Source organism: Cebidichthys violaceus, unplaced genomic scaffold, assembly GCF_023349555.1.
Source record: "Cebidichthys violaceus isolate CVI_PGR_0920_01 unplaced genomic scaffold, fCebVio1.0.p SCAF_6, whole genome shotgun sequence".
Taxonomy (NCBI): Eukaryota; Metazoa; Chordata; class Actinopteri; order Perciformes; family Stichaeidae; genus Cebidichthys; species Cebidichthys violaceus.
Window position 1 is genome coordinate 11,248,563 of NW_027176816.1, and position 142,011 is coordinate 11,390,573.

The 142,011-nt window shown below is 41.5% G+C and overlaps 5 protein-coding genes and 46 non-coding genes across 52 annotated transcripts in view; 47 read left to right on the forward strand and 4 right to left on the reverse strand.

Moving 5' to 3' along the window:
- The window catches only part of si:dkey-72l14.3 (Glyco_hydro_56 domain-containing protein), a 5,113-nt gene extending 4,411 nt beyond the window's left edge, over window positions 1-702 (forward strand). The window contains exon 6 of the mRNA XM_068733849.1: window positions 293-702. Within this exon, the coding sequence (XP_068589950.1) occupies window positions 293-688 (396 nt within the window). The 3' untranslated portion in view covers window positions 689-702. The remainder of the gene's footprint in view (window positions 1-292) is intronic.
- A 1,317-nt stretch (window positions 703-2,019) lies between these two features.
- On the reverse strand, window positions 2,020-12,900 carry borcs6 (BLOC-1 related complex subunit 6). The gene is made up of 7 exons (XM_068733498.1): window positions 12,828-12,900; window positions 10,783-11,378; window positions 10,284-10,470; window positions 9,889-10,071; window positions 5,143-5,306; window positions 4,906-4,989; window positions 2,020-4,400 (listed from the first exon to the last, which is right to left on the reverse strand). Exons 2-7 carry the CDS (start codon window positions 11,365-11,367, stop codon window positions 4,275-4,277), a joined length of 1,329 nt encoding a protein of 442 aa, XP_068589599.1. The 5' UTR covers window positions 11,368-11,378; window positions 12,828-12,900; the 3' UTR covers window positions 2,020-4,274.
- Window positions 12,901-18,071: 5,171 nt separating this feature from the next.
- Window positions 18,072-112,304, reverse strand: sema3h (sema domain, immunoglobulin domain (Ig), short basic domain, secreted, (semaphorin) 3H). Of its 2 annotated transcripts, none has more exons than XM_068733013.1 (18): window positions 111,716-112,304; window positions 94,274-94,428; window positions 90,237-90,299; window positions 89,414-89,533; window positions 87,868-87,961; window positions 85,723-85,842; window positions 84,929-85,074; window positions 83,573-83,687; window positions 30,834-30,903; window positions 27,040-27,184; window positions 26,789-26,878; window positions 26,434-26,563; window positions 26,213-26,301; window positions 25,271-25,312; window positions 24,484-24,638; window positions 23,866-23,927; window positions 23,281-23,423; window positions 18,072-22,922 (listed from the first exon to the last, which is right to left on the reverse strand). In XM_068733013.1, the coding sequence occupies exons 1-18, from the start codon at window positions 111,813-111,815 to the stop codon at window positions 22,461-22,463; spliced, it is 2,301 nt and encodes a 766-aa protein (XP_068589114.1). In that variant the 5' UTR covers window positions 111,816-112,304; the 3' UTR covers window positions 18,072-22,460. The 2 variants fall into 2 exon arrangements, with proteins under 2 accessions (XP_068589114.1, XP_068589113.1); XM_068733012.1 differs by having other exon boundaries at window positions 24,484-24,641.
- On the forward strand, window positions 40,823-40,895 carry trnar-ccu (transfer RNA arginine (anticodon CCU)). Its single transcript has one exon. It is a non-coding gene; the product is annotated as a tRNA-Arg (tRNA).
- On the forward strand, window positions 42,651-42,723 carry trnar-ccu (transfer RNA arginine (anticodon CCU)). The gene has a single exon. It is a non-coding gene; the product is annotated as a tRNA-Arg (tRNA).
- trnam-cau (transfer RNA methionine (anticodon CAU)) lies at window positions 43,110-43,181 on the forward strand. Its single transcript has one exon. It is a non-coding gene; the product is annotated as a tRNA-Met (tRNA).
- On the forward strand, window positions 45,902-45,974 carry trnar-ccu (transfer RNA arginine (anticodon CCU)). Its single transcript has one exon. It is a non-coding gene; the product is annotated as a tRNA-Arg (tRNA).
- trnar-ccu (transfer RNA arginine (anticodon CCU)) lies at window positions 47,361-47,433 on the forward strand. The gene has a single exon. It is a non-coding gene; the product is annotated as a tRNA-Arg (tRNA).
- Window positions 47,820-47,891, forward strand: trnam-cau (transfer RNA methionine (anticodon CAU)). Its single transcript has one exon. It is a non-coding gene; the product is annotated as a tRNA-Met (tRNA).
- trnar-ccu (transfer RNA arginine (anticodon CCU)) lies at window positions 50,612-50,684 on the forward strand. Its single transcript has one exon. It is a non-coding gene; the product is annotated as a tRNA-Arg (tRNA).
- On the forward strand, window positions 53,517-53,589 carry trnar-ccu (transfer RNA arginine (anticodon CCU)). Its single transcript has one exon. It is a non-coding gene; the product is annotated as a tRNA-Arg (tRNA).
- On the forward strand, window positions 56,399-56,471 carry trnar-ccu (transfer RNA arginine (anticodon CCU)). Its single transcript has one exon. It is a non-coding gene; the product is annotated as a tRNA-Arg (tRNA).
- trnam-cau (transfer RNA methionine (anticodon CAU)) lies at window positions 56,858-56,929 on the forward strand. The gene has a single exon. It is a non-coding gene; the product is annotated as a tRNA-Met (tRNA).
- trnam-cau (transfer RNA methionine (anticodon CAU)) lies at window positions 57,227-57,298 on the forward strand. Its single transcript has one exon. It is a non-coding gene; the product is annotated as a tRNA-Met (tRNA).
- On the forward strand, window positions 57,858-57,930 carry trnar-ccu (transfer RNA arginine (anticodon CCU)). Its single transcript has one exon. It is a non-coding gene; the product is annotated as a tRNA-Arg (tRNA).
- trnak-cuu (transfer RNA lysine (anticodon CUU)) lies at window positions 59,663-59,735 on the forward strand. The gene has a single exon. It is a non-coding gene; the product is annotated as a tRNA-Lys (tRNA).
- Window positions 60,122-60,193, forward strand: trnam-cau (transfer RNA methionine (anticodon CAU)). The gene has a single exon. It is a non-coding gene; the product is annotated as a tRNA-Met (tRNA).
- On the forward strand, window positions 60,491-60,562 carry trnam-cau (transfer RNA methionine (anticodon CAU)). Its single transcript has one exon. It is a non-coding gene; the product is annotated as a tRNA-Met (tRNA).
- trnar-ccu (transfer RNA arginine (anticodon CCU)) lies at window positions 61,468-61,540 on the forward strand. Its single transcript has one exon. It is a non-coding gene; the product is annotated as a tRNA-Arg (tRNA).
- On the forward strand, window positions 61,927-61,998 carry trnam-cau (transfer RNA methionine (anticodon CAU)). The gene has a single exon. It is a non-coding gene; the product is annotated as a tRNA-Met (tRNA).
- trnam-cau (transfer RNA methionine (anticodon CAU)) lies at window positions 62,296-62,367 on the forward strand. Its single transcript has one exon. It is a non-coding gene; the product is annotated as a tRNA-Met (tRNA).
- trnar-ccu (transfer RNA arginine (anticodon CCU)) lies at window positions 63,273-63,345 on the forward strand. The gene has a single exon. It is a non-coding gene; the product is annotated as a tRNA-Arg (tRNA).
- On the forward strand, window positions 63,732-63,803 carry trnam-cau (transfer RNA methionine (anticodon CAU)). The gene has a single exon. It is a non-coding gene; the product is annotated as a tRNA-Met (tRNA).
- On the forward strand, window positions 64,101-64,172 carry trnam-cau (transfer RNA methionine (anticodon CAU)). Its single transcript has one exon. It is a non-coding gene; the product is annotated as a tRNA-Met (tRNA).
- On the forward strand, window positions 64,732-64,804 carry trnar-ccu (transfer RNA arginine (anticodon CCU)). Its single transcript has one exon. It is a non-coding gene; the product is annotated as a tRNA-Arg (tRNA).
- Window positions 65,191-65,262, forward strand: trnam-cau (transfer RNA methionine (anticodon CAU)). Its single transcript has one exon. It is a non-coding gene; the product is annotated as a tRNA-Met (tRNA).
- trnam-cau (transfer RNA methionine (anticodon CAU)) lies at window positions 65,560-65,631 on the forward strand. Its single transcript has one exon. It is a non-coding gene; the product is annotated as a tRNA-Met (tRNA).
- trnar-ccu (transfer RNA arginine (anticodon CCU)) lies at window positions 66,537-66,609 on the forward strand. Its single transcript has one exon. It is a non-coding gene; the product is annotated as a tRNA-Arg (tRNA).
- trnam-cau (transfer RNA methionine (anticodon CAU)) lies at window positions 66,996-67,067 on the forward strand. Its single transcript has one exon. It is a non-coding gene; the product is annotated as a tRNA-Met (tRNA).
- trnam-cau (transfer RNA methionine (anticodon CAU)) lies at window positions 67,365-67,436 on the forward strand. Its single transcript has one exon. It is a non-coding gene; the product is annotated as a tRNA-Met (tRNA).
- On the forward strand, window positions 67,996-68,068 carry trnar-ccu (transfer RNA arginine (anticodon CCU)). Its single transcript has one exon. It is a non-coding gene; the product is annotated as a tRNA-Arg (tRNA).
- Window positions 68,455-68,526, forward strand: trnam-cau (transfer RNA methionine (anticodon CAU)). Its single transcript has one exon. It is a non-coding gene; the product is annotated as a tRNA-Met (tRNA).
- trnam-cau (transfer RNA methionine (anticodon CAU)) lies at window positions 68,824-68,895 on the forward strand. The gene has a single exon. It is a non-coding gene; the product is annotated as a tRNA-Met (tRNA).
- Window positions 69,801-69,873, forward strand: trnar-ccu (transfer RNA arginine (anticodon CCU)). Its single transcript has one exon. It is a non-coding gene; the product is annotated as a tRNA-Arg (tRNA).
- trnam-cau (transfer RNA methionine (anticodon CAU)) lies at window positions 70,260-70,331 on the forward strand. The gene has a single exon. It is a non-coding gene; the product is annotated as a tRNA-Met (tRNA).
- Window positions 70,629-70,700, forward strand: trnam-cau (transfer RNA methionine (anticodon CAU)). Its single transcript has one exon. It is a non-coding gene; the product is annotated as a tRNA-Met (tRNA).
- trnar-ccu (transfer RNA arginine (anticodon CCU)) lies at window positions 71,606-71,678 on the forward strand. The gene has a single exon. It is a non-coding gene; the product is annotated as a tRNA-Arg (tRNA).
- trnam-cau (transfer RNA methionine (anticodon CAU)) lies at window positions 72,058-72,129 on the forward strand. The gene has a single exon. It is a non-coding gene; the product is annotated as a tRNA-Met (tRNA).
- Window positions 72,427-72,498, forward strand: trnam-cau (transfer RNA methionine (anticodon CAU)). Its single transcript has one exon. It is a non-coding gene; the product is annotated as a tRNA-Met (tRNA).
- trnar-ccu (transfer RNA arginine (anticodon CCU)) lies at window positions 75,213-75,285 on the forward strand. The gene has a single exon. It is a non-coding gene; the product is annotated as a tRNA-Arg (tRNA).
- Window positions 75,672-75,743, forward strand: trnam-cau (transfer RNA methionine (anticodon CAU)). Its single transcript has one exon. It is a non-coding gene; the product is annotated as a tRNA-Met (tRNA).
- Window positions 76,041-76,112, forward strand: trnam-cau (transfer RNA methionine (anticodon CAU)). The gene has a single exon. It is a non-coding gene; the product is annotated as a tRNA-Met (tRNA).
- trnar-ccu (transfer RNA arginine (anticodon CCU)) lies at window positions 77,018-77,090 on the forward strand. The gene has a single exon. It is a non-coding gene; the product is annotated as a tRNA-Arg (tRNA).
- Window positions 77,477-77,548, forward strand: trnam-cau (transfer RNA methionine (anticodon CAU)). The gene has a single exon. It is a non-coding gene; the product is annotated as a tRNA-Met (tRNA).
- trnar-ccu (transfer RNA arginine (anticodon CCU)) lies at window positions 78,823-78,895 on the forward strand. Its single transcript has one exon. It is a non-coding gene; the product is annotated as a tRNA-Arg (tRNA).
- On the forward strand, window positions 79,282-79,353 carry trnam-cau (transfer RNA methionine (anticodon CAU)). Its single transcript has one exon. It is a non-coding gene; the product is annotated as a tRNA-Met (tRNA).
- trnar-ccu (transfer RNA arginine (anticodon CCU)) lies at window positions 80,628-80,700 on the forward strand. The gene has a single exon. It is a non-coding gene; the product is annotated as a tRNA-Arg (tRNA).
- On the forward strand, window positions 81,087-81,158 carry trnam-cau (transfer RNA methionine (anticodon CAU)). The gene has a single exon. It is a non-coding gene; the product is annotated as a tRNA-Met (tRNA).
- trnar-ccu (transfer RNA arginine (anticodon CCU)) lies at window positions 82,439-82,511 on the forward strand. Its single transcript has one exon. It is a non-coding gene; the product is annotated as a tRNA-Arg (tRNA).
- An 11,605-nt stretch (window positions 112,305-123,909) lies between the features above and the next one.
- On the reverse strand, window positions 123,910-133,196 carry rhoab (ras homolog gene family, member Ab). Its single transcript, XM_068732546.1, has 5 exons — window positions 133,081-133,196; window positions 126,959-127,116; window positions 125,762-125,882; window positions 124,333-124,463; window positions 123,910-124,175 (listed from the first exon to the last, which is right to left on the reverse strand). The coding sequence occupies exons 2-5, from the start codon at window positions 127,112-127,114 to the stop codon at window positions 124,002-124,004; spliced, it is 582 nt and encodes a 193-aa protein (XP_068588647.1). The 5' UTR covers window positions 127,115-127,116; window positions 133,081-133,196; the 3' UTR covers window positions 123,910-124,001.
- Window positions 133,197-141,902: 8,706 nt separating this feature from the next.
- The window catches only part of tmem115 (transmembrane protein 115), a 5,904-nt gene continuing 5,795 nt past the window's right edge, over window positions 141,903-142,011 (reverse strand). Inside the window, exon 3 of the mRNA XM_068733754.1 lies at window positions 141,903-142,011. This exon is cut by the window's right edge and continues 1,153 nt beyond it. The gene's annotated coding sequence lies outside the window, so the exon portion shown is untranslated.

Below are 142,011 nucleotides of genomic sequence, written 5' to 3' on the forward strand. Positions count from 1 at the left end.
GGGGGAAACAGGAGCTGAGACACAATAGAGAAAGATATGCTGGAACACTGAACACAAGAACATTGTGTTCTCTGGGAGCACTCATCACTATTCAGTTGTCATAAAATGTAAGACACAAGTATGAATATTGCTGCAACTGCAGAACATTATGAAATGTTTGTTATTTCCATCTGAATTTGAGCCGTACACTTTAATCTTTAGTTTTCAGACTGATATAAAACCTTCACTATTCCCTGTGAATATCACAGCAGCAATGTTTGCTAATGTTGACAATGATTTTTCTATCCACCAGGAAGACGCAGCAAAAGCCACAGATCAGCCGGAGACTAACACCAAACCAGCAGAACCTGACCCAGCTGAGATCTGGAAGAAGGACTTCCAATGCCAGTGGTACAAGACTGCGGACGGAGACGTCTCAGACCAGCAGTCCCCCAAAGACGGAGCATCTGTTGGGGGTACAGTAAATGAAAATACTGGAGATGTATTGGGGATTACAGCAACTTCTACTATAGCTTCTACAACAAAAGGTGCCTCTGTGATTGAGTTGAGAGGAAGCAGTTCACCTGGAACCGGAAGCCCAACGCCTTCACTGGAAGTAACTACAGACGGTGGAACAAATTCACTGAGTGCCCCAAACCTGACTGTTCTGCTGTTGCTGGTGGCTGGAAGTCTTTGCCTGGAACCTTAAAACGAGAACAAACCATCCTTCACCTGGAAGGTCTGGGCTATAACTGCAATTTGAGCCCTTCTAAAGTGCCCTTGAGCAAGACACTGAATCTCTGCAAAATGCAGGAGTGCTGCTTTGTAAAAAAAAAAAAAAAAAAACGATGTTCACAGTTGGAACTTCAAACCTTTCACTGAATGTGCCAAGAGACAGTAGTGATACAAACACTTGTCACTTTTTTCCGTTCATACAGGCTGAATTTAAACCTTTCAGGAGAAAAGAGATGCGACATACAAGATAGACTTATTGTCAAATCAAATCAGCCAGACAGTCGTTACACCGTCACCACAGATATATGAAAGCAGTCTGTAAAACCTGCACAAGGTTTTATCTTCTTTGCACATTTTGTTGATACATTTAAATCCTATGTTAAATGGTAATTATGAGTTTATTTTTCCATTAAGTAGACGTGTTGGGTTAAAAGGCTGGTTCACCCGAAATAAATCAAATTCTATTCACCTTCATTGGATTGGAGTGACAGCAGAAAGGTCAGAGACAAATATTTCAAATCCTTAAAATGAAACCAAAACGATCTGCATTGCTAGATAGAAGAAAGGTCAGGGAGACCTTTTGTGTATTTATAAATTGAGTGAACCCGTCATTTAATCTGCCTGACAGAGATTGTCATTTTCATAAATCTTTTAGTAGTTAGTTAAGCAGCAGTTTGAGAGTCACATGTTTAATGCAATTTCAGACAAACATAATGTGTCCACTTTGGCCTTCAAACATCCAGGTTTTACATTGTGGATTGTTGACGTCTTCAAGAGGCCTCTCGGCTGAACTGCAGCTCTATAGCATCCTCTGCCTGAGTTCTGGCAAAACCCTGCAAAATTAAACACGGCCCCTTTTTAAATATCACAGGGGGAAAAGCACAAGTATGAATAATAAAATTAATAATGGCTGAATCCCATTTAGCTGCTTAAATTTCAGGGTCCTGGTAATGAGAATGCTGGCTCACTGTCACAGCTTACTGTGACAACAAAACAGAGCCATCGTTACTGTTATTAATAACGCTGCTGTGACAAGTCAAAACATTTGCAGTGAAAAAGACCTATTTGTCTCCCCAGCATTAAGGCTCCTTTAACCCTTATTGTGGTTAGAATGTTAAAAATGCAGTAACTTAACTCAAAAGACAAACCTTTACATTCAGAAAACACAGCACTTCAGTGTGTAATAGAAAACCTGCATATATGTATATATTTTTTGTAAGTCAGTTGTTTAAAGCCGTTTCTTTCACATACACACCCTTCAGTGCTCCTTGAGGCAGTACACTTAAAAAAATGGAAACATTTGTTCTTGCAGCTCATGTAAATTTATTTGTTATTTTTCATTAAAATATACACTCAAGACGAAGGGTATCTAAATTGTTTTTTTAGTTACAGAAAAAGACATCTACACAGGTGCATCATCTGATTGTACAACAGAAAATGAATTAATCATACATTTACATTATGTAGGGCATTTTCTCTCATATTTCCCATTTCAAAGATACTTTCTCACCTTAGAAATCTACTAAGACTCCCAAATGTCCACTCTCTGAACATTAACCATCTGCAAAAGAGCATCTTTACAACCACAGACATGTTGGAGTACATTTCAGTATAATCAAGGAAAGCAGGATCATTCCATTCTTTAATGTAAGCTTGTTAAAGATGCAGCCCTTCCTCTTTGCCAACAAGGTTGAGGAAAGAGGAAGACAAAGATGAGACAATGAGACATCTTTCTCACAGAGGTGAAAACACATGAACAGGTTACAATGCAGAACCAAGGCTAAAATAAGTACCTACTTTGCTTCCAATATTGCTTTGATAAAGTTTTTAGATGAATATCCCAAAATCCACCAAATATTTGCTGCCATCAGTAACGGGTATATGTAAAAGTAATAGTACAATGATCTACTACAAGGCCACCCACCAGTGCAATGACAGACGTACCACAGTCTCTTCATTAAATCAAGTATAACGCTCCATGAGAGCGAATGGCTTTAGGTCGGTAAAGTAACAGCCAAGCGACACCGCACTCGTTCAGTGGCTTTTATCTTTGAGTAAATTAATAAATACTCACTTCTATTAAATGTGACACAAGTCCACGTTAGTTCACATGCGAAGACTGAATCCCGACTCCAGTGACGTTGACTCTTCCTTTGTTGAAACGTGTTGTCCAATCCTTTCAATGTTGAAGAAAACAAAAGCGAGGACATGCTGCACAGAAACGTAGCCGTTGCTTCTTCTTGATTGGTCAGTACAGGCAGAAGCAAACCATAACTGGTTTGAATTTCATTTACAGGATCAATGACACTCTCAGCAGTTTGTTGGCTACTTGCATGCCTGGAATTTAAATTACATTTTCAATAGGTTCAGATTTCATGAAAGTCTTCAGGTTGGCAATATGTATCAAATGTTTCTTCTGTTTGATGACATTTAAAAGTAAAATAATTACAAAGCCTTTAAAATATTGAATGCCATTAGGAATGTTGTGATATGCAATAAGATTTTTTGCACGAAAACATCTTGGATTGCACAAAAGGAGGAGAGTGAGGTTGTAGGACACCTGGCAGGGGGTGGCTTTGAATTACAGAAGCAGACCTGTGATTTATAAAGTTTGCAAATTTTTAATTGATAAACAACATGACAGAATCTGAGTAGAAAAAGTGAAACACTTTCATTACCTTCGACAACTCCCCTCAAGCAGCACTTGAACTTAAACTCCAAATGCTCCACAGGGACCGTTCGGTGGGAAAAAACTCTGGCTGTACTGGTTAGTTCCCAGTGACACCGAGTAGCAGTGTAGTTGAAAAAGCAAGCATGCTGAGAAAACTTAATAAATAAACATTAAAATAAGACAGACAGACAGACATGATAAATGATGCTCCCCTCCCCTCATTAAGCCTGCAGTGAAAATAATTTGATCTTTGTTGCATAAGATTAAAAAATAGACTTTCTGTTCCTGTGCAAAAGTCACTGTCTTCCGAGCAGTTCATACTGGCCTCTCCATCAGCGAAGAGACACAGAGAGAGAAACATCGCCCCCATGTGGACAAGAAAGGTTAGTGCAATCTGAACAAAGCGGGCTGGACGGATAATGACACAATATTCCTCCTCGCGCTGTAAACACATCTTCAAGGATCTGTTTGTATGTGTGTGTGCGCACATATCTGTGTGTGTGTGTGTGTGTGTGTGTGTGTGTGTTCAGGGCACTTGACCGAGTGTCTCCAAAACGGGTTAATTTCTATGAGGGTGGCTTTAAAAAAAAAGAAAATAAGAGAAAGCTCGACCCCGAGAGCAAATCAATCGCAATTTCAGCTGGAATCTCACAAAAAACAAACATGGTCATCTTCAAATTATGAACAAGCAGCGGGACTATGAGAGCCAATCCTCCAGCATGCCTAGTAGCAATGGTTCCTGGAATCCAGAGGTGCACTAAATCTTCGCTGCAATGTGTGTGCGCGCTACCTGCAGAAAGGTGGGTTTACTTGCAGACAGCCTCGTTCAGGATGTGCTCAATGTAGGATCTTTGCAGCTGGGGCGTGTATTCAAATCGGACAGGTGGGGCTACTTGCAGATCGCCTCCAGAGCGTCGAGGGTGCGTTTGATGTCACGGATCTGGGCCGCCAGGGAGTGTATGGGCTGCATGGAACGATCCAACTCCTCGCAGCGAGCCATCAGTGTGTACATGCCCTGTAGGAGCAAATATACAAGACAGCCAATGAAAAAGCTGTTGCTTTAATACAAACCTCAGCCAAATCAGAAGTGGAGAAAATGATGGGAACATGGAAAGAATAAGAACTATGATAGCGTTGCACATTGTCACGTCTTTTTATAACAATGATGATTTGCTGAAAAATGCTTTTACTTTCTAGTTTACTTATATTATTTTTCTACAAAGTTAGGTTTCAAGATAAACTACATTGTTCCTCTTAAATGACATTGATTATTGTGACAGGTTATCCAAAAAATGAAGGTAATATACTGTATGTGTCCAAGAGGATGTAGAAAAGATAACACAATTCAAATGTGGTGAAAAAAAAAAACTCAGCAATCGTCAATCTATAGCCGCTTTTGTAGTGAACATTTGTAATTCATGTTCTGGTGGACCCTTAACGTTTTATAATTTCCTACATTTCCCAGAATTACAACAACCCCAGAGAAAATCTTTCTGTCAAAGTAACACGCGCGCACGCACCTTTATACTCATGTCCACAGACTCTCCCAAGCTGTCAACTGAGTCTCTGTAGGTCTGGATGTAGCCCACACTCAGAGCTGTCATCTGGAAGAATCATGAACAGAGAGACCAATCAATTACAAAAACAGATATGAGAAATATACAGTATGTGAGTGTGAGAGACGATACCAGAGCATGAAACAGAATGATGGAGCTAAACACACTCTGCATCATGAATGGACAGAGTTTCGGACTCACATTCTGGATAGTTCCATTGAGGCTCCGCATCATCATCTCCACACTGTGTGCCACTTCCTGGGTGTGTCTCTGGAGATCCAATAGGACGGCTGGATCAATGGGCGGGATGTCTGCTGGTCTCCGTGACAAACCCCGGCTGCGGTAGATGGGACCTGAACAGTCCGCTGTCAAGAAAAAATTATGAAATTCGATGAAAAAAATTCCCAGAACACAAAGAGCACGTTTTGTTCGAACACCAAATCTATGACTTGAAACAGATTAAAGCAGCAAATCCTCACATTTGAGAAGCTAATGTTAACATGTTTGCTTGATAAATGACAAATGATTCATTGATTGTAAAAAATGTTGATTACTTTTCTTTCAGGACAAACGCGCAGTCAGAGAAAGGCAGCGAGTGATGCAAACAGGCACAACATGTGTGCAAGCACAAGCTAATAATGACGACCTCAAGGAATCGTTTCTCAAGCGCAAAACAAAACAAAACATCACACAAATTACACGCAAGAACAACTGAAGAATTATTCTCATTTGAAGGAACAGCTGCTCTTACAAAAAAGACTGCCAGCACAGATTTAAACAAATTATGGCACTTAATTAAAAGAACACATGCGCTGTGAATCATGAAGTAAAACAAATAAGCAGGTTTCCATCTCTGGAATTGATTCCTGTCAGGCTGCAGCGGGACCTCAGTTATAAATCCCTCCAGTCTAAACGAAGTCTGAGTCATCTATCCTAATTGAATCAGCAGGTAGAGGGAATGAGCTGCCACCGAGGGCATATTGACTGTGTTCCCGTGTTTAAATTGAGTGGCCAGTTATAGCAGACACTCGAATACAGATGGGTTTTTTCCTCTGGGTGAAGGGCAGCGGTTCAGGCCTCTTTTTCCTGGAAAATTTGACAAGACAGATGGCCGCTAATGGACAGGCTTGACTTTGTCAACCTGCCGATGTTATAGAGATGATTTAATTTCTGAAATTGCTACATGTGTGACCATTTGGAAAACTATCCGTTTCAATTTCTGTGGGGTTGAGTCTCTGCTGCTCGTTAAAACACACGGTGAGGCTGATTTAATGAGCCTCAAGAATGAGCAAGTAAGAAAATGGACAAAGAGAATTATTCATCTGAAAATCTCATCGAGAGGAATCGAAAAAATTATAACGCTGGTTGGGAGAATGTTTCTCTAAACAAGAGTCCCTTTTTATGTCCTTCAAATTGTACCGCACTAGACAGGACAACCAGCTGCATTTAAAAATGACCATCCTAGGGTACAAACATGGCATGTGACCTGTCTAGGGCTGCAACTAACAGTTATTTTAATAATCGATTAATCTGTCGATTATTTTTTCGATTAATCGATGAATCGGCGGGGAAAAGGCGAGTGAATAAAAACGTGTCTTTAGTCTTGCAAACTATACCACCCCTGCTTTACTACTGTTATTAACGAGCTAACGCTAACTTGTCATGCTTGTCAAGCTGGATAACGAGTAAACAGCAGCACCAGGAGAGCTACTGGAGGGACGTTACGTTCCTCACTTCAAAACGGAACAACAGTAGGATTCTGTAGTGACTTATCCTGCTGTTGAACTCCCTTCCTCCTCATCAAGGACTCCAACATGTTCACCTTTTAGATGCTGAATCATCACCGTGGAGCTCCCGTGCCATGCCGTGGAGCTTTTGCATATCTTGCAATTAACACACCTTTTCGATTTATTTAGTGTGAAATGCTCCCACACCTTGGATGACTTGGGTCGTACTGATTTCTCTGCCTCCGCCGTGTGTTTCAGAACAACGTTACGGGTCTCTCCGATGGTCTCTCCTCTACCTCCGCTCTGCTCTGCGCTCAACTCAACTTTTTTTTTTATACTCAAACATCTCCGCGACTTATTGAGCGGCGTAATAATCGCGCGACACAACGAATCGATAATGAAATTCATTGCCAACGTTTTTAATAATCGATTTTATCGATTCGTTGTTGCAGCCCTAGACCTGTCTGATAGCTATTAAACACTATTGCTTTCGTTTTGCTGCTAGCATTGTTTGTTTTGGTTTGTTAACTGCTACGCCGATGACTGAGCAGATAGCAAAAAAGTGTTTACATACCATGTATGTCCTATAGTCACTATTCACTAGTGTTGAAATTATTGGTTGCATTAAGTTTGCACGCTCACCACGAAACCCCATTTCACAATGGTCATAATTACATTTTTCAACCACTCAAACCCACTTCTCTCTCTGAACAAGAAACCTTAGATAGTGACTGTGACAAAGATGTGAGTATTGCACCTCTGCACTTTCTGTTATGTCAACACTTTTCTTCACTATTCTTCAAACAAAGCTGTCATGAGTTCACAGTGGAATTCTTTATAGAATCGATACACATCTCAGTCTTGTCATTTTTCTTGAATCTCTTCAGCGAGCACATCAAATAATGATGATTAACTGACGCCTTAATGCTAGATTTGACTTGTACCACAATTACACATGTAAAATTTAGTCATGTTTTAGGAGCTTCCGCATGCTACCATGAGCCAAGGTTGGAGCAAAAAAAAAAAAAGCCTGCCAGTCTAGGTAATTAATGGGAAACGCTGCACTGTATGATCAAGAAGCTGTTAAATGAAAAAACAAAACAGAAATAGGATGGATTGCTACAAAATGAGATGTCAGTCTCAAATCACTCAATAACAATTTGCCCAGAAGAAGGTATCACAACAAAGCTGCTGAATCATGAAAACTGCAGGGTGGCAGATGATTCATGTAAACCTCCATCAGTTCATCATAAGACATCAGATACAGCAATTAATTTGCTTAAGATTGTGCATCGATTCTCCATTACTTATTATGATTTAGACATGACCAAAGTCATGCATAAATGATGAGTGGGGGCTGACTCCAGCACCAGCACCGCTGCTCGTAAAAATGCTATTAACCTGCTGAAATGCAATTTCTGACACCTCCCTGCGCAGAGGAAAACACAAACACATCATCTGTTAGGGCCTCCTGACCCTCAAACATGTCGCAATTATAAAAGTAACCTGCACTACGCACATCCTCCACCAGCCCAGTCGGCTGAATTCGGGCGGAGCAAGTGACGATTGAAAGCTACATATAAAAACAATTGTAACAAGCGAGTTGGGTCAAATAAACACAGGACTTTCGAGAAAGGTCTATCTGGTACAAGACTGATGATGAAACATATTTATAAAACATATTTTTGGTTCAGAAACATCAATATTCAATGTATCTCCCAGATGCATACGATGCAGTGATGTGTGGTGAGGTTTGTGGCTGGAGAGGCACTGACACTACATAAGTCAGATTTACAAATATATGAACCCAATAGAGTAGCTTAAATCACCATTCAATTGGCAGCTTGCACATTGACTACTGGTTGTTTTTCATATCAGCATTCTTTACACACACATAGGTAAGGTACATATTTGATTCCACCGGGAGCGTGTGCGCCGCCTTCTGCCCTACCGACCCGCACCACCAGGAGCGTTTCAGAAGCGGAGCGCTTGCGGGCGCCACCCATGAAAAACGTGAGATTCCGCGATAATCTGTGTAACAACCACGGATGTAAAAAGAGAACAACAAACACATAAAAGGTTACTTTACCTGTCCAACATTGAATTGCTGTATATTTGGTCATATTTCCTTGTTTTTCTGAGACATTTTTAAGCTTGGATATATAATCTTACATTTTTGTGGTCAAAGCAAAATATAAGAAGAAGAGAAGTGTAGAAGAAGAACAACGACAGAACAAGCATAAACCCGACCGGTGGGCTCTCGCACGCCCTCTTCTTTGAGGCAGAGTAGTGTTTGCCTCCCCTCTGTGCTTTTTCACTGCAGTTCGATGTCAGATCAGCAACACTAAATATGTTCTACACATACGTGAAATACATTACCTATTATATGGAAAGAAAGGACATATAATAAAAGTGTCTACAAATATTACAGTGGTGACAAACAATGAGAAGGCAAAAGGCACGTGCTCAGCCCAGTTTGTGAGGGATTGCGCAATCTGAGGTGAGGCACAGCTCGTCGCTGCCTCACCTCACGTGTCTCCTCTGTTTGAACAGGACATGCGCTAATTCAGCGATTTTGATTATAAAAATGCTTGAAATGATTGGAATCATACAGAAATTACATTTATAGCACAGATCAGTAGAGAAATATGAATATTTATTATTCATTCATATTTATTCATGATGACAGGTGAGGCTCTGCCTCACCTGCCTCCCCTGACCGCATGTCCCTGATACGATGCAAACATTTTTTCGGGCCACTGGGTTGCCTCTACATGTGTACATATACTGTATGCACACGTTTCTTCCGCAAGTCAAATGCAACACAACATAAAGCACACCGATAGATAAAAACAGATATACTCTATATGAAATATAGTCACACTTTGCTGATGCTAACGAATCAGCTGTAACCGGCGTATGAGAGCAGTGAGTTAGCCAGTGGTGCACACTCACATGCATGAACATACACTAAAAGCACACGGCCTGTCCATGTCAACAAATCAAGAAGAAGCTCAGATTGTCTGCTCAGGTAGACATTACTTCACTATATCTTTACATTGATTATAGTGGTTTGCTGCTCTATTAATGCTCTGAATGTTTTATATTACTCCTTGAAGTGGAACTTCTTCTAATTGGGTTATGAATTACAATAATGAAGAAAATTCCCTTCATCAGTTTGATAAGAATCTTGTGAAGGTTGCTTCAGCTCTATACTCACAGTCACTGCAGTCCAGACTGGGCTTGGAGCTCATTTTGATTTTCTGCTCCAGGTTCTTGGTGATGAAGTGAGTCAGGTCACCCTCCTGGCTGACTGTCCCCTCTAGCTCCAGAGCTGAGGAGATTGTGGCCCTCCGGCCCTCCGACTGGCCACCTCTGCCTCCTACCCGGGCCCCCAAACCACCTGCGGAGAATACACAGCTGAATAAAGTTGAAAAGTATTCCCAGTAATTACAAACTCATCAAGAGATGGAAGCCCTGCTTGATGTCGTCACAATTTCCACTATACTGTATATCTGCTCATTTATTGCGTTACTAAAAGAGCTTTAGTAAAGAGATAGGGAACGAGCCAAACTGCAGTTAACATAAAATCAAACCTGTTTGACGGATATCTACCTCCACAAGCTTGGCTGATTTCATCCAGGCTCTTGCTGTCCTGCATCCCCCGGACGTTACGTACCCAGACCTGGGCCATGACGTGGGGAGGGCAGGGGATATCGTCTGAGGGAAGAAGAGGAGGTGGAGGAGAGGAAGAGGACGAGGTGCTGGGACCGGGGGCTGAGGAGGAGTAGTGTCGTGAAGACTAAAAAGAGGGGTGAGGTGGTGAACAGAGAATAGAGTAGAAGAGGAAGTGAATAAGAGAAGTTAAATTACTGCTTATCAAATCACGCTACATTATGAAACCAACCCAAAAGCTACACATTGTTCTTCCTGTTCATTGGCCCTCTCTTCTAATTGATTAACTTCTCGTCTCACACTCAAATTTGGTCGAGAGGTAGATGGTCAATGTGTTGTAGTTCATTTGAAGCACACTGAAGTCTCAGCGTTGAGTCTATTTAAAAGCATAATCACACATAATCAAATAAAGATGGATATAATCCTACAGCCCACTCACCTCCACCTCAGTTCTCCCTCCTGCACGCTGATTAATCCACTTTTTTTCATTTTTCTCATCATCCTCCTCATCCTGTTTCTCCTTCTCTCCATCTTCCTCCTCGTCTCGACTGTCAGTGTCTCCTTCTAAAGTCTCCGTCTCCGTCTGCTGTCTGCCTGTAGCGGCAGGGCCTCCTCGCTGAGATGACTCTTTGGAGTGTGCTTGCTGTGCTGGGTCCCACAACAGAGCTGCATCAGGAGGCTCAACGTTGTTAGAGGCCTCGTGAGTGTCTGTGTCTTTGGAGCCTGATTCCCACTCTTCAGAGTCTCCCGTGCAGGAGGCAGCAGGGAGTGAGGCGTCTGTCACACGAGAGGTGTGCAGCGATAAACTAGTAGATGTTCTCCCATTATTGTACGCCTCTGTGTCCAAGTGGCCTTCGCCATCGTAAACTCTGTTTTCCACATCTACACATCGTCCAAGGGCTCTATCCTCCGATGCCTCCCCAGGACAGGGCACTCTGCTCCCCCCACATTTTACCGAGACGGGTGTCACGATCCCGTTAGCTGTTTCTGGCACTTCTGTGCCAATCACAGGGGAGAGACTCATCCCTCCACCTGCTGATGAAGAAAGAAAGGAGACTTTTTAAAATCAGTATTTCATTTATGATTCAATTACAGGGTTTTATCATGTACTATGGCTTACTGGGGATGGGTATCACTATTAATAACCAGTGTCAATATAATATTTTAATACTGATACAATGTTTTTTTTTATATCTATGATTGGGGAATAGACACGTGTTTAATTCCCTTTCCTCAATGGATGCTTAAGTGTTAACATAAGGACTTTACCAAAATAAAATACGGTCTGATAAACACATTTCTGTTGGTACTCATTAGTTAGTAAATATTATATTATGGTACGTGTAATTCTATGTTGTCTAATCTATTTATATCGTGGTGAAGTAGATTTCTGGAATTCTAGGTAAGACCGCAATAACAAGATGATCATGTCTGCTTTAGTTTGATCAACTGAATTAAATAGTCACATTGAAGTATACATTTTGAAAATTCAATTGAAGTAGCCCTGCTCACTGATTTTCAACATAGCAAACTATAGTCTGAAAATGCAATCAGAGATGTAAAAAAGGAGCGCTACCACTGTCACTTTTATGGCGCAACATGATGGTTGACAAATATGTATTACCTCTCAGTTTACGTCATATCTTTAAAGCCTTCTCAGCCCCTCTGCTTACAGACGCTTACTTATATTCAAAGTCTCTTGGTCTCCTGCATGTAGCAAGGGAAGTGTTAAATATAATAAATAAATATTCTGAGGAGGGACTGTGGTGAGGACTGGGAGCTAAACAGATTGAACATTTAAATGTTGCAGTGCAAGATTTGACATGCCACTGGTTTATCCTTCCAGACATCCAGAGATATCTGGAAGATATCCAGATATCTTAACCCCAGCCTTAGCTGTGTTTATGTGAAGACTGTTACTCAAGCAAATGATTTAATCATCATACACCTTTGTATCCTATTAGTGGCCAATAATGTTTATTCATAACAGCAGCTGTTATATGGGCACACTGTGTGGTTCAATGTGAAATGACGTAATATTAGGTTGCTTAGAATTAGCTTATACACTTAACTAACTTAGTGTTAGCTTGCATAGCATTGCATTCTCATGACTTTAAGCAAACAACGCCTGTGGAGGTTGATCAGACGACCATGGACAATTACTACGTTGAATAACAGACAAACAGGAACAAAGAGATGACGAAGACATAAATAACTGCCTGTCAACGTTGAGGAAGTTGATGTCCTCTAGTCATTAGCCTCACAGCTAGCTCGCTGTTAACGTAATGTTGTTGAATGACGTTAGCGCAGCTAACTAACGTTAGCTGTCCAGGCCTTTAAATCACAAAGCTTTCACAGCTCGTCTTTAATGTCTCACGCTGTTACACGACAAAATGGTCATTGAAGGTAAATTGTATTTACTTATCTATTGATAAAGCCAGACAATAGTACCGCTTAGCTTAATTTAACGAAGAAAACACTCACCAGTGTAGTTCCTGTTCAAAAAATGTAAGTAACAACCAAGTCCGATAAGAAAATCCTTCCCCACGAATCTCAACAGAAGAGTTCCGCTTTGCAAAAATAAAAGCGTTTCAAGCAAAACAATGATAATCTACTATAGATACAATCTTCTTCTGTGAGTGTTAATGTTGACAGCGCTGTTCGATTGACACAGCAGTATGTCACGGATTACAATATTTATTGAAATAAGTAAAATAAATAAATTGTTAATTCGTAAGTAAAAAAAGAACAAAATATTCCCAGAGCAGGGCATGCTGAGCAACATTTAACTCCCGCAATTTGTAGCTGTGAGTTTATTTGTCTCTATCCATACCATCACGCTTCATCCTCCACGTATTTCCGTTCTCCTACAGATGGAGACAAACACCACAGACCATCAGGAAATAACTTCCCCAAGATTAGAAGTACAGTAGTATAATTGCAGATTTAAAAATAAAAAATGGCAAAAGCAGAGTGTCCTGATGGTCTGACCTCTGACCTCCTGGTGAGGTCAGTAAACAATCAACACATTCATTTTCTCAAACAAAAAATGCAATATGAATGCTTATTGACCTTGATGATATTCTGTGTCTCTTTAGGATATATAAAAGCACAATTTGAGGAGAAGCAGTATCTTTTGTAAAGCTTTTAAAGCTTGTCATAAGACCCAAGAATCAGCGTGCCCTGCTTTGTGTTCATGTAATTTGCAGTTACTGGCCTCCAACAGTCATTTTGCATTTGTAGTAACAATGTCAGTATTTCATCTAAACATCAGGAAATCAAGAGAGCAAGGCGGTGATTGCATATTGTACATCACTCTCTCAGTAAACTAATTGCTTCACTGATGATATGGCATATCACAACACATAGCAGTCTTTTGTTCAACTCCAATGTTAGTGATCAGGTACATGGTTTAGGATGTATGATGACCATTCAAAACTAAAATTCACCGATAACAGAATTTCCATTTAAAGCAAAAGCTGCTTAGAAAGACTATAGTAAATTATTATCAGCAACATACAATTTCTCATAATTTAAAATTTTAGGAATCAATATAGTATTCTTGTTATCCCTTCTTGTGACATCATGCTCACAGTATAGCCTTACAAACGAGTGTCTTATCACTTCCAGTCCTCATTAAAATACATTTTCTGTTTGCAAAAGGACAATCAGGGCAAATGTCTGTTCAAGTTAACTGAAAAACTGCTTCTTGTTTTGTCTCATAAACCATTGATGAATTTAAGAAATGTGTTTGCAATTATTTAAATTGATGGTGAACAGACTGGAGAGAGAAGACCTCGGTTTTGCCTGTTTTCCTTTACAATGGAAGTCGGGCCAGCGTCTGTGGCTTTTTAAACCCTTGAATCTGGCCAGAAATGACAAACACTGGTGCACGGGAGGAGAGACGATTCAAGACCACACTGTCACCACATTTAAAGATCCTTTAACATTTCTAATCAGCCCCATCCATCCAGGCCAGCTGCTCCCTCTGTCTTGGTTGTGATTTGACTGTTTTGTTCCCTCTACTTTTGTGCCAAACTTCAAAGCTTGAGACATTTACCTAAGACCTCTGAAATAGGCCAATGGCTTCCAGAGCTCCCCAATAGAACACCCAATAACCACCATGACCTTCACCAGAATTTACTTTTCATTGTGAGGAGATCACTGTTAGAGAGAACCTTTTTTAACAGACAAGTAACTGCCACAAGAAAGGCATCATTAAGGAAAATGAGGCATACAAAGTTAATTGAGAGCATGTGTCTTCAAACAGATGTGGTTTTTCCATAATAAAAGCTGGAGACTGCATGTTGCACATTCACAACCGAAATGACAGTTTAAGGGCCCATAAATCATATTCCCGTAAAGTGAAAATATTAATTTTATCCCAGTTCAGGGGCAGGTCGGACCTGATATGAACCTGCTCCTCCCCAAATGAGACAGATTAACCTCACAAAGACCAGAACTAATGTTGCATTCACATGCTACTCATTAACTGGTGACACCAGGAAGTTTGCCTCTAACTGGAGACAAAGGGTTATATCGCAGAAAGAAGGGACCCCACTCTGAACTCCAAAGCAATCTTTTTTTCTTTTTTGTTTTAAATGCAATAGGTTAACATTTCAGCGTAACTTGTTTTCTTCACACAAAGTGGCATGTATCAGTGGTCAAATTTCACTCAGGGATCTGTTTTATGAACATTTACTGTACCACAATGTAACACAGGTGTTTCCAAAATCACAAAAATCTTCAGGATTTATATTTTAAGATAATTCAATTTTATTGTTACTGTGTCATGGGGGGAATTGTGGGTTTTCAAAGGAAATTTCATGCCTTTTTGAAAGGTTACCGGGGCTGGTGTAGGAGAAAATGTATTCATCAAGAATGCTCAATCAGAAGATCTGGTGGTTACAAGTCAGAGGAAAGGACATCATTAAATAGAGACGTCTGTGGAAATATGTGCATTTTCAGCCTCCATGAAGTCCCTAAATGTCCAGTGGAATTAGTTTGACATTCACAGAAAAATGTCAGAGGCAGTTAGCTGTAAAATTAAATCTTAAGCATGAGCTGACACTTTCATCCAGTATGAGAACTACACTGAAAGGTATACTGTGGTGAAGTGCACATAACTCTCATTACACCAAAAAGGCACTTTTATGAGCAAAATGGTGAAAAGGAGACTTTCTGGTCATCTGAGCAATGAGGAAAAAAGTCATATGGGTAAATGAGTCACTCTGTGTGACAAATACCAAAAGCGTCTCCTCCTGACTGCTTATTTCCTATGATGAAGTGTTGTTTGGTGCATATTCCAACCATGCAGTAGGCTTTTATTGAGTCCTTTGGAGGGAACGGAAAATGCCAATAAATATAAATCAATTCTGAGTCACCACGCCTGTAAAATCTAGTTGTTGTGAATCTATCATTTTGTCACAGGAATACAAGTCTGGAGGCAACTGTTGAAATTGTGGGTGTGGATTGCCATCAAATTGTCACTGACACTGCCAGACTTCTCTTGTTTTTTTTGCTAAAGCAATTTGTGGTTTGAATGACCGCTTCACCATTTTCATGAAGTGCAAGATTGGTGTAGAAATGTTAAACATGCTTTGCTTTATAATTGGTCCCAGCTACATGTATGCCCTAATGCCCCGCAGCTGTTGTCAGACTAGGGCTGTAATCACTACATGATTATCATCGCCAAAATAATTCACAATGAAAATGTGAAGAAAGGAAATAATGCTGTCAGTCAAATTCATCTTTACCTGTGTTGATTGTGCATTTAGTTTATTTTTTGGCCGATGCATTACACTCAATATAGGAGTGTAGTGAGGGATATTATCATGTGTATTATTGACATGATATTAATATTTAACTTTTAATAATCAGTTATTGTCAATACCAGTATATCGCAGTATATTGGCTATTGTGAACTGTTGACCTGATGAAGGAGCTGGAGGAAAAGGTAAAGGTCAAGGTATCACCAATGCCATCAGAATTCATCCTCTGGAGACCATGAATGTCTGTACTAAATGTAATGGCGATCGATCCAGCATTTATTCAGATATTTCAGTCAAAACCAAGGTGGCGAACTGACCCACCGACGCTGCCGTGCCTAGAGTCAAGAAAGCTTGTAGCAGCACTGAAGGTAACCAAACTATCACAGTACTGATCATGTATGCGGCCGGGTCAGTGAAGAGAAACCAAAATTACCTCTCAGTACACACACAAACATCTAAATGTTCCTGCTAAAGATGAATGGCGACTAATCAGCAATAAGAACAAGTTTCCATTGCTCACACACCAAAAAGAGCATTTTCTAAAAATCCTCCCCTAATCTATTCATCATGGCATCAAAGGGTAAATTGACACCAATTAGTTAAAAAGTGTATTTATCGAAATTGGATCCAGTTTACAAGGCTAGCTGTTATCCTTTGGCTGTACAGACAAAAGTCTGTACAAGATACTGTAATTATGGTATCACATCTATACTTTGTCAGACAGTAGAATCTTGTAAGATGCAGTGAGGAAAGAATTTCTCATTCCTAACGAAATACAGCACTGTAATACACTCATTTCTCTTTAATGTATGGTTTTCTGTTTTGCTGTGATATCCTGTTTCTCAAACTGGAGGTCAGTCCAATAATTTCCTCAAGGAGATTCCTGTCTACAAAGTGAAGCCCGGCAGTAAATTAAATGGAAAGCCGCAGTTGCATATAGTTGACCGGAGCCAGTCAAGTTTCAAAACTAGTGTGCATGGATGGCATTATAAACAAACAGCAGAAAACAATGATGTACTGCTGACCCCCTCGATACCACCACAACAGTTTGGAAACAGTTCAACAACTGAAGGGAAGGTTTGTTATCCAGCTCGATTGGAACGCATCTGTCTCCCAGAAGATTGCTCAGCAGAACATACCAGTTGTTGTACATTAAATGTGAAAGTACTATATGTGGTCACTTTGGCAGGCATGGATAGTGGTTTGGTGTTGTATGGTTATGTTACCGTTTTGGAGTGAACAAAGTGTAGGAATAACGCCACTGGAATGGAATGTATCCCTGTAAAATAAATTTGTTTCCAAACCTGTTTGTGCATATGCGGCTTAAAAAATAAACGTTTAATATGTAAGCTGGTATACTTTGCTGATGTTGTCTTTTTATAAACAGAGCAGCCTTGAGGTCTGAATAGAGGATGAGAGGGATTACATTATCTGGGATTAAATTAGTTGAATGTTCAACCTTGACAAACTTTACATTGTTTAAAAGCATAAAGCCTCATGACTCAACAGAACAGAACAGTAAAATGTATAAAAAAGGTAATAGAAAAATTGATGAATTTGGCTCAGTAGCTTTTAGACTAATTCTGACAGTAAACTTCAAAGAGTAGCACTTCAGAGGATAGGATCATAGGGTCATTTTCAGGCTTGTGCGCAAAAAAGTGGTGTTTGTTGATGGGTTTTCAACCTTTATGACAAAACATAAATAATCCAACCAGGATTTAAAGGAACAGTCTTTAGCATTTAGGGAGAAGTATTGGCAGAAATGAAACATCATTTTAATAAGTTTGTTTTCTTTTGTTTATAATCACCTGAAAATAAGAGCCGTGTTTTTGTTACCTTAACGTGGGCCGTATATCTTCACCTGTATGTTATATCTACTGTATATACGTGTTTCTGTGTGGTTCAGTATCTGTATATATTTGTTATTGGTACAATAAACCACAAAACACAAACATACTCAATTGAAAGCAGACCTTTATACATATCTACAAAAAGAGAAAAACAAAGTCCCGGCACATGAGAGGAAATCAGTTGAAGACTATTTCATTCTGTCTGCAAAGAAGTCATTCAGGATAATCACAAGGGACGAATATTGACACTGAGATGTAATTACAGTAATAAAGAGTAAAACACAAGAGGCCGTTGTAAATGAACGAGGAGCAGCTCTGCACCAATATCTTTGAGGGAAACACAATGGACGCAATGCTCCATCATTGAAAAGGTCTTGTAGGAGTTCTGCCTCCTAATCGTGTGGCATTGGACACACATATACACACATTGCACACTCATATTCACACACAACATCCACAAGCCGAAGACCCTACAAGCTTTATTATTTTCATATTCTTTAGGTTGTTGAATTTGATGCACATTTGTGTGAGAGCCCAGACAAAAAAGACTCGCTTACTCAGGCAGCATACTCAAAATGAAATAAAAGTTGTCATCTTCTCAAAAGCAAAATTAGCTTTTGCGCCCGAAAACAAGCGTCACATTTGGCTATGTTTGCTATGTTAACTGCCATTATCTTGGTTAAAGTAACACAGTGTTCATGTTTAAATACACTAGCCTTTTATCTTGAACAGAAAACACCAGTATCATGTTTTTCAGAAAGGCTGATATGAAGAAATTCGTTGAGTTAAAGATGCTAGTGTGCAGCAGAAGCTAGCAGGGAGGGAGTTTTGAGGAGGACGTTGATGTAACATATTTTTTTTAACAATGATCATGGTGGTCAACAGCCCAGACAGTATGTCAGTGGCTACGACTCATACAATATTGTTTGTGAATGCTCACAAACTAACTCAATTTGAGAAGACACCAAATCCTGATTTCATTTGGATCATACTGCCAGCGTCACACTCACCCTCACACCCTTTAACATTTTTGAGGAGTGGCTGTCCCGAAGACTTGTACCCTTTCAACATTCAACACACTCCCATATAAACTTTCTCTCTCTCTACTCAAACACACATATTCAGAAGCTCAGCGCTGGTTAGCTCTTTCATGTGGCCAAAGCCAAGTAGCCAGGCCCATGTTAATTTTCTGCGGGCTTTCTCTGCTCTGTGTCGGTTAGGTTTATTTTTCTAACAGCATCAAAAGGGTCTACCATACATTGCTGTGTTACCCGTTTGGTAGATTTACTGGCTTGGCCTCTAAACTTTAGATTCAGCTCTTCTCACTGTGATCCTACTCATATCAAACACACACACACACACACACACACACACACACACACACACACACACACACACACACACACACACACACACACAGATGCATACTGTACAAGCACACACATCCAGAAATGCAGAAATACATACAACCAGCAATGCAAAGAATGGGATCCTACAAGACCCAGCAGGATGTATTTACTCTACTATTGCCGGAATTGCATGCTCAGCAACATCATTGTGGGATGAAGTTAAATATATAAAACTTTGAGAGGCTGTTATTATTGGACTAATCCATGCATGTAAATGCATCGTCCAAGAAACCATATCAAATAAACCTAAGTTTTGATTTAGTGAGTCTATCTGGCTTTCTCCTTTCCCCTGTCCATTCTCTCTGTAAACTACAGCACTGTTGCTCTATCAGATCCGTTCTGTTTCAGCATTTGTTTTGTATTTGGGAAACAACTTAAACTGTCAGAGAAACAATTGTGGAATGGGCCAGATTCTCAAAAAAAAATAACCATGGCAGGACTTATCCTAATTTCAACAGGTGGGAAGGTGCATCAACAGAAGCAGATGTTAACAATTGGAAATCTTGAAAAAGAAAAAAAAGAAAAGTACTGTGCAGACTTCAATGTAAGGGCACACAAACATACAGTACATACATACAAAGACAGATCAACACAATAATTAAATAAGCATCTAGTTTATGAGACATCAAGGTTGACTTGGTTGATTTGGGAGCTTGAGGTATTCCCCAAAAAATCTGTCCTCCCAACTTCTGAAACAAGCAGTTTTTTTCCAGACTAAACAAATAAATACCACTGAGAAGAAAGTAAAATAGAGGTGGAACAAGTTGTGTTGATTTAACGTTAAGAACAAATCACAATTTACTGCCTTGCAAAGTCACTGAAGTTGCTAAAGTACCACACGTCAGAGTCCACTCGACGCCGGTCCTGTTTAGCACTTTCTCAAGTTCCAACTTTGTGGAATAAAGGCTTCTTTATTATACATCGGGCCTGCTTTATAATTTACAGCCAGATTTCATGACCAGTCGGAGCTACGGGACCAGCAATAAATTACTCCACTTCTTTAGGTGAGCTGGAACCTACTCAAAGTCACCAATGGCCCATTTAGGGTGGTGAACCATAGGTTGAAAAACATGCATGATCTGTACAGAGTCTCTTGGTTCAGTTCATACTTCGGGCCTCTTGTCCACGTCTTATCAAACACTCATGAAACATCTTTTTAAAAGCGTCTTGACATTCCACACGGTCCAGTATACTGATTTAACAGACATGACCAAAGTTACAGTAAAAACAAATTGTTTGTCCAATAGATACAGAGACTCTAAAATTTCAGTCTCCAGTTGCTAGAAATATGATTTGAAATATTATCAATTCAAATATCTGTGTTTTGCCAAAATGTCATAATGTAATGATGTCCATGGTTATGCCGCTTAATCTCACTAAAACTATTGAAACAGATTCAATGTTGATGTCAGGAGGAAGACGTTTTTTTGCAGTTACTGGAGAGGCTTGATTGTACCTCATCTAATAGCAGCTAAACATTTCTTTTCCCAGAAACTTATGAAGCAAAAACAAAATTTGTTTATTAGAGATGATGTGCAGATGTTTCTTTTGTCCTACGTAACAATAAACATTATTACCTAAATCTATACACTGTACTCATGTAGGACTTCAGGCAAACTAAACCAACACTCAAAATAGGAATTTTTCTGACCTTATACAACACACCAGATCGCCTGTGGCTTCATTTCTGTTCACTTTTCCCCACACCTATACTAAGCTCTCTGTTGCTTGGCAGTTCCAGATTTGTCTGTGTACATTTCTGAACCTTGAGGAGAACATAATGGAAATATCTCCTGTAGTGTGTCTGTGCAGCTGCAGCATCCTGGGAAAGTAGATCTGTAACCTCATCAAAGCTGTCGCTCTGCTTTTCTCTTCCTTTCATCTTTGTGGTCACGGTCAGTCATTTTGCGGTCAGAGACCACCAATCTGAGGAAACCATCAAAACTCACACTGTAGGTGAAGTATCGGTATATATCCATTAGGGGAAAAGGATGTACAATACTCATCAGTGCTATTTACTGCTATTCACAACCTACAGCAAACATTACCTTCTCAAAACCCTTTAACTATCACTGATGATTATTTTCTAAAAAACACACAGAGAATATTCTCTTTTACCTTCTACTTTACATCTTTTAGTTGTTATGCTGTTTTAAGTACAGTCTCTGCTCATGTGTTCAAAGATACTCTGAAAGTGAACTGCAGCCATGTTTGCATGTTTGTCTTCTTGCTTTGACTTTCCGATGACATTACTTGTCAATCAAAATCTTTTGAGCAGTGGAACGTCAATTCTCTAAAAGCAAATGCTTAGAATTTGAAAGCAACACAGAGTAGTTTGGAAAACGCGGCTTGCAACTGCAATAACCTAACTCTGAATTCTGAAGCATTTTAGATGTTTCTGTGGGATGGTTTTCAAAGCGTACTAGATTTAATGGAAACCAGTGTCTGCCTGGAAGGTACGGAATCTATCTAAACACATCTGTTCTTCTTTAGAGAATAATGGGCAGTGTGTATGTGTTTTTAGACTCAATGGGCAAAAACATGCAAAGCCACCAGTATGGTCCTTTAGGGCAGCACTCATTTCAAGAGGGGTTGGAGGATTTTTCAAATGCTGAATATTTACTTTCGGACTTTTATCTCTCTCTGTAGAAACTTTGACTCCAAAGCATTCTTCCCCATATCCTTGCCACGACACAAAGTCAGTTAAACTGAGTGATCTGGACGTGGCGTTCATCCTTCATTCAACATACTAAGCAGCCTAAGGTGTTTTACTTTTTCCTTTTTATTCACAAGTCTTTTGTCTTTTTTGTTCACATCCTCCTGTACATACTTCAGTTTGTTTATGTGTAGCTTAGTTTGAAAGTTTGTCACTATAATGAAAGGATGCCTTTTTTGTTTGTAGATAAGTGCATGCGCATGTCATAGTCTCTGTACATACAGTATGTGTGTGTCTCAGTGTATAAGTTAAGTGTGTGTGCGTGTACATGTATGTGTCTTAATGTGGACGTTAACATATATGTGTGTGTGTGTGTGTGTGTGTGTGTGTGTTTAAGTCACTGAAAATTTGCCCTCCTGTTCGCGACACATTCAAGCACTCCTCGGTGCCCTCTGCTGCGGCTTGCTTCTGCTCTTCCTCCCCGCTGCTCTTGCTCCTTCTCCTCCCCCTCCTCCTCTTCCTCCCCCGTGCTTGTGCCTCTCCACCCTCTCTTTCTCCTTCTTAGGCTCTGCCATGACATCACCATGGCGACGCTGGTTGCGTGGGGGGCGGTATCCCAGGGCCCGACAGTGCTGGCCGAGGTTTCCGGGGTGAATCAGCGCCATCACGTCCTCGTACCAGGGCTGGGATCCGACGCTCTGATAAGAGGAGGCAGACCAGGAAGCAAGTAGGCGATTGGCTGAGGGGCTCCAGACAGCGAGGCGGACAGTGACGGCGGTCCAGTGGTAGCCGTGCTCCTCCACCTGGCAGTGGTAGACGCCGCCGTGAGACAGCTCAGCTTGACGAATCAGGATGCCCCGCTCGATCACCACTAACTGGTCACCTGTTACCACCTGAGGAGAGAAAGAAAGAGAGAGAGCAGATGAATGCTCAGTACTTGCGTTTTTGTGTATTTGGCAGTCTGGCTAATGTCGTAAAAAAAAAGTTATACACTTGAAAAGTACTCTGTCTTTGCAGTTATTAGCAGACGCTGTATTTGAAGAAAGTGATGCTACTTGCATTCTTAATTAAAGTAGATGGGTGGTATTGGAAATTTTAGAGATTACTGGACAAGTTTATCCTCCAGTATTTATTTCCTTTATTTAAAAAAATGAGAACATAAATAACAGTGCTACAGTAAAATGTGTGTGTGTGTGTGTGTGTGTGTGTGTGTGTGTGTGTGTGTGTGTGTGTGTGTGTGTGTGGGGATACCTGGTTGAGTTCAGGACTGTTCTCTCCAGCCTGTTTGTACCAGGTAACAGCAGCGTGTCTGGATCGGGGCAGACACTCCAGGTAGGTGCTGTTGCCCTCGGCAACCATCATCATCCTCTGTTCCGCCTCCACCTGCAGCCCGGCTGAATGACATTGAAAGAAAGATATGACAGGTTAGACATCTGTTTTATGCTCCATTTTCATTATGATGGCTTCCTTTTGTTATATTATTTATATTTCTGCATAGTTTACAAAATACATTTACATTGCTGTTATTTTCAGTGTGTTTTACTCATTTGTGGAGTTTATCTGGAGTTACTCAGGATGAAGGGGAGCGGTATGATGTGCAGATTGTAAAGCTCCCTCATCACATATTCAATAATATATTTGTTGTGTTGGGCCATATAAATAAATCTGACTAGAATGCTGTTACTAGTTTCACCTAAATGTATCTTACTATAGCTGAGGCATTATTACTGTAAAGTTCAAATGTTACAGTAATTGCCTGCCAAAGGTTACACCACTGTGACTGTATCTGTAAGTATTGCTGAATGAACCAATACTAAAACATAAATAGCTCCTCACCTCCTTGTCTGACACACTGAGTAAGTGGATCCTCATCCTCCCCTAAGTGACGAGCGTTCCTTCTGTGGGGAAGAAGACATCAAATTAAAAAACAAAGAATTACAACCTGCTAGTCGCCCCAGTTCATTACACCCTGTGATGTGGAAGTCTTTGACTTGACGAACAATGCACTGACAATACAGACATATGAATAATAAGGTCAAATCCACTTGGGAGAATAAATTTGCTTGGGAAATCTGCCTTTCACAATATTGGATTTTGTGTGTGAAAAGTGATACTTTTGGCTGATGGTGATGATGGTGGTACTATAGGAAAGGGAAGGGCGTCACCATAAACATTTGCAAATTTAGTTGAAATATATCTATTTGTCCTAATTTGCAAAGGAACCACGTGCCGGTCTAATAATGCTTGAAATCTAATCAGAACGATTTGAGTTCAGATGTAATTGGAGCCACATTTCAAAGTATCAACAAATGTGGTTTAGATCTGATTTGAGAAGCTCGATTCCATGTGTTTTTCCTTTGCTATTCAGTCTTTAGAGGGGAAACAATATGTACTTGTAAAAGATATCCAACATTAGTGTTGTTTGGATGAACAGATCCAATTCGTCATGCCTACCTGCGTACGGTGGGCATGTAGGGGCTGCAGGCGTGTCCATCCCAGGTGCAGTAGGGGTCTCTGGCTAGGCAGCACTCAGCGCAGGCCTGACCGTACAGCTCACACTGGTATAGCGCCAGCTGGGACACACCCTCCCTGGAGCCCACAAACAACCACTGCTGGAGGAGGAGGAAACGAGGAGGGGGATGAAACAGAAATAGAGATGCAAGAGAAAGCAGATGAAGGAGGCAGAGTGAAGAATATTAGGGGAAGAGGAAGAGTGAATGAAGTGAAATGAAGGAGAGCCAAAAGAGAAAGAGGGCATTCTATTTGCTCCCGAAAAACAGTGAGAGGCATTGACAGTCAACCACTAAACCAGATATGTCTTCACTCTCTGATTCACACATCCAACTCACACTGTAACAATTTCACTGTGTGACTACAGGGAGTGTGTGTGTGTGTGTGTGTGTGTGTGTGTGTGTGAGAGAGAGAGAATAAGAGAAAGAGAGATACAAGGTGATGCTTGCTTTTTGTAATCTCGATGTGTGTGTACCAGCTTCAGATTTTTATTTCATGAAACCTGGACTACTTTAATAATGCAAAGTGTATTTCTGTGTGTGGCTTCCCTTCATTACTGCACCGACTGAGGTAGGGTAACCATAGCAACTGGTGATGAAGCTGTCCTTGGAGATACAAGGTGGAGAGATGAGTGATAAGTGTGATGTTGTGCACATTTGTGTGAGTGTGTGTGTGTAGGGGAGTTTGGAAGTTTGAAAATGAGTTTCTGTTTCTCTCTCTCATTTGTTACCTTTTTCTTTGAGAGTGTCATGGCTGTCACAGGTGATTTGTGCTGCGAGAAACAGAGAAAAGAAATCAAGTTTAAATTGAGACAAAAAAAGAAGGAATTGTTGCACTAGATAGATAAACAGGCAGACAGCTAGATAAAAGAAAAGGTCAACTAACATATTGAATAAATTGCCAAGGAAAAAATAAGGAATTTGTCTGAAACTCTTTGGGTGCGGCTGAAAACCACAATACTTCTAAACCGTGTAAAATAATTTAGAGGACCGATCTCATAGTCTGGTAATCATCCATATCACTTTAAAAGGGCTTTACAAAGCACATACATAAATAATGGAGCGCAGAAAAAACAAACTCAAACTTCGCTCAGACAAAGAAATCGCAACCACATCTGTCAGGAGTTTTTACTTGAACTTGAGCCTCCAGTGGAATTAATATTGAGCTGAACTGTGAACATTGTGAGCTGTGGTCTTTTACAGTCTGACATGATAACTATATGCAGCTGTAGAATTTATGCAAAATGTGTTTGAGCATTTTGGATCAAAGTCTTTGTTACATTTAAAGTGAATGGTAGACAGTATATGTATTTGTGTTAGGTTCATGGCTGGGAAAACACAACATACAGTATAATAGGAGATTCGATCATGCTGTTTCCTCTATGTGTTCGCATTTTAAGGAGCATACCAGTGTTTTTGCCAGATGTATCTTTTTAAATATAGCATGCTTGACATTTTTGCTGACAATTTGCAATGTCAGCAATGCATACTGTAGTGTTCCAGATTGTTTAAGATATTGGTTTCCATTAATTTCCATATTGTTTGAACAGTCGGCCGACCATTGAAACTCACAGTACACAGTAGTCAATAATATTTAATAAATATGGTGAAACATGCATAATCATTGGTATGTAGATTACATAGTGTTTTTGTACACAAAGAGTTTTCTGTACCTGAAAGACCTGCAGCTGCTCCAGAGTGACCTCCTGACTCTGCCCGTGTTCTCTGGGCAGATGGATGGCCTTAAGCATAAGGCCTGAGTCTGCAGAATTAAAAAAACTAAACGTTTATTGCGAGAACAAAAACCCCAAAACACATATTGGTGTTAAAATGCAAAGCACACAATCTTAAGCCCTCTAAAACTTTGTGAAAATGTGCAGCGCACACACTCTACCTGTGCCGATGAACAGGACATCGTAGGTGCTGTCCACGGCCTCCACTCTGTCCACCAGCAGTTTGCTGAATTTATAGTGAACACCCACTCTGACCAGGAGGGGGCGCTCTCCCAGTGGCAGCACATTTTCCTAAAACAGTGGGACAGTTGTGTCATGTTTATGAACAATGTGATGTATTTTATTGACAGTAGTATTATGTATCAGTGTTGGACTGTCGGCTACTTTAATATCTTTATCTCACTTAAGAACTGGGACAAAAATAGAGGTAAAGTATGCTTGACCCCACTCTAAAATAGGCCACAGTCTAATTAAATTAGATTGATGCAATTTTAAAAAGTGAAATATCAGCTGAACCTGCAGCAGCGGGTGAGTCCTGCTGAAGAAGATGACGTCATCAGGATATTCTCTGGTCGAGCTGTAACTTCCATACGTGCTGCTGGGACACTGAGAGAGAGAGAGAGAGAGAGAGAGAGAGAGAGAGAGAGAGAGAGAGAGAGAGAGAGAGAGAGAGAGTAAAGGATCAGAATGTCTAGAAGAGACTGAGAATTTCTTTTTCAATACATGTGGTATAATTGAACTTTAAAACAGTTGCCTGAGTAACTCACAGTTCCTGGTCGCGGGTAGGGCACCTTGCCTGTGAATTCTGCCCACTTATACTGAGGTCCCTCCTTATGGAGGAAGTTTCCCTTGAAAGCTCGAACTACATCTTCCATTCGGTAAACGCACACTGCTGAACCGTTCAGGATATCACTATTGAGAGACCAGAAAGAAAGGAGAGTCTCATTCATCACAGACTCATATGATCTTTCCATCCTTCAGCGGGCATGAATCAAAACATAACCTGAGCTTTAATGAGTTGCAATGGTCTTACAGCAGTAAATTAAATAGGAAAGTGAACTGCTGTATGTATGTACAGTATGAAGAGCTGTGAGTCATTGTGGCTTTTCAGCTTGAACCCATCAATTCACTGAATGTAGGTCAACCCAAAGTCCAGCTTGGATGAATTCGCTGGTTTCAGCACATCAGTCCCCACCACAACACATCCCATCCACTGCATTAAGATCATGGTCATGTTTGGGCTAACTGTATCTGGGTTACAGATTCAAGTTGTGTTTGACGAGCAGAGTGGCTAGAAACAGAATAATAGAAAGGCAGTGTTGTGATGCATCAGGGTGGTTTCCTTCAGCTCAGATAAATAACACATACACATGTTTGGAGGGAAGTTATCTTTTCTCCACTAAGGTCAAATGGTCACACTGAGGGCCTGCAGTTGGGATGGAGTTTAGTGTGTTGCTAAGCGGCACCTCAAAAAGGACAAATTCTTTCAACATAAGCTTAAAATCCTGGTGCCCTTGGTGAATTTCTATGTAAAGTGAATCAACACAGGAAACCCACCAGAAAACAAATCAGAAAACAATGAAATCCTGCAGTGAGATGCTTCCATTTTTCAATTGATTATCATCACATCAGATGGCATAAGTGATGGGTGAGAATCCACACGTGTGGACAGAATTTAGCTGTTAAATCTGAATTTCAATTCCTCACATTTTTGAATTATTTGACCAGTTATGATATCTTAGATGAGATACCCAAACAAACATATATCAGAAAGGATGTATGAATGAATAAGCAGATAAGTTAATAAATGAACATGAATGAGTGAGTGAAGGAATGAAAACAAATGAACAAATGAACAAACAACAGCTTCTCCAAATCAGCACCTTACCAAAAGAAATCTCTCTATTTATCTATATTGCATGTGATAGATGGTGAATCGAATTAAGAAATGATCAAATGAAAAACAAAATGATACAAGCAAACCGTAGCGGACAGATCCACATTCTACACTCTCGACTTCATCACACGGGACAAAAACGTGTGTGGATTCATGAGTGAACCAGAGAGAGAAGTTTCCATTCAGAGGGAATGACCTTTCTGCTCCCAGCAGTTCTGTGGTTGGGACCCCACCCTGAGTGATGCTTTGGATTTCTGTCCGTTCCCCGCTGAGATTCCAGACACTTTCCAAAACCCAGAATGAGACCAACTCCCTGCTCCGCCGTGCCAAATGTCGTCATACAGCTGCTGCTACTGTAGAGCTCTGCCGTACGCCTCAGAAACTGGGTTATTTTAAGAGCGTGTGGTGCCGTCTGTAAGTTTGGAGGAAATGAGAAATTGCAGTTTGTCGCTCCCTCGGTCATTTGTTCTGGCTTTTCCTCGCTTTATATTTCCCCCCACTTTATTACAGCCAGTGCTTATTTTTCAGTATATTATTGGTGCTCCCGACAAAGAATCAACTGATTGTTGAATCATGTCTATTTTTTTCCTTGCTATTAGATCCCCATTATTGGCTGAGATACACGTTACTATTGCTTAGCTGTTGTTTCAGAATAATTATGGTCAGCATAGTTTGTTGTGTGTGTGTGTGTGTGTGTATGTGTGTGTGTTTATATGTGTGTAGTTAAGACGCAGTCCGTAGTACTGACATGCAGCGGCCCTAATCCATTTTCCTCATTGTACAGACAAAAGGGAAACAACAGGGAAGCCTAGGGACAATCAACAGGAGAAATAGACGCAAGCTGCAAACAACTGTTTCTACCTGCCTCCCTCAGCTGATTTTAGAGAATCATTCATGAATTTAAAATAAATCTAGAGCTCTGACAATGCTATGATGTTATTCATGAATGATCCTTTGTTTCATTACTACATTTCCCATCCCTGCGATGATTTGACTGTGAGATTGTCAGTCGATCAGGCTCCTTAGATCGGAAAGTAAAATATTTCACTAATTGGTGTCACCTCTACAGTATATGTATTGTATCCGTCCAGCTGTTATCTGTCTTTCAGTGAGTCAGACTTAGTGAGAGCCTCTCTTTTTGAGTATCAGACTTTTTTCTATCCATCCGTCTGTCTGACTTCTTCTGAATGCTTTTCTCTTCCTCTCTGTTATGTCTCACAACAACATGCGAGCAAATAACCATTTTGTAGATACTCACAATGCATATTGTCTATGGACTCTAATCAAACCCTTCTCAGTGCTGCTTCATATTTTCCATGCTTTGACTTGTTTTTCAAAAAAGTTTCTAGTTGCACAGCCTGTTGTTCTCATTTGACAATACATTGTGTATTCAGCAATTTGTCATGTTTTTTTTTCTCTAAATTTCAAAGTTTCTTGTGGTCTTAACAAAAAAGATTAATTTCAAAGAACTTCCAACTTTGTAAGGTACAGTAATTCTCCATATGATAACATACATCTGTTTTATATGAAAATAAAAAACTGCCTGTATTTCATATGTAAAACGTTACTTTCACTCTTTGAAAATGTTTTAGTAGAGTTATTCCAAGTTATTCCAGTTATTCTAATAACAGTTTCGGAAACGCCTCTGGTACAATTCTCAAATGGTGGATCAAGTATCAAGTAGTATGTTAGTCTATGATCCATCCAGTTACATTATAATACAATCAGCTCATTAACGCTACATAAACAACAACACGTTTCTCACTTGCTCGCTACCCGATCCATACATCCTGCCTGATCAGTACTCCACATGTGCAAACTAGTACTACACATCTGTGTTTTAACACTCTTGTGCACCCTATCTCTTCCCTGATAATGCTACATTGTTGGCAAATCCGTGTTGAAATCGTCAGCAAGAGAGTTACGTAATGTTGACTGTCAACAGTGTGGCCAGCGCAGTCCTGCTTAGTAGAAGAGCAGAGCTAATGTATGGAGGTTGCATTGAGTTACATTATGTTGTGTTCAAGCTCTATTCAATAAAAATGGGTGAAGGTAAATTACAACATTATCATGATATATTCAAATGTAAAATATAGTTTTTGGCGAGAAAATTGAATAAATACAGTTGTTTGAAGGAGATGTAACACAGCAATAACATAACATAACAATATTTAAACAGTTACAGTACCCAACGCTGCTACTTGGGGGCACAAAAGTGCAGTAGTTAGATTTTCAACCCCCTCGATCAACAATCAGTGTTTATTTTAAGGAAATCATATTCATGAAAAAATGTATGCAGTATAAATGTTGTCACATTTACACCTATGAGACCTTAAGTAGGAGATGAAACGCCTTCTCTTCTCTTTAATCTAGAGTTGTTTCTTTTACACGTAAAGGAAGAAAGTGCTTGCTGTACTGCACTGTTGCACAAAAAAGCTGATATATGCAGGGGTTGTTAATCAATACAAATGACTCAACTCATTTCTTTACACTATGAGCGATCTCTAAAGGAATGAAAACTCTCCACCCAGTGGAAATTAAAGACACACCCAGTGCCTCCCGCCCATCGTCATACTGCTACATTTAACTCTTAAACAAGTGTGCACAGATTTCAAATTGCCATTTAAAGTTACTAAAGTGAATTCCCTTGTTTTCTGCACATACCTAGAGGTGGTAAACAGTCCGTAGATCAGAGGGTTCTTCTTGTCTTTTGCCTGGAGGATAAAGATGTCTTCTGGATTTAGGAAAAGAGGGAGCAATCAGGAAAAGGAGGGGTGGAAAAAAAAAGGTAAAACATTATTTGAGCCAGAGTGAAAACCACAACAGTGTCTGAACTATTGGAAAAGTGTTGTTAGTGTTGTACTTGCATGTGTGCATCTATCAGTCTGACTAATAGCGTCGGGCATGCTGGCAGCATGGCTGACTATAGCTGCTTGTAATGAACCTGTAGCCATTAATTACCAGCCACAATTGGAGAGCAGAGTGCCACAGGAGAACATCACCTACTGTCACACTCACTAACACCACACCTCAGTCTTCACTCTCCATTTCAAACACAGCGAATGACATTTGGTTCATTTTTCTTACTCCGACTGCAGTGCCTCACACAGCATTATCAGGTGGAGAGAGGATTTTCGCTTTCTCCATCTGTCGGTCTGCAGACACCACTTGCATTATGGATTTTTAAAGTGTGTCCTGACATTTCAGAAAATACACTGATTGGCTCCGTGGCGATATTTATATTTATATATAATAAGATGTATCATACACCAAATGTCTGATCGTGACCAATTTAAAGTGATGATGAATCTTTGCATGCAACTTTGAGAAATTGCACTCGTTATAGTTCAATAACTTGGCATAGTAGCAACACTCTGGACGAAGATATTATGTTTAACAAATAAAGCAAATTGTTGTTCCTCTCCTTGGGCTAATCACTTTAATTTTCCCAAATTACAGAGGAAATTAAGTATGTCAGAAATAGATGAAAAAATGAATGAACAGACTGACAGGAATACACACAAAACAACAGATGGCAAAAGTCAGGAGACCAGTAAATGTCTTCTCTCCAACTAACAAACTTGCAAACGAACATACATGTAGAACTGTATTTGTTTACAAAACTCCATGGGGTGTGAGTCAGGGTATTCCTGACTTTTGGCCTAACTCCTTTCCTTCAAGTTAAATTAACATAAAAACTAGTCCATAAATCCAGTCATCCTGACAATACACACTGAGTGTGCCCTATAATCGCAGCACAACTCAATGTGACATATCAGACACTGCTGGTCCAACAAATTGTGCTGAATTAAAAAAGAACTACACTACTGCATGGTCTCGAAATGTCAATCCCGTTATCAACATTTTTGTCCTAATATTTCTAGTGTCTGCTGTCATAGCACAGTCAAGGTCTTGCCTTTCACTGTTTATTTAAATCACAATAAATCCCAGGTTTTTTTTGATTTTGCACTTTTGTCTCAGATAAGAGTTGGGAATGTTTTCTTCATCTTGGTGGAAGAACAGAGCTCTTTGTTTTCTGTGTGGCATGCTGCGATATTCTATAAATACATGACTTAACTCGGCTCTCAGGGTACGGTGGGACAAATAACTTTAAAAGTCTTAGAAACTCTATAAAAAGGTTTTAACTGGAAATTATTCAGGTTGATGTTGAGATACAAAGAGTTTGGCAACCTTTGCAGCAACAAAGGTTGAAAAAGGATGTTCAAAACAAGGTGTGGATGTGCTCGACATGTCTCTGCCTTTATTCTCAACTCCTTGTTTCCTGTCCTCTCCTCCTCTCCTCTCCTCTCCTCTCCTCTCCTCTCCTCTCCTCTCCTCTCCTCTCCTTTCCTCTCCTACGATGAGGCAAAGATGTAATTGTGGTGACAGAGAAAGCTTAGCATATCACTGTTCCCACATTCCTGACGTTCCTAGTTGCTTCAGATGGCCTCCATGGAACTACAGGCCTGCAGGAAGTCTAATCTCATCTCATCATATACACCCACACACACACACACACACACACCCACACACACACACACACACACACACACACACACACACACACATATACATACACACACACACACTTGCCACACACAGCGAAAGATTCGGAAGCACATATGCATCAAACAGAGAAAAAAAACAGCACCTATATGGACACATGCGTGCACACACACACACCAAACTGCAGGGACCAAAGCACAGAGTCAAATACATGCTGATACTGTACGTATGGACACACATACAATCAGCAGGCCCCTTGGGGCAGAGCAGAGAAGAATATAAATGGGGAGTCTGCAGCCTGCAGCGTACACATTGCTCACTCCCTCCATCCCTTATTTAATGTAATACTCCTTCATTATTAAGTTTTCTTCAGCGCTTCTCCTGCTTTTAAATGACATGCAGAGCTCTCATTTGTGCAGTTATCTCTCTCTTTACTTCTGTTCCTTGCTCCATATTTTACTTATACCGTATCATCTCTCCATTTTTTTGTTGCATTTCCAACTAATTCACATCTTCTAAAAAATCCCCTCCCTCTTCATCTTCTTTCATGAATCAAAACCTTTATCATCTCTCTGTTTTCTTTATTCTCCTTCTACTTGTCTTAAAGGTTGTTTTTTTATGACAGTTTTGCTTTATTTCTCTGGATGATATATATGCTCTTTGGTGAACGCTTTCATCCAAAGCACCTCAAAGTTCTTTTTAAGGAAAGGATGTGCCAGAGTCAAAAGAAAGACATCGAAAGATTTACATCAAAACCGTAAGGACTGAGTTTTATAGCCACACAGTCAATCTGGTGGATGCCATTACTGCCATTACTGTCTGTAGATGAAATACAGACTCCCTTTAAACCTGGTGGGAGCATGTGTAGCAAGTGATCAGATTAGGGTCTGAAACCCCCCCCCCCCCGATGAAGTCCATTTGTAAGTCTAAACATCCAAATCACATTTACACAGGTGGTCAGAGCCATATTTGGCCACATTGACGACAAACTGTTGATGCTTTGTGTCTGCAGGATACATCTTTGAGTTGTGGAATGGTAAATAAACGTGCCGAGGTGTAGAACGAGGAAACAAGAAAAGATGTTGCAGCCAGTTTAGACATATATTTGTTACAGTAAACTTGGATCTAAGCTCACACAAGGATTCAAGCAGGACAGACGTGTTTACATTTAAAGAACACTAATTTCCAAGAAGTGCATTACAGCTAAGTGAGCCCTGATTTGATAATTTGCAGGTAAAACGACTTCTAGACAAGAAGGGATTTGAGAAGCCCCTGAGTCAATTCACATTTTTGTCAGTTGATTCGCTGCATTTTGTTTTCTCTTTCATATCTGCACTATTGTAAACAGAGCAATGTAGAATAAAACATAACAGGCTATAAACTTTAACAAATCAGGTGTTTAAAAGTGACTAAATGACAAAAATGACTGGAAACAGGGGTTTGCTGCTTTGATACTCCGAATGTTAATGAAGTCTGCTAAAATACTTTTGAACCGGATGCAGGTACAACCTCCTTGAATCTCGTTCAGTAATAAAGTCTATAGATGAGACTAAGCATGAAGCAGAAGCACATGACATAGTAGAATATTGTCCTGACACCTTAATATAATATAATAATGTATAAATACAGTATAATGATATGTTGTATTTACTTGGGCACTGTGGTGCTTTGAGCTAAATGTCAGCATGCTAACCTGCTCACAGTGATAATGCTGATGTTCAGCAGGTATAATAAATGTAAACAAGGTGGACCAACCGACCGACTGACACTGCCTGCACGCAGCCAGCATGGCAAGTAAATACCTGTACATCACTTGCTGGCAAGGGAAAGAGAAATCTAAATGTACTGTGTATGACAAGGTGTTTTAAAGCCTGGTAGAAAAGAGGAGCATGTAAAAGTTAATATACTCAGTTCAATATTGAAAAAGTACTGCGTAAACTTAATATAAACTTTGGTAAAGCCTGTAGGGAAAAACTCTGAATCCCTGCCTTCTGCTTGAACGTAAGTCAGCGTCTCTTTCTTCTCAGAACCTCACTGTGCATTCAGCTTCACATGAAAACAAAGTTAAACTTTAGAAGACGCAGCCAGAACAACATTTTTCTTTTTCAGACTTTGAACAAGACGTCTCAGTTATTTACAGCTCAGCTTGGCAAGAATTCACTCTTATCTCTTCGTGACAAGTACGTATCGCGGCTGATTTAGTGCTGTTCCACCTCGCCTCTACATCTCCCGTCAGTTTGATTTATATAATAGTGACTTTAATGTCATTAATCTTTAACAGGGGAGGGAAAGCAAAACACACACACACACACACACACACACACACACACACACACACACACACACATTCATGACAGACATGGAGGAAATATGAAGCCAATCTGCTTCTGTCTGCAAAGTTAATTGACCAGGTGAGTCAAGGTGAACATTTGATAATTTTTCAAGTTGAAGCAGCAAGGAGAATATGTGAATACAGCAATTGCACAGGAATCATTTTCATGCCTTCTTTTTTTCTCTTTTCAACCACATCTCCTTTCTCTTTCACTGTCAGACAGCCGGCCACCATCTTATACTAATGGTAATCCCTCATTCTGAGCTGCTCTGAATCGTCTTCTCACCTTTTCTTTCTCTCTTTATCTTTTCATCAAGTGCTCATCCCTTGTCCCTTTCTGCTCAAATCCTCCTGGACTTCCCAGGATCCCCCTGGGTGTCTCTCATTCTCTTTGTTTCTCTCTATCGTTGTCCCTCCCATTCTCCATCCCTCCATCCCTCCCTCCCGCTATCTCTCAATCCCTCGATCTCCCCATCCATCTGTCTGTCTGGCCTATTTTCTCCAGTGGATTGTTCTTGTGTCTTTCTCTCTAAACAAAAAGCAGCTGTGTTCCCTTGAGGGAAGATAGTCTTGTCTAGCCTGTAGACCTGCAGCCTCAGCCCCTATCTTCCTCCTCCTCCTCCTCCTCCTCTTCCTAATTGTTCGACCATAGCCCCCCAGGCAGGCACCCCTATCCTCCTTGCTTCTCCGCTGTTCCCTCATTCCCTCCCTCTCTGCCCAGCCACCCTGAATGCCAACATCCACCTCCTCCCTTTTCCTCCTTGTTTCTGACCACCCTCCCTTTCTTTATTTCCTCCTCACTATCTTACAGTAATTTGCCAATAATAGCCCTGCCTCCATCTTGTCTGGTTCTTTAACCCCTTTAGCTATTGGCCCTATTCCTTCTGTCAATGAACCATGGCACATTTTCCCCCCACCTGCTGTTATCCCAATTCTGATGTCTGTCTCAATTTTAACAATGATGTCCAGACTGTCTCTTCCAAGGTTGCAGTGATGGGCATTTTCACTCTGTGGCAAATGTCAGTAATGTCTGCATACCTTTTGTCTCATGAAAGGTTTTTTTTGTTAAGTTATTGACCATCAAATCTAAATGTATATATACATATATATATATATATATATATATATATATATACACATATATAAATATGATGTTCATTAGAATGGCCTACGTCCATTTAGAAAAATAAATCTGATTTTTTTCTGCAGCAATAATATGACTAAAACATACATTTACATAACATTTGTTATGGATTTTAAAAAGTGTCATAATCTGTTTTACATTGTGAAATGTATAAAACTCTCTAACTTCTGCCACTGCCTCTCCTCCATGTTGTTTGAACATCCCTGGCTTTTTCCTCACTCTCCAACTCACTACCTGCTCCATCCTTCCCTATTAAACTCATTCCCTTCCTTCTCTCCTGTCTCCCCCCACCAGCCCTCACACCCTTTCAGCTTCACTCCACCTCACTCACCTCCTCCGTGTCGTTCCAGGAAAAAATGCCTTTTTCCTGGGCTGTAGTATTTCTTGCTACATGAATATCACATTCCCTTCTCTCTGATTCTTCCTTCTAGTTTTGTCCTTCTCCCCCTCTTCTGACTATCCATTTCCACCATTTTTTTTTCATTTCACACTCCTCGGTATCAGCACCAATTTTCTACTCTGTAGAGAGATATAAGAAAAAGATACTGCCAACGATCAGTGAGGACCTTTTTTACTTTGAAAACGTACTTTGTTCATGCTCTCTCATCCGGATTTCTGCACTAATTCGTCATCCTATTCCTCTTTATTTAGTTAAAATGTGACTTCCCTTGTGTCACTTTCAGGCCACTGTAGCTCAAGGGGAATAGGAAACTGGTGGCAGAGGGGAGGCTGTACCAGACACTTGTGTAAGTGGAGGCACATTCTGTTCATGCTACTACACTTTCCACTTTAGAAGTCTTGACTAACCTTTACATATCAGGCACATCTGAAATGCCCTCTTAGACGCTCCATCTTTAGGACAGAGCTCCTCTCCTAGTTCACTCCTCCATCCCCTCCTCCTTCTTTCTTTTCTTGTCTGGTCAACACCTTGTGCTGTAACCGCTACCCTCTTCCTTCTTGTCCTACTTCATCTTTTCTCTTTCTAAACCCATCTCCTTTCCTTCTCCCTCCTCTCCCCCTCTAAATTTCCCCTCATGATGAACTGGGCTTTATTTCAAAATATTTTCACAAAAGCTATGGTGGATTAGAAAGGCTGAATGGAGGCATCAAACATGATTAATTTTCTTCAGTATCACAAAACATGTTTTCATACCCACTTTAAACTTTTTTTTGTTGATGAAATAATTAAGCAGTAAAGTGGAAATGCATTTGTCAGGTAAATACGACGGGACTGGGCATCCTGGTAGCTTTTTTATTATCCAATAGAGAGCATCGAAAAAAAGGTTTAATTGCAGAGTAATACTGTTCAAACTTGGATGAGTGAATGTGAATGTTGACTATAAAAGAGTACAAAAGCCTTAAAGTAAAGTCATTTTACTAAGGCCAGGTAAAATTACCTCAACTTAGTGGCTTAATTGATACTTCTAATTTTCATGTAATTGTCTCACTCAATTACACCGACTATCTGAGATTAATATTGTTTCTACGTTTAAGCACACTGTGGTTGGTATATTTGTTGTAGCATTTCAAACAAACTTTATATTTACATCTGTATTTACCAACAAATTTACAACTATTTATACATCCAAACAGGGGTTACTGTTTATTGGTCTCGCCATCCTTCGTTCATCTTTATGTTCCCTCCCTCCATTTGTCATATTTATCTTTTAAGCTATAAAACATAGATCATATTCTTCCTTTTCTTTCTCCCCACCTCCTTTTTATTCAGATGTAACACTCATCCCTCAGTGCAGTTCCTCAGACTCCTCCAGTGACGTCCTTCATAACATAAATACTCTTTCTTTCTTCATACTTTCCTGTTTGCTCCTCTCCCTCCTTTTATTCTATTCTAGCATTAGCGGGTGATGATGTAGTGGCAAGGATTTGGGGGCTGTCTTATGTCTGGAACATTGAATTGCTTACAAAAATGCCTGAAAATACCTCAATGTCTCTAGTGCCATAACACTGTGTCCAGCCACAGAGCCTCATAGCATGACTATCCTTCACAACAACTACAACCACAACAGCAGTAAACAGAAGATAATCATCTTACTGTGAGCTGGAGTCTGGAGTTGTTTCAACTTGAATGGGCAGCAGGAGGAATGTCCATCCTCCATGAAAGAGAAAACGCTAAATATAAAACACTTCAACTCGACAGTTCAATGAGGCTTGACGTATATTTTCACACAATAAGTGATTTGCAGTGAGCCTGAGTCAATAACTGCACCAATACACGAAAGGAACAAGAGGTGACTGTCACAAGTCTTCGAAATTACTATAAACAACAGAATGCGTTTGTAACTTTTCACTGAACAAGCTGAGTTATCTGACGCCTTGGGAGTGAGAAAGAATTGGATCTGTCGGTCAAAACATCAGTAAAACATAATTTACAAGTTATCTGGCTTCGTATAGCAACAGCAGCAAAGGCTCATGTAGTATTATTTGTTTCGAACCCACATGGCATTTATAGGTGAACGTTTCACTGTGGGGATTCTGTGTGTGTGTCATGTCATTTTCAGTGAGAATCGTTTGTTTAGAAAAACAGTGACGATAATGTCTCAAATGTCTTTTTCAACAAAAAACATGCAACAGCACGGTGATGCTGACAGCAGAATGTGTGCAGCAGAAGAGTGCTGGGCCCATAACCCAAAGGTCGATTGATTGAAACCATCCTGTGCTTACGGCTTCTTACTTCTTAACTTTGAAATCTCTACCACTGAACTCTAACTGACACAGTGACATGGATTAAAATAACAATTGTAGTCACTCTGAATGGGTTAAGAGAGTGATCACAGAGTGATCTGAAATCAAAATGAGTCTTCATGATAATGACTTAGCATTGTTTTTGCTTTGCGATGACAACTTCTGAGCACTATAACGTTGTACAATCAATCAATGCAATGTGGGTTTGAGTCCCATCTGGGGTGATTTAAAGCAGAGTGGTGCAGCAGAAGCGTGCTGAGCACATAACGCAGAGGTAGATGGAACGACACCATCCTCTGCTAACTGTGTTTTAACGTCTCTTCCACTGAATGACAACTGACACAGTTTTGGATTAGAACTATAGTATTGTTGCAGAGTGGTGCAGCGGAAGCGTGCTGGGCCCATAAGCCGAAAACTTCTGAGAACTATATTGCTGTTGCTACAAAACATCAATGCATTTGTCTTATTTTGCCCATATTTTCAGTGCTTTGCTTTGACATGTCTGCTCAAAACTGTTTATTGCCCACTGTGGACTGTCTTTGTTGTCTGACCTCGAAAGCCAGGCATCATGGGTTCAAATCCCACTTAGGGTAAAAGACAGCAGAGTGGTGCAGCGGAAGTGTGCTAGGCCCATAACCCAGAGGTTGATGGGTCGAAACCATCCTCTGCTAACTGTGTTTTAACGTCTTTTCCACTGCATTCCAACTGACAAAATCTTGGCTTAAATATAGAATATTATTGCAGATTGGTGCAGCGGAAGCCTGCTGGGCCCAAAAGCCGAAAACTTCTGAGAACTATAGTGTTGTTGCAACAAAACATAAATGCATTTGTCTAATTTTGCCCATATTTTCAGTGCTTTGCTTTGACATGTCTGCTCAAAGCTGTTTATTGCCCACTGTGGACTGTCTTTGTTGTCTGACCTCGAAAGCCAGGCATCGTGGGTTCGAATCCCACTTGGCATGAAAGACAGCAGAGTGGTGCAGCGGAAGCGTGCTGGGCCCATAACCCAGAGGTCGATGGATCGAAACCATCCTCTGCTAACTGTGTTTTAACGTCTTTTCTACTGCATTCCAACTGACACAGTCTTGGCTTAAATATAGAATATTATTTCAGATTGGTGCAGCGGAAGCCTGCTGGGCCCATAAGCCGAAAACTTCTGAGAACTATAGTGTTGTTGCAACAAAACATAAATGCATTTGTCTAATTTTGCCCATATTTTCAGTGCTTTGCTTTGACATGTCTGCTCAAAGCTGTTTATTGCCCACTGTGGACTGTCATTGTTGTCTGACCTCGAAAGCCAGGCATCGTGGGTTCGAATCCCACTTGGGGTAAAAGACAGTAGAGTGGCGCAGCGGAAGCGTGCTGGGCCCATAACCCAGAGGTTGATGGATCGAAACCATCCTCTGCTAATGCAATTTCCGTCAAGTCCACTGCATTCTAGCTGACACAGTGACATGGATTAAACCATCAATTGTTTTCAATCTGAATGGGTTAACAGAGTGATCTGAAATATGTGTCATCCTGATGATGACTCCCTAGTGTTGTGATGTTAAGATGAGAATTTTGCTTGCTAAAATGACAATAGTTTCAACAAGTCATTCATTGTATGTCAGCCTACACTGCAGATGTCGGGAACAGCAGTCAGTGCTGCACTCAAAGACTTCTGTGCACCATAGCATTGTTTTTGCTTTGTGACAACAACTTATGCCTGAGCACCATAGCACATTGTACTTTACATCAATGAATTTGCTTTTGAGCACTAGAGCATAGTTTTTGCTTCGCGACATCAATGTCTTGGTCTCATGTTCCCCATACTTTCAGTGCATACAAAGAAGTGTGAGTCCCATATTGGGTGATGAAAAGCAGAGTAGCGGAGCGGAATATAATTCATTGTATATTCAGTCCACATGTTAGGAACAACATGCATGTCCGTGATGCAAACAGGGACTCTCAAACACCACAATCGGAGCCCCAGTGGCCTAATGGATAAGGCACTGGCCTCCTAAGCCAGGGATTGTGGGTTCAAGTCCCATCTGTGGTGATTTAAAGCCATTTAATGCATTCAAATGACACAGTCTTGGATTACATCTGCAGTGGTAATGTGCTGGGCTCAGAACTTTTAAATTTTTGCTCAAAGCTGTTTATTGCCCACTGTGGACTGTCTTTGTTGTCTGACCTCGAACAACTGACACAGTGACATGGATTAAACCAACAATTGTAGTCACTCGGAAAGGTTTAACGGAGTGATCCACAGAGTCATCTGAAATATCAGTCTTCTTGAACATGACTCCTTAGTGGCCTAGTAATGGGGTCTTAAGAGGGGAATTTTGATCGCTAAAATGACAATAGTTTCGTCTTTGATTGTCTTTGTTGTCTGACCTCGAAAGCCAGGCATCGTGGGTTCGAATCCCACTTGGGGTAAAAGACAGTAGAGTGGCGCAGCGGAAGCGTGCTAGGCCCATAACCCAGAGGTTGATGGGTCGAAACCATCCTCTGCTAACTGTGTTTTAACGTCTTTTCCACTGCATTCCAACTGACAAAATCTTGGCTTAAATATAGAATATTATTGCAGATTGGTGCAGCGGAAGCCTGCTGGGCCCAAAAGCCGAAAACTTCTGAGAACTATAGTGTTGTTGCAACAAAACATAAATGCATTTGTCTAATTTTGCCCATATTTTCAGTGCTTTGCTTTGACATGTCTGCTCAAAGCTGTTTATTGCCCACTGTGGACTGTCTTTGTTGTCTGACCTCGAAAGCCAGGCATCGTGGGTTCGAATCCCACTTGGCATGAAAGACAGCAGAGTGGTGCAGCGGAAGCGTGCTGGGCCCATAACCCAGAGGTCGATGGATCGAAACCATCCTCTGCTAACTGTGTTTTAACGTCTTTTCTACTGCATTCCAACTGACACAGTCTTGGCTTAAATATAGAATATTATTTCAGATTGGTGCAGCGGAAGCCTGCTGGGCCCATAAGCCGAAAACTTCTGAGAACTATAGTGTTGTTGCAACAAAACATAAATGCATTTGTCTAATTTTGCCCATATTTTCAGTGCTTTGCTTTGACATGTCTGCTCAAAGCTGTTTATTGCCCACTGTGGACTGTCATTGTTGTCTGACCTCGAAAGCCAGGCATCGTGGGTTCGAATCCCACTTGGGGTAAAAGACAGTAGAGTGGCGCAGCGGAAGCGTGCTGGGCCCATAACCCAGAGGTTGATGGATCGAAACCATCCTCTGCTAATGCAATTTCCGTCAAGTCCACTGCATTCTAGCTGACACAGTGACATGGATTAAACCATCAATTGTTTTCAATCTGAATGGGTTAACAGAGTGATCTGAAATATGTGTCATCCTGATGATGACTCCCTAGTGTTGTGATGTTAAGATGAGAATTTTGCTTGCTAAAATGACAATAGTTTCAACAAGTCATTCATTGTATGTCAGCCTACACTGCAGATGTCGGGAACAGCAGTCAGTGCTGCACTCAAAGACTTCTGTGCACCATAGCATTGTTTTTGCTTTGTGACAACAACTTATGCCTGAGCACCATAGCACATTGTACTTTACATCAATGAATTTGCTTTTGAGCACTAGAGCATAGTTTTTGCTTCGCGACATCAATGTCTTGGTCTCATGTTCCCCATACTTTCAGTGCATACAAAGAAGTGTGAGTCCCATATTGGGTGATGAAAAGCAGAGTAGCGGAGCGGAATATAATTCATTGTATATTCAGTCCACATGTTAGGAACAACATGCATGTCCGTGATGCAAACAGGGACTCTCAAACACCACAATCGGAGCCCCAGTGGCCTAATGGATAAGGCACTGGCCTCCTAAGCCAGGGATTGTGGGTTCAAGTCCCATCTGTGGTGATTTAAAGCCATTTAATGCATTCAAATGACACAGTCTTGGATTACATCTGCAGTGGTAATGTGCTGGGCTCAGAACTTTTAAATTTTTGCTCAAAGCTGTTTATTGCCCACTGTGGACTGTCTTTGTTGTCTGACCTCGAACAACTGACACAGTGACATGGATTAAACCAACAATTGTAGTCACTCGGAAAGGTTTAACGGAGTGATCCACAGAGTCATCTGAAATATCAGTCTTCTTGAACATGACTCCTTAGTGGCCTAGTAATGGGGTCTTAAGAGGGGAATTTTGATCGCTAAAATGACAATAGTTTCGTCTTTGATTGTCTTTGTTGTCTGACCTCGAAAGCCAGGCATCGAGGGTTCGAATCCCATTTGGGATGAAAGACAGCAGAGTGGCGCAGCGGAAGCGTGCTGGGCCCATAACCCAGAGGTCGATGGATCGAAACCATCCTCTGCTAACTGTGTTTTAACGTCTTTTCCACTGCATTCCAACTGACACAGTCTTGGCTTAAATATAGAATATTATTACAGATTGGTGCAGCGGAAGCCTGCTGGGCCCATAAGCCGAAAACTTCTGAGAACTATAGTGTTGTTGCAACAAAACATAAATGCATTTGTCTAATTTTGCCCATATTTTCAGTGCTTTGCTTTGACATGTCTGCTCAAAGCTGTTTATTGCCCACTGTGGACTGTCATTGTTGTCTGACCTCGAAAGCCAGGCATCGTGGGTTCGAATCCCACTTGGGGTAAAAGACAGCAGAGTGGTGCAGCGGAAGCGTGCTGGGCCCATAACCCAGAGGTCGATGGATCGAAACCATCCTCTGCTAATGCTATTTCCGTCAAGTCCACTGCATTCTAGCTGACACAGTGACATGGATTAAACCATCAATTGTTTTCACTCTGAATGGGTTAACAGAGTGATCTGAAATATGTGTCGTCCTGATGATGACTCCCTAGTGTTGTGATGTTAAGATGAGAATTTTGCTTGCTAAAATGATAATAGTTTCAACAAGTCATTCATTGTATGTCAGCCTACACTGCAGATGTCGGGAACAGCAGTCAGTGCTGCACTCAAAGACTTCTGTGCACCATAGCATTGTTTTTGCTTTGTGACAACAACTTATGCCTGAGCACCATAGCACATTGTACTTTACATCAATGAATTTGCTTTTGAGCACTAGAGCATAGTTTTTGCTTCGCGACATCAATGTCTTGGTCTCATGTTCCCCATACTTTCAGTGCATACAAAGAAGTGTGAGTCCCATATTGGGTGATGAAAAGCAGAGTAGCGGAGCGGAATATAATTCATTGTATATTCAGTCCACATGGTAGGAACAACATGCATGTCCGTGATGCAAACAGGGACTCTCAAACACCACAATCGGAGCCCCAGTGGCCTCCTAAGCCAGGGATTGTGGGTTCAAGTCCCATCTGGGGTGATTTATAGCCGTTTAATGCATTCCAATGACAGTCTTGGATTAGATCTAGAGTGGTGCAGTGGTAATGTGCTGCGCTCAAATGTTTTTAAATTTTTGCTCAAAGCTGTTTATTGCCCACTGTGGACTGTCTTTGTTGTCTGACCTCGAACAACTGACACAGTGACATGGATTAAACCAACAATTGTAGTCACTCGGAAAGGTTTAACGAAGTGATCCACAGACTCATCTGAAATATCAGTCTTCTTGATCATGACTCCTTAGTGGCCTAGTAATGGGGTCTTAAGAGGGGAATTTTGATCGCTAAAATGACAATAGTTTCGTCTTTGATTGTCTTTGTTGTCTGACCTCGAAAGCCAGGCATCGTGGGTTCGAATCCCACTTGGGGTAAAAGACAGTAGAGTGGCGCAGCGGAAGCGTGCTGTGCCCATAACCCAGAGGTCGATGGATCGAAACCATCCTCTGCTAACTGTGTTTTAACGTCTTTTCCACTGCATTCCAACTGACACAGTCTTGGCTTAAATATAGAATATTATTACAGATTGGTGCAGCGGAAGCCTGCTGGGCCCATAAGCCGAAAACTTCTGAGAACTATAGTGTTGTTGCAACAAAACATAAATGCATTTGTCTAATTTTGCCCATATTTTCAGTGCTTTGCTTTGACATGTCTGCTCAAAGCTGTTTATTGCCCACTGTGGACTGTCATTGTTGTCTGACCTCGAAAGCCAGGCATCGTGGGTTCGAATCCCACTTGGGGTAAAAGGCAGCAGAGTGGCGCAGCGGAAGAGTGCTGGGCCCATAACCCAGAGGTCGATGGATCGAAACCATCCTCTGCTAATGCAACTTCCGTCAAGTCCACTGCATTCTAGCTGACACAGTGACATGGATTAAACCATCAATTGTAGTCACTCGGAAAGGTTTAACAAAGTGATCCACAGACTCATCTGAAATATCAGTCTTCTTGATCATGACTCCTTAGTGGCCTAGTAATGGGGACTTAAGAGGGGAATTTTGATCGCTAAAATGACAATAGTTTCGTCTTTGATTGTCTTTGTTGTCTGACCTCGAAAGCCAGGCATCGTGGGTTCGAATCCCACTTGGGGTAAAAGACAGTAGAGTGGCGCAGCGGAAGCGTGCTGTGCCCATAACCCAGAGGTCAATGGATCGAAACCATCCTCTGCTAATGCAATTTCCGTCAAGTCCACTGCATTCTTGCTGACACAGTGACATGGATTAAACCATCAATTGTTTTCAATCTGAATGGGTCAACAGAGTGATCTGAAATATGTGTCATCCTGATGATGACTCCCTAGTGTTGTGATGTTAAGATGAGAATTTTGCTTGCTAAAATGATAATAGTTTCAACAAGTCATTCATTGTATGTCAGCCTACACTGCAGATGTCGGGAACAGCAGTCAGTGCTGCACTCAAAGACTTCTGTGCACCATAGCATTGTTTTTGCTTTGTGACAACAACTTATGCCTGAGCACCATAGCACATTGTACTTTACATCAATGAATTTGCTTTTGAGCACTAGAGCATAGTTTTTGCTTCGCGACATCAATGTCTTGGTCTCATGTTCCCCATACTTTCAGTGCATACAAAGAAGTGTGAGTCCCATATTGGGTGATGAAAAGCAGAGTAGCGGAGCGGAATATAATTCATTGTATATTCAGTCCACATGTTAGGAACAACATGCATGTCCGTGATGCAAACAGGGACTCTCAAACACCACAATTGGAGCCCCAGTGGCCTAATGGATAAGGCACTGGCCTCCTAAGCCAGGGATTGTGGGTTCAAGTCCCATCTGGGGTGATTTAAAGCCATTTAATGCATTCAAATGACACAGTCTTGGATTACATCTGCAGTGGTAATGTGCTGGGCTCAGAGCTTTTAAATTTTTGCTCAAAGCTGTTTATTGCCCACTGTGGACTGTCTTTGTTGTCTGACCTCGAACAACTGACACAGTGACATGGATTAAACCAACAATTGTAGTCACTCGGAAAGGTTTAACGGAGTGATCCACAGACTCATCTGAAATATCAGTCTTCTTGATCATGACTCCTTAGTGGCCTAGTAATGGGGTCTTAAGAGGGGAATTTTGATCGCTAAAATGACAATAGTTTCGTCTTTGATTGTCTTTTTTGTCTGACCTCGAAAGCCAGGCATCGAGGGTTCGAATCCCATTTGGGATGAAAGACAGCAGAGTGGCGCAGCGGAAGCGTGCTGTGCCCATAACCCAGAGGTCGATGGATCGAAACCATCCTCTACTAACTGTGTTTTAACGTCTTTTCCACTGCATTCCAACTGACACAGTCTTGGCTTAAATATAGAATATTATTACAGATTGGTGCAGCGGAAGCCTGCTGGGCCCATAAGCCGAAAACTTCAGAGAACTATAGTGTTGTTGCAACAAAACATAAATGCATTTGTCTAATTTTGCCCATATTTTCAGTGCTTTGCTTTGACATGTCTGCTCAAAGCTGTTTATTGACCACTGTGGACTGTCATTGTTGTCTGACCTCGAAAGCCAGGCGTCGTGGGTTCGAATCCCACTTGGGGTAAAAGACAGTAGAGTGGCGCAGCGGAAGCGTGCTGTGCCCATAACCCAGAGGTCGATGGATCGAAACCATCCTCTGCTAATGCAATTTCCGTCAAGTCCACTGCATTCTAGCTGACACAATGACATGGATTAAACCATCAATTGTTTTCACTCTGAATGGGTTAACAGAGTGATCTGAAATATGTGTCATCCTGATGATGACTCCCTAGTGTTGTGATGTTAAGATGAGAATTTTGCTTGCTAAAATGATAATAGTTTCAACAAGTCATTCATTGTATGTCAGCCTACACTGCAGATGTCGGGAACAGCAGTCAGTGCTGCACTCAAAGACTTCTGTGCACCATAGCATTGTTTTTGCTTTGTGACAACAACTTATGCCTGAGCACCATAGCACATTGTACTTTACATCAATGAATTTGCTTTTGAGCACTAGAGCATAGTTTTTGCTTCGCGACATCAATGTCTTGGTCTCATGTTCCCCATACTTTCAGTGCATACAAAGAAGTGTGAGTCCCATATTGGGTGATGAAAAGCAGAGTAGCGGAGCGGAATATAATTCATTGTATATTCAGTACACATGTTAGGAACAACATACATGTCCGTGATGCAAACAGGGACTCTCAAACACCACAATCGGAGCCCCAGTGGCCTAATGGATAAGGCACTGGCCTCCTAAGCCAGGGATTGTGGGTTCAAGTCCCATCTGGGGTGATTTAAAGCCGTTTAATGCATTCAAATGACACAGTCTTGGATTAGATCTGCAGTGGTAATGTGCTGGGCTCAGAACTTTTACATTTTTGCTCAAAGCTGTTTATTGCCCACTGTGGACTGTCTTTGTTGTCTGACCTCGAACAACTGACACAGTGACATGGATTAAACCAACAATTGTAGTCACTCGGAAAGGTTTAACGGAGTGATCCACAGAGTCATCTGAAATATCAGTCTTCTTGAACATGACTCCTTAGTGGCCTAGTAATGGGGTCTTAAGAGGGGAATTTTGATCGCTAAAATGACAATAGTTTCGTCTTTGATTGTCTTTGTTGTCTGACCTCGAAAGCCAGGCATCGAGGGTTCGAATCCCATTTGGGATGGGAGACAGCAGAGTGGCGCAGCGGAAGCGTGCTGGGCCCATAACCCAGAGGTCGATGGATCGAAACCATCCTCTGCTAACTGTGTTTTAACGTCTTTTCCACTGCATTCCAACTGACACAGTCTTGGCTTAAATATAGAATATTATTACAGATTGGTGCAGCGGAAGCCTGCTGGGCCCATAAGCCGAAAACTTCTGAGAACTATAGTGTTGTTGCAACAAAACATAAATGCATTTGTCTAATTTTGCCCATATTTTCAGTGCTTTGCTTTGACATGTCTGCTCAAAGCTGTTTATTGCCCACTGTGGACTGTCATTGTTGTCTGACCTCGAAAGCCAGGCATCGTGGGTTCGAATCCCACTTGGGGTAAAAGACAGCAGAGTGGTGCAGCGGAAGCGTGCTGGGCCCATAACCCAGAGGTCGATGGATCGAAACCATCCTCTGCTAATGCTATTTCCGTCAAGTCCACTGCGTTCTAGCTGACACAGTGACATGGATTAAACCATCAATTGTTTTCACTCTGAATGGGTTAACAGAGTGATCTGAAATATGTGTCGTCCTGATGATGACTCCCTAGTGTTGTGATGTTAAGATGAGAATTTTGCTTGCTAAAATGATAATAGTTTCAACAAGTCATTCATTGTATGTCAGCCTACACTGCAGATGTCGGGAACAGCAGTCAGTGCTGCACTCAAAGACTTCTGTGCACCATAGCATTGTTTTTGCTTTGTGACAACAACTTATGCCTGAGCACCATAGCACATTGTACTTTACATCAATGAATTTGCTTTTGAGCACTAGAGCATAGTTTTTGCTTCGCGACATCAATGTCTTGGTCTCATGTTCCCCATACTTTCAGTGCATACAAAGAAGTGTGAGTCCCATATTGGGTGATGAAAAGCAGAGTAGCGGAGCGGAATATAATTCATTGTATATTCAGTCCACATGGTAGGAACAACATGCATGTCCGTGATGCAAACAGGGACTCTCAAACACCACAATCGGAGCCCCAGTGGCCTCCTAAGCCAGGGATTGTGGGTTCAAGTCCCATCTGGGGTGATTTATAGCCGTTTAATGCATTCCAATGACAGTCTTGGATTAGATCTAGAGTGGTGCAGTGGTAATGTGCTGCGCTCAAATGTTTTTAAATTTTTGCTCAAAGCTGTTTATTGCCCACTGTGGACTGTCTTTGTTGTCTGACCTCGAACAACTGACACAGTGACATGGATTAAACCAACAATTGTAGTCACTCGGAAAGGTTTAACGAAGTGATCCACAGACTCATCTGAAATATCAGTCTTCTTGATCATGACTCCTTAGTGGCCTAGTAATGGGGTCTTAAGAGGGGAATTTTGATCGCTAAAATGACAATAGTTTCGTCTTTGATTGTCTTTGTTGTCTGACCTCGAAAGCCAGGCATCGTGGGTTCGAATCCCACTTGGGGTAAAAGACAGTAGAGTGGCGCAGCGGAAGCGTGCTGTGCCCATAACCCAGAGGTCGATGGATCGAAACCATCCTCTGCTAACTGTGTTTTAACGTCTTTTCCACTGCATTCCAACTGACACAGTCTTGGCTTAAATATAGAATATTATTACAGATTGGTGCAGCGGAAGCCTGCTGGGCCCATAAGCCGAAAACTTCTGAGAACTATAGTGTTGTTGCAACAAAACATAAATGCATTTGTCTAATTTTGCCCATATTTTCAGTGCTTTGCTTTGACATGTCTGCTCAAAGCTGTTTATTGCCCACTGTGGACTGTCATTGTTGTCTGACCTCGAAAGCCAGGCATCGTGGGTTCGAATCCCACTTGGGGTAAAAGGCAGCAGAGTGGCGCAGCGGAAGAGTGCTGGGCCCATAACCCAGAGGTCGATGGATCGAAACCATCCTCTGCTAATGCAACTTCCGTCAAGTCCACTGCATTCTAGCTGACACAGTGACATGGATTAAACCATCAATTGTAGTCACTCGGAAAGGTTTAACAAAGTGATCCACAGACTCATCTGAAATATCAGTCTTCTTGATCATGACTCCTTAGTGGCCTAGTAATGGGGACTTAAGAGGGGAATTTTGATCGCTAAAATGACAATAGTTTCGTCTTTGATTGTCTTTGTTGTCTGACCTCGAAAGCCAGGCATCGTGGGTTCGAATCCCACTTGGGGTAAAAGACAGTAGAGTGGCGCAGCGGAAGCGTGCTGTGCCCATAACCCGGAGGTCAATGGATCGAAACCATAATCTGCTAATGCAATTTCCGTCAAGTCCACTGCATTCTTGCTGACACAGTGACATGGATTAAACCATCAATTGTTTTCAATCTGAATGGGTCAACAGAGTGATCTGAAATATGTGTCATCCTGATGATGACTCCCTAGTGTTGTGATGTTAAGATGAGAATTTTGCTTGCTAAAATGATAATAGTTTCAACAAGTCATTCATTGTATGTCAGCCTACACTGCAGATGTCGGGAACAGCAGTCAGTGCTGCACTCAAAGACTTCTGTGCACCATAGCATTGTTTTTGCTTTGTGACAACAACTTATGCCTGAGCATCATAGCACATTGTACTTTACATCAATGAATTTGCTTTTGAGCACTAGAGCATAGTTTTTGCTTCGCGACATCAATGTCTTGGTCTCATGTTCCCCATACTTTCAGTGCATACAAAGAAGTGTGAGTCCCATATTGGGTGATGAAAAGCAGAGTAGCGGAGCGGAATATAATTCATTGTATATTCAGTCCACATGTTAGGAACAACATGCATGTCCGTGATGCAAACAGGGACTCTCAAAAACCACAATCGGAGCCCCAGTGGCCTAATGGATAAGGCACTGGCCTCCTAAGCCAGGGATTGTGGGCTCAAGTCCCATCTGGGGTGATTTAAAGCCGTTTAATGCATTCAAATGACACAGTCTTGGATTACATCTGCAGTGGTAATGTGCTGGGCTCAGAGCTTTTAAATTTTTGCTCAAAGCTGTTTATTGCCCACTGTGGACTGTCTTTGTTGTCTGACCTCGAACAACTGACACAGTGACATGGATTAAACCAACAATTGTAGTCACTCGGAAAGGTTTAACGGAGTGATCCACAGAGTCATCTGAAATATCAGTCTTCTTGAACATGACTCCTTAGTGGCCTAGTAATGGGGTCTTAAGAGGGGAATTTTGATCGCTAAAATGACAATAGTTTCGTCTTTGATTGTCTTTGTTGTCTGACCTCGAAAGCCAGGCATCGAGGGTTCGAATCCCATTTGGGATGAAAGACAGCAGAGTGGCGCAGCGGAAGCGTGCTGGGCCCATAACTCAGAGGTCGATGGATCGAAACCATCCTCTGCTAACTGTGTTTCAACGTCTTTCCCACTGTATTCCAACTGACACAGTCTTGGCTTAAATATAGAATATTATTACAGATTGGTGCAGCGGAAGCCTGCTGGGCCCATAAGCCGAAAACTTCTGAGAACTATAGTGTTGTTGCAACAAAACATAAATGCATTTGTCTAATTTTGCCCATATTTTCAGTGCTTTGCTTTGACATGTCTGTTCAAAGCTGTTTATTGCCCACTGTGGACTGTCATTGTTGTCTGACCTCGAAAGCCAGGCATCGTGGGTTCGAATCCCACTTGGGGTAAAAGACAGCAGAGTGGTGCAGCGGAAGCGTGCTGGGCCCATAACCCAGAGGTCGATGGATCGAAACCATCCTCTGCTAATGCTATTTCCATCAAGTCCACTGCATTCTAGCTGACACAGTGACATGGATTAAACCATCAATTGTTTTCACTGTGAATGGGTTAACAGAGTGATCTGAAATATGTGTCGTCCTGATGATGACTCCCTAGTGTTGTGATGTTAAGATGAGAATTTTGCTTGCTAAAATGATAATAGTTTCAACAAGTCATTCATTGTATGTCAGCCTACACTGCAGATGTCGGGAACAGCAGTCAGTGCTGCACTCAAAGACTTCTGTGCACCATAGCATTGTTTTTGCTTTGTGACAACAACTTATGCCTGAGCACCATAGCACGTTGTACTTTACATCAATGAATTTGCTTTTGAGCACTAGAGCATAGTTTTTGCTTCGCGACATCAATGTCTTGGTCTCATGTTCCCCATACTTTCAGTGCATACAAAGAAGTGTGAGTCCCATATTGGGTGATGAAAAGCAGAGTAGCGGAGCGGAATATAATTCATTGTATATTCAGTCCACATGTTCGGAACAACATGCATGTCCGTGATGCAAACAGGGACTCTCAAACACCACAATCGGAGCCCCAGTGGCCTCCTAAGCCAGGGATTGTGGGTTCAAGTCCCATCTGGGGTGATTTATAGCCGTTTAATGCATTCCAATGACAGTCTTGGATTAGATCTAGAGTGGTGCAGTGGTAATGTGCTGCGCTCAAATGTTTTTAAATTTTTGCTCAAAGCTGTTTATTGCCCACTGTGGACTGTCTTTGTTGTCTGACCTCGAACAACTGACACAGTGACATGGATTAAACCAACAATTGTAGTCACTCGGAAAGGTTTAACGGAGTGATCCACAGACTCATCTGAAATATCAGTCTTCTTGATCATGACTCCTTAGTGGCCTAGTAATGGGGTCTTAAGAGGGGAATTTTGATCGCTAAAATGACAATAGTTTCGTCTTTGATTGTCTTTGTTGTCTGACCTCGAAAGCCAGGCATCGAGGGTTCGAATCCCATTCGGGATGAAAGACAGCAGAGTGGCGCAGCGGAAGCGTGCTGTGCCCATAACCCAGAGGTCGATGGATCGAAACCATCCTCTGCTAACTGTGTTTTAACGTCTTTTCCACTGCATTCCAACTGACACAGTCTTGGCTTAAATATAGAATATTATTACAGATTGGTGCAGCGGAAGCCTGCTGGGCCCATAAGCCGAAAACTTCAGAGAACTATAGTGTTGTTGCAACAAAACATAAATGCATTTGTCTAATTTTGCCCATATTTTCAGTGCTTTGCTTTGACATGTCTGCTCAAAGCTGTTTATTGACCACTGTGGACTGTCATTGTTGTCTGACCTCGAAAGCCAGGCATCGAGGGTTCGAATCCCATTCGGGATGAAAGACAGCAGAGTGGCGCAGCGGAAGCGTGCTGTGCCCATAACCCAGAGGTCAATGGATCGAAACCATCCTCTGCTAATGCAATTTCCGTCAAGTCCACTGCATTCTTGCTGACACAGTGACATGGATTAAACCAACAATTGTTTTCAATCTGAATGGGTCAACAGAGTGATCTGAAATATGTGTCATCCTGATGATGACTCCCTAGTGTTGTGATGTTAAGATGAGAATTTTGCTTGCTAAAATGATAATAGTTTCAACAAGTCATTCATTGTATGTCAGCCTACACTGCAGATGTCGGGAACAGCAGTCAGTGCTGCACTCAAAGACTTCTGTGCACCATAGCATTGTTTTTGCTTTGTGACAACAACTTATGCCTGAGCATCATAGCACATTGTACTTTACATCAATGAATTTGCTTTTGAGCACTAGAGCATAGTTTTTGCTTCGCGACATCAATGTCTTGGTCTCATGTTCCCCATACTTTCAGTGCATACAAAGAAGTGTGAGTCCCATATTGGGTGATGAAAAGCAGAGTAGCGGAGCGGAATATAATTCATTGTATATTCAGTCCACATGTTAGGAACAACATGCATGTCCGTGATGCAAACAGGGACTCTCAAAAACCACAATCGGAGCCCCAGTGGCCTAATGGATAAGGCACTGGCCTCCTAAGCCAGGGATTGTGGGCTCAAGTCCCATCTGGGGTGATTTAAAGCCGTTTAATGCATTCAAATGACACAGTCTTGGATTACATCTGCAGTGGTAATGTGCTGGGCTCAGAGCTTTTAAATTTTTGCGCAAAGCTGTTTATTGCCCACTGTGGACTGTCTTTGTTGTCTGACCTCGAACAACTGACACAGTGACATGGATTAAACCAACAATTGTAGTCACTCGGAAAGGTTTAACGGAGTGATCCACAGACTCATCTGAAATATCAGTCTTCTTGATCATGACTCCTTAGTGGCCTAGTAATGGGGTCTTAAGAGGGGAATTTTGATCGCTAAAATGACAATAGTTTCGTCTTTGATTGTCATTGTTGTCTGACCTCGAAAGCCAGGCATCGTGGGTTCGAATCCCACTTGGGGTAAAAGACAGCAGAGTGGTGCAGCGGAAGCGTGCTGGGCCCATAACCCAGAGGTCGATGGATCGAAACCATCCTCTGCTAATGCTATTTCCGTCAAGTCCACTGCATTCTAGCTGACACAGTGACATGGATTAAACCATCAATTGTTTTCACTCTGAATGGGTTAACAGAGTGATCTGAAATATGTGTCGTCCTGATGATGACTCCCTAGTGTTGTGATGTTAAGATGAGAATTTTGCTTGCTAAAATGATAATAGTTTCAACAAGTCATTCATTGTATGTCAGCCTACACTGCAGATGTCGGGAACAGCAGTCAGTGCTGCACTCAAAGACTTCTGTGCACCATAGCATTGTTTTTGCTTTGTGACAACAACTTATGCCTGAGCACCATAGCACATTGTACTTTACATCAATGAATTTGCTTTTGAGCACTAGAGCATAGTTTTTGCTTCGCGACATCAATGTCTTGGTCTCATGTTCCCCATACTTTCAGTGCATACAAAGAAGTGTGAGTCCCATATTGGGTGATGAAAAGCAGAGTAGCGGAGCGGAATATAATTCATTGTATATTCAGTCCACATGGTAGGAACAACATGCATGTCCGTGATGCAAACAGGGACTCTCAAACACCACAATCGGAGCCCCAGTGGCCTCCTAAGCCAGGGATTGTGGGTTCAAGTCCCATCTGGGGTGATTTATAGCCGTTTAATGCATTCCAATGACAGTCTTGGATTAGATCTAGAGTGGTGCAGTGGTAATGTGCTGCGCTCAAATGTTTTTAAATTTTTGCTCAAAGCTGTTTATTGCCCACTGTGGACTGTCTTTGTTGTCTGACCTCGAACAACTGACACAGTGACATGGATTAAACCAACAATTGTAGTCACTCGGAAAGGTTTAACGAAGTGATCCACAGACTCATCTGAAATATCAGTCTTCTTGATCATGACTCCTTAGTGGCCTAGTAATGGGGTCTTAAGAGGGGAATTTTGATCGCTAAAATGACAATAGTTTCGTCTTTGATTGTCTTTGTTGTCTGACCTCGAAAGCCAGGCATCGTGGGTTCGAATCCCACTTGGGGTAAAAGACAGTAGAGTGGCGCAGCGGAAGCGTGCTGTGCCCATAACCCAGAGGTCGATGGATCGAAACCATCCTCTGCTAACTGTGTTTTAACGTCTTTTCCACTGCATTCCAACTGACACAGTCTTGGCTTAAATATAGAATATTATTACAGATTGGTGCAGCGGAAGCCTGCTGGGCCCATAAGCCGAAAACTTCTGAGAACTATAGTGTTGTTGCAACAAAACATAAATGCATTTGTCTAATTTTGCCCATATTTTCAGTGCTTTGCTTTGACATGTCTGCTCAAAGCTGTTTATTGCCCACTGTGGACTGTCATTGTTGTCTGACCTCGAAAGCCAGGCATCGTGGGTTCGAATCCCACTTGGGGTAAAAGGCAGCAGAGTGGCGCAGCGGAAGAGTGCTGGGCCCATAACCCAGAGGTCGATGGATCGAAACCATCCTCTGCTAATGCAACTTCCGTCAAGTCCACTGCATTCTAGCTGACACAGTGACATGGATTAAACCATCAATTGTAGTCACTCGGAAAGGTTTAACAAAGTGATCCACAGACTCATCTGAAATATCAGTCTTCTTGATCATGACTCCTTAGTGGCCTAGTAATGGGGACTTAAGAGGGGAATTTTGATCACTAAAATGACAATAGTTTCGTCTTTGATTGTCTTTGTTGTCTGACCTCGAAAGCCAGGCATCGTGGGTTCGAATCCCACTTGGGGTAAAAGACAGTAGAGGGGCGCAGCGGAAGCGTGCTGTGCCCATAACCCAGAGGTCGATGGATCGAAACCATCCTCTGCTAATGCAATTTCCGTCAAGTCCACTGCATTCTTGCTGACACAGTGACATGGATTAAACCATCAATTGTTTTCAATCTGAATGGGTCAACAGAGTGATCTGAAATATGTGTCATCCTGATGATGACTCCCTAGTGTTGTGATGTTAAGATGAGAATTTTGCTTGCTAAAATGATAATAGTTTCAACAAGTCATTCATTGTATGTCAGCCTACACTGCAGATGTCGGGAACAGCAGTCAGTGCTGCACTCAAAGACTTCTGTGCACCATAGCATTGTTTTTGCTTTGTGACAACAACTTATGCCTGAGCACCATAGCACATTGTACTTTACATCAATGAATTTGCTTTTGAGCACTAGAGCATAGTTTTTGCTTCGCGACATCAATGTCTTGGTCTCATGTTCCCCATACTTTCAGTGCATACAAAGAAGTGTGAGTCCCATATTGGGTGATGAAAAGCAGAGTAGCGGAGCGGAATATAATTCATTGTATATTCAGTCCACATGTTAGGAACAACATGCATGTCCGTGATGCAAACAGGGACTCTCAAACACCACAACCGGAGCCCCAGTGGCCTAATGGATAAGGCACTGGCCTCCTAAGCCAGGGATTGTGGGTTCAAGTCCCGTCTGGGGTGATTTAAAGCCGTTTAATGCATTCAAATGACACAGTCTTGGATTACATCTGCAGTGGTAATGTGCTGCGCTCAGAGCTTTTAAATTTTTGCTCAAAGCTGTTTATTGCCCACTGTGGACTGTCTTTGTTGTCTGACCTCGAACAACTGACACAGTGACATGGATTAAACCAACAATTGTAGTCACTCGGAAAGGTTTAACGGAGTGATCCACAGACTCATCTGAAATATCAGTCTTCTTGATCATGACTCCTTAGTGGCCTAGTAATGGGGTCTTAAGAGGGGAATTTTGATCGCTAAAATGACAATAGTTTCGTCTTTGATTGTCTTTGTTGTCTGACCTCGAAAGCCAGGCATCGAGGGTTCGAATCCCATTTGGGATGAAAGACAGCAGAGTGGCGCAGCGGAAGCGTGCTGGGCCCATAACCCAGAGGTCGATGGATCGAAACCATCCTCTGCTAACTGTGTTTTAACGTCTTTTCCACTGCATTCCAACTGACACAGTCTTGGCTTAAATATAGAATATTATTACAGATTGGTGCAGCGGAAGCCTGCTGGGCCCATAAGCCGAAAACTTCTGAGAACTATAGTGTTGTTGCAACAAAACATAAATGCATTTGTCTAATTTTGCCCATATTTTCAGTGCTTTGCTTTGACATGTCTGCTCAAAGCTGTTTATTGCCCACTGTGGACTGTCATTGTTGTCTGACCTCGAAAGCCAGGCATCGTGGGTTCGAATCCCACTTGGGGTAAAAGACAGCAGAGTGGCGCAGCGGAAGCGTGCTGGGCCCATAACCCAGAGGTCGATGGATCGAAACCATCCTCTGCTAATGCAATTTCCGTCAAGTCCACTGCATTCTAGCTGACACGGTGACATGGATTAAACCATCAATTGTTTTCACTCTGAATGGGTTAACAGAGTGATCTGAAATATGTGTCGTCCTGATGATGACTCCCTAGTGTTGTGATGTTAAGATGAGAATTTTGCTTGCTAAAATGATAATAGTTTCAACAAGTCATTCATTGTATGTCAGCCTACACTGCAGATGTCGGGAACAGCAGTCAGTGCTGCACTCAAAGACTTCTGTGCACCATAGCATTGTTTTTGCTTTGTGACAACAACTTATGCCTGAGCACCATAGCACATTGTACTTTACATCAATGAATTTGCTTTTGAGCACTAGAGCATAGTTTTTGCTTCGCGACATCAATGTCTTGGTCTCATGTTCCCCATACTTTCAGTGCATACAAAGAAGTGTGAGTCCCATATTGGGTGATGAAAAGCAGAGTAGCGGAGCGGAATATAATTCATTGTATATTCAGTCCACATGTTAGGAACAACATGCATGTCCATGATGCAAACAGGGACTCTCAAACACCACAACCGGAGCCCCAGTGGCCTAATGGATAAGGCACTGGCCTCCTAAGCCAGGGATTGTGGGTTCAAGTCCCGTCTGGGGTGATTTAAAGCCGTTTAATGCATTCAAATGACACAGTCTTGGATTACATCTGCAGTGGTAATGTGCTGGGCTCAGAGCTTTTAAATTTTTGCTCAAAGCTGTTTATTGCCCACTGTGGACTGTCTTTGTTGTCTGACCTCGAACAACTGACACAGTGACATGGATTAAACCAACAATTGTAGTCACTCGGAAAGGTTTAACGGAGTGATCCACGGACTCATCTGAAATATCAGTCTTCTTGATCATGACTCCTTAGTGGCCTAGTAATGGGGTCTTAAGAGGGGAATTTTGATCGCTAAAATGACAATAGTTTCGTCTTTGATTGTCTTTGTTGTCTGACCTTGAAAGCCCGGCATCGAGGGTTCGAATCCCATTTGGGATGAAAGACAGCAGAGTGGCGCAGCGAAAGCGTGCTGGGCCCATAACCCAGAGGTCGATGGATCGAAACCATCCTCTGCTAACTGTGTTTTAACGTCTTTTCCACTGCATTCCAACTGACACAGTCTTGGCTTAAATATAGAATATTATTACAGATTGGTGCAGTGGAAGCCTGCTGGGCCCATAAGCCGAAAACTTCTGAGAACTATAGTGTTGTTGCAACAAAACATAAATGCATTTGTCTAATTTTGCCCATATTTTCAGTTCTTTGCTTTGACATGTCTGCTCAAAGCTGTTTATTGACCACTGTGGACTGTCATTGTTGTCTGACCTCGAAAGCCAGGCATCGTGGGTTTGAATCCCACTTGGAGAAAAAGACAGCAGAGTGGCGCAGTGGAAGAGTGCTGGGCCCATAACCCAGAGGTCGATGGATCGAAACCATCCTCTGCTAATGCAATTTCCGTCAAGTCCACTGCATTCTAGCTGACACAGTGACATGGATTAAACCATCAATTGTAGTCACTCGGAAAGGTTTAACAAAGTGATCCACAGACTCATCTGAAATATCAGTCTTCTTGTTCATGACTCCTTAGTGGCCTAGTAATGGGGACTTAAGAGGGGAATTTTGATCGCTAAAATGACAATAGTTTCGTCTTTGATTGTCTTTGTTGTCTGACCTCGAAAGCCAGGCATCGTGGGTTCGAATCCCACTTGGGGTAAAAGACAGTAGAGGGGCGCAGCGGAAGCGTGCTGTGCCCATAACCCAGAGGTCGATGGATCGAAACCATCCTCTGCTAATGCAATTTCCGTCAAGTCCACTGCATTCTTGCTGACACAGTGACATGGATTAAACCATCAATTGTTTTCAATCTGAATGGGTCAACAGAGTGATCTGAAATATGTGTCATCCTGATGATGACTCCCTAGTGTTGTGATGTTAAGATGAGAATTTTGCTTGCTAAAATGATAATAGTTTCAACAAGTCATTCATTGTATGTCAGCCTACACTGCAGATGTCGGGAACAGCAGTCAGTGCTGCACTCAAAGACTTCTGTGCACCATAGCATTGTTTTTGCTTTGTGACAACAACTTATGCCTGAGCACCATAGCACATTGTACTTTACATCAATGAATTTGCTTTTGAGCACTAGAGCATAGTTTTTGCTTCGCGACATCAATGTCTTGGTCTCATGTTCCCCATACTTTCAGTGCATACAAAGAAGTGTGAGTCCCATATTGGGTGATGAAAAGCAGAGTAGCGGAGCGGAATATAATTCATTGTATATTCAGTACACATGTTCGGAACAACATGCATGTCCGTGATGCAAACAGGGACTCTCAAACACCACAATCAGAGCCCCAGTGGCCTATTGGATAAGGCACTGGCCTCTTAAGCCAGGGATTGTGGGTTCAAGTCCCATCTGGGGTGATTTAAAGCCGTTTAATGCATTCAAATGACACAGTCTTGGATTACATCTGCAGTGGTAATGTGCTGGGCTCAGAGCTTTTAAATTTTTGCTCAAAGCTGTTTATTGCCCACTGTGGACTGTCTTTGTTGTCTGACCTCGAACAACTGACACAGTGACATGGATTAAACCAACAATTGTAGTCACTCGGAAAGGTTTAACGGAGTGATCCACAGACTCATCTGAAATATCAGTCTTCTTGATCATGACTCCTTAGTGGCCTAGTAATGGGGTCTTAAGAGGGGAATTTTGATCGCTAAAATGACAATAGTTTCGTCTTTGATTGTCTTTGTTGTCTGACCTCGAAAGCCAGGCATCGAGGGTTCGAATCCCATTTGGGATGAAAGACAGCAGAGTGGCGCAGCGGAAGCGTGCTGGGCCCATAACCCAGAGGTCGATGGATCGAAACCATCCTCTGCTAACTGTGTTTTAACGTCTTTTCCACTGCATTCCAACTGACACAGTCTTGGCTTAAATATAGAATATTATTACAGATTGGTGCAGCGGAAGCCTGCTGGGCCCATAAGCCGAAAACTTCTGAGAACTATAGTGTTGTTGCAACAAAACATAAATGCATTTGTCTAATTTTGCCCATATTTTCAGTGCTTTGCTTTGACATGTCTGCTCAAAGCTGTTTATTGCCCACTGTGGACTGTCATTGTTGTCTGACCTCGAAAGCCAGGCATCGTGGGTTCGAATCCCACTTGGGGTAAAAGACAGCAGAGTGGCGCAGGGGAAGCGTGCTGGGCCCATAACCCAGAGGTCGATGGATCGAAACCATCCTCTGCTAATGCAATTTCCGTCAAGTCCACTGCATTCTAGCTGACACAGTGACATGGATTAAACCATCAATTGTAGTCACTCGGAAAGGTTTAACAAAGTGATCCACAGACTCATCTGAAATATCAGTCTTCTTGTTCATGACTCCTTAGTGGCCTAGTAATGGGGACTTAAGAGGGGAATTTTGATCGCTAAAATGACAATAGTTTCGTCTTTGATTGTCTTTGTTGTCTGACCTCGAAAGCCAGGCATCGTGGGTTCGAATCCCACTTGGGGTAAAAGACAGTAGAGGGGCGCAGCGGAAGCGTGCTGTGCCCATAACCCAGAGGTCGATGGATCGAAACCATCCTCTGCTAATGCAATTTCCGTCAAGTCCACTGCATTCTTGCTGACACAGTGACATGGATTAAACCATCAATTGTTTTCAATCTGAATGGGTCAACAGAGTGATCTGAAATATGTGTCATCCTGATGATGACTCCCTAGTGTTGTGATGTTAAGATGAGAATTTTGCTTGCTAAAATGATAATAGTTTCAACAAGTCATTCATTGTATGTCAGCCTACACTGCAGATGTCGGGAACAGCAGTCAGTGCTGCACTCAAAGACTTCTGTGCACCATAGCATTGTTTTTGCTTTGTGACAACAACTTATGCCTGAGCACCATAGCACATTGTACTTTACATCAATGAATTTGCTTTTGAGCACTAGAGCATAGTTTTTGCTTCGCGACATCAATGTCTTGGTCTCATGTTCCCCATACTTTCAGTGCATACAAAGAAGTGTGAGTCCCATATTGGGTGATGAAAAGCAGAGTAGCGGAGCGGAATATAATTCATTGTATATTCAGTCCACATGTTAGGAACAACATGCATGTCCGTGATGCAAACAGGGACTCTCAAACACCACAACCGGAGCCCCAGTGGCCTAATGGATAAGGCACTGGCCTCCTAAGCCAGGGATTGTGGGTTCAAGTCCCGTCTGGGGTGATTTAACGCCGTTTAATGCATTCAAATGACACAGTCTTGGATTACATCTGCAGTGGTAATGTGCTGGGCTCAGAGCTTTTAAATTTTTGCTCAAAGCTGTTTATTGCCCACTGTGGACTGTCTTTGTTGTCTGACCTCGAACAACTGACACAGTGACATGGATTAAACCAACAATTGTAGTCACTCGGAAAGGTTTAACGGAGTGATCCACAGACTCATCTGAAATATCAGTCTTCTTGATCATGACTCCTTAGTGGCCTAGTAATGGGGTCTTAAGAGGGGAATTTTGATCGCTAAAATGACAATAGTTTCGTCTTTGATTGTCTTTGTTGTCTGACCTCGAAAGCCAGGCATCGAGGGTTCGAATCCCATTTGGGATGAAAGACAGCAGAGTGGCGCAGCGGAAGCGTGCTGGGCCCATAACCCAGAGGTCGATGGATCGAAACCATCCTCTGCTAACTGTGTTTTAACGTCTTTTCCACTGCATTCCAACTGACACAGTCTTGGCTTAAATATAGAATATTATTACAGATTGGTGCAGCGGAAGCCTGCTGGGCCCATAAGCCGAAAACTTCTGAGAACTATAGTGTTGTTGCAACAAAACATAAATGCATTTGTCTAATTTTGCCCATATTTTCAGTGCTTTGCTTTGACATGTCTGCTCAAAGCTGTTTATTGCCCACTGTGGACTGTCATTGTTGTCTGACCTCGAAAGCCAGGCATCGTGGGTTCGAATCCCACTTGGGGTAAAAGACAGCAGAGTGGCGCAGCGGAAGCGTGCTGGGCCCATAACCCAGAGGTCGATGGATCGAAACCATCCTCTGCTAATGCAATTTCCGTCAAGTCCACTGCATTCTAGCTGACACAGTGACATGGATTAAACCATCAATTGTAGTCACTCGGAAAGGTTTAACAAAGTGATCCACAGACTCATCTGAAATATCAGTCTTCTTGTTCATGACTCCTTAGTGGCCTAGTAATGGGGACTTAAGAGGGGAATTTTGATCGCTAAAATGACAATAGTTTCGTCTTTGATTGTCTTTGTTGTCTGACCTCGAAAGCCAGGCATCGTGGGTTCGAATCCCACTTGGGGTAAAAGACAGTAGAGGGGCGCAGCGGAAGCGTGCTGTGCCCATAACCCAGAGGTCGATGGATCGAAACCATCCTCTGCTAATGCAATTTCCGTCAAGTCCACTGCATTCTTGCTGACACAGTGACATGGATTAAACCATCAATTGTTTTCAATCTGAATGGGTCAACAGAGTGATCTGAAATATGTGTCATCCTGATGATGACTCCCTAGTGTTGTGATGTTAAGATGAGAATTTTGCTTGCTAAAATGATAATAGTTTCAACAAGTCATTCATTGTATGTCAGCCTACACTGCAGATGTCGGGAACAGCAGTCAGTGCTGCACTCAAAGACTTCTGTGCACCATAGCATTGTTTTTGCTTTGTGACAACAACTTATGCCTGAGCACCATAGCACATTGTACTTTACATCAATGAATTTGCTTTTGAGCACTAGAGCATAGTTTTTGCTTCGCGACATCAATGTCTTGGTCTCATGTTCCCCATACTTTCAGTGCATACAAAGAAGTGTGAGTCCCATATTGGGTGATGAAAAGCAGAGTAGCGGAGCGGAATATAATTCATTGTATATTCAGTCCACATGTTAGGAACAACATGCATGTCCGTGATGCAAACAGGGACTCTCAAACACCACAACCGGAGCCCCAGTGGCCTAATGGATAAGGCACTGGCCTCCTAAGCCAGGGATTGTGGGTTCAAGTCCCGTCTGGGGTGATTTAAAGCCGTTTAATGCATTCAAATGACACAGTCTTGGATTACATCTGCAGTGGTAATGTGCTGGGCTCAGAGCTTTTAAATTTTTGCTCAAAGCTGTTTATTGCCCACTGTGGACTGTCTTTGTTGTCTGACCTCGAACAACTGACACAGTGACATGGATTAAACCAACAATTGTAGTCACTCGGAAAGGTTTAACGGAGTGATCCACAGACTCATCTGAAATATCAGTCTTCTTGATCATGACTCCTTAGTGGCCTAGTAATGGGGTCTTAAGAGGGGAATTTTGATCGCTAAAATGACAATAGTTTCGTCTTTGATTGTCTTTGTTGTCTGACCTCGAAAGCCAGGCATCGAGGGTTCGAATCCCATTTGGGATGAAAGACAGCAGAGTGGCGCAGCGGAAGCGTGCTGGGCCCATAACCCAGAGGTCGATGGATCGAAACCATCCTCTGCTAACTGTGTTTTAACGTCTTTTCCACTGCATTCCAACTGACACAGTCTTGGCTTAAATATAGAATATTATTACAGATTGGTGCAGCGGAAGCCTGCTGGGCCCATAAGCCGAAAACTTCTGAGAACTATAGTGTTGTTGCAACAAAACATAAATGCATTTGTCTAATTTTGCCCATATTTTCAGTGCTTTGCTTTGACATGTCTGCTCAAAGCTGTTTATTGCCCACTGTGGACTGTCATTGTTGTCTGACCTCGAAAGCCAGGCATCGTGGGTTCGAATCCCACTTGGGGTAAAAGACAGCAGAGTGGCGCAGCGGAAGCGTGCTGGGCCCATAACCCAGAGGTCGATGGATCGAAACCATCCTCTGCTAATGCAATTTCCGTCAAGTCCACTGCATTCTAGCTGACACGGTGACATGGATTAAACCATCAATTGTTTTCACTCTGAATGGGTTAACAGAGTGATCTGAAATATGTGTCGTCCTGATGATGACTCCCTAGTGTTGTGATGTTAAGATGAGAATTTTGCTTGCTAAAATGATAATAGTTTCAACAAGTCATTCATTGTATGTCAGCCTACACTGCAGATGTCGGGAACAGCAGTCAGTGCTGCACTCAAAGACTTCTGTGCACCATAGCATTGTTTTTGCTTTGTGACAACAACTTATGCCTGAGCACCATAGCACATTGTACTTTACATCAATGAATTTGCTTTTGAGCACTAGAGCATAGTTTTTGCTTCGCGACATCAATGTCTTGGTCTCATGTTCCCCATACTTTCAGTGCATACAAAGAAGTGTGAGTCCCATATTGGGTGATGAAAAGCAGAGTAGCGGAGCGGAATATAATTCATTGTATATTCAGTCCACATGGTAGGAACAACATGCATGTCCGTGATGCAAACAGGGACTCTCAAACACCACAACCGGAGCCCCAGTGGCCTAATGGATAAGGCACTGGCCTCCTAAGCCAGGGATTGTGGGTTCAAGTCCCGTCTGGGGTGATTTAAAGCCGTTTAATGCATTCAAATGACACAGTCTTGGATTACATCCGCAGTGGTAATGTGCTGGGCTCAGAGCTTTTAAATTTTTGCTCAAAGCTGTTTATTGCCCACTGTGGACTGTCTTTGTTGTCTGACCTCGAACAACTGACACAGTGACATGGATTAAACCAACAATTGTAGTCACTCGGAAAGGTTTAACGGAGTGATCCACAGACTCATCTGAAATATCAGTCTTCTTGATCATGACTCCTTAGTGGCCTAGTAATGGGGTCTTAAGAGGGGAATTTTGATCGCTAAAATGACAATAGTTTCGTCTTTGATTGTCTTTGTTGTCTGACCTCGAAAGCCAGGCATCGAGGGTTCGAATCCCATTTGGGATGAAAGACAGCAGAGTGGCGCAGCGGAAGCGTGCTGGGCCCATAACCCAGAGGTCGATGGATCGAAACCATCCTCTGCTAACTGTGTTTTAACGTCTTTTCCACTGCATTCCAACTGACACAGTCTTGGCTTAAATATAGAATATTATTACAGATTGGTGCAGCGGAAGCCTGCTGGGCCCATAAGCCGAAAACTTCTGAGAACTATAGTGTTGTTGCAACAAAACATAAATGCATTTGTCTAATTTTGCCCATATTTTCAGTGCTTTGCTTTGACATGTCTGCTCAAAGCTGTTTATTGACCACTGTGGACTGTCATTGTTGTCTGACCTCGAAAGCCAGGCATCGTGGGTTCGAATCCCACTTGGGGTAAAAGACAGCAGAGTGGCGCAGCGGAAGCGTGCTGGGCCCATAACCCAGAGGTCGATGGATCGAAACCATCCTCTGCTAATGCAATTTCCGTCAAGTCCACTGCATTCTAGCTGACACAGTGACATGGATTAAACCATCAATTGTAGTCACTCGGAAAGGTTTAACAAAGTGATCCACAGACTCATCTGAAATATCAGTCTTCTTGTTCATGACTCCTTAGTGGCCTAGTAATGGGGACTTAAGAGGGGAATTTTGATCGCTAAAATGACAATAGTTTCGTCTTTGATTGTCTTTGTTGTCTGACCTCGAAAGCCAGGCATCGTGGGTTCGAATCCCACTTGGGGTAAAAGACAGTAGAGGGGCGCAGCGGAAGCGTGCTGTGCCCATAACCCAGAGGTCGATGGATCGAAACCATCCTCTGCTAATGCAATTTCCGTCAAGTCCACTGCATTCTTGCTGACACAGTGACATGGATTAAACCATCAATTGTTTTCAATCTGAATGGGTCAACAGAGTGATCTGAAATATGTGTCATCCTGATGATGACTCCCTAGTGTTGTGATGTTAAGATGAGAATTTTGCTTGCTAAAATGATAATAGTTTCAACAAGTCATTCATTGTATGTCAGCCTACACTGCAGATGTCGGGAACAGCAGTCAGTGCTGCACTCAAAGACTTCTGTGCACCATAGCATTGTTTTTGCTTTGTGACAACAACTTATGCCTGAGCACCATAGCACATTGTACTTTACATCAATGAATTTGCTTTTGAGCACTAGAGCATAGTTTTTGCTTCGCGACATCAATGTCTTGGTCTCATGTTCCCCATACTTTCAGTGCATACAAAGAAGTGTGAGTCCCATATTGGGTGATGAAAAGCAGAGTAGCGGAGCGGAATATAATTCATTGTATATTCAGTCCACATGGTAGGAACAACATGCATGTCCGTGATGCAAACAGGGACTCTCAAACACCACAACCGGAGCCCCAGTGGCCTAATGGATAAGGCACTGGCCTCCTAAGCCAGGGATTGTGGGTTCAAGTCCCGTCTGGGGTGATTTAAAGCCGTTTAATGCATTCAAATGACACAGTCTTGGATTACATCTGCAGTGGTAATGTGCTGGGCTCAGAGCTTTTAAATTTTTGCTCAAAGCTGTTTATTGCCCACTGTGGACTGTCTTTGTTGTCTGACCTCGAACAACTGACACAGTGACATGGATTAAACCAACAATTGTAGTCACTCGGAAAGGTTTAACGGAGTGATCCACAGACTCATCTGAAATATCAGTCTTCTTGATCATGACTCCTTAGTGGCCTAGTAATGGGGTCTTAAGAGGGGAATTTTGATCGCTAAAATGACAATAGTTTCGTCTTTGATTGTCTTTGTTGTCTGACCTCGAAAGCCAGGCATCGAGGGTTCGAATCCCATTTGGGATGAAAGACAGCAGAGTGGCGCAGCGGAAGCGTGCTGGGCCCATAACCCAGAGGTCGATGGATCGAAACCATCCTCTGCTAACTGTGTTTTAACGTCTTTTCCACTGCATTCCAACTGACACAGTCTTGGCTTAAATATAGAATATTATTACAGATTGGTGCAGCGGAAGCCTGCTGGGCCCATAAGCCGAAAACTTCTGAGAACTATAGTGTTGTTGCAACAAAACATAAATGCATTTGTCTAATTTTGCCCATATTTTCAGTGCTTTGCTTTGACATGTCTGCTCAAAGCTGTTTATTGCCCACTGTGGACTGTCATTGTTGTCTGACCTCGAAAGCCAGGCATCGTGGGTTCGAATCCCACTTGGGGTAAAAGACAGCAGAGTGGCGCAGCGGAAGCGTGCTGGGCCCATAACCCAGAGGTCGATGGATCGAAACCATCCTCTGCTAATGCAATTTCCGTCAAGTCCACTGCATTCTAGCTGACACGGTGACATGGATTAAACCATCAATTGTTTTCACTCTGAATGGGTTAACAGAGTGATCTGAAATATGTGTCGTCCTGATGATGACTCCCTAGTGTTGTGATGTTAAGATGAGAATTTTGCTTGCTAAAATGATAATAGTTTCAACAAGTCATTCATTGTATGTCAGCCTACACTGCAGATGTCGGGAACAGCAGTCAGTGCTGCACTCAAAGACTTCTGTGCACCATAGCATTGTTTTTGCTTTGTGACAACAACTTATGCCTGAGCACCATAGCACATTGTACTTTACATCAATGAATTTGCTTTTGAGCACTAGAGCATAGTTTTTGCTTCGCGACATCAATGTCTTGGTCTCATGTTCCCCATACTTTCAGTGCATACAAAGAAGTGTGAGTCCCATATTGGGTGATGAAAAGCAGAGTAGCGGAGCGGAATATAATTCATTGTATATTCAGTCCACATGGTAGGAACAACATGCATGTCCGTGATGCAAACAGGGACTCTCAAACACCACAACCGGAGCCCCAGTGGCCTAATGGATAAGGCACTGGCCTCCTAAGCCAGGGATTGTGGGTTCAAGTCCCGTCTGGGGTGATTTAAAGCCGTTTAATGCATTCAAATGACACAGTCTTGGATTACATCCGCAGTGGTAATGTGCTGGGCTCAGAGCTTTTAAATTTTTGCTCAAAGCTGTTTATTGCCCACTGTGGACTGTCTTTGTTGTCTGACCTCGAACAACTGACACAGTGACATGGATTAAACCAACAATTGTAGTCACTCGGAAAGGTTTAACGGAGTGATCCACAGACTCATCTGAAATATCAGTCTTCTTGATCATGACTCCTTAGTGGCCTAGTAATGGGGTCTTAAGAGGGGAATTTTGATCGCTAAAATGACAATAGTTTCGTCTTTGATTGTCTTTGTTGTCTGACCTCGAAAGCCAGGCATCGAGGGTTCGAATCCCATTTGGGATGAAAGACAGCAGAGTGGCGCAGCGGAAGCGTGCTGGGCCCATAACCCAGAGGTCGATGGATCGAAACCATCCTCTGCTAACTGTGTTTTAACGTCTTTTCCACTGCATTCCAACTGACACAGTCTTGGCTTAAATATAGAATATTATTACAGATTGGTGCAGCGGAAGCCTGCTGGGCCCATAAGCCGAAAACTTCTGAGAACTATAGTGTTGTTGCAACAAAACATAAATGCATTTGTCTAATTTTGCCCATATTTTCAGTGCTTTGCTTTGACATGTCTGCTCAAAGCTGTTTATTGACCACTGTGGACTGTCATTGTTGTCTGACCTCGAAAGCCAGGCATCGTGGGTTCGAATCCCACTTGGGGTAAAAGACAGCAGAGTGGCGCAGCGGAAGCGTGCTGGGCCCATAACCCAGAGGTCGATGGATCGAAACCATCCTCTGCTAATGCAATTTCCGTCAAGTCCACTGCATTCTAGCTGACACAGTGACATGGATTAAACCATCAATTGTAGTCACTCGGAAAGGTTTAACAAAGTGATCCACAGACTCATCTGAAATATCAGTCTTCTTGTTCATGACTCCTTAGTGGCCTAGTAATGGGGACTTAAGAGGGGAATTTTGATCGCTAAAATGACAATAGTTTCGTCTTTGATTGTCTTTGTTGTCTGACCTCGAAAGCCAGGCATCGTGGGTTCGAATCCCACTTGGGGTAAAAGACAGTAGAGGGGCGCAGCGGAAGCGTGCTGTGCCCATAACCCAGAGGTCGATGGATCGAAACCATCCTCTGCTAATGCAATTTCCGTCAAGTCCACTGCATTCTTGCTGACACAGTGACATGGATTAAACCATCAATTGTTTTCAATCTGAATGGGTCAACAGAGTGATCTGAAATATGTGTCATCCTGATGATGACTCCCTAGTGTTGTGATGTTAAGATGAGAATTTTGCTTGCTAAAATGATAATAGTTTCAACAAGTCATTCATTGTATGTCAGCCTACACTGCAGATGTCGGGAACAGCAGTCAGTGCTGCACTCAAAGACTTCTGTGCACCATAGCATTGTTTTTGCTTTGTGACAACAACTTATGCCTGAGCACCATAGCACATTGTACTTTACATCAATGAATTTGCTTTTGAGCACTAGAGCATAGTTTTTGCTTCGCGACATCAATGTCTTGGTCTCATGTTCCCCATACTTTCAGTGCATACAAAGAAGTGTGAGTCCCATATTGGGTGATGAAAAGCAGAGTAGCGGAGCGGAATATAATTCATTGTATATTCAGTCCACATGGTAGGAACAACATGCATGTCCGTGATGCAAACAGGGACTCTCAAACACCACAACCGGAGCCCCAGTGGCCTAATGGATAAGGCACTGGCCTCCTAAGCCAGGGATTGTGGGTTCAAGTCCCGTCTGGGGTGATTTAAAGCCGTTTAATGCATTCAAATGACACAGTCTTGGATTACATCCGCAGTGGTAATGTGCTGGGCTCAGAGCTTTTAAATTTTTGCTCAAAGCTGTTTATTGCCCACTGTGGACTGTCTTTGTTGTCTGACCTCGAACAACTGACACAGTGACATGGATTAAACCAACAATTGTAGTCACTCGGAAAGGTTTAACGGAGTGATCCACAGACTCATCTGAAATATCAGTCTTCTTGATCATGACTCCTTAGTGGCCTAGTAATGGGGTCTTAAGAGGGGAATTTTGATCGCTAAAATGACAATAGTTTCGTCTTTGATTGTCTTTGTTGTCTGACCTCGAAAGCCAGGCATCGAGGGTTCGAATCCCATTTGGGATGAAAGACAGCAGAGTGGCGCAGCGGAAGCGTGCTGGGCCCATAACCCAGAGGTCGATGGATCGAAACCATCCTCTGCTAACTGTGTTTTAACGTCTTTTCCACTGCATTCCAACTGACACAGTCTTGGCTTAAATATAGAATATTATTACAGATTGGTGCAGCGGAAGCCTGCTGGGCCCATAAGCCGAAAACTTCTGAGAACTATAGTGTTGTTGCAACAAAACATAAATGCATTTGTCTAATTTTGCCCATATTTTCAGTGCTTTGCTTTGACATGTCTGCTCAAAGCTGTTTATTGACCACTGTGGACTGTCATTGTTGTCTGACCTCGAAAGCCAGGCATCGTGGGTTCGAATCCCACTTGGGGTAAAAGACAGCAGAGTGGCGCAGCGGAAGCGTGCTGGGCCCATAACCCAGAGGTCGATGGATCGAAACCATCCTCTGCTAATGCAATTTCCGTCAAGTCCACTGCATTCTAGCTGACACGGTGACATGGATTAAACCATCAATTGTAGTCACTCGGAAAGGTTTAACAAAGTGATCCACAGACTCATCTGAAATATCAGTCTTCTTGTTCATGACTCCTTAGTGGCCTAGTAATGGGGACTTAAGAGGGGAATTTTGATCGCTAAAATGACAATAGTTTCGTCTTTGATTGTCTTTGTTGTCTGACCTCGAAAGCCAGGCATCGTGGGTTCGAATCCCACTTGGGGTAAAAGACAGTAGAGGGGCGCAGCGGAAGCGTGCTGTGCCCATAACCCAGAGGTCGATGGATCGAAACCATCCTCTGCTAATGCAATTTCCGTCAAGTCCACTGCATTCTTGCTGACACAGTGACATGGATTAAACCATCAATTGTTTTCAATCTGAATGGGTCAACAGAGTGATCTGAAATATGTGTCATCCTGATGATGACTCCCTAGTGTTGTGATGTTAAGATGAGAATTTTGCTTGCTAAAATGATAATAGTTTCAACAAGTCATTCATTGTATGTCAGCCTACACTGCAGATGTCGGGAACAGCAGTCAGTGCTGCACTCAAAGACTTCTGTGCACCATAGCATTGTTTTTGCTTTGTGACAACAACTTATGCCTGAGCACCATAGCACATTGTACTTTACATCAATGAATTTGCTTTTGAGCACTAGAGCATAGTTTTTGCTTCGCGACATCAATGTCTTGGTCTCATGTTCCCCATACTTTCAGTGCATACAAAGAAGTGTGAGTCCCATATTGGGTGATGAAAAGCAGAGTAGCGGAGCGGAATATAATTCATTGTATATTCAGTCCACATGGTAGGAACAACATGCATGTCCGTGATGCAAACAGGGACTCTCAAACACCACAACCGGAGCCCCAGTGGCCTAATGGATAAGGCACTGGCCTCCTAAGCCAGGGATTGTGGGTTCAAGTCCCGTCTGGGGTGGTTTAAAGCCGTTTAATGCATTCAAATGACACAGTCTTGGATTAGATCTGCAGTGGTAATGTGCTGGGCTCAGAAATTTTAAATTTTTGCTCAAAGCTGTTTATTGCCCACTGTGGACTGTCTTTGTTGTCTGACCTCGAACAACTGACACAGTGACATGGATTAAACCAACAATTGTAGTCAAGGTTTAACGGAGTGATCCACGGACTCATCTGAAATATCAGTCTTCTTGATCATGACTCCTTAGTGGCCTAGTAATGGGGTCTTAAGAGGGGAATTTTGATCGCTAAAATGACAATAGTTTCGTCTTTGATTGTCTTTGTTGTCTGACCTTGAAAGCCAGGCATCGAGGGTTCGAATCCCATTTGGGATGAAAGACAGCAGAGTGGCGCAGCGGAAGCGTGCTGGGCCCATAACCCAGAGGTCGATGGATCGAAACCATCCTCTGCTAACTGTGTTTTAACGTCTTTTCCACTGCATTCCAACTGACACAGTCTTGGCTTAAATATAGAATATTATTACAGATTGGTGCAGCGGAAGCCTGCTGGGCCCATAAGCCGAAAACTTCTGAGAACTATAGTGTTGTTGCAACAAAACATAAATGCATTTGTCTAATTTTGCCCATATTTTCAGTTCTTTGCTTTGACATGTCTGCTCAAAGCTGTTTATTGACCACTGTGGACTGTCATTGTTGTCTGACCTCGAAAGCCAGGCGTCGTGGGTTCGAATCCCACTTGGAGTAAAAGACAGCAGAGTGGCGCAGTGGAAGCGTTCTGGGCCCATAACCCAGAGGTCGATGGATCGAAACCATCCTCTGCTAATGCAATTTCCGTCAAGTCCACTGCATTCTAGCTGACACAGTGACATGGATTAAACCATCAATTGTAGTCACTCGGAAAGGTTTAACAAAGTGATCCACAGACTCATCTGAAATATCAGTCTTCTTGTTCATGACTCCTTAGTGGCCTAGTAATGGGGACTTAAGAGGGGAATTTTGATCGCTAAAATGACAATAGTTTCGTCTTTGATTGTCTTTGTTGTCTGACCTCGAAAGCCAGGCATCGTGGGTTCGAATCCCACTTGGGGTAAAAGACAGTAGAGGGGCGCAGCGGAAGCGTGCTGTGCCCATAACCCAGAGGTCGATGGATCGAAACCATCCTCTGCTAATGCAATTTCCGTCAAGTCCACTGCATTCTTGCTGACACAGTGACATGGATTAAACCATCAATTGTTTTCAATCTGAATGGGTCAACAGAGTGATCTGAAATATGTGTCATCCTGATGATGACTCCCTAGTGTTGTGATGTTAAGATGAGAATTTTGCTTGCTAAAATGATAATAGTTTCAACAAGTCATTCATTGTATGTCAGCCTACACTGCAGATGTCGGGAACAGCAGTCAGTGCTGCACTCAAAGACTTCTGTGCACCATAGCATTGTTTTTGCTTTGTGACAACAACTTATGCCTGAGCACCATAGCACATTGTACTTTACATCAATGAATTTGCTTTTGAGCACTAGAGCATAGTTTTTGCTTCGCGACATCAATGTCTTGGTCTCATGTTCCCCATACTTTCAGTGCATACAAAGAAGTGTGAGTCCCATATTGGGTGATGAAAAGCAGAGTAGCGGAGCGGAATATAATTCATTGTATATTCAGTCCACATGTTAGGAACAACATGCATGTCCGTGATGCAAACAGGGACTCTCAAATACCACAACCGGAGCCCCAGTGGCCTAATGGATAATGCCTGGCCTGGCCTCCTAAGCCAGGGATTGTGGGTTCAAGTCCCGTCTGGGGTGATTTAAAGCCGTTTAATGCATTCAAATGACACAGTCTTGGATTACATCTGCAGTGGTAATGTGCTGGGCTCAGAGCTTTAAAATCTTTGCTCAAAGCTGTTTATTGCCCACTGTGGACTGTCTTTGTTGTCTGACCTCGAACAACTGACACAGTGACATGGATTAAACCAACAATTGTAGTCACTCGGAAAGGTTTAACGGAGTGATCCACGGACTCATCTGAAATATCAGTCTTCTTGATCATGACTCCTTAGTGGCCTAGTAATGGGGTCTTAAGAGGGGAATTTTGATCGCTAAAATGACAATAGTTTCGTCTTTGATTGTCTTTGTTGTCTGACCTTGAAAGCCAGGCATCGAGGGTTCGAATCCCATTTGGGATGAAAGACAGCAGAGTGGCGCAGCGGAAGAGTGCTGGGCCCATAACCCAGAAGTCGATGGATCGAAACCATCCTCTGCTAACTGTGTTTTAACGTCTTTTCCACTGCATTCCAACTGACACAGTCTTGGCTTAAATATAGAATATTATTACAGATTGGTGCAGCGGAAGCCTGCTGGGCCCATAAGCCGAAAACTTCTGAGAACTATAGTGTTGTTGCAACAAAACATAAATGCATTTGTCTAATTTTGCCCATATTTTCAGTTCTTTGCTTTGACATGTCTGCTCAAAGCTGTTTATTGACCACTGTGGACTGTCATTGTTGTCTGACCTCGAAAGCCAGGCGTCGTGGGTTCGAATCCCACTTGGAGTAAAAGACAGCAGAGTGGCGCAGTGGAAGCGTGCTGGGCCCATAACCAAGAGGTCGATGGATCGAAACCATCCTCTGCTAATGCAATTTCCGTCAAGTCCACTGCATTCTAGCTGACACAGTGACATGGATTAAACCATCAATTGTAGTCACTCGGAAAGGTTTAACAAAGTGATCCACAGACTCATCTGAAATATCAGTCTTCTTGTTCATGACTCCTTAGTGGCCTAGTAATGGGGACTTAAGAGGGGAATTTTGATCGCTAAAATGACAATAGTTTCGTCTTTGATTGTCTTTGTTGTCTGACCTTGAAAGCCAGGCATCGTGGGTTCGAATCCCACTTGGGGTAAAAGACAGTAGAGGGGCGCAGCGGAAGCGTGCTGTGCCCATAACCCAGAGGTCGATGGATCGAAACCATCCTCTGCTAATGCAATTTCCGTCAAGTCCACTGCATTCTTGCTGACACAGTGACATGGATTAAACCATCAATTGTTTTCAATCTGAATGGGTCAACAGAGTGATCTGAAATATGTGTCATCCTGATGATGACTCCCTAGTGTTGTGATGTTAAGATGAGAATTTTGCTTGCTAAAATGATAATAGTTTCAACAAGTCATTCATTGTATGTCAGCCTACACTGCAGATGTCGGGAACAGCAGTCAGTGCTGCACTCAAAGACTTCTGTGCACCATAGCATTGTTTTTGCTTTGTGACAACAACTTATGCCTGAGCACCATAGCACATTGTACTTTACATCAATGAATTTGCTTTTGAGCACTAGAGCATAGTTTTTGCTTCGCGACATCAATGTCTTGGTCTCATGTTCCCCATACTTTCAGTGCATACAAAGAAGTGTGAGTCCCATATTGGGTGATGAAAAGCAGAGTAGCGGAGCGGAATATAATTCATTGTATATTCAGTCCACATGGTAGGAACAACATGCATGTCCGTGATGCAAACAGGGACTCTCAAACACCACAACCGGAGCCCCAGTGGCCTAATGGATAAGGCACTGGCCTCCTAAGCCAGGGATTGTGGGTTCAAGTCCCGTCTGGGGTGATTTAAAGCCGTTTAATGCATTCAAATGACACAGTCTTGGATTACATCCGCAGTGGTAATGTGCTGGGCTCAGAGCTTTTAAATTTTTGCTCAAAGCTGTTTATTGCCCACTGTGGACTGTCTTTGTTGTCTGACCTCGAACAACTGACACAGTGACATGGATTAAACCAACAATTGTAGTCACTCGGAAAGGTTTAACGGAGTGATCCACGGACTCATCTGAAATATCAGTCTTCTTGATCATGACTCCTTAGTGGCCTAGTAATGGGGTCTTAAGAGGGGAATTTTGATCGCTAAAATGACAATAGTTTCGTCTTTGATTGTCTTTGTTGTCTGACCTTGAAAGCCAGGCATCGAGGGTTCGAATCCCATTTGGGATGAAAGACAGCAGAGTGGCGCAGCGGAAGCGTGCTGGGCCCATAACCCAGAGGTCGATGGATCGAAACCATCCTCTGCTAACTGTGTTTTAACGTCTTTTCCACTGCATTCCAACTGACACAGTCTTGGCTTAAATATAGAATATTATTACAGATTGGTGCAGCGGAAGCCTGCTGGGCCCATAAGCCGAAAACTTCTGAGAACTATAGTGTTGTTGCAACAAAACATAAATGCATTTGTCTAATTTTGCCCATATTTTCAGTTCTTTGCTTTGACATGTCTGCTCAAAGCTGTTTATTGACCACTGTGGACTGTCATTGTTGTCTGACCTCGAAAGCCAGGCGTCGTGGGTTCGAATCCCACTTGGAGTAAAAGACAGCAGAGTGGCGCAGTGGAAGCGTGCTGGGCCCATAACCCAGAGGTCGATGGATCGAAACCATCCTCTGCTAATGCAATTTCCGTCAAGTCCACTGCATTCTAGCTGACACAGTGACATGGATTAAACCATCAATTGTAGTCACTCGGAAAGGTTTAACAAAGTGATCCACAGACTCATCTGAAATATCAGTCTTCTTGTTCATGACTCCTTAGTGGCCTAGTAATGGGGACTTAAGAGGGGAATTTTGATCGCTAAAATGACAATAGTTTCGTCTTTGATTGTCTTTGTTGTCTGACCTCGAAAGCCAGGCATCGTGGGTTCGAATCCCACTTGGGGTAAAAGACAGTAGAGGGGCGCAGCGGAAGCGTGCTGTGCCCATAACCCAGAGGTCGATGGATCGAAACCATCCTCTGCTAATGCAATTTCCGTCAAGTCCACTGCATTCTTGCTGACACAGTGACATGGATTAAACCATCAATTGTTTTCAATCTGAATGGGTCAACAGAGTGATCTGAAATATGTGTCATCCTGATGATGACTCCCTAGTGTTGTGATGTTAAGATGAGAATTTTGCTTGCTAAAATGATAATAGTTTCAACAAGTCATTCATTGTATGTCAGCCTACACTGCAGATGTCGGGAACAGCAGTCAGTGCTGCACTCAAAGACTTCTGTGCACCATAGCATTGTTTTTGCTTTGTGACAACAACTTATGCCTGAGCACCATAGCACATTGTACTTTACATCAATGAATTTGCTTTTGAGCACTAGAGCATAGTTTTTGCTTCGCGACATCAATGTCTTGGTCTCATGTTCCCCATACTTTCAGTGCATACAAAGAAGTGTGAGTCCCATATTGGGTGATGAAAAGCAGAGTAGCGGAGCGGAATATAATTCATTGTATATTCAGTCCACATGGTAGGAACAACATGCATGTCCGTGATGCAAACAGGGACTCTCAAACACCACAATCGGAGCCCCAGTGGCCTAATGGATAAGGCACTGGCCTCCTAAGCCAGGGATTGTGGGTTCAAGTCCCGTCTGGGGTGATTTAAAGCCGTTTAATGCATTCAAATGACACAGTCTTGGATTACATCTGCAGTGGTAATGTGCTGGGCTCAGAGCTTTTAAATTTTTGCTCAAAGCTGTTTATTGCCCACTGTGGACTGTCTTTGTTGTCTGACCTCGAACAACTGACACAGTGACATGGATTAAACCAACAATTGTAGTCACTCGGAAAGGTTTAACGGAGTGATCCACGGACTCATCTGAAATATCAGTCTTCTTGATCATGACTCCTTAGTGGCCTAGTAATGGGGTCTTAAGAGGGGAATTTTGATCGCTAAAATGACAATAGTTTCGTCTTTGATTGTCTTTGTTGTCTGACCTTGAAAGCCAGGCATCGAGGGTTCGAATCCCATTTGGGATGAAAGACAGCAGAGTGGCGCAGCGGAAGCGTGCTGGGCCCATAACCCAGAGGTCGATGGATCGAAACCATCCTCTGCTAACTGTGTTTTAACGTCTTTTCCACTGCATTCCAACTGACACAGTCTTGGCTTAAATATAGAATATTATTACAGATTGGTGCAGCGGAAGCCTGCTGGGCCCATAAGCCGAAAACTTCTGAGAACTATAGTGTTGTTGCAACAAAACATAAATGCATTTGTCTAATTTTGCCCATATTTTCAGTTCTTTGCTTTGACATGTCTGCTCAAAGCTGTTTATTGACCACTGTGGACTGTCATTGTTGTCTGACCTCGAAAGCCAGGCGTCGTGGGTTCGAATCCCACTTGGAGAAAAAGACAGCAGAGTGGCGCAGTGGAAGCGTGCTGGGCCCATAACCCAGAGGTCAATGGATCGAAACCATCCTCTGCTAATGCAATTTCCGTCAAGTCCACTGCATTCTAGCTGACACAGTGACATGGATTAAACCATCAATTGTAGTCACTCGGAAAGGTTTAACAAAGTGATCCACAGACTCATCTGAAATATCAGTCTTCTTGTTCATGACTCCTTAGTGGCCTAGTAATGGGGACTTAAGAGGGGAATTTTGATCGCTAAAATGACAATAGTTTCGTCTTTGATTGTCTTTGTTGTCTGACCTCGAAAGCCAGGCATCGTGGGTTCGAATCCCACTTGGGGTAAAAGACAGTAGAGGGGCGCAGCGGAAGCGTGCTGTGCCCATAACCCAGAGGTCGATGGATCGAAACCATCCTCTGCTAATGCAATTTCCGTCAAGTCCACTGCATTCTTGCTGACACAGTGACATGGATTAAACCATCAATTGTTTTCAATCTGAATGGGTCAACAGAGTGATCTGAAATATGTGTCATCCTGATGATGACTCCCTAGTGTTGTGATGTTAAGATGAGAATTTTGCTTGCTAAAATGATAATAGTTTCAACAAGTCATTCATTGTATGTCAGCCTACACTGCAGATGTCGGGAACAGCAGTCAGTGCTGCACTCAAAGACTTCTGTGCACCATAGCATTGTTTTTGCTTTGTGACAACAACTTATGCCTGAGCACCATAGCACATTGTACTTTACATCAATGAATTTGCTTTTGAGCACTAGAGCATAGTTTTTGCTTCGCGACATCAATGTCTTGGTCTCATGTTCCCCATACTTTCAGTGCATACAAAGAAGTGTGAGTCCCATATTGGGTGATGAAAAGCAGAGTAGCGGAGCGGAATATAATTCATTGTATATTCAGTCCACATGGTAGGAACAACATGCATGTCCGTGATGCAAACAGGGACTCTCAAACACCACAATCGGAGCCCCAGTGGCCTAATGGATAAGGCACTGGCCTCCTAAGCCAGGGATTGTGGGTTCAAGTCCCATCTGGGGTGATTTAAAGCCGTTTAATGCATTCAAATGACACAGTCTTGGATTACATCTGCAGTGGTAATGTGCTGGGCTCAGAGCTTTTAAATTTTTGCTCAAAGCTGTTTATTGCCCACTGTGGACTGTCTTTGTTGTCTGACCTCGAACAACTGACACAGTGACATGGATTAAACCAACAATTGTAGTCACTCGGAAAGGTTTAACGGAGTGATCCACGGACTCATCTGAAATATCAGTCTTCTTGATCATGACTCCTTAGTGGCCTAGTAATGGGGTCTTAAGAGGGGAATTTTGATCGCTAAAATGACAATAGTTTCGTCTTTGATTGTCTTTGTTGTCTGACCTTGAAAGCCAGGCATCGAGGGTTCGAATCCCATTTGGGATGAAAGACAGCAGAGTGGCGCAGCGGAAGCGTGCTGGGCCCATAACCCAGAGGTCGATGGATCGAAACCATCCTCTGCTAACTGTGTTTTAACGTCTTTTCCACTGCATTCCAACTGACACAGTCTTGGCTTAAATATAGAATATTATTACAGATTGGTGCAGCGGAAGCCTGCTGGGCCCATAAGCCGAAAACTTCTGAGAACTATAGTGTTGTTGCAACAAAACATAAATGCATTTGTCTAATTTTGCCCATATTTTCAGTTCTTTGCTTTGACATGTCTGCTCAAAGCTGTTTATTGACCACTGTGGACTGTCATTGTTGTCTGACCTCGAAAGCCAGGCGTCGTGGGTTCGAATCCCACTTGGAGAAAAAGACAGCAGAGTGGCGCAGTGGAAGCGTGCTGGGCCCATAACCCAGAGGTCAATGGATCGAAACCATCCTCTGCTAATGCAATTTCCGTCAAGTCCACTGCATTCTAGCTGACACAGTGACATGGATTAAACCATCAATTGTAGTCACTCGGAAAGGTTTAACAAAGTGATCCACAGACTCATCTGAAATATCAGTCTTCTTGTTCATGACTCCTTAGTGGCCTAGTAATGGGGACTTAAGAGGGGAATTTTGATCGCTAAAATGACAATAGTTTCGTCTTTGATTGTCTTTGTTGTCTGACCTCGAAAGCCAGGCATCGTGGGTTCGAATCCCACTTGGGGTAAAAGACAGTAGAGGGGCGCAGCGGAAGCGTGCTGTGCCCATAACCCAGAGGTCGATGGATCGAAACCATCCTCTGCTAATGCAATTTCCGTCAAGTCCACTGCATTCTTGCTGACACAGTGACATGGATTAAACCATCAATTGTTTTCAATCTGAATGGGTCAACAGAGTGATCTGAAATATGTGTCATCCTGATGATGACTCCCTAGTGTTGTGATGTTAAGATGAGAATTTTGCTTGCTAAAATGATAATAGTTTCAACAAGTCATTCATTGTATGTCAGCCTACACTGCAGATGTCGGGAACAGCAGTCAGTGCTGCACTCAAAGACTTCTGTGCACCATAGCATTGTTTTTGCTTTGTGACAACAACTTATGCCTGAGCACCATAGCACATTGTACTTTACATCAATGAATTTGCTTTTGAGCACTAGAGCATAGTTTTTGCTTCGCGACATCAATGTCTTGGTCTCATGTTCCCCATACTTTCAGTGCATACAAAGAAGTGTGAGTCCCATATTGGGTGATGAAAAGCAGAGTAGCGGAGCGGAATATAATTCATTGTATATTCAGTCCACATGGTAGGAACAACATGCATGTCCGTGATGCAAACAGGGACTCTCAAACACCACAATCGGAGCCCCAGTGGCCTAATGGATAAGGCACTGGCCTCCTAAGCCAGGGATTGTGGGTTCAAGTCCCATCTGGGGTGATTTAAAGCCGTTTAATGCATTCAAATGACACAGTCTTGGATTACATCTGCAGTGGTAATGTGCTGGGCTCAGAGCTTTTAAATTTTTGCTCAAAGCTGTTTATTGCCCACTGTGGACTGTCTTTGTTGTCTGACCTCGAACAACTGACACAGTGACATGGATTAAACCAACAATTGTAGTCACTCGGAAAGGTTTAACGGAGTGATCCACGGACTCATCTGAAATATCAGTCTTCTTGATCATGACTCCTTAGTGGCCTAGTAATGGGGTCTTAAGAGGGGAATTTTGATCGCTAAAATGACAATAGTTTCGTCTTTGATTGTCTTTGTTGTCTGACCTTGAAAGCCAGGCATCGAGGGTTCGAATCCCATTTGGGATGAAAGACAGCAGAGTGGCGCAGCGGAAGCGTGCTGGGCCCATAACCCAGAGGTCGATGGATCGAAACCATCCTCTGCTAACTGTGTTTTAACGTCTTTTCCACTGCATTCCAACTGACACAGTCTTGGCTTAAATATAGAATATTATTACAGATTGGTGCAGCGGAAGCCTGCTGGGCCCATAAGCCGAAAACTTCTGAGAACTATAGTGTTGTTGCAACAAAACATAAATGCATTTGTCTAATTTTGCCCATATTTTCAGTTCTTTGCTTTGACATGTCTGCTCAAAGCTGTTTATTGACCACTGTGGACTGTCATTGTTGTCTGACCTCGAAAGCCAGGCATCGTGGGTTCGAATCCCACTTGGAGTAAAAGACAGCAGAGTGGCGCAGCGGAAGCGTGCTGGGCCCATAACCCAGAGGTCAATGGATCGAAACCATCCTCTGCTAATGCAATTTCCGTCAAGTCCACTGCATTCTAGCTGACACAGTGACATGGATTAAACCATCAATTGTAGTCACTCGGAAAGGTTTAACAAAGTGATCCACAGACTCATCTGAAATATCAGTCTTCTTGTTCATGACTCCTTAGTGGCCTAGTAATGGGGACTTAAGAGGGGAATTTTGATCGCTAAAATGACAATAGTTTCGTCTTTGATTGTCTTTGTTGTCTGACCTCGAAAGCCAGGCATCGTGGGTTCGAATCCCACTTGGGGTAAAAGACAGTAGAGTGGCGCAGCGGAAGCGGAAGCGTGCTGTGCCCATAACCCAGAGGTCGATGGATCGAAACCATCCTCTGCTAATGCAATTTCAGTCAAGTCCACTGCATTCTTGCTGACACAGTGACATGGATTAAACCATCAATTGTTTTCAATCTGAATGGGTCAACAGAGTGATCTGAAATATGTGTCATCCTGATGATGACTCCCTAGTGTTGTGATGTTAAGATGAGAATTTTGCTTGCTAAAATGATAATAGTTTCAACAAGTCATTCATTGTATGTCAGCCTACACTGCAGATGTCGGGAACAGCAGTCAGTGCTGCACTCAAAGACTTCTGTGCACCATAGCATTGTTTTTGCTTTGTGACAACAACTTATGCCTGAGCACCATAGCACATTGTACTTTACATCAATGAATTTGCTTTTGAGCACTAGAGCATAGTTTTTGCTTCGCGACATCAATGTCTTGGTCTCATGTTCCCCATACTTTCAGTGCATACAAAGAAGTGTGAGTCCCATATTGGGTGATGAAAAGCAGAGTAGCGGAGCGGAATATAATTCATTGTATATTCAGTCCACATGTTAGGAACAACATGCATGTCCGTGATGCAAACAGGGACTCTCAAACACCACAATTGGAGCCCCAGTGACCTAATGGATAAGGCACTGGCCTCCTAAGCCAGGGATTGTGGGTTCAAGTCCCATCTGGGGTGATTTAAAGCAGTTTAATGCATTCCAATGCCACAGTCTTGGATTAGATCTAGAGTGGTGCAGCGGTAGTGTGCTGGGCCCATAAATTGTGGACTGTCTTTGTTGTCTGACCTCAAAAGCCAGGCATTGTGGGTTTGAATCCCACTTGGGGTGAAAGACAGCAAAGTGGCGCAGTGGAAGCGTGCTGGGGTCATAAAGGTTGATGGATTGAAACCATCCTCTGCTAACTGTGTTTTAACCAATTACTCTGAATGGATTAAAGAAGTGATCCACCCATAGGAAATGATGTGAAATCAAATGTGGGTAATGATGTGAAATAAAATGTGGGTTCACGACCTGTCTTGGGTGATAAAAAGAGGTCATTTTTATTCGTACCGGAATTTAATCGAGTGAATTCCCAGCACTCAGCATCTAAAGACGCCTCTGTGGGTGTGCATGGCCTTCCAAATGCTACACAACTCTGAAGGCAGGTGATTGCCTTTACATTAATAGTTTTGTGTCACCACTGAAAATCAGAGCTGTGGACATCTGCAGCTATGAGTTTAGACAGAGTGTGAAAGGAGGCTCACATCCTAATTTGCTCAAAATACATCTGAAAAACTCATGCCTACATAGACCTGCTCCTAAAGACAGACACACAGACACACACAGACAGAGCCAACCGGAGTACACTGGTGCAAATCCTTGAAAATGAATAAACCCACAGCAACTGAATGTTGAGGCCAGTTTCCGTGGTAACCAAGTCTGCGGCACGAAGACGAACCCAAGGTGAGCCACAGGGCTCTTGATCACCGTGGTAACAGTGGAGCCACATAGACACACACTCACTCTGAAGCTGTGGTTCAGAACTTCAGACTAAAGTTCTTTAGTCAGCAAACTCTCCCTTGTCATTTCAAAATATTTGAGCAAGAACTTTTTGCAAATCACACTCTAAAACACACGCAAGTATCTGCACATTCAATGCCAGAGCTCCAGCTATATATATGACCAGTGGTTGAGACCAGTTTGATTAGTTTTACTGTGCATGTAATGTGTTTGTCATTTGATGCTTGTGTGCACTCACGCAGCTGGTCAAAGTGTGTCTGTAGGCCATCCGGTCCGGGGACTGAACACACCATACGGGCCTTCTGGAAGGTACTCCACTTGTGGACTAAACTCCTCTGGCCTCCGATGTCGTTCTACACACCCAAATAAAAAGAGTAATTTAATGAAACAATTTCTACTTTCTGTCTACTTTTGGTCAATCATCAGTCATTCTTTCTCATCCTCAAACACAATCTACTTCAAATTCAAAGAAGGCAAAAACATAGATGCCACTGGTTTATTTTATATTTCTAAGAATATTCTATGTGAAAACCAGGATGACTAGTCACCTGGTGGAAGCTAATGAGGATCTAAATAAACATTAATGAATATAAAGCAAATTATAAAAATACTAAAGTATAATTTTCAATGATTATGACCTACAATTACATTTATTTTATAGTATCTCACAACTGAGATGGCCTGTCAAATAAATTGCTAGGAATTCCAAAACATGCTTTTACATACATTAAATTCTGCAGTAAATTGTGAGAGGGTGATCATTTTCATTGTTGATTAAACTGCCTATTATCTCCTCAAATTATTGATTATTATTGTCATTTAGTTTGTAAAACATTAGAAAAAAGGGAAAGATGAACATCATAATTTCCTAGAGCCCAGGGTTATATCTTCAAATAGATCTTTTTTTTGTTCGGCCAACAGCATACAACTCAAACTAACTATAATGTAATACATTGGAGAATCTGTAGCAATACTTTATATTATATCCAAAGAAAACTCATGAATCTCCCGTTGCAGACATACTGTAACTAATTTACACATACTCATATTTGTCAATGTTGCTTAAAAAAGGAATTAAACGATTAATTGATTATCCAAATAGTTGCTAATTTATTTTCTGTCAATTGATTAACTGATTAATTGTTGCAAAATGTGACTACTGATTGATGTTGGAAACATTTTCTATAGCACATACATGCGCACATAGGCAGGAAAAAATATGAATACAAACACACAAACGTGGTCATGCATATTTACACATATCTACATTAAAAGGCAAACAGTACAAACATTCACAGTGTATCACAGTGGAGCAGAAGACACAGTGAAGACACAGTGATAGCGACAAACATAAACAGTCCCCTATACACAGACTTCAAAAAGCGCATCTATACAAGCTGGCAGGAACATCCAATAATTTTTTACGTAAACACACATCTCAGCAGGCACAGACACACGCACTGAACAGCACGTACATCCTTTACTTGTTCAGGCAAACGCATGTTTACATAAACTACATGCAGACAGTTTCTGATATGAACAAACAAACACACAAACCTGGCCTCTATCTGTCTCCAACAAACACACTTCATACCTTGCACACACGTGCCACTCTGGAGTAGAGCACCTTCCCAGCAGCTCCTTCTGCCTCTTGAGCGCGCTCAGTGAAAAACACATAGACTTTATCATCTTCGGGGTTATCAGTTTCAGACAGCGGCGCTACCCGCACAAACTGGGCATCTGGAGAGAGAGAGAGACAGGTACAACTGAGTTTACAAACAGCAGAGAGAGTCAACATGTATCTTGTTGTTGTCAGCAGCAGACGTTAACAGACTGGCCTGATAAAACACCGACCGGGCGTGCAGGAGATGGTTTTAGAGATGTTTATTCAGAGCAAAAGACATTCAGTTTAGTCCAGAATATTCAGTATATTAAAAAAGTTAAATTGTTAAATGACTTGATACCAAAGAGAACACTTCACTTGAGAAATGGATGTAGAAAAAGAACAGATATGCATTAAAGGAGTAGCTGTTTGATGAATAATTCAAAGACTGTTAACATGTTAGCTGTTAGCAGGTGTGGCAAATGTTTCATGTGGCACACCATGACTCACACATGACAAAGAAGGCAGTCAATACAAATCCTGGGAAACACACAAACTAAATAAAAGGTCATTTTATTTGGTGTTTTTTGGATGATAAATTACAATATTTGCTGATTTCTGAGAATACTTGGGACCAACCATCTCAGGAGTCTTGTAGTACGAAAAGACTGTACATAAGCAGACTTCTGTTGAGGCCTCCAACCAGGATTGTAACAGCTCAGTTTTCAGAAGTAAGGAGTTTTTTACTCCTCTTTTGGTTCTCTTTGACCTTTCTTTGCACTCACCCTGCAGCCAGGTGGAGTCGTACTGCTCGCTGCGAATGACGTGACGGCTGCCGAGACTACGGAAGAAGGCGGAGTCACGGCTCATGAAGTCTGAGGTGATCCCAGCATACAGCTCTCCATCTGCACAGGATAACGAAAGCTTTAGGCATTTTGAGGTAAGACAGAAAGGTTGTCTGTCTGAAGTTTAGGTTTATTCCAACATATTCTCACAATGGTTCATACAATCTTTTTGTCAGATCCCTCTCCTCCGTGCCATGAAGTTTGCTGCTCAGGCCTTCTGTAAAGAATTTGTAGTCTCAAGCCCAAGCCGACTCTGAAGACATCACTTTTAGTTTCATCTCTTTAATGTTGTGTCACCTTTGCCACTGCCATGGTGACCCCAAGGGCCATTGTTGACTAAAGCCAACGTTTGTGCTACGCTCATTGTTGCTTTGCAGGATAACTCACTGTTCCTGAGTACAACTGGTCAGAATCTATGCTGTGCAGCCCCAGTGGCCTGATGGATATGCCACTGGCCTCTAAACAAGGGATTATGGATTCAAGTCCCATCTGGGTCTTTTTATGCTGGAAGTGTTGCAAGATATTTAATGAGTAGCATCTCTTCATATTACTTCTAAAGGTGCAACAGATCATAAAACTCAAGGTTCGGTTCGGATCGTATCATAAAATCAGAGTTACAGATTGGATCACAGATCGGATCAGAACAAAAGAAAAAAAAGGAGCAAATATAACTTTTAGAGATCCCTGCACATGTTTTTTTTGCAGCCGATACTAATTGCTGATCATTGATGATCCATATTGGCAGATACAGATCCCTTTGTTGTTTGATTATGTGTTTTTTTCCTTCATAAAAACACACAATTCAAATAATAAGGAAATAAAAGATTGTATATTTATGGACTTAAACAAATCGTGTCATTAGTAGTTTTAATAAGCTGCTTAGCAGTATTTTAAACAGGTTATAATTCTATTTATGTTGTTGTGAACACATCTCCTTCAAACAACTGGATTTATTCAAGTTTGTCACCAACACTACATTTTTTACGAGATTACATGTGAACACATCATGATCACGTCACAATTTACCTTCGCCCAATCCTCATTTTCACTGAACAGAACTTGAACGCATCACAATGTAACTGAACAGACCTTTGTTCTCCTCGTGTCAATTTAAACAGTGATTGGTTGTTTACAATGTAACATTATCAGAGATCGGCGACTAGAAAAGCATAAATGCGGATGTTCTGATCACATATTTTACTGAATATTGGCGGATAACAATCGTCAGTAAAACTTTATTTCACACTGTGATGGTTAACGTTAAACTGTGTAATTAATCTGCGGTTCACATGCAGGCCGAACCGTGAGGGGGGATCCGTACCGATCACGGATCAACAGTGGTCCGTTACACAACTAAATACTTAAGAAGAAAACTCATGATACTCCTATCGTAGACATACTGTAACTAATTTACACATTTCCAGTGATTGTGTGTTGGGCTCTGAGCACTGCCAAAACTCCTACACTCAATACTGAGCCTGAACGCATCCTGTGTAGACACAGATGGAGCACTGAAGCTGCTGCTCTGCTGACATTCTGCTCACACTACGTCTCCTGTGTAGACACAGTGTAAGTTTGTTTTACTCCTGCAAACCACCCATATTGAGAAAGAAATGTAGACATTATGTTGAGGTGGTGTTGTGAGGGAAAAAATCTAATTCCTCAAACGAATCATAATATTAACAATGTAAGCTGTGGCTAAGTGGAGAGCAGGGCTGCTTTTCAATCGGAGGGTCAAAGATTCGATCCCTGGCTCCTGCTCCACTCCTCTCATGCCACTTGAGCGAGACACTTAACCCCAAAAATTGCTCCTGTAGCTGTGCCTACAGTGTGTAGATAGATATTGAATTGTAAGTTGCTTTGGATAAAAGTGCCTGCTAAATGACTGTAATGTAATGTAAGTAGTGTGCTGATCTTTCTTCAGAGGGTGTCTTGCGGTACTGCAACAACAGTTGTTTGATTCATTTGTCTCAGGTAAAACTGGTCTTCCACACAAGCCTAAAACCTCACAGACAAGCTATAGTTGTTGCTATGATGACTTATAATTCGTAGTTTATTTGAGTTGTGGTTTCGGAAAAAACTTACCAACGACATCAGAGGCTGTTTTCTGAAACGGATCGTAGGGACATTTCCCTTTCCCACACTCTGTCTGGCTGTAGGAGAGAGTCTGGTGCTCTGACTGGCAAAGAAAACAGAGCCAAAGGTCAGAGAGAGAGAATATCAGCTAGACAGAAGAAGACAGACAGGAGAAAACAAGTTGTTTGGGCAGACAAACAGGCTGTGACTCTTTAATTCATTCTTTGATTTATAAATAATTTAATTCATCCTAACAAATAGGTAGAACGACTTTTTCGGCCAGCTGAATTAGCCTTCCACACACACGCACAGAGCAAGTGACTAATAGAGGGTAATCGTGCTAAGTGGTGGGATTTAAAAATGTGTGAAGTCCAGTCTTAAACTAGTCAGCACCACCAGCTCCTCTAAGCACCACGTCTGAACCTCTCTGATCTCACACACCCTTTCATGGTATTAGCTGTTCTCTGACACACATTCACGCACGCACACCCAAATACGACTACAGGAATGCCCACCCCCACCCCAAACACACACACACACACACACACACACACACACACACACACACACACAACAGGGAATTTTATTAACCTATTCCTGACACAATGATAACCCACATGTGTCTAAATCATGAGACATGTTCGATACGATGGGTCAGTGTGGAATAAAGAAGATTTACATTCACATTATAATTGACATAAACATGTCAACTAAAAAATCTACAGTGCCCGGTGGCCCCAAGAGTGCAGTCCCAATGACAAAAGGTACATTGTATATATTATGGACAGATGGCACAGTGTGAACCCTGGTAGATATATGGGCATAGGGGCAGACACCACACATGTATTTCAGCTGCTGATAGGCCTGCACATAGGGGTGGGGACTAGGAGTCAGTGCACACACACAGGACGGTGGGTGGCAGGAGAGGCATTGCTTCATTATCAAAAAAAGTGGCAACTTTTTTTTTTTTCATGTTATTTATTCATTTATTTTGCAAACCATTGTGTATGTTCAGAAAAGGCTTGACATTAGCTTGCAGGCTAGCTAACTAAGGGGCTACAGCTGTTTGAATGTGATGGGCAGAAAACACAAGTTACATGTCGTTATCTACGTAAAATCTACTGGAAAACCTTGCACTAATTGGAAGGTGCAGTGGATGACATAAAAACTAGGCATGTCTCAATCAATTTTTTTGGGCCCTGATCCAGACTGAGTACTTTAATATTTAATATATGCTGATATCAAGTCCAATCTGATATACTGTATATTTACAAAAAAATGCAGATTAAATATGTATCTGACACACTGAAATAACTGTTGTAGCCTTCTAAAATTTAATTTATTTTTCATGAACTACTTGATCTAATCAAAAAATATTAAGTTTATGAGTTTACATTATTGATATGATATAAATGAAAGATTATCAGGGGAATGCGACTCCTGAAATGAATGTGATGCAATCAGCTGGAGAAAAGACATATCACTCTGTTGGATTTCACACTTCTAACTGGTTAAGGATTATTTGTGTGTGTATGTGTGCTTGCAATAATAATACCTGTAGGAAGATGCTGGTAGCTATGAAAGCACATCGGGGGTTGAAGGCTCCAGTGCCACAAACGTACAGGTGAGTCTGATTAAACGGCTGCAGAACTCGCAGGAAGTTAGCACACTCCAACTGGACAGAGAGACACACACGAAGGGACCACAGTGTGAGGAATAATGGAGAATGTAAAGTATTTTGTGATATTGTTTTATTACATATAAGGTAGTGGTTATTTTGTATTAATAGGTTGAGATTAATAGGTAGCCATGTTGAGATGTATTGAAATAATATCATCAAAAACATGAACTGGATGTTTCTTGTTAGGATCTGTTGTGTGTGTGAATAAAACAAGTTTAACTTTAACCCACACTGTTAACCCAAGTTTTTATCCATAAAAGATATGAATATCCCTGGCTACATGGAAATTGAAAGTAAGATATGTTTGTTTGATTTTCTTTAGTTCCCTGTCAAAGTCATTTTTTCATTTTGTCCTGTACGTGTCATTTTGTTGTCTTGATATGCTCACCAGCATCAGAGCTCTCTTGTATGTTTAGTGTTCCAAAATTAATCAGATTAAACTTTAGTTCCGCTCTAGATTGTAATCCATAATGAAACTTCATTGCTGCAGAACTCTTCAGACCGTTTCTGGTGTGACAGCATGACATTGCAGCACACAATGAAGAAACGTTGTTAAACTTGAAATTACCTGACGTGTGAGCCGCTGATCTATATCTGTATAGAATTCTGTGTGGATTAATTTTCTGTGACTTTTAAACAGTACAGTAGTTACAGTTGCCTTGCTTATGTAATATAATATAATAATGTGTTTTCTCACCTCTGGATCTTTCCCAGCCATGAGACACTCTTGGACACGGTCTGGACTGGCTGGCCAGTACAGCTACAAAGAGCAAGAGAGATAAAGAAAGCAGAAAGGGAGAGAAAGAGATTTAAATACTGTTTTTATTACTGACTCTACATCACAGATAAAAGACTTTTGGCATTGGCAGATGCTTGACATGGCAGCGAGGCAGCGAGAGTCAGCAAAACATGACTAATCTAGATCAAAAAAGGCAGGAGGAGAAGAGGGAGGATTTAATACCTCTGGCGAGGCAGCTTCAGGGAGGAGAAAGTTAAAACCACCTGGCAGCACTGCTGAGTCTTTTTGATGAGTCAAGCTGTCAGAGCAGCAGTAATGGTGGCAGCATGACAAATTAATCTACCATTTGGCTGTGACGACACTCTTTAGCTACAGTTACATGTGCACCGTTACGTAACTAGTGTAATCAGTTTGGACAAAACAATCAGTTCATTTTCTTAGCAGCCCTCTGGGTAAGGCAAGGCAAGTTTATTTGTATAGCACATTTCAACAACAAGGCAATTCAAATTGCTGTAAATGTAAACCATAATAATGTTGTCATTCAGAAACATTTGTTTTTTAGAATATAATTTGTGTGGTTACGCCTGTTCCAGTTGTGCCAATTGGAAGTTTTTATAGGACCTATAAAAAGAATCGGATTGTTTGCCTATTATTTTAAAAGAACAACACTCTGGCTAGGAAGCAAAAATATTGGCTGATTTGTTTTGGTTCAAATACATGCCTCATGTCTTTTTCTGATCATCAGCCAGCCCACAGGCCAGTTATATAACATATACATATACTTTGTATTTCATTTTCTTCATAATGTATTTAGGCTCTCTCTGCCCAATAACAAAATAATTGACACTGTTCCGACATAAAAATAAATAAAAACCTCTGTTATGCAGAAATGAGGCGAGCAATGGAACCCTGTCAAACGTATGGCTCGGGGGCAGATCTGGAGATGTAATATTTAAGTCTTTTGTGAAGGCATGAGACAGTTTTTTTCCACTTTTTTTTAACTGTCTGAATCATTGTGTGTGAATAAAATCAATAGGTTGTTAAAAATCGAGTCGCATTTGCTTCATGCCTGTTTAGGTTAGGTTTTGTGTGTGTGTGTGTGTGTGTGTGTGTGTGTGTGTGTGTGTGTGTGTGTGTGTGTGTGTGTGTGTGTTAAATGACTTAGTTCAACCTATAATACTTATATCTAATCAGAAAATGGATGACCTCACCAGTGGATTAATTTAAACCTGAACATATTCAGTATTTAATAATAAAAACACACACAGTGGGGATTATTATGATGAGGCAACGATAACGAGAGAGAGAGAGAGAGAGAGAGAGAGAGAGAGAGAGATAGAAAGAGAGAGAGAATAAAAATGGCAGATACATGACTAATCTAAATACTTCCGTGTGTCTGTCATTGCCTAAGAGACCAGAGCGGGGAAACTGAGATTGAAACAATTTGATAAGTGATCGTCCTCGCTTATCTTTGTATATCAAACTGCAGAGTTTATTGAAAAAATGCTTGTGAACTAAAAAATGTTTTAGTTCACATCAAAAGTGTTATCATCATTGATAATGATAGAGATAAGATCTGTGCATTGATATTGGTCCAAGTAGACAAAACTCAAGCTGCTGTTTTTAAAAAAAACTTTTTGCAAAAAGTCGGAATTTGCTTCAATAAAATGTGACACCAACTCTTCATAAGTGAATACTGACAACTGATGGTTGAAGGAAACTATTTCTTCTGGAAGTCCAGTAATTGTTCCCTGATGCAGTCATTCCCGTAGAGCCCTGTGCGGAGCCGAGACGATCAGATTAGATTAGAGACCACGTTCCCCCTTATCTAAAAATACCACACACTGACAGGAACATGGACCACCACTAAAGGATTCTCACCAGGTAAAGACTTTGGTTAATAGAAATTCGCCCCTCTGTGCTGGTTGTCAGTTTATATGACATACAGGAATGTGAGTGTATGCAGTATAGAAATCACTGGCAGGAGAAAAAAAAAACAAGGACAATTTTATGTTGAGAAATTACTAATTTCTCTACTTTGGTAGAGAAAACCAGAGCTGAAAAGGAAAAAAAGAAAATGGAAACAAAAGAAGTAGCGAGGATGAATAAAGGACAAATGTGCAACAAAAAGCCACAAACACACTCAAACCCTTGGTGACCCTTTGAGTAATGTGGGTTGCCAGCTGTAGACTCACACAGAAGGAATGCCTTGAGGGTTTTTGGCCTGATCAAAGAAAAGCGCGTCTGAAGGCAACAGCGTCACGTTCGGCACTCTGCCCTGAACTGGGATGGACTGGAGGAATTGGTTACGTGTCTATCTCTCTGAGCAAAAATCAGTTTTATTGAGACAGCAAGACTGCGCATTTATACAAGTATGTGTTAGTTGTAAAACATGATAAAGAAATAAATGAAAAAGTAGGAATACGTTTATCTTAAGCTGCACTGACAAGAAGCTCTGGATGTCAGTAGCAGAGAAAATAAACAGAAATGTAGAGAACATGGCACTGTGAGTGGTTTTAACACCACAAGGGAAAAAACAGCACACGAGCTGGAACAGTCTAAACAGACTATAAATACTGTATGCACAAATATATTACTTTACAGCCAGCATGGAGCTGAGTTATGAGTTGACTATGACTATCTATCCTTTTGTTGGCTGACTGCCTAGCTGAGTGGGTGGCTGGCCAGCTTGACTTACTGTCTGTCTGTCTCTCTGTATGTCTGTCTGTCTGTCTGTTTGTCTGCGTGCCTACCTGTTTGACAGATGAGGGTATTGATTTGATCCGACAAGGCAGAGTTATGAAAAGGAATCACTGTCGCTGTCCTTGCCGTGAACCTGAACTCGTCACCATGTCTGTCTGGGTATAAAATGAAAGCTGCAGAAGGAACCCAGGTACTGTAACAAACCTGTAACTTATATCTAATACCATCGATCATTCATTTATTGGAAGAATCAGATTGATTTAAACTGCTTTGCACCCAGATTTTATGTTCCTGTGTTACTTGCTTGGTTGGGGCTCCTGAATGTGAATACTGCTTATAATGATGTTGGAAACGTTTTGTAATTTGCACCATTGGTGAGTAGCATTGCAGGAATATAGTGTATTGCGGGAACTTGACCAGCTGCATCAAGACAGGTCAGAGCAGAGCAGGGGGTCTGCCTCAGGATTTGATGCCATGTGAAAATACTGCCCCTTAAAATGTTGATATGCACCTAAAAAATTTACTTGATTAATCCGACACATTAAGAAAATTGCACAAAGGCAGAAGCACTCGCTGATATAAGAAATCAATAGGCCACAGAAAATAAAATATTTCTTTAACAGGCCGCACACATTTTGTTGTTGATAATTCAAAAATGTGGCGTGCAGGTGATCCGTCTCTGCCTTTGTTCGTAAGTTGATCCAACCTCCAGCTGCTCTTCTTTAGAAGTCACTCTCCAGCGCCAACAAGGGTTCTGCTGCTCGGCAGTCAACGTGGGCAGTGGTGGAGATAGGAATGTGAGATATGTGTAGAAATAATTTGTGGATAATCTAAACAGTACATGGTGACGAGGCCAAAAATAAGACCACATTTTGGAGATGTTTTATCAAACACTGCAGATGTAATAGAGAGACCAGGCTGGAACTAGGTGGAAAGATGAGCCAGGCAAAAATATTGTAATTCAACTTCACAAAACTTGAATTTTTTAAATTGAGGACGAAAAGATGTGTATTTCTGAAATAAGAGTTAGGAATTAAAGCAAGATAAGCAATTGGATTGTGTGACTTTTCTCTTCCTCCTATCATCACTAATTAGTCAATCAATAGTCATTAATTAATCAAAGCTCTGACACATTAGTTATCTGAATCTGCTGTCATTTGACTTGGTGTTTATGTGTGTATTGTGTTTTTATCTCCAGGCCTTCATCAACAATCAACTTGAATGCTGTATGTTTGTATTGTACCTCGTCTGGAATGGTACGTGAATGTGTGTCTGTGTCCTCCAGCTCTAACCTTGCGCGGGTTCTGCGTTATGTCGTCCAGACTGGTAGACAGCAGGTTATCTTTCATGGCCACGTAGAGGCGCCTCCTGTCTTCGTCAGGCAGCAGGGAGTGCAGGTCCCCGGCCACCAGGGGCAGCGTCAGCAGGCGACCGTTCTGAATTAGCTCTGAAAGAGGAGAGGGAGACAAAATTAAGGATTTACATTTGGCGAAGAGTGACTAGAGGCTTGTTCAGTTGTTCAGAGAATCTGCAAGAAGTGAACATGAAATGAACTTTCTAGCAGAGAGTTGAATGAGAAGATCGATTTGACCGCCATGTCTGTACTTTAATGAATACATACACAAACAACAATTAATGCAAAAAATACACATGACACTCAATACAAATATCTGTTTTGGTAACAGATGGTCCAGAGTTTCTGTGTCAGTTAAGAAGAAAATGTTTCAACAGACAAACAATAAGTTAAACTGACATGTTGGTCAAAGACTTCCCAACACCAGCAGTATCTATCACACACACAATTGTCTGTCGTTTGCCTTGCAGCTGTATTTATCTTATCACACTGAACAAAACAAAAGAAACTGTAACATATCGTATGCAAATAACAAACACACACACACACACACACACACACACACACACACACACACACAGTACCAGAACTACATCTCCAGACAGATTGTATGATAATGAGCGATTCTGAAAGCACAGATAACGAGCATGCAGCTTAAATGTTTTTAAAATGATTACACTGTTGCACCATGTAAGCTATGAGAACTATGAGAAAATCGCACATCCGTCTGTCTTGTGTTAACGTTCATATTTGAACTGCCAAGTGTTCTTCAGTGGATTGGACTTGGCATCGGTTCGCGGAGCTAAAAGCATAAACATATAGGCTTTAAAGCAGCACCAGGCATGGCTTCACACGTTGGCAGCTCTAAATAGCAGTGAGAGGCAGAGACAGAGCTTATAAAACACAGTTTGAACTTTAAAAAACAGAAAGCGGGGAGGGCCGATAATGTTGGTAAAATGCACATAGCATACTCCTGTTAAGCAACCTTCAGCAATGTTCTATACTAAATGATACCAAACGGACGAGAGGCAGAGGAGTAACTTTTCCAATCTGAGTGTATAAATCAGGCCCTAAGGCCAAACTGGATATATGGGATAATAATACAGCTTGTAATTAACATAAAATATTGCCCAGTGTAGCTTTAGCACACAATATTGGTTCACTCAGGGGAAGATTTAAAGGAGTTCTAAATGATTTATCATCTTTCACTGCGGCAGTAAACTCAGCTCGCGCTTATTAAAAGAGAGATGATTTATAGTTTTGTATTGTTGGGCATTCACGTGCTTCTTCCTTTACAGTGGTGATGGATAAACCCCTTTAAACACACTTTAAGCTTCCTCAAGCAACTGAATCTGAACTGACACTGAGATCATACAGAATAAAATCTGGTCAATATTACTTAGAATATCGCAGCAGTACTATCTTCTTTACTAAAAAAAATCAATCATTCAAACCAAGCAGCTCTACCTCACTGAATTACACAGTATGATAAATGAATTGATTTTCTACCAATGTCAAAACCAATTTTTGTATGAATCAACAGCAATTGTAAACATGTGATAGAAAGCTAATTAATGTGATTTTGTGTCTGTACAGACCTGGCTGTTGATGCATCTGTCTCCGATATAGTTCAAACCTGTTAAACTTCTTCTGGACTGATAAAATGTAAAAGATGTTGTAGCCAACACTATCAAAGGGTTGCACAATACAAACGTAAAAGTTCTTCTCACGGTACCTCTCCTTTGTCCACCACATTTACAACCCAACAAACAAAAATCTATCTGTCAAAATACGAATCTCTTTGCTGACACATCGCTGTGGTTGCCCCTTATTCTATAAATAAGCCGCACAGCCTTTCCTCTCCAAACACATGGCAATTATCTTAACTACGGTTGACTGAAGCAGATGTGAGATCTAAGAAAAAAAGTAATGAGTGATTCGCAATACCTTCAACACTCTGCTGTATCCGTTTTTTATATGCTACACATCATGTTAGTTGGCATGTGGGTTTAATATAAAACAGAAAATGGCTTGAAATGAGTCAAGAAAAGATGAAGAGACTTAAAGATGAATGAAATGTGTTGAGGAGTGAACACCGAGAGGAAAAAAAAGAGAGATTGGCGGACGTGGGGAGAAGTGGGACACTGTTAAAGTGCCGGAGATCAATCCAAAAGACTGAGAAATAAATGAGACAAGGCTGCTGAGAAGAACCATGAAATGATGACAGACTGGATATGAAATACAAAGAAAGATGAAGAGGCGGCAAGAGACAGATGGTAAATTCACTGTGAACATACTTGTATCAGTTTGTTCAAATTAGTACTCAAGAACAAGACCATTCAAACTCTGGTGGTACTAAATAACCACACTGCTGAGAAGGCAGGTATCTCTCCTCTTCTGAGATGAACTGCACCATAACCTAAAAGACGAGTCTGTTAAAAGGTCTAAATAGTGCCACTGTCCTCCAGGCCAAACAGTGTCGGTTGATTAACAGGTATCTTAAGCTGTAACACTCTGGCCATGCAGGTGCTGCTTGTTCACCTCATTTCAGCTTCACACAGTCCTACAAATGTGGATTTTCTCTATCCAGTAACTAAACATGCCACCAAGTGGTTCAGACGTATCTTCAGAAACCCCTGTGCAAAGTCACAGCAGGTGCTACAATCATGTGTTACATCCTGAGGTTGTTTCCTCATGGGCTTGATATGGTATGAGCGCCAGACAAAGAAAATGTGGAAAAGTCCATCATGCTTAGCTAAATTCACAGGAAATTGAATCCGATTTCTTTGAACCCGATCCAAATTCATCAAAATGCCTAACACGATGGGATGACAAGTTTCCACAACTCTGCCCAATTAACAAGCTGCATGCTGGGAGCCCATGTGACTTTTGTTTACAGTTCATATCTGGCATTTAATTATGGGATCTGAACAGAACCGAATATTACAAGTCTGCTTTTCTTTTGGATGCAAGAAAACTTTGTTGAATAATTGCATTTAATTATATTTTTTAAACACTTTCCATCTGTATTTTTCACTGTGCACACAAAGCACACAGTAATTGTAAGAGGGTAAAATAGGGAGGAGGAGGGAGACAGGATGGGAAAAAAATGACATGGCAATGTGACAACAAGATGAAAATGTTCTGATGGGTGAAGACAGCTGCGAGATGAGAATAGGCAAAATGTCAAAACATGACACGATGACAGAGAGATGAGGAGAAAGGGGAAGGGGGAGGAGGAGAGCAAAGGAGAGAACAGAGTGAAATAAATCTTGATGGAAGAAAAAATTAATAAATATTGATGGATGAGGATGAGCAGGAAGGGGAGGAATGGGAAAAGACAGGTGGAGATTTGGCAGGAAAGGTCGATGAGGGTAGAAGACGGAGCTCTGGGGAAAAACCCATGTTGCGATGACAGGGCTGGGGGGGGTGATGGGCATTTGGGTGGATTGAGGAGGAAATGGAACCAAGGGAGAAAGGAGGATGAAGGGGAAGAGTAGCTTGAGAGCGTGAGGGAAAATTGTAGTGTAATAACAGAGTGAAGAACGATGGATAGACAGGTGGATTGAGGAGGAGGAGAAGGAGAAGGAGGAGGAGAGGGGTGAGAGAGGCAGATGAAAAAAGAGGCAAAAGTGAGAGGGAAAATAATATGATGACAGGGTAAGAAATGATGATTGGAAGGATGACGGGTGAGGGAAGCAGTGGGGAAGACAGAGCGGCTGTGGGAGAAGAGAGGAGTATAAAAAATGTCAGAGAAGAAGAGAAAAATGAAAGGGAGAGATTCAGGATGAAGAGGAGGAGGAAGAACGACAGGCCGGTGTTGGAGACTGAGAGGAACCACAACATGCTGACAGTCTGTCGAAAAACACAAGAGATGGATGAGCAGAAAGGAAATGAGGAAAGGAAAAAAAGAGAGAGGAAGGCATGACTCAATGGAAATGAAGAGATAATCTGAAACAGATAACCATCACTGGAGGAGAAGAAAGGTCCGCACACTAAAGGCACATAGAAACCTATACTGAGAAATCTCTGCCGATTGGGTACTTTGTTACATATTCAGCAAACGGGCAGAGAGGTAAGTTGTTCAGCCTCACACTGATTTGGGCGTCATTAATCCCAGTGGGTGCATCCACCATCAACATTTCTAATACATCCATAAAACCATGCAGTCATTGCTGCCTTGAATTCTTTGTCTGCTCTTCACTGCAATGCACATGAAGTATTTTGCTGCAGTATGTGCACTGTCCTATTAACATCAGTGTCACACTGGTAGGTATCAGCATGGAACGGAAAATGTCCATCATTCCAAACTGACCTTTTCCACCACATTTTGACTTATTATAGCAGAAAAAGCAGAGCTGTAGCTATTAGCATTAATGATGGCTGTGTTCGGTTTAGTAGGTGTCCAACAAACTGTTGACCAGCTGATGTGGGATTTACAATTTTGTAAAAAAAAAAAAAAGATGTCGCCCCCCGTGTTTTTAAACAGTATGTTAAAATGCAAAAAAATACAAATCAATCATTCCAACTTTGAAAACAGGCAATGTCCCTTTTGTTGTCAGTGGCCTCACAGTGTTTTCATGGGTTTCAGCTATTTGCATTCAAAGGCCATTTTGGAGACGAGACGTTTCCATCACCCTCTTCACAGGGAATCTAACCCTGGTGGAATTCATGCCTTGCTCTGCCTACTAAAGCATCAGGCACTTCATCTGAATTACAGTCGGCGTGCCACAAGAGCAGCATGACCTCGCTTAATTCAATAAAAAAGGGAAAAGCTCAGCCTAACTGAATGTGAAACCACCTCTGCAGTGGAAACACCAGAGACATTCAGCGTCTGTTACCATCACAAGATCCTATTGGGTCAGACAGGCGGGAGACTAGTTTACATCCTCACTTTAGAGTGCCTTAAATCAGCATTATGGCAAAGAGGATGACACTCAGATGAAGAGAAGAGGGAACTGAGAGTGGCTTTGTAAACATGCACACACACACACAAGCCAATCTCTCGGATTGAATACAACTTCTTCATCCTGCACACGCCATCACACATAAACAGAATTTTTGGAATCTTTGTCTCCTATCTTGACCTCACAACGATGAATGACCGTTATTCAGAAATGAAAATACACATTCCTTTCTCCATCATGCACACACACACACACACACACACACCCCTACCCCTGACTGAGTCGAGAAGCACCAGCTGCACCCACCCCACCCTTACTCTTGGGACAGTTGCCTTGGAAACAGCAACCATGCCGACATAATTTGTGAGGGGGTGTGTGTGGTGTGTCGAGAGGTGCCTCTTGGCCTTGCCCCCCACACACACACACACACATACACACACACACACACACACACACACACACACACACACATACACACACACACACACACACACCTCCCATGTCTCTCCCACAAACAGATGAATGACTTGGCCCACCCCGCTCATCAACACTTTGGCTAAAACACAGACTTTGGAATAATGAAGTTTTTCTAAGACATCAAGGTTATTTAGTTAATGGGAGGGGCAACACACACACACACACACGCACACACACATATATATACTAATTCATTCATTCACCATCAATCATACACATTTCCAGACATTTCAAGATACAAAGAGCACAATCTGTGCCCCGCAGCCTGGCTTTCTATCAATTCCAACATTCAACAGGATATTAACACACACACCTGCCAAAGCTGAATTAAATCTTCGTACATTCATTACCAAACACGGTCAATGAAGGTCAACCAATTCACGTCACAGTCAACACTAACCTCTGAATGAATGCTTTTATAAGTTCCAGAGTGAAATTTTCAGCAATCGCCCATGTCGATTTTTTGAGGATTTCTTCGACCCAGCAGTAATCTGTTCTCCAGTTCTCTAGCCTATTTAGAAACTCTGGGAATTAAAATAGATTTTTTTTCTCAGCTCCCAAATGCCTTCGAAATGCATTGAAAGCTGGAAGAACAATCTGATGTCCAGTTGTCATGCCAGTTGTCATGTGGCGCAGAGAGGAGAACATAAGGCAAAGAATATCAGAAGAATATCAGAAGCCACCTTATAGTGCCGGAAAAGGTGGTTTAAATTAAAGAGTGACAATAAATTAATCTATGATGCGTCTGTAATACGTATGTTTATTTCTCTGTGCAATATTTCTTCAGAACTGATCGTTGTATCCTAACTATCCTGTAGCTTGTAATTTATTGAGTTTGTTTATTGACTTTTATGTTCCTGCCAGTGTACAGATGTCCCTCTTGAAAACTATTTGTGAACAGTTTTCATCGCAAAATGTTGAGTTTTAACTCTCCCCATTGTTGTTAGCTTAACTTGAGACTGTTTATAAATGTTTTTTATGGTGATAGTAGTTCAGTGGCTACTGCTTAGTATGGAGCTCTTTTCTAGCTCTGCACGGGAAGCAACACGGTTAAAATGTGACCAGTGTGATCTGCATGCACCAAGTAGCAAACACTTGTCTTTTGTCTAATGTTATCAAAAGTTCTACAGACTACAGCTAGAAGTTCTGTACTTTAATCATAAGAGCCAATGCCACTTAATTGACCTTATTCAGTCATATAAAAACTCCATAGAAGGAAAAGATAAAAGATAAGTTTCAGAAATATAAATAAGTTACTATAACAGTAAAAAAGACTTTCCTTGTTCTATGAAAGCATCATTCTGTGCACACATGCACAAACTTGCAGCACACACACACATGCCTGCTGAGTGCAGCCATTCTTATCAGCATCAGGTTGACAGCGGGGTCAACGAGGGTCGGGACCTCTGATCCGAGCCAATTGACCTCTGACTCCTGTCACTGGGAATCAAAGACGGAGAAGGTTGAGATGCAAAAGAACAGAACCGCTAAAACATAATCCTACTGGTGCGTGCACACACATGCGGACACACACACACTAAAATATGTGTGTGCCTGAATGGTTCCTTCATTGTGGGGCAAGCTTCTGCCTTTCCATATTTGCCATTTATATGTGTGTGTCTGTGTGTTTGTGTGTGTGTGTGTGTGTGTGTGTGTGTGTGTGTGTGTGTGTGTGTGTGTGTGTGTGTGTGTGTGTCAGTGGTGGATATTTTTATCCGTGGTGAACATTAGATTAAAGGCTGCTGGTCATGGGAGCTCTGATGGACGTCGATGTGATTAGAGCAAATGTGTGGCGTGTGATACAGCTAACAATATTCCTGCATTGCACTAGACATACAGACACACAGACACACAGACACACACACACACACACACAACAATGCATCTGTGTGCTCTACAAGCAAAAAAGACTGCAAAAGACTGCATACAGCATGCAGGTAAATACTCCTGAATGAAAAGAATAAAGCGTCTGTGTTGTACTGATCCAGCTGAGATTTTTTGCTGTTGTTGTTTTTTGCTAAACCAGTTAGAAAGTGTCTTTTAGTCACAAAACAGTTACAGTAAAATAGTTTGTAGTGTTTCTTTTAGAGTTAGGCTCTGTTTGACATTGCATCCTAAAACTTGTTTAATTTACTACTTTTTATATTAAAGCTGCTTTACGCTACTTTTTTCACAGGGATACTTGTTAATAACATTTATAAAAGGAAAAAGTTACAGCAAGATTATCATTATCTCAGATTAAGCCCAGATGAGGCAAATCAAGACTGTTTTAAATCAATGATCGGCACATGATCTCATTCACAACATGAAGTGCAGTGCCAGTAAAGATTTCTGCGTGACCCTGTGTGTTCCTCTCTGAGCTCCACCTCAAAGTCTTTTTATCTTCAGTGATGTCTGAGACGAAAGCTTGTTTGGGTATGACCGATTTTGAGCTTTAGTGTGACTGTCAAGGTGAGGCTGGCAGCCAAGGTGCAAGGACGTCACGGCGTTACAAACAACAGAGGAAAGCAGTGAGACAGAGCTCTGCTAAGTATCCATTAAAAGTAGAACGCGGCACTGCTTCCAATGCTGGCATCGCACCACATCGGGGCTGAGACGACGACCTACACACTGCTGGACAGGATGTTTGCTAATTTGGTTAGCACACAGGCAGTGCTGGATTATTCCACACTTTATGAGCAATAACAGGTTTTAGGAAGGAAGCTTTCCCAACTGAGTGCAGGACTTGCAACACATATCAAGTTTAATGAATAGTGTGTAAGCCCTGCCGGAGTTTGCACTGGCACGGTGAAATATGACATAAGATACAAATAAAACAAATGATGATGAAAAAATTAAGTCTGTCTTTCAATCATTAACTCACTCATGGGAGTCCAACTTTGTTATTTTCCTGGTGTTTTACAGCGAGTTCTCCTCATTTTCAGATTCAGGCACGCCACTTTTTCGCTGCGTATACACACACACAAGCTGAATTTATCATTAATCTATCCAATTATTCCCACACCGCCGACACAGCGTTGTACATGTGAGCGTGTTAGTAAGATACACGTGTGTAGTTTTGTTATGTCGGTTTTTGCCCCTCTGTTCATCTGCTTGCCAAACCCCAGGGAACTTTAGCTGTCTGGTGCAATGTTCCCAGAGGGAGGACTTTGTTGGCTGCGCCACCAGAGGGGGAGATGATGGTGGCGGGGGCGAGGAAACCGGGGGGCACATTTCCTGTGGAAATGGGGTTATCACTTCACCAATTACTGGTGCAATTACAGCGGGGGGCCTGCAGAAGCCTGGGAACAAAGCCTATAGGCATACAGATGGGCACTCATGTGGAGACATGCACAAGTATGTGCACACACACACAGAATCATTTCTAACATGTGTCCACATACATACAGCAGTTATAAAATCTCACTTTCTCTCTTACGCCAAGATCACACTACATTTATGTCCTACCAGTTGGTCACGATGACAGATCAGGTGTCTCATAGCTTGCAGTCTCTCATAATATGCAAAGATGATCAGGCAAGGGAGACGATTTCCATAATTAGTAATGTAAAAAACAAAAACTCTGACATGCCTGTCTTTCCGTTGGGGCTTTGTGAGGTGTCATCGATGCAGAATGAGTTGTCTTCCACAATGACACACTACACTGGATAACATGACAACATGTCATGCCCAATGCTGAGGCCCCAAGTCTTCTGATCGGACCAGCATCACGCTAACATCTTGTAATCTGTCAGAATCATCCTCTAATCCCTTTGGGGATCATGTCCTATATGTTGGGAACGTATTGTTCTATGGTTATGTATGTGTTACCACGGTAATGTAAATCAATTATTAATCACTCACATGCACACAAACTCATTATCTACTTGCTGCTTCTTCCTGTTCCACATGGACTCAAATATTCTCAAATATTCAAATATATGTGCCCACACACACACACACACACACACACACACACACACACACACACACACACACACACACACACACACAGAGAAACATTATAGCCAAACACACGTCTGGACTGTGTCAACGACAGACCAGACCCGCGTGGACAGCTTGACATTTGACCTCAGAGCGTATGATTATTCATCATCATCAGACTGCTTCGGCCTGGGTCGCCATGCTGCCGCATATACACACTTCAGTCAAGAGTCAATTCACTGTTTTTTTTAAATCTTTTTCATCTTTATTTATCTAAGAAAAGGTTCACTGAGAACTCTCATTGTTTTCTCTGCTTCGGTCTCGTGTGGGAGGCGCCCGGTGCAGAACAACGCTGGTTGTTAAATGCTTTGCTCAGACAGACAGACATTTTCAATGCGCAGCAATAACGAGTCACTTTTTCTCATGCTGATATTGCGACGTGAACACAATATATATTCCTAATCCTAATGAAAAAGACGAAGAGAAAAGGTTGCAGATGATCCCAGTCAGCGTCTTGTCTCTTACCAGCCGTCATGAAGGTAATCTTCCTCTAACCATAATCATGTAGAGTGGAGTGTTTCCATCTATACACTCATAATGCTCCTTAGGTAATGTCCGCACCCATCAGAGTAAAAAATCACTGCAGTCTTTAAATTCTCTGTGCCTGCTATTTCTTGGCTCAACATTAAAGCATGTTTGACTTTCGGTATGCTTCGTGGACATTTGCTTTGGCAAATGGGCAATAATAATATCTCTATATCTTTAAAATGGGCGCCCATAACAAAGACGCTGTCTTGTGAAAGTTATGGATAGTGATGATGTTGACAGTGATTGCAGATGTATATTATACAATCAGCTCTGAGGGTCAGATTTCTGACAATTCCCTACTTTAAAGCTCGGCCAGACGATAAAAAACACTATCTGTCGCTGCACATCCTCTCTTATCTTTTCTGATGTTCTATTTAAACAGGAAAAGGAAGTCTGACTTCAAACCTTTTGTGGCACTTGTCTGATGTTTCCATCACTGGCAAAACAGACAGAAACCACAAGAATTTGATTCACAATTCTTGTGGTTTCTCTTTTGTGTACGCAGCCATGGGAATGTTGGATCGCTCACACAAAGGGTTAAAAATCAGATGTTTGGTGACTGTGTGCAGGCTAAAAGTTGCCATTTTCCTTTCAGATATCTGATACTGAATCAATCAAAGTCATCGTAGAAAAAGTGACAGCTTGATATTTCCTTCGGGAATGAACCTCTGAGTATCCGCTGTGTGTTTACACGCCCCCCCCCCCCCCCCCCCCCCCCCCCCCCCAATATCCTACATCTCCAGCCGGCTCTAATCTACAGCTAATGAGGTAAACTGCTAGTTAGAGTTGGTCTCAGCACTATTGATCCCCTCTACTTCTGGCTTCAAGCTGGCCATCAAGTCAACTGTGTCATTGTGGATTAAATGTCCTCATGCAGCTAAAGTGAAAGGAATGCAGTGAGAAATATACGTTTGCACAAAGCTGAGAAGAGAAACAACCCAAGACGTCCAGATCAGGGTGACAAAAACTTTTTCCAGCTGATATGACTTAAATTATATATTGATTTTGCCTTAGCTCATAAAAAAAGTACACAGCAACTGAGTTATAGGAGTAAAAACAGTTCTTGTGTGTCTTGACTGTTATATAGGAAAGAAATGCTGACGCACAGTAAGAGCCCCAGAGGAGAGGTAAGAAACTCACCTCCAGATTATTGACAACAGGGCAGATTGGAGCAAATTAATACTTAAGGGAAATAGAAGAAATGTGAAGCTTGTGGTTTTATTGCTTAATTACTGGGTTCAGACTAAAGATAGCCTCTGATATTAACACCAAAAACCTCTCAAGGGGAAATTTACAGTCCACTGTTGTCAGGGACTGTAATTAGACTCCTTTTGCCATCTCTGTCCAGAGGAGAAACCCCTCAAGCTCAAAGCCCCTTAATCAGGGATTTTCATGTCTTGATATGGGCCTAAAGTTTGGTCGCAAGAAGATTTCATACGGCCCTCCAGATATTCTGGGAAATTAATTTCAAACAGCAAAGGAGGCTGAAGTGTTTTCAACAACCTTGATTACAGCTATACTTCATATTTTAGCCAGATTAGTACTCAAACAACCTGCTGAATAAAGTCTTCTTCAAGAGAAAACGTCTGCTTCACTTGAGTGTTTTCTAAAGTGTGGGATGAGCAAGCAGCAACCGTTTTGACTTCAGGAGTGACAAGCAATGCTGGCGCCACCACTGGGGACTTCCTCCATTAAAATTAATAATAGAGAATAGAGCCTGATTCTGTGCCAGATAACCATCCCAGTGAAATCCACATCTCAGCAACATCCCCAGCCCTGAGCCTGGAAAGCACTGGCCTAGATAGAAACAGATCTGAAAGAATAAATGAATAATGAAATATCTCTTGATTTTTCATATCTCTCTGAAGGCGTGATGAAGCTTTATTAGTGCACAGTGCGAAGAGAAAGGTACAGTTGGGGAAAGTGGATGAAGATGTACAACATACACCGAGAACCAGGTCTCACCTCTCAACTTGCAACCTCAACACTACAAAGGGAGGTTTGTATTTTCTTGGGAAAAGAAAACCAGGCCAGAGGCATTTGTCTTTCTTGTTTCACTCTTCAGAAATACACTACGATATATTTAAAGGTTGAGGAGTTTTGTTGTAAAGTTCTAGCCAGGACAATATTAACGTCTTTAAAGTCAAAACAATTCCATACCGAGCTGAAGAGTGAGTGGGAAAGAAGGAATGACTTTCAACAGACAATTTACAAGCAATGAAATTAATATCAGGTTGGTATTTTTGGACATGGCTTTTACAATTTCATTGAAACAACTGGAATGTTGTGTCTAAATACAACAAGCGAATAAATACTCAATCCCTTTTACAGCTATAGCAGCTATAAATGGCTCCCTAAACAGTTTTGTTGTTGGGGATAACTAGGCAACACCTGGCTTTATCCTTCATAAAGTCACAACATACAGATATAAAGTATTTATATTCAAACTTTATTTGTGTAACACATTTTTTTCTCCAAGGACATCTAAATTGAGCATTTACAAACATGCACATGAGCAAACATGCATCTGGACACTGATGAACTAATCCTACGTTTGGTAAAATCAAGCAATTTGCATGCTAATAGCATGAAATTGAAAAGGCTTCATTTGCATTTACATTAATAGTTGGGTATTTCTCCAGAAAGACACTGGGGGGGGGGGGGGGGGGGGGGGGGCAGCAGGATAAGTTTAAGCCTGAATCACAACCATCACAAGTAATCAGCGGTGTGGAGGTCCAAAGTCAAAGCCAATGTCTCCCACTCACAGCAAAGAAACTCATATGACTCTATTTGAATATTCTCCAGTGACTGATTAACGTTAAATGTCTTTGGCAAGCCAATTCACTAAGTGAATGCCGTATGAATAAAACATGACTTTCTCCATGTGGGGAAAATAGGCTCACATTGACTTAATAAAGCATCCAAACCTCCTCTGAGGCAGTTAGAGGAGCTTTATTCTGTGATTGTGACGATGAATTTATATATTCCCATGTGACAGTTACGAGTTTGAAAGTAGCTGAAGGCGTAACTGTGACAGCAGTTTAAGTGGCTATGTGCACGTGTCTCTGTATGCAAGTATGTAAGACCTCCCCATTAATGTGTTTGTGTGCATGTTTACCATTTTTGTGTCCATGTGTAGACAAAAATATATAAATTAAATTTTTCTGTCTTTTATGTGATTGTGTTTGTTCAGGTACAGTACTGTGTATGTGTGTGTGTGTGTGTGTGTGTGTGTGTGTGTGTGTGTGTGTGTGTGTGTGTGTGTGTGTGTGTGCGTGTGTGTGGTACAGAGATGGTATCTCTAATTGCAATCTATCATGAAGAAAATCCCACTACCATCAACTTAATGACTGGGATAATGGATTTAGTACAATCAAGTGTGTGTGTGTGTGTGTGTGTGTGTGTGTGTGTGTGTGTTTGCCCACTCCTGCATATGGACAATATGAAGTTTGAGTACATAACAGGGATAATTTAGTCATTAAGAGAGAGATGGAGGTTTAGGAGGTAATCAGGCATTTAAGTATTTAAAGCTGCTTTTTTTCAAACGCATAAAGTTGGCTGGTCAGTCAGTGTGATTACACTTCACCAATCAGAACAAATCTCTCAGACAGTGAAAGGACCTCTCTCTCTCTCTGTGTCAGACTAACAGCTCTGAATGTCTGGTTCTGAGATCAGTAGCATCTCCTTTATAACCCCTGTCCAGCCTTAAACTCACAAAGGAAAACCCCTTTGACGTGTCAGAACCATGAATGAACTGTACTTAATATGAAATGTGATGAAATGAGTGATGTTAACCATTAACAGATTAACCGTTAATCAACAATAAGAATCACCCTGACAAAGTAAGCCAGGCAGACACATTGACAAACCCTGCAGCTAGACTAATTGATGGTGGAGACTTACTGGGAAAGTGGCTGCATGTGTCCCCAAAAAAACAATGCACGCAACATCGTGGCTGCTAACTCTCCCGGACGGGTGAACCGTTTACTGTGGATTGTGGGTTTGCGCCCCATCTGGGGTGATTGACAGCAGCGTGCTGGGTCCTTAACCCAGAGGTCAATGGATCAAAACCATCCTCTGCTATCTATGCTTTAGGGAGGTTCAAAAGACTTTAACCTCCATTTTACTGGTGGCGATAACACCGCAGGAAACAAAGGGGTCCTTGTAGCACAGAGGAGCACAGAGGGAGAAATCCTTCTGAGATGTGAGTAGAAGCAGGTCATTCATTTTGTAAGCGAGAGAAAAAGAAATCTTCCAGTCTGCTCTACTGGTCAAAATGTCTGTAAAGTGGATGTTGGGGTTGACCCCGAAGGAATAGAGATCTGCAGTGGAGTTTCATTTGTAAAAGTGAACCTGTTTGGATCATTATCAGCAACACTGAGGCGACCGGCTGTGGTACCATCTTGATAAAAATCTTAAAGGTCACGACTGTAATCATAAAACCATCCTCTTCTAACAATGTTTCACTGGTAGATGGGTGACTTTGAAGACATTTCAAATACTTAAAGGACAAATCCAGAGGTTGATGGATCAAAACCAGTCTGTTTCTGGCCCCAAGTCTTGAACTCCCCTTTCAATGTGTAGTAATGGGATGTAAAGAGGGCAATTTTGCTCTCCAAATGGACAATAGATTCTGACATATCATTGCATGTCAATCCACACTGTAGATGTCAGTCAACAGTCAGTAAACAGTTAGTGCTGCATACAAAGACCTCTGAGCACTAAAGCGTTGCTGCTTCACTAAATCACTGCTGTGCTTTGCTTCGTCATATGTTTTCCCTGCAGTTTATGTTCATGTTTTTTGCCAGATTTACGCTTGTTTGCTAAGTAACCAGTAATTTCTTATATTCTACATTTCATATAATTTGTCTTACTTTGTATATTATACTGTGTATTATCAGGTTTATTGAATTACTGATCTCTAACTGCACATACTGTAATCCGTTATTAGATTGTTTTATTTATTTTCATCATCTTGTGTAGCTTTTCTCTCCTTGTCATACGGTTTCTCGCTTTACATCAGTAATTTGCTTTTTACATTTTTTTTTACAGTGCTTGTCTGCTATAACTTCAACAGATGAAGGAAAATCCAAATCTTCAGTATCTCTAAACTGCCAAACAACATCAGTCGTCAAAGTGTTTAAGTGAGGCTCAAATCCTTTTCTAATTACAGTGATTCCCTGACAAAAAAAAATCTCCTCCCTCTGTCTGAGAAACCCCTCCGTGGTGATGGGAAGGGAAATGACCACAGCATGGAGCTCCCACAGAGAGAGAGAAAGAGCGCACACACTCACACACACACACACACACACAGGCATAATGGTGAAACTCCCACTCCCTACACACATCACATATTTCTTTTTGTTCTCCTCCCAAAGATGAACATACTGGCCACTGTAGCTATAAAAACACACACAGTCCAAACAACAACCCTCTCTTGTTCAAAGTCATGAGCAGAAACACAACAGACCCACCAAGGCTGAGGTGGACACAGATCTATTTAGGCACACACACACACACACACACACACACACACACACACACACTCAAGCTCATATCCTCAAAGTGACCACGACAGAACGACACACATGCATCAACACACACACACACACACACACACACACACATACTCATGGACATACAGACACATAATTCATGCATGCTCACAAAGACACACACACAAAGCAGCTACTTCAGCAGCTCTTCACATTTCCACATTCAGCTTTCATTAGAGCAAAATTCCCACCTGGGAGAATCCAACAAGGTTTCCCTTTCCCCTCTCTCTGTACTTTCTAGGTCACGATTGGTCGACTTCAGCCTTATCACATCTACTTCACAGACCCTTTGTGTTTTGGCTTATGTAAGAATGTGTAATCAGTTGGTTTCTAATGCCATGGTGTCTCTAGTTAACATGAGTTTATCTGACCGTAACTAAAGGCCTGGATACCTCAGAGAAGTTTTTAATTTGAAGGCGAATCCCTGTGGATATGGCTGAGGGAAAATTTCAGACCACAAATCTTCTTTCAATTAGAATATGCAGATTTTTGCTTTTTCATTACTTTTGACCGTCACATTTGTTATACCCAAACAACAAAACACCCAACGTGGCTCAAAGTGTTGAACCCTATCCTGTTTGGAGGAGGAGACTGATGCATCAAATGGATCCTTCTATTCTCCAGTGATTCAAACCCCACCGCTGCCTCCACAAGGTTAACAAATGCCAACAACTATTAGAAGACTGGCCAGCTCCACTGCACCCTCAGAGAGGACCAGTCGACTCCAATTCAACCACGACTAACAGGAGAGACTGTGCTCCTGTTCGATACTGGCACGTTGACGCAGCATTACAACATTGTTAATGCAACGTGCTGCACAGCGGCAACTAACAAGTGCATGAAGAAAAAGACTGAGAAACGGAAAAAAGCGGGTTGAAATACATCAGAGTACCAACAGACAATTGAGTTATCCACCACAGTATTTGATAAATTGCTGAAATTACACATTTAGTAACAATAAATTATGGCGTTCCTTTCCCATTTTTATGGAGGTTCTGTTGTGTCTTTTCCAGAAATCTTTGCATGGATTTCACTGTGGTGGACAGATTGGCCTGGGGCCAAGAAATGATTAATTTGGTGGGGATCTGGATCTGGGACTTAAGCCATCAGATAATCATGTCTTTGTTAGCCATAACTGAGACTAACAGACATGGACACTTGATTTCAAATCCTGGGGGGGGTTTAGTCCTGTCACGAATAACAGGGATGATGAGTCTTTGGGTGTGAAGCTTAATTGCTGAATTAAAAAAAAAAAGATGAATGGTAACACTATAATCCAAACTGTCCTTTGCAAACATCTACTATACTATACTATATACATCTACTTTGATTAAACAGACTTCACCATTCAACTTTGACCCACTCTACTTTCTGTAACAGTGTTTGCACACAGTTTTCCAGTGTATTCAGAGAATATGAGCAACTTTTCGCTTCAGCTTTACTTACAAATAAAGTAGCTAAAGATAGTCTGGCTACAGTATTAACTTTACAACTATCTGACTTTGTTGTAACAATGTAAAAACTATGAAAATCATGCTGAATATGTAATTTAGGAAACTTTCTAACATCGCAAGTGTGGTGGAGAGGCAAAATGAGCACTTAAATGATGTCACTTTTGAACAGAACTCATGGTGAGTGGAGAAAGGGAGGTTGGTGGGGGCTAAAAACAAGGCTGTCACAGCCAAATGTGAGGAAGATGAGGTGATTACAGAGATGGAGGAAGTGAGACAGTGGGGGAAAGGAACAAAACGGGTAGAGGGACAAGGTATAATTTGTGCTCCACATATCGCATGACAGTGATAGAACAGGAACGAAAGAAAAGTGAAAGACCAGGAGAGGTGCGTGATGTGTGTGTGGAGAATGACAGCGCAACAGATGTATTAGACAGTAAGAGCAAAGAAAAACCACTCAAAACAAAAAGACTCTTACCGGAGTGTGTGAACTGCAGTCTTGGTTGAGATGCTCTCCATGCCCCCGTTAAGGTAGCCCCAAGGTGGGCGAGCAGGACCGCAGTCACCGGCCAATACATCCTCCTCACACACACACAAACGCAGTCCAAGCCCAATCGTACAAAATGCAGGCAACTACAGTAACAGGTGCCCGACGCAGTGTTGGTCAAAATCTCAGTGTTGCATTCAGGTGAAGTGCTAAATCCAAACACACACTCACACACACACACACACAGGTACACACACACACACTCTTAGTCCAAAGTGCTGCACCGGCAAGAAGCAAAAGTCCAAGTTGCAAAGATACTGAATCCAAACAGTCTTGTGTCTTGAGTCAGGCTCCAATAAGTCCAGATCCGGAAAAAAATGCACTTCTCCTAACACCAGCACTCACACACTTTACCATCTATGTGTTTGTGTGTTTATATTGTGTGTGTGTGTGTGTGTGTGTGTGTGTGTGTGTGTGTGTGTGTGTGTTTGTGTTTCAGAGATGGACGGAAAAATGTATTCCAAGAAAAAAGTAAGTTGTCTCTCCGCTGCCTCCTCGCAGCTTGACAGCTCTCTTCTGTTCTGTCTCTCGTCCCAGCTCCTCTCTGCATGTGACTGCTCTCTCACTCGCTCTCTCACTCGCTCTCTCTCTATCTCTCTCTCTCTGGGAGGCGGAGGGAGCAAGATCCAGGATCATTGTGGCCACCCTGCACACACACACACACGGATGCAGGCACGCACGCCTATTCATTCCTCCGGGAAAACCAAGTTAAAGTGGAAATGAGAGAGACAAATCAGCTTTCATCTTTATTCCCATTTTTCTTTCTCTCACTTTCTCAGTCCCTCACTTCCTCTCTTTCACTCCTTTTCCCTTTGCCCTTACTCTCTCACTTACACTTTTTCTTTCCCCTACATACAGTCATTATAATGTATAACACATATAACACCATCTACGAGCTTTACAGAAGGCACACAAACAATGAAATAAACAAAGTGAATTTCAGCAATGTTTGATTTGGTAGGAAGAATAACAATTAGAGAAAAGTAAACAAACAAATGCAAAAAAAAGCCAGTAGGCTCCTGCTTCAGGACCTCAGACTGTGTAAAGGTTGACACGGGGAAATTTATAATTAGGGCCCAAGCCATGAAGTGCATTACAAGTAATGTTTAAGATCAGAAAAATCAATTCCAAAACAAATCTTCTCATTCACTTTTTCAGTGCCTCAGCCTCTTTCTCATTATTTTCTCGGCTTCCGCTCTCAACCCAAATGCAATCATTAGCGCTTGTGCCTTGGTTCTTACTGTGTTATTTTCATTAGATAGCTGCTCGCTGGGGTACGGCAGCGCAGGCTGAATTTTTTACCAGCTTCAAGTTCAATAACAGGCTAACCGAGACAATTTATTCATTCTCTGGGATAAATAATGAATTTAGGTTGCAGCAAACTAACAAGTATACATTCTCTCCAAGGATTTCTGATTCCTAAATGATTTACGCTCCAGACTTGTTTGCTATTGTACATCGCATAATTAGGAGAGATTTTTTTTCTTTTTCAAGTTTCATGCAGCAGTTTAATTATATGATTAGAAGTCCTGTAACCTGGTGTTTACACAACCTCACACAGCTTCTAATTGGATGAGGGCAAATCTGATCAAACTGCTTGTTCATTAAGTTATCTAATTATTTAACAGAAGAAGAAGTTGCCTCTTGTGTTATACAGACTGACTCCAATGATGGCACTGTGCCCCTAGAACAACACATCCATTTTTATTATCATCATCATTAGTAGTAGTAACATTGGTTTTTACTGCCTACCTCTCATGGCTGTGTTGTTTCTATTGTGGCCATCATCCTGATCTCAGGATCGCCTGTCAATCAAACGGTGTAGATACTGTGACTTTGTTCACTTTCATTTTCACCTGATGACATCACTGTATGTGACAAGAAGACAAACAGGGAACATAACATTCACCAATCTTGGCAACAGCAGATATTCTGCAGATAATCTGTGTTTAAAAACTGCAAATGTAAAAGTTTGCATTGTCTGAATTACCTTTTTATTCAGTTGGTGATAAGGCAGTTAAAAAAATGGACATTTAAGCTATTCTGATACAGATTACTCTGAGACATTACTCCGAGGATGTGCTGCCCTTTCCCGCCAAAGATCTAGGAAATACAGTGTGAGAGACTTAGAAATGTTAAAATTCTTTAATGTTCAAGTTTGCCTTTCTGTTGAAATTCCACAAATTTGAAAAACTGGACTAGTAAAGTGTAAAGGTTAAAAGTGTAAAAGTTTGACATTTCGCAATAATACTACTGCAATAGAAAAACAGGAAACTGTGGACGCACCAGTCATCCCTTGAACACGTGAGTCAACGAGTCACAATCCACTGACTCTTGTTGCATCTTTTATATTCTCATGGTTTCTAGCAACAAGAGACTTCAGTAGTGGATCTCATAAAGCTCGCCTTAGGCCTGTCAGCCATTTAGAGCCAAACAGAAAGAGAGCTAGATGCAGATCATTCTCTGTTAGTTCTATGGGCAACAAACAAAAGGGGGCTCCTGTTGCCACCATGTGCATCACATCTGAGGAGAAAAGATTGAAAAGACTAGTAATCGTCACTTTCACCTTTCTCACTTTAAGCTCCCCGCCATGAAACTGACTCACAAGGACCTCCTAAACTCTTGGGTCATGGAGAGACGGGACAATTACAAGCTCTTCACCAATCTCACCTGATCAGTCAGCGTGTTAATTACAACGAATGGCTGCCCATGCTAGGGTGAACAAAAAGCTTCTGATTCCTCTCTGACAAAGTGACGTCAATTAGTGAATTAGCGAATGAGCTCAGGCTGCCGGGATCATTACTGGTCTCACATCTCACCGCTGCTATTCTCCACAAACCACATAGACACACACACACACACATCCATTAACTCATGAGCATTCCCTGTGTTTCGTGGGTTGAGTGAGAATGCATCATTTTAATGAGATCTCGTTGTCATCTTGTTGTTCTGTATGCTTACTTTCATGAGGTCTGCGCCCCCTTTTCAGGCTGATATGAACCCTAATGTCATTAATTCACAGTGTGTATGATAGTCGTGGTGGGTATAAGTGGTAAGAAGACAAAAAAAAGGATAATTTCAGCTGTTTTTAGAAACATACTGTAAGTGAGGGTGCTTTAAGATGGCTGTTTCTTAGTTTTATAATACAGGGGCCCATAACAGTGGGGTTCATAGGTGATTTTAGCTTGAACCCTCCTCCCAACTTGGTCACTTAAAATGTCATATAAATACATTAAACAGGTCTTTTTGTATTATTAGAGATGAGAGTGAAAGCAACTTGTTGTCTTCTTTACGGACAGCAATGAAGAAACAGGTGAAGAGATGTTAACATTAGTATTATTTGTTCTAAACCCTTTTATCCTGTTTAATAAAGAGCCCATCTAACTGACACAACAGTTACAGCACACATATAACAATTCTTCTTAAAAGAAAATATGAAATAGTCATTCTTGTGGTTAGGTGGTAAGTTAGGTGGTAATACTGTTAACTGTAAGCGAGTAACGTTACAGGTGCGTCTAAGTGTCCTTTGTATTTAAGATATTTTTGAATGTTCTAGTGAGAAAAACAAATGCACAATGAGATAAAATAAGACTACCAAGTTTAAATATAACATTAAAAGTTTAAAACCTTACCCAAATATGTCTATGGGCCGTGGTCTCTGAGTGAATAAACTGAACGGTAATAACTCACAGAGGTGGGACGGTGCTGCCATCTTACGGGTTTAGGAGACACTGAATTCCCGCGAGAATCTCGGGGAGAGTAAACTTCTAACGAGACTTGTTTTTTTGCTTGAGTATTTCTGCACGCCCAAAGTGAACAAAACATGTACCAACAACGAACCTGCCAAACTGAAACTGTTGCAGCGCCACAGAAGATGAGAAGGAACTATTATATCTGCACAAGAGATGTAATGACAGCGTTATATCACTAGAGGCCAGTGTGTGATTGGGTAAATTTAGTATACTGTGAGCGAAGACACGTATTGAATATGGTTCAGACTATGTTAAAGACATTTTAAAATATATATAATCTGAACAGAAAATAAATAGCACTTGAATGTGTACATGCCTTTATGTTGTCTTGAGACCCTGCAGGCATTATTTTTTACTATTTTTCTGAAAAGAAAAAAACGGTGAGGGAAATATTGAATTAAATTTAAATGCTGATGTTCAGCCCAATACATTCTCCACACTACCCTATTTTGGCTTCCTACCTGCTGTGAATCGCACAGGTCAAAACTAAAGTTTTAAGAGAAATGGTGGTGAGAAAGACATTTAGACTGTAGATTTTGTCTAATATTTCAAACAATTCTATATAATGTATGATATTCTTGCCTAAATTTGTGACATTACATATTAAATTCCAGCACACCAGCACAAAGATGATTTTCCATTTTTTTCTTATTACAAATATACCATAGACAAGTGGGCTTCATTTAATTATTATGTAGGTAGTATTTCCATAAGTAGTTGTAGTAATAGTCAAGTATAATGTATGCCTTTGCAGTGATATTTGATTACAGTGTGTTTTTCATTAGGGGCTACATATTTATAATATTAGCCAATTAGGTTAAATCCCAGAGAGTCGTTTGTATTTAAATTCTTGAACAGACGTGAGTGTGTTTCTGAGAGGGTGGAGTGTTGTAGGGAGTGGTGGGTCGGCTGATCATCCTGCGCGCTCCCGTCGTGATGTGTTGGAACCTTTTGTGTGGGGGCGCGGCTGTCAGGAGCGCGAATGAAGATAAACCTGAGACAGTGGAGAACCTACTGTAGAATATAAACGGCACTGTGGATGAGTAGTCTCAGTAAGGCAGATAAATTAAATAAGAGGTGATTTTGTGGGCAACTCATGGTTTATTATTTTATTAGTTGTATTGATATGTGTCATGGAGAGTATAAACTCTTGTCCCACCAGAGGAACCGTGACAGATGGGTCACTGGGCGTTGTGTTTCGGTGCGGACAGCCTAAAAATAAACTTTAGGAAAAAACAGAATAGGTGGGTGTATGAGTGACTCGCTATCATGGGGCAATCCTTTTCATAGCCTTACTCCAAAGTCATAACAAAATAATACACCTCCGACAGCGGAGCCAGTCCCATCAGTCCAAAGTCATCACCAAAGATCGTCTATTTGAAAGATGCATAGCAAAGAAGAAGAAAGAACCCCCAACTTTCACTCTCAATGCAGCAGCAGCAAACATAAACCAACATATTTGTGGACTCTAATACTTCCTGATTGAGGGGGCATCCCAAACTCCCTCTGAAGTTGGGTGGACACTAGTGGGACCAAAACTAGAATTCCCACAGACCGTCACGTTGATGAACAGTCAATATCCACTACATGTAAATGCACTGTGTTTTAACATGGACATATCATCATATATTGTCAATAACTTATATATATATGTTTCTGTGTACATTGAGAGCAACAAATAAACAGAATCAATATATAAATTATATATATGTTTCTGTGTACATTGAGAGCAACAAATAAACAGAGTCAAACGTGTTCACATAGCCATTAAAGCTGATTCTGACTGATATAGCTGCATTTGTAGGTGCCTGTGGACCGGTCATCCATCATGTCACACTCAGCTGTGTATTGCAGACTTCAATAGAGAGAACCCTGAAAACAGGACCAGGTAGGTTGTGAGACACCTCTATGAGGCACAGACACCTGGAGGGAAGGACTACAGTTTGACATTGGCAGAATATGTTATTTGTTGTTTAGTGTCATCAATTAGGTGTTTATTGTTATTGAAATGACAAAGTGCTTAATTGTTAGTAGCCAGAACATGTTTGTTTATCTCAATATGACCAGAAAGCCCTAATATCACTTCAATATCAGAGATAATGTATTGTCTAGCTTAGGCTAGAGGAACAATTAGCTTGAAAACAGCCAGGACTCTGGCACGTGGTGCCCTGCAAAGCGGCAGAGTGAGAGCTCGCTCACCTTTCCCTCCCTCGTGCCTGTTTCACTGCACATGATAGGCTCTTGTGTAACCCGCCCCCTCTATCATCTCGCTCCCTCCAATTGGACGCCCCCCCCCACTTCTTCTGCCTCTCATCCCATTGGATGAGTCGGGCGGGTCATGAGCTCATATTGGTTAAAAATAGTTGGGCTCGCGAGGGGCTAAAAATAGAGCGGTATATAAAGCCGGCGGTTGAGCTCCAATGCGCGCTATTGCTTTCCGGCCGGCAGACGGAGGAGTAGTGAAAGAGAGAGGGTGAAACACAGAGAGAAAGAAACAGGGAGCAGACACGTCCTCCTCAACAGCTCATTCATCGGCAAGTGTTGCACCAGATGCCGCGCTGTGTCTTTTACATGATGCCCGGCCACCAGCTTCGGGTGGAGCAGGCAGTGACGAACTTCCTTCCTTCCCCTTTGACGCAGGTTTCATGCTAAATGTCTCTCTAGAAAGTCACAGTCATTTCCCCGAGTAGAGTGGAAGGTAGACGTTGTTAAACAGTGATGAATAACTCTAAATACAATAGCTGGGATTGAGGTAAACCACTGTGGTTCCAACAAGACTCATCATCAAAACCCAGGGGTGTGTTTGTCCAACATGTCTGCACATTATGTTGAAGTGTTCGTATCATTAACTGGACAGAAGTGTAGAAAATATGTAGCATCTGTCTATGACGTGTTGTGACATCATTTGGGTGTGTGCTGTTCTTCAAGTGGCTGATGAAACCACTGAAATACACCAGCAGTGGAATGTAACAGTACATTTATACAAGTACTGTACTTGAGTACAAATATAAGGTATTTGTACTTTACTTTTTTTTTTACAACTTTTTTACTCCACTACATTTATTTCACAGCTATAGTTACTGGTTACTGTTCAGATTCCATTTTTTCAAACCAGTCCTGTCCAGTGAAAACCACATATCTCCAAATTTAGTGATTATGAATAAAATTAAAATAAAAAATGGTACTAATTTATGGATTAACTGTTCCTTAATAGGTTGAAAAAAATCTCAAGCTAAATAAATTATTTTTAAAAATGCATCGTCACAAAGCTGGTTCTCGCAGGACATCGACGCTACAAACATACAATGTTATTGAATATGTTGCGTTGCTGTACATTAAACTACCCAACACTATACAAAGGAGTTAACATGAGAACACATTTAAACATCTACAGCAATAAAACGCAATATACTTTAATGTAGCAGTAATCCAAAAACATTATATATATATAATATATAAAACTCTGACGGGGGCTATTTCTCTGCAGAATAAGTAGGCTACTGAATGCAGGACTTGTACCTGTAGTGGAGTATTTGCACAGTGTGGTATTGCTACTTTTACTTCAGTAAAGGATCAGAATACGTCTTACACTGTGCTTGCTGTTATCGCTTTGGCTTTACTAAAGAAGAAAAATATATTGGTACATGGAAGTTGCTTTTCCATCAACCCTCTTCTGCCATCAGGGGGAAAAATAATCATATGGAGGACCAACAGCCTTTTTTATGCTGTAAAGAAATCCATCAGATTTCCCTTTGAATCGAGATTTAACAATGTGCAGTAAAATGCAGCTTAGCGGCCAGTAGACTGGTGGTGAAGTGTTTCACAGTAAGGTTGGTAACGTGAGAGTAATTTTCACTCCGAGAGGCACAAGCTGACTTCTTGTCCCCTCTCACATCCGCCCACTACTAGACCTCTTACAATCCATCATTGGAGGCCTCCTCCTACTATCCATCCTCCAATTTTCTATACCTGTTTATTCCTCCTCCTCTTTCTCTGAGCATACCACCCAAGTCTCCTGTATAACCATAGGTCCCTTTGGAATGGAAAGGGATAACTGCAGGAAAGCCAGGAATGTAGTAGACATAGGTTGTTAGTCATCCAAACATCATGTTTTAAAAAAAAGAAGTTCACAAACCTCATCCTTGGAGCTTTTATTTGGAATATTGCTACAATTACCAAGTTTTTACTTTCAGTTCTAAATTACTCCCTATAGTTTATGCTTGTACGATGGAGGAGACTTGAAATACCTTCGTCATAGTGTTTAACTTGAGGTTTGGTTACATCCACGAATACCAATAAAACAGGCTGTTTTACTTCATCCCTATTGTCGTGTCCTCCATAATAAAGGTTGCACCAAAATGATGACAATTAGCTCTGATCATTTATTGCTCTAGCAGCATAAACAAAAGGATGATTTTATCAGCTCAAAACAGAATCAGACAGAGAGATTTCTGCTAATATTTGGTCCAAATCACTTGTGGAAAAAACGTGATGTTACGCATCGCTTGTGAGGCCAAATATCTGTTATATATACATTTCTAAATGAAAAGGTGACTGTAAGTGCTCCTTGTGAGCTCCATCCTGCTCATACATCCAATATATTCCTGGATTTCAACTCCTCCGCTCTGCCTTACACAACTACTGTGTTTTATTGTTGGTCACAGAGCAGCTTCACACTCTCCGCACATGCTTCGAAGCTTCTCAATGTTACTCCACATCCAGCATCAGCCCACACAGACTGAAAGCGCCTCACCTCGGCATCCCACACACTCTGTTCTCTCCGCAGCCTCGAGAGGGAAGCTGCTGGCACATCTATGACTGGTGCGGTGTTGCTTTCTGCCTCTCAACCAGCACTCATCTCCTAATGACCGCGATTGTTTTTTTGTAACAAAGCTTCATCTGTGGTGATTGAGAAAAATACAAGCAAATTCCTTTATAGCCGGACACAATGACACATTGGATTTCCATTCATTTAGGATGAGCTACAATATGTTTACCTCATTTTTATTTTGCGATTAGACTATTGCAGGGTTTATTTGTAGTGCAGTGAAACACAGAGTAACATTAGTATAAGTCGAGAGTAGCTCCACGCTATGGAGCAGTGGTCTGAAAAGAAGCTTGTAGTTATAATGCCTGGATATCGAGCTGAAATCTTACAAACTATAGACGTTAAACTCAGAGATATTGGAGGGATTTGGATGACATTGGGTGTGTCATCATGTTTTTTGGCCCTGGTTTATAATCAGATGAGGCTCTGCGTCGACTCTCATCCAATCAAAAAAGGCTGCCGAGGGACTTTATTGTTGCAATGATCTGCACCAGAAAGAGTTAAACCCACCACTACATGAACCACTAGTCAAGTATTATCTATATGTGCTGCTATAAAGTGTCCGAAATAACCCATGATCACTAATGCATTATTTTGAAACTGTGTGCTGTCTTTGAGCACTAATTAAAATGCAGTTACACGACTGGTTCATGTTTCTTACATAAATCTCACCATCTCACACCCAAGAGTGTCACAGATGAGTTAAGGTGACCGGACTACATTCGAGTACATGATACAGACCTCAACCAAATTCTCTTTGAGAAGAAAAAGATCAACATCAGAATTTAAAGTATTTAATTTGTGGCTGCAAAAGTGATTGAGACTCTCTGAATTACACTTTACTTCCTCTGAACCCTTTATATAATTCTTCATATTTTGCATAATTTGTCAGTTTATGTGGGACTAATGTGTCTTGTTCAGTCTGGAGAAAAATGCAGCACTTCTTGAAGACTAATCCATCACCATCCATTCATACTTCATGTGTATTGATTTAACTTAATGGCTCTTTCTCACCCCGGCCAAGACCACAATGAATAGGAGCTGTGTGTTATAGAAAGTAATTTATTACACAAACCAAAGCTAGTTTACAAATACAGTTTCCAGTCCTGTGCGTGTGTGTAGTCTAGTATGAACAAACCCACGTTTTATATTTACAGACTTTGCATACAGCTTGGTTTTCCTGTTCCTGGTTTTACATCACGGCTTCAGCATCCAAAATTAGGATCTAAAAATACAATAAAAGTAGAAATAAAAATGATTTGTACATAAGGAGACTTATGGTTTTTCCTTTTGTCTTTTCAGCCAAGTTTGTGTTCATAACGAGAAGAGCCGGCGATGCTCCAGACAGGCAGCCGAGAGGCCAGCCTTTCTCCTGACTGCCTAACAACAGCATTTGGCAGGGATGATGATTGACAGGTCCATACAACCAACTCTCAATCACCAGAAGAATTCAGGTAAAGCACGAAAGAAGAATGAACTAAAGCGACGACACATAAGCAGTCCCATAGTCTTCCACCTCCCATTTTAAATACTGATAGACAACATATTTGACTTTTTTTTTTCTTTTCTTAAAAGCAGGAAATAAAGTATAAAAACAACACAAGACCAAGTTTCTGGAACAGGCTCCTCCCTGTAGGCCAGGAAGAAGAACAGGAGGGTTCAACACCGTAAAGAGAGCTGGAATCTGCCAGTAAAACATGCAGAAGAGTCAGGGAAGGCTGCTTGATTATAAATCAAAAATATGACTGGCCACCGTTACCATTTAAGGAATGGGAAAGACCTTAAAAAATACCCCAAAATGAAAATTACAGGTGGTTAATTCTCACTCTGCCAGTTAGTGATGAAGATCACCAGCACGTTTTACCCCAAAATCTATCCGGCAGCCCAACCTGACAATTCTGGCATTTCCACGCACAGTTTTCTGGATATAAAAAGTGTCACGTGTGTCATGTTTGTCTTTTTTAAGTTGAACTGTTCAAGCAGATGGTAGTTAACCAGTAAAACATGTATATGTGGTGAACAACATGGTATATCCCAGGCACCTTCTTTTGATCAAACATGAACTAGTTGTGGATAATTGTACACTTGACCTTTATTCATGCCTACACACAAAAAAAAATAAAAAATGAATAGTCGTTCATCCCAAAAAAGGAGATCAGTGTGGGTGTGCTTGTAAACACAATACTCTCCTCTACGTGTTCTTTGTCCTGGTCTAAAAACCAGAGGAAGATGAGCACCAGCAGTCAGCGATGTGGATCAGGAACTGATGGGAGCGGAGCAGCTTGTACTATGTAGGGCAGAAAACTACCGTTGTCATCCAGTGGGACCGCAATTCACCTGCCACTTCCACTGATACGGTCTATAGAGCGTTTAGTGATCAGCTGATCATCTCCTAAAGTAGACAAACCAGCCTCAGTAAAGATTCACCAGCTAGTGGGTCCTTCTAATGTCCAGCCCCGATGCTGCTCCTCTGGAAGTGAGTAAACTTCACACAGTCTTCTGCAACACTTCATGGTAAGATGTTTAACATTTAAAGTGGAATACAGGCGGCGATGAGAGCCACTTGAACTACAGATCATGCGATGATGCACAGGAAGAAGCTCTACTTTATAACCAGCGCTGAGGGGAACTTTCTCTTGATTCAAACTGTGCACGAGCTGCAGATCAGCGGGAGCTCTGCTCGACGTGTTTGTCACCGTGAGCTCAGGATTAGCTGCAGTGAGAGACGAATGGCACTGAGCTGAACATGTGAGCATGAAGCTCCCCGCCACTCTGATAATACCACGCTTTAGACCGGAGCGCCTGACAGCACGGCACCGCTTGTTTATCAACACTGTGGATAAAAAACAGGACAAACTTTTTTTAAATGCCTAATTTTACAAACTGAACTGTAAGATTATAAACCTCAACCCTGTTTGAATCAGCATTTTGAGGAGCACTAGATTAATACCGTTTACTGGGGATTTGTCTACTTTTTGGGCTGTTCAAATAACCTGCCCAGCATATGAAAACTGCAAGTCTGGCCCTGGTTTGGTGTCTACGGGGTTGTCATGGTCCCACCCACGCGTCAGTCTTCCCATCCCTTCACCCATCCAACTCCACATGGATCCCAGCTCTACTTCCTGGTTTAAATCGTCCGCTGGAGGCCCCGTACAGTGGTACTCATTTAATGTCTGTTTGCTCCCATCGATCTGTCAAGTCATCTAGGCAGGAAACCAAACCTTTTTGTTGTTGTTGTCCATACTGAACACAGTCTGGACCATCCCATAATTAACCAGCAACTTAATCAACTTTACTGGTCAGCTAGACCAGGATGTGGTCTGTATCAGGTAAGTGGCTTGCTGAAAAGACTAAGAATGTCCCAGCACTTAGCTGGTGGAGATGTCCTAACTTGATGGTAAACCGATAAAAAGCCCGATGGTTTACAGCGGTAGTCCCCCCCCCCCCCCCATTCCTCTCCACCAAACCCAAGTCCCAGGGTAAATTCAGTCCAACAAACAGCCATTTTACAGTGGTAGTCATTTACTGCACTCATTCCCCCCCCCCCCCCCCCCTAGTAATCCCTCCGTCCCTCCCAAAGCCCTAGCTGCTGGGTTCAGAAGCCCAGGGTGAAAACAGTCCAAACATGTCAGCCGTTTTACAGCACGACACATTTATTGCTCTTCTTTCCGCGGCGGGCCTGCAGCGCCGCCCTGGTGGCCATCTCGAACACCTCCCGCACGCCGTCCTTTGTCTTAGCGGAGCACTCCATGTAACCGAAAGCAGAAATTCTGCTGGCCATGTCCCGGCCCTCCTCCGATTTCACTGGCTCCTGTTGGATGAAGAGAAAACCAGGGAGTTGGTTTAGGAAAACCATTCATCAAGTCTAGAAAGTACTAGCTGTTGAAAATGTTGACATATCTGTATTTAATACATTTAAAAAAAATAAATTAAAAAAAATAGTAATGAGAACCAGACATTAAAAGTACCTGTTTCATCTTGGCCAGCTCTCGACGCGTGTGCTCATCGTTGCGCAGGTCTTTCTTGTTTCCAACCAGGATGATGGGAACGTTGGGACAGAAGTGTTTCACCTCTGGGGTCCACTTCTCTGGAATGTTTTCTGTGAAGGAAAAAAAAAACTTAAGGAAGCAATAGAGCAATAATTATTGGCCATTATATTTTGTGTGTGCATGTCTGAGGGAATTTTGGTTGTCACACTAACATTCCCAATAGAGGTGAAGGATCTTTAGTATATTTATCTTTTTCCAGCTGTGGGATAAACTTTCTAGTGACAGGAGGCCACTAAGGCTCAATTAAAAAAGAAAAAAGTGACAGAACTATAAAACAAATGACTAGTACTGTGTGTACTAGGGCTGCAACTAACGATTATTTTAATAATGAATCGGCGGGGAAAAGGCGAGTGAATAAAAACGTGTCTTTAGTCTTGCAAACTATACCACCCCTGCTTTACTACTGTTATTAACGAGCTAATGCTAACTTGTCATGCTTGTCAAGCTGGATAACGAGTAAACAGCAGCACCAGGAGAGCTACTGGAGGGACGTTACGTTACTCACTTCAAAACGGAACAACAGTAGGATTCTGTAGTGACTTATCCTGCTGTTGAACTCCCTTCCTACGCTTTTAATAATTGATTTTATCGATTCGTTGTTGTGGCCCTAGTGTGTACCTTTTGTGCATGTCTCACTCAAAACACAGGAAATGCTAAAAACTACTTAAGAAATCCCACAACTTCTTGCAGCACACATTGAAGAACTGACAATGAAACCCTCGCATAAAAGATATTTGATGGCACAGCAATTACCCATAAATTGAAATGCATTAACAAAGTTAAATCACAGGAGGCCGGCATTTGATGAGACCAAAATTTACAAAGAGATTTAATTTAAAATGTGAGTCACTGCAAAAATAATTCTGTTTCTGAAGATAAAAAAGAAAAAAGCTGCCATATCTCAACTGAGTTTGGGAAAAAAAACCTGCCAAGTTGGGTCAGCAAAAACACTGCTTTAAACAGAGCTGTCTGAGGAATGGTCATGTAAAACTAATTGAAAATACAAGCTTCAGCACAATATGCCTTTGTTCTGTTACATCTGTGACTTCCTCTCGCAGCTTTTATCGCCTCATTTTATGCAAATCCATTTCCATGTGATCACAGAATTCATAATTATGACAGAAAAGGCATGACTTGTTGTTTTACAGCAGGGCTGCCTGCCGTAGCATGACACATAATCTGTCTCGGTTTGTGTAGGTGTGTCACTGCAAATGTCAGCAGTTCAGTGGTATTAAGATTTACAACAGGATGAACACAGACCCCAGAAATAACTTCTTATGAAAACGGAAAGATGGGGGGGCGGGGGTGATGTTATGCCTGAATATGAGTAGGTGTGTGTGGTACTCACCCAAGCTGTCGGGGCTGTCTATGGAAAAGCACATGAGGATGACATCAGTGTCTGGATAGGAGAGAGGTCTCAGTCTGTCATAGTCCTCCTGACCCGCAGTGTCCCAGAGCGCCAACTCCACCTGATGCACACACACACACACACACACACACACACACACACACACACACACACACACACACACACACACAGTAAAGTGATGGGAAGGAGACGAGGAAGAACAAGAGGGAGGGAGAGAAGTTAATACACTGTGTCCATCCTGATCAGCACAACTTTCACACTGAAGTCGGCAAATAAATGAGATAATTAACCTCATGCTGACCAGAACGATAAAAGGGACAAATTAATTTTGTTATTCCGCGAGAATAAATTAATACATCATAATAGTAAATATAATTATGAGTATAAGAAGGAAAGCAATTAAAAGGTCTCGGTAATGCTGGTAAAATGTTAGTAAAAAGTGTTTTTTATAAACAGATATAGGATTTTATTTTAATTAACTGACACATATGAGTCATTTATACAAGTGTCTAAATTAAAAACAACCACCCGCACACCGATTCTGTACTTGTTCGTTCCTAATGAACATTTGGCACACGGCCCTGAGGCCCGAACAGAACAAAATGTGACGGTGACGTATAAAAACCTCTCTGAGCGAGCAGACTGGAAAGCTAAATCGGGAACGGAAACCAGATTTGGAAAAGCGTGACACTTGACAAGAAGTAGCCCGAGTCGTCCTCAGCAGCACACAGAGGGATAGAAATCAAACAGCCAATAAAGACGCAATGTCCCACAATCCCATTAACCCAGAATGAGGTCAGGACATGTGGGTGTATGACTGATGAGTTGGGCTGGGTGCTGCAGTTATCCAGAGTGGCTGATGCGCGCATGCACTAGCAACCTGGAAGTCACACTCTAGAGGAGAGTATATCCTTCTAGTTACAGTCAATTTGTACAAGTATGGAAGTCTTAAGCCTACAATGAGCCAGTTCTGGGGGTATGAAAGGTTTTTGTATATCAGGAATGAACTCTAATTAATTAGTTTTAATTAACATAAAAAAACAACTAATATTACAGAAACCAAAGCAACTAATTACGGCAAAACAATAAACAACAAATGATATGATGGACGCTAAAACAACAAATAAAAGAACCGATGGATATACTATTGACACAGAATCACTGCAATCACCTCACCTGTTTGCCATCCACCTCTATGTCGGCTACGTAGTTCTCGAACACAGTGGGGACGTAGACCTCGGGGAACTGGTCCTTGCTGAAGACGATCAGAAGGCAGGTCTTACCACAAGCTCCATCCCCCACGATCACCAGCTTCTTACGGATGGCTGCCATCCCTGGAGGAAGGAGGAGGAGGTTATGATCAACACGCCACATGAAAAAAAGTGCAACTGTTATCGCAGAGCTATCGGCTGATCTTAAGTAAAAAAATGCAATTGGGAGATCGATAGTACTGCTTTCTAGTAGCAGATCCCTGATAGTGCTACATTGTGAACAACAAATCCATGTTGAAATCAGCAGGACGAGAGCTAGTACCGTTCGTTGCACTGGAGCTAACAACTAATGTATTAAATGATGTCCATTGCTGTACATAATGCAATGTTTTTATCAATATAGTTTTTATCAATATACACAGAGGTGCACACTCACTCACTCAATCACACGACCAATCGCATGACCCTTCTGGCTAAGATAATACCGTGCAACATAATGCACAGTGCAGGTACACCATGCAACACTATACATGACACATTTAACCACAGAGCTGGGGAAAAAAAGTGGCTCTCAACCTAATGTTCTGTTTCTCAGGGGGTTGTGAGATGATTAATGGGAGAGAAAAAAAAAAATCATATTTGTGATTTATGTTGTTTCCTTAAAGTAAGAAAGGCTAGCAAAGCATATTTGGGGGCTTGTTCGACAAAAAAAGCAGAGGACAGCATGTATAAATAGAAACCTTAAATCATACAAACATCCTGCAGACTTACTGCATATTAAGCTAAAGGCTAACTGGCTTCAGCATGGAACGATATGAGAATTTCATCACACGCATATCCAAGCCAAGATAATTGAGATTCACAACACTATCCCGATAATGACCAAATTATATTAAAACGGCAATAAAACATACTGGAATCACTCTACCTTACGTTTTATGAAGAAACAGCCTACACACCACTCGTTTAAATAAAGTAATCATAAGGTCCCGCTGGTGCTGTGCCGAGATTGCACCAAATGTCTGTGTACTGCAGCTTCCTCTCCCATCCTTACACAACATACAGGTGTCAACACAATAGGTGTCATTACGGCACAAGGGCTACTAGGAAGTAAAAGTTAGCTGAGGTTCCAGTAACTCATGACAGTAAAAGACCCAATGGACGTGTCAGTATTGGTGTGAGAGAACAAGGTTGCCCAACAGAGTTATGGGAAGTTGGGGCAAATGAGTGTCATGCAGCCTTGTGTCATTGGCTGAGAGCATCTTGGATCACTCCATATTGGGAAATGCCATTTCACAGAAAGTCACGAACGTATTCAACTCACTCCGTTGTATAATTACAAGAATTATGATCACATTTTACCAACAACAGAGTGTGACCACAATATGAAACAGAAATTTCCATTCGTACTTGAACAGGAACTGTGTGCAAAAGGCCACTTTATTCACCAAGTACACATCAAATGCACCTCATCGGTCAAGGTGGCACTGCCGCAGAGACACCTTTTACACCAACACAGTACATGTACTGTGTACTTACTAACTGCACAAGGACGACCGGACCCCATATAGAGAGGATAATAAATCATATCCCAGACGGGTTATTTCCTCCTCCATCTGTGGAGGTGCAGCACTGTGCGGTGTCGATCACGTTTCTCTGCCTTTCTGCTGTCGCCATCACAGTGAGTCAGCTGTATGTGTGATAGAGGGCAAACTACCAACACCTCTCCTGTGATCAACTGAGCTGCAGCGTTTTTGGAAGGTTACTACAGCAAAGGTTACTGGTTCAATTCCCTTCCCTGTGTCACTTCTGCCCCACTGACCAGATACCTGGGATAAGGGGTTTTGATTGATAGCATGTTTCTGTAAGAAAAAAAAAAAAAAAAGACTGCGCTGCTAAAATTTGTTTAAATCTTGAATGTGCTTTGCCTGAGAAGATGGTCTCCGGCCCCAGTCTGTCTCACTTCCCCTTGAACCCCCCCCCCCCCCCCCCCCTTTTGTCCATACAGCAGTTTTAAGCAACTGCCATTTCCAGCTACTGTGAACTGTGCGCTGCCTCATTTTTCGCCATCTTCTGTCTGCATATTCAGTCATTTTCAGATGTATAAAAAAAAACAGCCCTTTTTTAAACCATATCTGGACAGTAACATGTTTCCACACAAGACACCTGCCGTGGTCCATTGGGCACACTATTTGCATTCACATGTTACAGTAAGAGAACTATAAGAGTTGATTATAATACAGTTAAAATCACTCTAATGCCTGTCAATTTTTACTCCCTGATAAAATTGACATGAAATCTCCCCAAATCGCCCCATTAGTTTCTGACCCTAAAACGCACCAAAGCACAGTGAGGTGCTGCATGCATTCTATAAATGGTGGATGAATACTCTAAGTAGGACAGCAGTGTCAAAAAAGATTAGACCATTCACTCCATGGCTTTGGGAAAAAGGAAAAGACAAAAATGGGGGCGGCTGTAGCCTGGAGGTGGCTGTACGGTCAATGCTTGAAACATTTGACCAGCGGGTGAACACGGTAAATAACAGTGTGCCCTCCTTTCAACAAATGATGTCTAGGTGCCTAAAAGCAATTCATTAAAGCCACCAATTATTCATTTAGAGCAGATTTCAGACAACAGGAGTCTTGAAATCAGTAATAATACAAAGCAGTATCTAAGTATCAATGACACTATCAGACTATAACTATCTATAAATAAATAAATACAGTTAGCATCTAAACCTTTTCCTGGCTTAAAAATGCAGGAAACACTTAACAGGGGCACAATGAAAACAAAGCATAAAAAGGCAACACAACAGGAAAATCTCCATTAGCAATGGAGACTGTTGTGTCTGAACTCTGAACTGCCTGAACTCTTGTCTCATGCCACAAATGTCTGACATTACCATCATGTTTTCTTTTGCCCCACTGCTTTAAATAGGCTTTCCGAAAAACATCTGAGATTGTCTTTATTGGCCAAATCACCCAGTCCTATACTGGCTCAACGCTTAACGCGTCAGCAAGCACAGAGAAAGACATTTTTTAAAGAATGCATGAACAGAAGGTCATACAAAAAGGTCACAGTAACAACAAATTGAGTGCACGTCTGGTACTCTCCTGATAAATTATAATCCTGGTTGATAATAAGGACCAGGCTACGTGTGCAGATCTCTGCCCCACCACCTGCATGTTGGCTAAGAGACCGTGAGATGAAATTAAGAGACAGGCAAACAACGGATGAGGAGAGACGGGGGATAACCCCAACAGGATCAAATTAACACAGCAGGATAGATACAGAGAGGAGATAAACACAGGCAATGAAAATAGAAGGACGACAACTGGCAGCAAGGGTAAGCCTTCCTGTCTTTTTGAGATTCACTTCAACTGACTTTCCCAACAGGAACGTTTGATTCATGACACACAAACACAGCACTGATTGTGCTCCTTCTGAAAAACTGCTAGACAAAGCAGCTCATCCCACTCTCCTTAGCTACTTAACTGAATAAGTCACACCATTTTTTTTAAACAAAGACGGTTGATAGGTCTTGTCTTTCAATCTTATGTCCACCTCAGGGATGTTTCAGTATCCTGTAAGCCGTCATTCAATCAAACTAAAGTAGCCAATATGTTTGACAGCAGACCTGCCAGTCAAACCCACTCATGTATCCACACAACGTTTATCATCATCACCACAAAACTATTGTTTCGCTGATGAAAAAGGTATTAAGTGAAACAATGTTTATTCTGCATTGCTTCCTTGTATGACACAGCTTTAAATGTATTATTAAAATGTTACTGTGCGCTTGATGATTCATCAGGATGTCCTTTAGAAAACCCCACACAGGCAACAGTTGCATCAAAAGGCCTGTGTGTGTGAGTTTATGCCAGGAAATACCCCCACGCAGTCTTCAGTGTGGAACATTAGCCCCGGCTTAGTGAGGGTTAACTGGCTGTCGATTGATGAATATTTCAGTTTCTGACACAAACTTGGCAGGTGGGTTTCCTTTGCCACCTGACATGCATTTATGTGGGCGAAATTTAGAATTAACCCATTACTGTGAAAGGAAGAGGCATACTGAAACAATACGGTAGTAAAAAAATACATCGCTCTTGTGGTGACTGCTTAGTAATCACATTACATTACAGTCATTTAGCAGACGCTTTTATCCAAAGCAACTTACAATTCAGTATCTATCTACACACCGTAGGCGCAGCTACGGGAGCAATTTTTTTTGGGGTTAAGTGTCTTGCTCAAGGACACATTGACATGAGACTAGCTGGAGCCGGGGATCGAACCGCCGACCCTCTGATTGAAAGGTGACCCTGCTCTCCACTTAGCCATCATAATTTGATGGCTTAATGCAACAATTTGTCTAACCTACATGATGAAGATGCTACAACATGCATGTGCCTCAAGAACATGTCAGGGATCCTAAATTTTAAAAGATAACCAGATAAATCATACCGCTATTTAGGACAAATTGTCACTATGATCTACTTGTGTGATAATCAAAACCAAAAAACAGATCCTTGTCAATAAGCAGAATAATTTCATAATACACACTAATCCTTATAATCAAAACAAAAAACGTCAATAGCTTAAATAAGTGGACCATTAAGAATATAATGGGCAACTGCTGCGCGGGAGCACCGCTGATAAAAAAAATCCTTTAAATTGTCCATTTGGAGAAAGGAGACAAAGTAAAGCAGTGAATAGTTTTTTTTTCAGGATCAGCACAATTAATAAAAAAAACATATCATGCCAAATCTTTAGCACAAACCCCTAGAGAACTGCCGTATTCCGAGGAAGTCTTCATCATTGAAAAAAAAAAAAAAAAAAAAGTAAGATTCATGAATTATCCATTTGCACAAGTCTGCTTGCATAAAATCCTTATTCAGATGTCATAAATCTTTAGTTTTTGAGATTATATTTACCAATACATGCCTTCGCAACTCGGTTAAATTATAAAATCTTCTGAACAAGAAAAGTATCTGCTTGACAAGCATGTACATTACTGCCATTTCAGAGCTCTACCTTTGATTATCTATTGTATGAAAACAACTCACACACAGAAGATTGTCACATCATCGATAACTGGTCAATCAAGACATAGTTATGGATCATCTGGTCGGTATCAGCTCTAGGTAAGAGGTCAAATACTTTACACTTAGATGTCAGGTTAGTACATAGACTGGTGCTTTGTGTGGTCCACTAACCACTGTAACCAACGCACAGACACGCTGGTGTTGAGAGCTCCCAGTGTTAAGTCACACACTGGTTTTAAATCAGAGAGCCACTGGGTGGGTCACCAGAAAGATGGCGTCATCACAGAGGCAACAGATGGCTCGTGTGTCCGCAGTGTGAGAATGGGTGTGTGGTAAACACAAAGACACACATTATATACTTCTGACTTCTCAGAGGGCTGCTCAAGACAAAACCTTTAAATTATCAAATTGGAAGAAACGTACGCTAAAAAAACGTAAAACCTCAACCAAGTATAAACTATGTGCTCTATGATCACTGACATGTTCTAATAACCTACAAAGTAAGAACATACAGTTAGGGTGTTCAAAGTACAGTATTTGTTATTTATAGTGTTGGGCATGTCAGCCTAAAATAACAGTCTAACATGAACATGTAACTACCGTTACCACGAGCATACATTCAAGAAGTGACGCTGAGTCGTTAGGAAGCTGCTGGTCAGTAAAAGAGCCTCATTGTTTGTCTCCGGCTCGCATATCTAGGCCAGTCTTACGGTTAAGTCTTCACGGTTACATTATTTAAGAGTCACTTAAGTTTTCGCAGTTTACTAACAGCCCCCGGTAGAGTCTGACCGATTTTGTTTCGGTCTCAGGAGACACTCAGAATACAGTGACGTTAGTTTTCTCCTCAGCACAAGTGTGTATGTGGAGTGCGGAAGCGGCGTTGAGGTGAAAACTAACGGGAGCTAACCTCGATATCTTTTACATTAGCTAGCGCGGCCTCTCAGAGCTCCGGACAACTTTTAAAATAACCCTGTCGGCTTTAAAACTCAACAATACGAGACAAGTAGCACTTCATACCGGTCTGGTATTCCATAAAGTAGTTTACCTTCAGTTTATATGGCTTGCAGTAGGATTTCTCTAGTGTTTCCCGGTGTAGAGTCGCCGACCAGTAGAGTGGCTCGTTGCTTCCTCTCAATCTGATACAATGAATTACTTAACGGGAGCGCGCCGCCAGGGTTTGTAGTTTGTAGCTGGGGGAGGGGTGACGGTCACGAGCATGAGAGCCACACCTGCGCGGGCACGAGGTGTACGAGCGCTCGGAGCAGTTACCGGGCTCGTCAACTGTATGGAAACGTAATTTACGTTGACACACACACACACACACACACACACACACACACACACACACACACACACACACACGGTTATAGAAAATTATGTTGTAACGTAACAAGACAGAGCGTTGCAATGTTAATAGTTTGTAATTTAAGAGACCATTCCAGTGTTTTTTTTAACCATTTAAAAATTTAAATGGTTAAATTTTAAAATGAGTCACCGTAGGTCCCATGATAAACACTTAATTTAGTTTAGCGTCTAACTACACAAAAGATAACTTAAAGTGCACTACACTGGTCCTGTACAAAATGCTGGCGTAATGTCCCCACGTAGAAGAGGATAGGTTAGAGTCAATTGTGTTATTACCTAATTAGAGATAATTGAGCAATTACAGCTTTTCCAAAACTGAAGCTGTAAATTTCTTTCACTGTAACTGCCTGTGAGCCAAGAGTTTGTACTTACTGCTCCACCTGGTGGACAGTTTAGGTAACTAAACAAATTCAGAGAAACGGAGGGCAAGACATGTTAGTGATGTAATGTTCTAACTGGAGCCACAAACCACCAGGAAACGAGGTTCAATCACTTGAGCAGTTTATTTCGAATCCAGGAAGTTATTTGAAGTTGATTGCTTCTGATTGCCACCGTTCTAAACAAAGAAAGAAAGCGATAACATCTAGTTCAAATCATAAAGTCAGCCTTTAAATCATGCCAAATATTTGCATTTAAATTAAGATACAATTATTAGCTGAATTAATGAATTACTTCATAATATTACAAAACAAATTAGATCAAAGATGATCTGTTAATCATCTGAAATACATCATAATCTCAACAGTAGAAATAAATTGCTACTTACATTGAAAGTAATTCTAAAGACACATGGAAAACAGCAACTAACACTCAATCCAGGTGGAGGTGTTTGGAGACAAAGAGGAAGAAGTCCTCCTCCAAGCCTCTATTTATTAGGTACAGGTACTATAAGTGTAGTGAACCACCACCTGGTGCCTCTTGTGGAGAGAAGGGCAAAAAGCCTGCAGTTTCTAACAGCACGTTACATGTTCAAGAGAATATTAATACGTAAAACATGTCAAACAGTTGTGCAAGGGCACTTTGTTAGTGTCGGCGACTGCTGATACTCTCACCTGGAAACTGTAGTTGACGAGCTTTTGATCACATGACCTTCTTCAGCAGATGGAGGATGCCTGGTTGTCATTGTTCTGCAGATCTTCACGTTTACATTCATCAAAGCACTTTAGGGATGTGTTGTTCATGCTGGCTTCAAAAACTCAGATTGAAAGTTTATTTTTGACCTTTGGATCAGTAGCTGACAGAACAATCTCATCACAAGGTAATTTAGTGTTGTTCAGAATTACTAATACTTTATAATAATAATGACTGCAATAGCCCGCAGTTCTGCTTGTCCAATCACAATTATGTTTCATTTAGGTTTGAATATTTGTATTCTTATATACAATGATCGTCACTTTTGACAGTATTAGTGAATTTCAGATGAATTGGTAGATGACCAATGTGCATTCATCACATGTTGAAGTGGTGTTGGGATCTGCGTATATGCCTCACATGTGCTTTGAGACAAAGAGATCTGGGCCTGCCGACTCTGCAGGCAAGGGTTCATCCTGATTTGATCTAGGCTTAACTATGAACTATCCTGAAAATATTATCTGCACGTTCCAACTTCGGAAGAAACCGGCACATATGCCTTAAACAAATGTTTGCAACAATTCCCTTGAACATCCTTTCTTTGGTAACTGATTTCTCTTCAGAGTTACGCCCCGATTCCTGACGACGTCTCTTATATTTTGAACAGAGCAACAGCAGGATGTTCCGCAGTCTTGCACTGTTTGCATTCAATCATAGTGGCTAGCTTACCCTTGGTGATGTGTACTTTAAAAATGTCTCAACACTGCGGCAACCTCTTTTGAAGACCACTGCCATTTTTGGGTCCTCCTAGGATCCCTTTCAGCTGCATTTTCAAGAGACACTACAAAAGAAGAAAAGAGATCTGTCAATTTGAACCAAAACTCTACAGTTAACACTTAATTTTCTTTTGATTTGTTATGAATTTCAAAATAAATGTAATTATTAACAACTTACCTGATTAATGTTGTCTGTGTGACAGTCAGACATCACAAGTGTCATGTCTGTTACAGGAAAATCCATCTCACCCAATAGCTACAAAAAAAAGGATAAATACATAAAATAAACTGATGTTTCACAAACATTGAACAGTTGAAGATATTGTGAAACTTGGGTTAAAATACCGTCTTACCTTGACCTTCTCCTCGCCTCCAGGGAATTAAATGCCAGGTGCTCTGGATTTGAGGACCGTATCAAAATTAGAAAAAATGGGGGGGAGGTGTTTTTTTTTAAACTTTTTGCTGATGCAGGGATTGTCATATTGTCAAAAGCATGGGATGGTTATGTTTTATTTATATTTTTCTTTTTTATCACAGAATTTCAAAATAAATAGTTGCATCAAAAAGATTACCTTTATTTGAAGCAAGACTCATATGGTAGCGCCCACATACAGAGGACAGCCCCAAGTGTATCAGGCTTATAATTGTTTTCATCACAGTTTCAAATAATATATATACAAATTGTTTAATCTCTAAACCACATTTATTCTGATTATATATGCAAATATATGGTCGAAATGCACAATATACAAAAGTTTATTTTTGTTCATGTACACACCAAGTCTTGGCAAGGGCATTCTTAGATAAAAGGCTCCCTTCAACCTAGGAATATAATTGATTGATCCCCAGGGGGAACATTCATGTGTTAAAGCAGTACAAGTCAGAAATAAGATAATAATAATACATAATATACAAGAGCAATTAAAGACAGAACTATGACGTAAGTGACACCCATCACAATAACATAATATTCAGCTCATGAAATGCTCCAAAAGAGTTGTCCTTAAGCATTCCAATAAGCAGGTCTCTTTGTGCCAAGATCCACTCCAGTTTACATTTAGGTTGTTGGAGTGGATGATGCTTTGCTCTATATGCTTCACATAGTCTAGCCACGTAGAATCAGCTGGTGCATCTGCTAGCGTCTTGTTTTTTGATCACTCTAATGCTTTGAACTCCATACAGCCACACATTTTAGCCAGTACGCGTATAGATTTTAACATAAACCGCTACCGTTGCATGGGTTATGGACTACCTCACATCTAGACCCCAGTGAGGCTTGGAGGAGAGGTATCCAGTATGATTGTTAGCAACACAGGAAGACACCGCTCGGTTGACATTTCTTTCACTTTATATACCTCCAAGTGCAAACTGAGTCCGGCATCAGTCTGCCACCTGCAAACATTTTCCGATGAGTCCACACTCATTGGCTACATCCTTAAAGATGACCACCTAGCTTACCAACAGAAGGTACAGTAGATGGCTTTGTCAGATGGTGCGATGAAAAGTGCCTCATTTTAGGTTTAAGTAAGACCAAGCAGCTTACAATTGATTTTAGGAAGAAATAGGCTGCATTGATCCCTATCCTGAGTAAAGGTGATGCTATTGAGTTGGTTTCCTCTTGTAACTACCCAGGTGCCGTTGTGAATAATAGGCTGGACTGGAATTAGAAAACCAGTGACATCTTTAAAAGAGCACAGTCCAGTCTTTTGGTTGTATCAGGTGTTTTATCAAAGCATTTTAGCAAGTGGTGTATTTTATGTAGTTGTTTGTTTGGGGTGTGGCTTAAGCTCAGAGGACAGGAACAAGATGTACAATCTGATCAGGAAGGCAGGATCCATTATTTGCTTGTCCTCTGACTCGTTAGATGTGACCTTGGAGCAAAGAATGGGTGGGAAGCTCCAGAGCGTTATACAAAATGAGGATAATCCAATGTTCAATGTTTTTAGCGAGTGGAAGAGCTCTTTTAGTGATCCGTTTTTTATGTCCAGGTGCTCTTCAGAGAGATTCAGGAAGTCACTTGAGTATGCTGAGTAAGTTTTTTTAAATTAAAATGGTCACTGTTACTATTGATGATTCAGATAATAGTCTGACATTGATGACCAGGTTAGTGGTTGTACTGAGGATTGTGGTAATCTTGGTGTTTATACATTTGTGCCTGTTGTTGTCATATACTAGTACAGTCACATTGATATTTACACTATTATGATGCTGTACTATCACCTTATTTTGTATTACCTAAAGATGTGGATGTCTTCTCCCATTATCTCACCTGTAGTCTGTCCTACATGTATGGTGGCACTTAGTTTCCCCCCTGGGGGATTAATAAAGTATTTAGTATCTTATTAACATGGTATCGTATGATAAACAACTGTATAGTATATTATAAGGTATTAAATATAGTATAAGGTGCAGTGTAATAATAGTAGTATTAGTAATAATAATAATAACACAGTATGGTGAAGTATACCAAGTATATAATATATTATTACTAATAATAATAATATTTATACTATGTGTAATTATTAGGTATAATAACAAAATGTATTGACTGTAATTAAATCAAATTTAATTTTAGTAGAAATATACTGTCTATGTACTACAGTGATAGGTTAGTTATGTTGCAGTACCTCAAAATAGAAGCAGGGGCGCTGTGCTGAGACACAGATTATACACAGAATCCAGTAAATGAGAACTAAAAGGATTTTTGGAGATTTTTTGTATTTAAGCTTTCTACACCCATAGAAACACTTCTACACTGTTAGAATTAGCAGGACACCGACCCTGTCCTATTCATACCAAATGTCTGGTTAAATCACATAGGAAGGGAGGGACAGACACACACACACACACACACACACACACACACACACACACACTTCTTTCAGTTTGTAAATAAAAAAAAATGTTCTAAATAATACTTTTCCTAATTTCTTTGCAACAACAGTAGTAGCATGACGTAGTCTCTCTCTCTCTCTCTCTCTCTCTCTCAGCAACCGAGCACATGTAATGCTGACAATAATGAACCACTCTTTCAGTCACACAATAGTTTACTTTGCTCTCAACTAAAACCCTATGACATATAAAAAATGGCATATTTATGCAATTTTAACACTGTAATCTACAGTGTCTTGTTTTTGTCTTGAAGTAAAAAAATAAATAATATCATGCCTATGTTGTCAATTAATACAGGTGATGTACGTTCCTGTGATGATCGAGGTCATACCACTGAGCCACCACACCACTATCTATCCCACCCTGATAGTAAAATCACATGTACACCCACTGCAGGACAGCAGATACCATGATGGTAACGCAACAAAGACTGAAACACTTGTTTTCATTTCATACAATCGTCTTTTATTTCATATAGAGATAAAGAAATATATCTGAAAACTAAAAACAGAAAAGTCTGTGCAACTGCCACAATGCAGAGAGAGAGAGAGAGAGAGAGAGAGAGAGAGAGAGACAGTCATTAGTATGAACAACATCTGTTGGTGCAAAAGTAGGGACAGATAAGGAAAATTAAAAGTAGTGAAAATTATTATTTATTTTCTTAAAAAGGAAACCATTGCCGTGAATGACTTTCTTTGTCAGCAGCACACACAAACAGAGCAGTCTCATCTGTAATGTGTCCATCATTGTAGGGCAGGAAAACCACTTTCATTCCCGAGTCCAGGCAGGCGTAGCCCCAAAATAAACTACTCGACCAAACAATCAGATTTTCAGGAAATGTGTTGCCTGCCTGGCTGAAAAATGTCAAGCTCCTAGAACACGTGATCATTCCTCACGGCTCATAATCAAACCAAACGATCGCCGACTTTGATGTCGTCACATTATTCATGTCTCGACTTGACAAAGTGTTCCCATAATTGCTAGTAATCGATTTGTACCTCCAAGTGAGGACTGGCAAATAATCAACATTAAACTTTTTAATTGTCAAAGAAACAATTAAAACGATTACATTAAAATTCCAATAATTCCAGTTTACACAAAGACTGGTAAGAAGAACTGGACATCCATCGGACACTTTAGGAAACCAAACAGGGAAAATCTAATTGTTTAGGTAGAAAGCACCTGCTGAGGGTTAAAGGTAGTCAAACCTGCCTGTGGTGTGACTTTGATAATGACACAATATTAATGTACAGGACGACACACTTATGAACCGCGTATGGAGCCATATTGTAATCAAGGGCTCGTCCACCGACGAACCCAGTGATCCACTTATTATCCTCGCCTTTAGCTCTCCTAATCAACACCAACTGTAATTTGGCATTATTCACACAGACGGTGTGTGATTTCATCCCTTTCATCTGTCAGGATGTTTGAAGCCAGAACAAATATAAATACAGGAAAAAACAAAACAAAAGGGAACAGGGATGGAAAGTGAATGGAGGTTTGGCCAGACTCAATCTGTAACTTCAGACTGACAACTAGAACATTCCTACAAGCTCCCGCTGATCAAATTGCACGTTAGAGTGTGTTTTTTTTTCTCTGCACTGCTGATGCAAGCCGTGTCAGCAGCTGAGGGAAGAGCAACTCGCAATTAAAATGGTATGAAGATGACGCCGATCGCTCCGTGACCATCTGTAATTACTGGATGTGCCGGTTTGTTTTGACACTTTTCCTCCACTGCTCCTGTGAACGCTTCAGACGGTAGAAGGCGGTTTGAGATTTCAGATAATTGACGACACTCTGAAGCTTGATTTGACGTGTTTCACTAGAAGAACAGCCCCGCTCATCCAACGCAAACATCTTCTAGTCAAAAAAATAAGAGCAGAGTGAAATGAGGAAGAGAAACACAGGACAGAACACACAGAACTCCATCACTCTAATATGGCTTCACTTCCTATACGTGAAACATTTCCGTCTGGTGAAAAGTGACTTATTAAACATATTGAATCTGAATTTTCCGGACATAATATTTTAAGGAACACACACCGGCAGGTGTCACATAACTGTGGGCTGGAAAACAACAGGGACAAAACTAATGCCATTGCAAGTTTGAATATCAGACTGCTAATGTTTCCCAGGAGCATTCGTTACCGACCTGGTGACATCATCGCTCGTTTCACAGCTCAACACGTCGAGTCACACGCCAGCATTTGTCAAAAATAGCCAATCTAGTGGAGTTCTTCCTCTAAAACTACATTATCAAATGTGTCAGCCAGAGCTCCAGTCCAGCATTAGGACGGAGGCTGTGGGCTAAAAGGTTTCCACAGAATCTCTCAGAGAGAAACCGCGAGCTGATCAGGAATCAGGACTTTTATAACTGTGTTTTCATCTTGACATATTCCGCCATTTCCCCACATATATAACATATGTGTATACAATATTTACATAGTGTTTCTGGGGTATTAAATAAGGTTGTTGATAAACTGTAAACACACTTTGCTGGGTCTTTGTTCACATTTGGAACATATCCAAACAGAATCACATTGACTAGCTCTACTAGCGGGAGATAGATGGCAGAATTATCCCGCTCTGTCTTTTGTTACATTTGATTAGTTTTTAATTTAGGGTATGTCAATTCAGTCAGTGACAAATAAAAATGATCAGCAAGGCCACTGCAAGGTTGTTCTTCACACAACAAATATCAGATTATTAAATATGAAAAAACAGAATGACTTTATATTTTAATTAAACATCCAACAACGTAATACTTAACGCTAACATTTTGTGTAGTTTCTAGATTTTAACCTCTTTTTTTTTTTTCAATGTATCTGAAGGAACCTGCTGACCCAAATTGACCATCATCAATCAGCTTTTTTGTTTTGTTTTCCAAGATAGTTTGTGAAATAAAAGCATTGCTGACCTACAAAGACACAGCAGCTGTCGGAGCACAAACAATCTGCAGCATAATCCACTGGGCTTGTTGTCCCAGGAAGACTAGTGAGCATCATGTCATCAACTGTAATCCCCTCGTTATATATGGACAGGTGAGAATTTGGGAATTTAATGATTTGATCATCACCATAATGACTGCAACATCTGACTGGATGCAAAATAAACGAATCACTGGTAGAATTTATGGAGCTTTTTTTAAACAATTTAGCTGCTGATCAACCTTCAGAGAAAATGATTCACCGCTGGTCGTACTTGGCATTGTGAGTGAAGAAATGAAAGATGTTACAAAGTGCAAAGGCTGTGACTGGGAAACATTTTACAGGCCGATTACTGATCAATGCAGGCGTCCACTGTCCACAGTTACTTATCCTCATGAGTCTGAGACACAACAAAGCAGAGCAGACTTTGACAGAGCACGAATACAAACTATTAATCTGCAACTGTAAACGTAACACCTCATCTCTACCCTTCTCCTGCACGACTAACGATGACTTCTCTGCATCACATGCACCCAGATAATCAAACAGCTCTACAGGATGAGGATATACGTATATATACACGTGTGTGTGTGTGTGTGTGTGTGTGTGTGTGTGTGTGTGTATATATATATATATATATATATATATATATATATATATATATATATATATATATATATATATATGTGTGTGTGTGTGTGTGTGTGTGTGTGTGTGTGTGTGTGTGTGTGTGTGTGTGTGTGTGTATATATATATATATATATATATATATATATATATATATATATATATATATATATATATATATATATATATATATATATACACACACACACATACATACATACATACATACATACACACACACACACATACACACACATATATAAAACACGCCGTGAACATGCACAGAAACAAAAAGGTGTTTTTTGGATTTTGTTT

What these genes read in the sequence shown, in the direction of transcription:
- borcs6 (XM_068733498.1), bottom strand. Translation starts at nt 11,367, where the DNA reads ATGAGTCTCTCCCCTGTGATTGGCACAGAAGTGCCAGAAACAGCTAAC. An exon ending in CAGTCTGGACTGCAGTGACT is followed by an intron (nt 5,307 to 9,888) that starts GTGAGTATAGAG and finishes TTTTCTTGACAG; the next exon opens with CGGACTGTTCAGGTCCCATC. An exon ending in CTGTGGACATGAGTATAAAG is followed by an intron (nt 4,401 to 4,905) that starts GTGCGTGCGCGC and finishes TTGCTCCTACAG; the next exon opens with GGCATGTACACACTGATGGC.
- sema3h (XM_068733012.1), bottom strand. Translation starts at nt 111,815, where the DNA reads ATGTATTGGCCGGTGACTGCGGTCCTGCTCGCCCACCTTGGGGCTACC. An exon ending in TGACACTCTCAAAGAAAAAG is followed by an intron (nt 24,642 to 25,270) that starts GTAACAAATGAG and finishes CTCCTCCTCCAG; the next exon opens with CAGTGGTTGTTTGTGGGCTC. An exon ending in TACATGCCCACCGTACGCAG is followed by an intron (nt 23,928 to 24,483) that starts GTAGGCATGACG and finishes TCTTCCCCACAG; the next exon opens with AAGGAACGCTCGTCACTTAG.
- rhoab (XM_068732546.1), bottom strand. Translation starts at nt 127,114, where the DNA reads ATGGCAGCCATCCGTAAGAAGCTGGTGATCGTGGGGGATGGAGCTTGT. An exon ending in TAGAGGTGGATGGCAAACAG is followed by an intron (nt 125,883 to 126,958) that starts GTGAGGTGATTG and finishes TGTGTGCATCAG; the next exon opens with GTGGAGTTGGCGCTCTGGGA. An exon ending in AGACAGCCCCGACAGCTTGG is followed by an intron (nt 124,464 to 125,761) that starts GTGAGTACCACA and finishes TTTCCTTCACAG; the next exon opens with AAAACATTCCAGAGAAGTGG.